The sequence below is a fragment of the Archocentrus centrarchus genome, chromosome 24 (assembly GCF_007364275.1).
Source record: "Archocentrus centrarchus isolate MPI-CPG fArcCen1 chromosome 24, fArcCen1, whole genome shotgun sequence".
Lineage (NCBI taxonomy): Eukaryota > Metazoa > Chordata > Actinopteri > Cichliformes > Cichlidae > Archocentrus > Archocentrus centrarchus.
The window spans coordinates 14,027,407-14,141,374 of record NC_044369.1 but is presented as its reverse complement, the minus strand read 5'-3'; the positions used below and the strand labels follow the sequence as shown (position 1 = coordinate 14,141,374).

Here is a 113,968-nt window from a genome sequence, read left to right as displayed (position 1 = left end):
GGCTTAAACAAAAAACAAACAAACCAAAAAAAACCACAAAAAAAACCCCACTCCTCTGAAAATGGTCATGTACAAGGACTGGACTGAAAACAAGTGAAAAACAGCCAATACCCAAAAAGAAACGACCATCAGAAACCCTGGAGAACTACTGCTCAAGACCACTTTTAAAACTACAAGAAAGTCTGGCTCCTTGGAAACAAGATATAAATAAATTAGAGGTGGCTCAATAGTTTTTCAGTATATTTAAGACAAAAAAACAGTGTTTTTTGGAAACAATGACATTTTATTCAAAAGATGCGTGACATATACAATTATAAAATAATTTACATGGCATGCCATACTATCCATTCACTATAAATGTTCAGTCACCAAATCAGACTCAGATTTTTTTTTCCCCCAAGTTTTTGTTTTTTTGTCATTGAAGTCTACAGCTACAAATACAAAGCACAGATCTTTCCTAAAGAAAAGCCAAATCCTACAATATCTACAACAGGTCATCATTAGTTTAAAGTGAACCCTTAACCAAGTCCATTAGCGATGCTGAACATGAACTCAGTGGCTTAAACTACTGAACTCCTGTGAACAATGAACGAGTGTGTATGTGCAGGACGCCATGACCACACATAGTTGAAGAAGATAGATTGAACACTGACGGGGTTGGTAGACTGCACAGCTGAATACAGACACCATGACTTGACATTTACACTCTACGTAACTAGTCTAAAAACTACAATAAACTGGGCACTTACTCATTCACATCTTTTCCATCAATGCAAACTTCACAAAAACACAGAAAAGTCGCCTGTTCCCATCCCTTGCACCCAACCCCACATTCCCATCTCACAACTTGGGCTACGCTTTTTTTTTTTTTCTCAACACAAAGAAATGTTTGGAAAAACTCCACAATATACAGTATGCATACTTGATCTTCTTTTCAGAAATAAACTCATAAATAAAATGTACAGACCAGCAACTGAGATGCTAAACTAAAAAGGTAACAAACTGGTCAGAAGCAATGACAAAGTAGCTTTACTTTTCTAAAGAAAATATTGCACAACTAACACAAAAAGATGTTTTCTTTATGACATGCTAATTTTCAAGATTAGACCTTTTTTTTCTCCTCAGTCCCTATCACTATAGCCCCCACTAACCAACATGCATGTTTTTTAATATGGAAAAAAAAATAACATCTAATAATCTCATCAAATCAAAGACCAAGCAGAGCTGGTCCAAAGTAATGAACTTACACTTCCCTCTAAGCCTGTTTGTTTCAACTTCAGATTTTCAGAAATCTATATTTTGGCACAAATTTTTGAGGTGATACATTGTCGCACCTTCCCAATTTTAATGAGCCTCAACATTCCTGCCTCTCTCTGTAATTTTGGCTTTCATCTAATGCACATATTTGCACTAGATGAAAGCCAAAACTGCCTAATAATTTACTGCTGCCCATAGTTCTTCCAGCTGGCTGCTCTCTTTGCCCTTAGTTCAACACAAACTTCCCTGCCTGAAAAAAAAACCAAAACAAAACAAAAAAACAGCTTTTCAGATTTCAGACTCAGCTTACTGAACAGGCAGATCTCATAGCTTCAATCTTTGTCGGAGATCCATCTGCAGAGTTTCAGTGACTATAAGATCAACTTGGAACTGCTCTTTATGGTCCTGGCTGCCGAGATAAACAGTACTACAGCTCTCCTCCACACGTGATATTACACTTACGCACAGTGGAGACAAGTGTAAACAGAAATCTGTCACCTAAGTCTCTTTACAACATTTTACATTTAACTGACATGTATTTACATGTGTTCTGAAAAGAGTATGAAATGACATAAGTGAAATATACAAAAATATTTAATGTACCTTGCTAACATGTTTAGTGTGGTCTTTAAGAGCAGGGACAGCTCCCCTCCCCAAAACTACATACTCACTTCACAGAAGTGACATCAGGTGACAAATCACTTCATGCCAGAGCTTAAATTGTTCAGTCTCGGCCTTGGCGACTTCTTTGGCGCCCATGTCACCAGTACAGGATACGTCTGTACACCACTCTGACCTGAATTCTCCTGACTACACAGTAATATTCAAACTCAGTCTCCCAAATAAATCAGGTAAGAAAGCTGTGTGAGGATTACGTAACACAACAATGACAATAATGTTAAGATTTATCTGAATCGATAAACAACATGTACATATAAATTAAACCATGTAGCAGAGTAACATTTCTTCTTCCTTCAAAGTAACATGTGGACTGCAGGTCTTTACTGTCCAGAGATTGCAACAGTGGCCCATTTTTCACAATAGTGAAAAGCCTGAACTCTTAGTAGTGTTCCTAAATGATGCATATATCTACACCTCACTTCCAGCCAAGACAGGCTGCAACAGTAACAAAAGGAAAGGGCAGAGAGCAAAAAGAAAAAAAGACCCTCCTACCCTCCACCATGTTTAGTCATTTAATAAAACCCTAAGAGCAAAAGCAGTATAATAAAGTGGTAACTGTTTCACTAAAGGTTTGTACAGCAATGGATTTCAGTGCCCAGTAGTACCTGTGAGCTCTGGGGACGAGTTTCATCTCCAGAGTGTGGTTTTCAAGTATTACTGCTGCTTCTTTTGAAAACTGCACCTTAGCAATCCTCTCTCATTTAACCAATTGGTTATCACATCTCTAAACTTCTTCTAGCTAAAGCAGCATTTATTTGCATGATGATTTACCAAAGCTCAGCTCTTTGGCCCTACATGCACCGCAGGGTGCCTGCAACTGCTGAATGGAGCAGATCTGCCGGCATCCTTCACAAACGCATTCAATGCTTATTGCACCAACACCAGTGGCAGCATTGTGTAGTGCAGCGTGATTGTGTTTCTGTCTATAGCCAGGGCTTATTTTAGTCCTGTTCTCCAGAATCCAATCTAAGAGTTCATGATTCTCAAATAAAACAGCTGTACCCTCTTCAACAGATTGCATCTAAAGCCCATAACTCAGGGTAAGAAGGGAGGAGACATCTCATTTGAGGCGTTGAGTAACATTGGCCAACGCTACTGCAAAGGCCTGGACAGCAGAGAAGGGATACTGGAAGTCCAGGATGTAGGCATTGCCATCAATTCTGCCAAACTGCATCACCTATAAAAAATTTTTAAAAAGTTCATACAGAGCAGCAAAGGTTAAATTCATTACCAACAGATTGGTGAAAGGCTCTAAATCAATAATCCTTGAATGTTTGTAATGGTTATTTCTGTATGATAACATACTGCAAGTTATTTGAAGTGAAGCTGTCTTACCTGTCTGCCCTCCAGTTCAATCTGAAAGTTCTTGGCAGATTCTTGTGTGACACGCCCACCGAAGTCCAGCTGGTAGACCTGCGTGGCTTCGTTCCACAAGGGCTGCTTGTTGGCCATGACATACACAAACCCCTGGCTGCCCAGCCCTCTGTCCTCCTTCTCATTGGCTTTTCGACACTTTATTTCATCCAGCTCACTGGCAGCCCTCAGGTTCCTCTTACTTTTCCAGCCCTTCTTACTGCTCTGGCACTGATTGAGTAGCTCATCCCCACTGATAAATAGCTCTGGCTCACTTTCTGAACTATCTTGGAACTCACTATTGGCAGTGGCCTTACTCAGCTTCTTAGCCTTCAACTGCTGCTCTTTCTGTCCCTTCATCTTCTTCTTGTCTCTTACTCCCAGCCGTGGACTGGAAATGAGAGAATTGAAATCACCCAGAGCTCTGCCCTCTTTTTTCGATTTGCTCCCTTCAGCCAGTGGTGGCACATTAGCCTCCTCAGTCCGACCGTCCACCCGCTTGCGATTCTTCTTACTGAACTTCTCAGAGCGCTGCGGCACAGGGCTCTCAGTCAAGGAGAGCACCTCCTGAAAACTCTCCCCAGCCTCTGCCATGGTGTCTTGTAATCCTCCATGGCTCTGAAGCTCTGCTGGTGGTGGAGGAGGTGGTGGTGGTGGAGGAGGAGGTGGTGGTGGTGACAGAACATTTTTGTCTACTGCCAGGTGGGAGGCTTTGGGTGGTAGTGGCACTGCAGGACTCGGCATAGGTGGGCAAGAATTATAGGTACCCCACGGTGTGTGGAGGGCAATGGGAGGAATGGGAAGCCCAGCACAAGCACTTCCTCCTGGGTACATGGGTGGGAGGGGGCAGCAGGCTAGGTTGGCCAGGTTTGCAGGGTAACCTGGTGGCAACACTAGGGTTGTATCCTGCTGTGAAAAGGGCACAGGTGCCACCACCTCCTTTGGTGAGGAGCAGGGGCGTGGAGAACCTGGGATGGCTTGGAGCTGGGCTCCAGAATAGGCAGTTGCTGTGGGGTACTGGAGTGAAATCTGGTAGCCTGTAGCCGCGGCAGCAGCAGCAGCTTGGAATGATGCAGCACTGGGACTTGTGGGGGACTTTGGAGAAAGGACAAAAGGCAGCCTGGTTACATCCAAGTGCTGAGCTGGGCTAAGAATAAGGGGAGGTGGTTTATGTGGTACAGGGGGGCCAGCAGAGTTTAAATTCGCTGTCCGTTCCTGAGGAACCCACACCTCCTCTGTAGCTGCTGGATCCCACTGATAGGGAGGTGGGCGCTTGACAACCAGCCCTGACACATCACTTCCACCTAATGCCAGATGCCTCAGTGACTGGTTCAGTGTCTCATCCTCAGTGAATGCTGAATTAACGTAATCAGCCCTGTCTCTGCTGCTTCCCCCTGCTGCAGCTCCAGATCCTTCAAGTGAACTCATCAGATTATAGGAGGACTGGGAAGCCAGAGGAGTAGCACTGTTTGAATGAACAATAACTGTGCTATGCGGTGCTCCATTCCCTGGAGGGAAATCTTGTCTGATAATAGTTCCTCCTGCTATTCCATTAGTGCTCCCTGGGGCAGTGCCTCCAACACTGGATCCACTGCTACACTGACTGCAAGTGTATAAGGCTGTTGGCACCCTCTGCTGGAACGAGGCTGCTAGTGCACTACTGTTTTTAGCCTTGGGAGGCAATGGTCTAGGTGGTTCCAGCATTTGGGAAACTTTGAGTGCTGCCTCTCGGCTGTTCCTCCTGAGGGTGGCGTGGATCAGACTGCTGTCAAGCCTCTGTCCGGGATTCCTAGCAGCAGTGCTGTTCTGATTGGCTGGATCAGGGTATGGGGGTGGGTCTCCACTAGGTATAGAATAGCGAGGTGCAGTGAGTCTGTTGAGAGTAGCAGAGGTGTAGGGCAGCTGGAGCTTCTTGTCAGCTGAGGAGGAGGATGACGAGGAGGTGATCCTGAGAGTGGCGGAGCTGCCAGGTCCTTGGAGAGTGTAGACATTCTGATTGCAGACCAGGCGTGTTCGAGGACGACATACTTCTTCCACATTTCCACTGCTATCAAATGTCGTTATCCTCTCATAGCCCAGTGGTGTGGGGTACTGCGGTTGTTGCTGACCTGAAGAATGAAGTGGAAACTCTCCCTTCTTCACACAAAGGTCACCAGGGGGAGGAGTTCCACTGGTGCTCCCTCCTGATCCAGATGCAGTACTGGAAGATGCAGTAGAAGCTGATGCTGAGACAGCAGCTGCAGCAGCAGCTGCAGCAGCCACAGCAGCAGCCACTGTCCCTGGGTAGGGGGGTGGGGGGTTCATCTTGCTGAGCTCTAGAGGAGCACTGAACACCACCGTATCACCCTCAGCCAGCTGTGGAGGTGACCGAGTAGTTTTGATCTTCAGCAAGTGTTCATGTTCGCCCCCTACTGCTCTCTCAACCACTAAATCAGCAGGTTGATGAGGAATCTGGATATGGAGAGCCCCCGGCTGTAGCTGGTGCAGAGCTCCACCTGAAGGTTGTCCTGAAGACATCGAGGAAACAGGGATTTGAATTTGAAGCTGCTGAAGCTGATGGTGCTGCTGCTGTTGCTGCATCTGATGGTGCTGCTGAGACTGCAGCTGATGATGCATTTGTTGCTGTTGCTGCAGTTGCTGCTGAAGTTGTTGCTGTTGTTGTATGTGTATGTGCTGCTGAAGCTGCTGTTGCTGCTGTATGTGTTGAAGCTGTTGCTGATGCTGCTGCTGCTGTATGTGTTGGAGCTGCTGTTGAATGTGCTGCTGCTGTTGTAAGTGTTGGTGCTGGAGCATCTGCTGCTGCTGAAGTTGCTGTTGATGGTGCTGAATTTGTTGTTGGTGGTGTTGAAGTAACTGTTGCTGCTGTTGTTGCTGCTGACTTGGCTGTTGCTGCTGCTGTTGATGCGGTTGTTGTGATTGTTGTGAAGGGTGATGAGAAGGTGGAGGTCCAACCACTAGGCGACCTACTTCCAGTCCCCCAAAAATAACCTGACCAGGACTGGAATACCTGGTTGGTACTGTGTACTGGGCTGTCAGGATGGTGTCCTGGCTTTGGTCTGACCCACCAACAGCCCCTCCAGCAGGGGTTGCTGTGGAATTGGTTAGGACATCCAGCTGAACATTCTGATTGGCTAGGAGTGACTGGACCAAGCCAATGCTTTGGGCAGGGGACATGGCTTGGGCTGGACTATGGATGGGGGCAATAGGGATGTTGACAGTGCAGGGTGGGTTGTCATCAGCGCCACCAGCAGGGCCTGAAACAGGCAGGTCATCTTCATCCTCACTAAAAACATTGGGGCTGAAGACAGGCAGGTTGATGTAGTCCATGGAGATCTTGCGTACCTCTGGCAGGTAGATTGTCATCTGTCTGGGCTGAAGATGGAGGAGGCTTGTCTTATAGATAACTAATGAGTGAGGGACAGAATAAAAATTAAAATTAGGAAACGAAAAATGACAATAGGTGAATAAGTTAACTAGAATTAATGTTTAATTTCCCAACACACAGCTGTTGATTTGTTACCTGCACCAAGATTGGTGGGTAAGAAAGTAGCAAGCCCCACTATCTTGAACTTTGTTCCCCAAATATTGGATGTGACCTGAGCAAGGTAATTTTGCTGCAAGACAAAAAACAAACAGTGTTTTCTATGAAAATATTATAAGCATTTCTAAATTCACAATAGTGCATTTTATGCAAAACTTATTAGATCTGTGATGCACCAATATGGCATGTCATGCTTCTCTGCACACACAGGCAGCATGACCAATCCACAGGAAAGCACGTGATCTCTCACTGGCTTCTCACTCAGCGTTTACCTGAGTGATGTCATCTAGAGGAAATTCCCTCCGCGTTAGACTGGGTGACCCAATCGAGGGTTTCCGTATGGGTAAACGTGGTGACCTGGAGATCTCCTGCGTAGCACGGGATAGTTTGGGAGATTTTCTGGGATCAATGTTGATCCTGTTGGTAAAGGGACAAACTAAGTCTCTACAGAGAAGGTGGCAAATAAAAAAAAAAAAAAAAAAGTTTAGGCATGCAGAGAAACCAAAAAGCAAAGAGCAAAGAAAAGGGGCATTCAAATAAATTTAATCATTTGAGCCAAACATTCATAAAAAAATATACTTCAATACCACAAAAAGGGTTTTGATTGCTGGAATGGGGCACTATTTTCAGATTTCATCATAAAAATGTCTTCATTGTCATATAAATTCTTCTTGTATCAAACTCTTCAATGCGTCAAAGATCAGTTGACTCCCACTTATTTAAAACTGTGTGAAAATCTGCAGAGAACAAATCTCCCCTTGTCCATTTCACCTAAATCACTAAAAAGATCTAAGTTTCAAACAGAAGACACATACTGGCTTGGCAGAACTTTCTGTTCTACACACAGATCAGGGGTTTAGTTACCTGGGAAGTTTGGGGGATTTGCTACCCCTGGATATCTTTGGCGATTTCTTGCCAACCCAGTCATCACTGAGCTCAATGTCGCTGGAGTCTGAACAGTTACAGCTGTCAATCATGGCCGATATCAGACTGTTGCCATATATCTCATCTGAGGAGACAAAATGTGAAAATGACTATTTAAATGTTACCTTCGAGTAAATGTGCAGGCAAATGCAACAAATATCAGGTGTCATTTGTTCTCTCAGTTACATCACTGCTATTCATAATGTTGCTGTTTCAGAAAGACTGAATGAAGAATGATGTTGAAATATGTCTTCTGGTGGTTATTCTAGGTATCTTGGCACTACAGGAGACATTCTGAAATCTACTTTAGCATCCTAGAGGCAAGAATCCTCTTAGCTTTGACAAAACATCATCATCCCAAAGCATTTTTTCTGCCATTTCTACAAATAAACATTTCAACCCATTCATTTCTTTCAGTTGTTTCACTACTCATTTTCCACACTCATATGAAGTCTGTAAACCACAGCTGCTGCTCCAGTTTAGGTCAAACTAATTTATTTGATGGGCATAAAAGTGTGAATGGGCTGGAACCATTTCATGGCTGGCTTCATTTATCACTGTGTGGGGAGAGAGACAGTTGATTTATGAGCAACCTAGGGGCCATAAGAGCCCCCATTAAGCAGCTTTTAATTAACATGCGGCCAGTCTGCCCTATGTGAATAAAACTCGCTCTCTAAGTGCCAAGTTGAGAAACTCTGGAAAACTACTGGACAATGTCAGAAGTGTGTCGAGTTGCATTATGTTTCACACTTCTATTTGAATTTCAAAATTTTTATTTATTTATTTTTTAGCAAGAACCAATATTAAAAATATATTTATTAGGTTGAGAAGCTGATAACCATTTCAGGTCTTCTTTGGAAAATGATGCTTTAGGTTACTGACGTGAAAAAAATAATCCCACCTGTTTTCCCATCCATCTTGGGATCCATAATGACAAACTCAGGCCGGAGTTTACTTATTCGTCGGCCCTTGAGGATAGGCACCAGACCTCCTAGGTATTCCAGATACAGAGTATAGCAAGGCCCTCCCACCTCAGGGTTATCTTCTGTGCGCTTCATAGTGCAGTGCAGGCGCTCGTTCCCAGCTGTCGGGTAACTCACAAAATCTCTCATGTTGTTGGGATCTGGGATGGGAGGCTGGAAATGTAAAGTTGCAGTTAAGTTTGAAAACTTGTCATGACAATCCAACAACAATTTAAATTTTTTTTTTTTTTTTTTTGCTGCTGCTGCTTTTTATGGTAAACTACTGTCTCCTCTCAGGTCACCAATTAATCTGTTATTATTTTTTATGGTTTAAATGGAAATAAATCCCCCCTGGCCTGTGTTACCTTGATGGTGGGGACAAAAGCAGCAGTGACGTAAGAACAGAGGCGAGAAGGCATGGTGAGCTTGGCCACGTCTTTTTCCTCCTTTACCGCTGTGGCAATGACCTGCTGGCAGAGTAGTTGTAGTGTGGCAACGCGGTGCTCAACTCGCACAACGTAGAGTGCTGGGCCGGACGCCAAGAACATACGAGAGTCCCGGTGGCCCCAGCAGAGTGTAGTGATGGGACGCTGCAGTGTGAGGGAGAAGATACATTTGAGAATGAACAACATGCTTTCACAAGGCCAATATAAAGCATAAATGATGACTTATGACTGTGATATAGTTCTTTGTCAAATTTCACATTTTTTTTGGAGTGCAATCATAATAGAAAAGCCTTAAGCAGATAATCTTATTACATATTAACCATTTTGCCCTAATTTGGAGGCCTTGCCCTAAACTTTTATCCAAATACTTTTAGTCACACCACGGTTAATAAAGATATAGTTCATATTTCATCAAAAATATGTTTAATATATTAACAATACTTATTAAATCAAAACAATTTTAAGCATGCTGTAAGAGATTGATATGCTGTGATTATCTTTAACATTTCTACAAATACTTTTGGTAACCACATCCTAGAACAGACAAAAAATTTCCATGGTAAGCAATTTACAGAAAGTACATACTGCACTCTTGTACAAAGGTGTATACTACATAATGTCGTTCTATTTATATAATCTATAACAATAAGTCAGATAGAATGTATACTTACAAGGTATTCACATCATATTATACTTATGTGTGTACAGGAATATTACTACATAATGTATTCATGCTACATAATATCCTGATATCAATGCATTATATATAATATCACTATAATCATTAGGCAACCAAGTACTAAACATAAAACAACCATGTTGTTTACATTTGAGCAATATTGCTGAGCAGCAGATATGGCTTTAATATTGCTCAATGATGAGCACGGCTCAGTGATGAGTACTGTACTATTTATGGCCATGAGTCATCCCTGACCAACATGTTAGACAATGCTCAGAATTTGGCATCACAGGCTAATCAATAAGGCTGCAGCCTAGAACTGATGTTACTATAAACAGACTGGCTCTTTATCTAGAAGTTTGGGATTCCCCAGTTTCTCCCTATCTAGCTACTGCCAGCTGTTCAGTGACCTAGGTCAATTGCTAGATGTGAGCAATCCCCACTTTCTCCACTTCAGTCAATAATGGTCAAGTAGGTATAGCCAATCACACAGCACAATATGATCACATGATTAGGCTAAGCCAATCAGGCATGAGAAAAGGCTGCATCTCATTAGAATTTATTGTCATAGCATTAGCAGCCTGAAATCCTCCATGTTGTTTACTCTCCACTTCTGATAAATACAGCAAAGGGTACTAAACATCCAGGAATATGAATATTGCGCTGCAAATCTTTGAAGAGTAAAGAACATATATGCCAAATTCCATGTGGTGTTGGAGTCTATAGACCGGAAAGGTAAAACCTCATGGACAGACCCCTGGTTAATGTCAATTAATGTCAACTAACTAAGCCCAGCCCAGCCCTCCTATCTTATCTTTTTTCTACCCCCTGGCTCACTTCCTAGATTGCAGAGAGGATCTCATCCTGCAGTCATACTTGAACTGCAGCTGGTGATAGTAGTCCTTCTGTTCTGGAGATCTTGTGTGAACTGAAGGGTCACTCTAACCACAACCTGCAGCAAGTTTAGAACTGGTCTATGGAGCACAACACCAAGTTCACCAAGACTGCAGAGGAGAACAAGGACCATCGTTCCCAGCTGCACCCCAAGATGGTGAAGTAGCAGCAAATTACAATGCTCACTTATTTTTCACAAAGCACTTATACCCTGGTCTCTATTAAATATGTGAGAAAGACTGCATTTTGGGGGGGGGGAAACATGAGATGGGAAAGGCCTCGGCTACCTGGTCAGCAGCAACTGAATTCACAAAATATGAGTGAGATTGTCCAAGGACAAATCAATCACAGATGGTGTCAATTTTTACAGACAAGTGAAAAACTAAGGATGCTATAATAAATTGCCAAATATACTTGTGCAAACATTAGCATACCTGGACAACATGCCCAAGAAAAGCATTTCAAATGAGTCATTGGTTACTTTTCAAAGAGCATAAATATTTCAACAGATCAATGTTTACTAAATATTAGAAAAACTATTTTCTAGAAAGACACTCAGTTGAGAGGTTTGCTCCAGCTAATAAGGAAGAAAACACAACAAGTTATCAGATCTCCTCCCAGATCACCTGTGCTGGTGTATCCAGTGTATAGATGTGTTCGCCCCGAACGTTGAAGAACTTCACAATGGCGTTCCTGTTGGGTGGAGGACAGGAGGTGTCAGTGGGGAGGAGGGTCCTCTCCATCCCTGCCACTGCTAGAAGATCCCCCTGCGAGCACCACTGGACCACCACATCTACCGCACAGAGGAAAGAAGAAAAAGCACACATACATTTCTGAATATTAACATATGGAGCCAGTTTCACACACAAAAAAAGATAAACACAGCATTCCTGAAGAAGTTTTAAAAAGGAATAAGCAAGTGAGTGAAGGAAACAGTGAATCGAGCCAAGAACAAAGCAGGTGGAGCACTGGTGTGTTAATAAAATTAATGACACGTGCGCACACACACCTTTCAGACCAGTGTGGATGAGGATAGGGGAGAGGTCATCATAGCTGTTCATTAGATTGATGTCTCCAGAGGTGAAGCTGACTGTCAGCAGTGGTTTCTGGCTGTGCACTAGGAAAAAAACAAAACAAAACAAAAACATATTAGACTGGCAGTGTGAACAGCCGAAACTTTCAGCAGAACCATCAATCGCAATGTTTTTAGATTTAAAGGACACGTGTTTAGAGCAGAGGTCCCCAACCCCCGGGCCGTGGACCGGTACCGGGCCGTGGGACATTTGGTACCGGGCCGCACATAAAGAATAAATAACTTAAATTATTTCCGTTTTACTTATTATCTGCGCCTAAACTATATTTTATTTTGAAAAATGGGCGGATTCGCTCCGTTACTTCCCTCCATGACTTCCTCTTGACGTGTCAAGACGTTTCTGCTCACATACGTCACCGCTAAAATTAAACCCAGAAGCTTCAGGCCTGTCTAACGAAATCGGTTGGTTGACCTACATAACGCTTCTTTAAATTTTTGAGTGCTCAACAAGAGTAGAAAAGCGCTATGTAAGAACTAGTCCATTTACCATTTTTATTTATCAACACCGGGGATAGCAGTGAGGTAGACCCAGCCATCAAACTGACTCTCCAGCGCTTGACACCGCGGCTCTGCAGCCACGCTCCATGTGAAATCGGCCGAACCCAGTCAAACCAGAAGCCAGCAAAAATGAGTATCAGAGAAACAAGCTCAGGGGGCTTACACTGATTCAGTGTTATGGTGAGTTGTATTTTTCATGCGCTTTATACAGTAAAAATCACCTAAGTCGAAGTCGCATAAATTGGGTTTTCGCTCTAGTTGGATGGCATCTGCAGGTCCTGATTTTTCCTAACATTAATTCCAATAAAATCATCACATAAATCCGTCGGATATTCACCTACCTCGGATGAAAAATCTGGTCCCATTGTAATAAATTTCCAGTTAAATGTGATCGCATAAACTGGATGAGTTTAGCGCTAAAACCCTCCTCAGCTCCTGTCCGCCCACTTCCATGCATCGGCTCGTTCATGCACAACTACACACACACTAACAACGCCTGGAAATTGTTTTAGTGTTTATATCAGTTCATTTCACCGGGGACAATCGTGGCAAGTGTAAGCTACAAACTTGCACTTACGAGTAAAATTTCAGATTATAAAATTTGCAGAAGCAAATTCATAGATGAAGCAGAAGCCATTGCAGCGAAATTCGATAATAGACCCCAAACTGGGCCATTTGAATCCGACTGAGGTGATTTCTACTGTATTTGTTTTTGCGGTGTATCTTATTTTGAAGGCATGTTTTACCATGGCTCTAACAGCTGACCAGGGAGCGCTGTGGGCAGAGAGCCTGTTATTCATGTTGAGGCGGGATGTTACGAGAACGCTGCTGATAGAGTTGCATACGAATACAAAGTGGATTCCCGTTTTTTATTATTATACGTAGAAAATATCACACTTGGTTATGGTCGTATCATTTATTTTGACGTATTTATTCGCCACACCTTAAAAGCCGGTCCGTGGAAATATTTTCTAACACTAAACCGGTCCGCGGCTCAAAAAAGGTTGGGGACCACTGGATTAGAGGACTTATAATTCTGTTTTCAATGGTGTATATTCATCCATATATATCAATAATGTGTTTTTAGCTTAGAAAAAAGCAAATTATAGCAACACAGTGAGTGGGTCCTCTTCCCCGAAGCTCACAGGGTTTCAGAGTCCGCTAGAACAGAAAACCCGAACACTGGTTGTAGAAAGAACCTCATACGTATTTACGTGGCTATATAGCCCCCATAGAGTCTCTGATACATTTGGAAAGGGAGGGGTTGTTATCTTCGACCTCACCACTAGATGCCACTGAAGCCCACACACCGGTGTTTAAAGTAGTGTAAGTAAGTGTCCATCAAGGGAGGATTGATGTGAAAAATATACACATCTATGATCTCAGTAGCTTCCAATAATGAATTCAACAACAGTTTTCCTGGGAGCAGCTGTATATCCACAACCACAGTTTAGCCTGACATTAAATATAAATACAGCTGAAATAAAAGGTAAATTGACAGAAAGTACTAGTAAAGAGTGTGTCTAGCAGGTTTTGTTTTATACTTAAAAGTTAAAAATGAATTATGGATTAACTATAAGATACTTCAGTTTGAATCAACTGACATTCAGGGACATTGAACATAAGTATACTCAGTTTTTTTTTTTTAATCTACTATAAGTAACTTTCAGAAGAGCACCCATACATCTTCCATCCTTGACTCTGTCCTGTAATCCTGCAGTGACTTAAATACCAACACAAGTACCTCTGCTTTGAAAGATCGGTGTTGCTTTAAATCAGATACAAAATGCAGCTGTAAATGCAGTGTGCTGTGCTGTGATAATGGGTTATCATCATGTATCATGACAAATCATCTGGAGAGCCTTTTGCGTCACTCGGGTTGTTGACTTGAGAGATCATTTCTACTGGGGTCAATCAATTACTATTGAATGGTTTAATTAGTTAGAGCATAATCTGTATTCCAGCTAAGGCGAGCACTTTTCAGCCAGGCCTGTCGTGAAAGGAGAGAAAAATAGAACAGTGGGAGGAAGACAGACCCTCACCAATACAGCCCTAGCAACTGGGAGTAATTAAGCTAATTTTTACTGGTTCCTGTTTTGTTTTCTTGCCTTTTTTTTTCCCTCTTCAGCTTGTTACATTGGCTGGTGTGCTCAGTGAAATCAGCAGGAGAGAGGGCCAGATGCAACAATTCCCTTGACAGACAGCTTATATCCCAGTGCACTGGATATTTTCTGTCCCGGTAGAAAATAGTTTATTAGTTTGCTTGCACTTTTTAAGCTTCGTTAAATGGCTCAAACTGGAGTATGTGAACCTCTGTGCCAATAACTTCTTTAAAAAAAAGCTACTTGGAGTCACAGTGGTTCAACTGAGGAGATGAGACAAGCATGGGTTATACAGGTGTTCCTGAACTGGCTACTTCCAGATCTTTGAATCTGTCCACTCCACAGTTGACTGATTTGTCTGGCTTGGTGACACGAAGCAGTGGTTTCTTGATTAAAAGGCAATCAGTCCAATGTATGCCACAGGAAGGCTAATGATTAGCCAATCAGCGCCACTGGCAAAATTACTGCCATTTGTCAAGCAACGTCAAGCTGTGTGCTGCAACAAGGATATTTTAACCCATCAGCTCTCACTTTGGAGATGTAGCTGCAGAAATCTTTATGTATTTATATGGAGAGAAATATGGGGTTGTGGAGAAGTGATCCACTTTTGGTATCCTGGGAATATAGACTGTATATAAAAGATAGCTTCTGGATCTGAAAAGTGAAGCCAATGCAGGGTTGCCTTAAACCTGCATTCTCTTTTATGACTAGCAGGAGGCAACTCATTGTTTCAGCAAGTCTACGGCACCTTTCAGCTCTGTTTTTTGTCCTCAGTAAAAATGGGCTCAGTCACCATTTATTCAGACTGAGGTTCATTTAGTGAATTAAGCTCCCAGTTAGAGCCCAAAAGGGGGACAAAGCAGAATGTGCTTTGGGGCAGGCCTAATGTTTGATATGTCACTCCGGTCTGAGCATGCATCATCCCTCAGTTGCAACAATTCCATCGACAGATAGCTTACTTTTCCTTCATCAATCCTATCATAAGTTCAAGGGTTCTTAACACAGGACTCCACTAGCAAATGGGTGGTAAGTAAGTGACTATGTCAATCTTATATACAGTCTATATGATCCTGGGCTTACCCCTACATGAGTAAATTTATAACAAAGCAATTGCCTTTGCACTGGAGAGTGGGACTGCTGCTATAGCCTGCAAAAGTGAAGGTTTACAGGCACTGCTGGACCTGCAAGCTCTTTCTACTTGTGGCCCTGCTGTGTCCTGTTGAAAGGGATTTTGAGCTGGTTGTCACCCTTGTCTTTCTTCCGGTTATACAAACTGAATCAAGCAACGGCTCAGGCAGTACTGAGCTCTGAGTCCTCTTGGGACTGCTGGTGGTTACTTCAGATAAACTCTCTGGCAAGCCATGTTTAAAGACTGCTAGCAATGAGAAAGACCAAAAGAAGAATACCTTGTGTTGGAGGGTAGTCATCAGAATCTGTGTCGCTTTCACTGCTGTCCTCCACCAGGAAGCTGGGGTAGTTCCAGGACATACTGACAATACCATCCGACTCATGCAGCAGTATATGGGCCAGCATGCGCCCGTGGCAGTCCATCACTATCACCTGTCCATCTGCAGTACCAAACAACACCTGGCAAAAGTGTAAGAAAAAAAAACCAAAAACAATATTAACGTGGACAGTGACACAAAAACAAGGACTCACATTTGAAGGAAAAGAGAAAATGAGACAATAGCAAGCAAAGAAAAGCAAGAGTAATACATATCACAGAGGGGGGAAAAAGCTTGGAGAAAAGGACATAAATGGGTTGAAGGTGATGAACAAGCACAGAGACACATATACAGACTGAAAGTCTGTTGACATCCAATCTGAGCTGACAGTTTAATGGCATGAAGGCAAAAACATAGCCTAACAAAACCAACACTACATTCAAGAAAGTAGAAGCTTGCTGTCACTCACAGATTCATCTCTCAGGGTTTGTATCTGCCTTCTAAAAGTCTACATACTCAAAGTGCCAGGAGAACCATATCAAAATCTGTAGGGTGTGTATGTGTTACCTGCTGGTCATCTGGAGTCCAGATACCACAGGTAATGTGGCTTTCCAGGTTGATCTCAGAGGACCAGTGTCTCTGCCCACTGACGGAGCCCACCAGGACAAAGCCATCGCGATAGGAGATAAGAGCCTGGGTGCCATCATGGGACCAGGTGAAATCACTCACCTACAAGCAACAAATAAGAATTGTTGTTACTAAAACGAATGCACAGAATCAGCAGCATCTGATGTTCATTTCGTTGTTTCTGAGTTAAAAACTGAAAGTTACTATTTTCTAGTAAAAATATTCTGATTCCAAATTTGAAAAACGTGTCCCTCAACTCAAATAATAATTGCTTCTGCTCACATTATTACAAATTAATACTCCTGTATGCAATAAAACTTAATAAAAGTGTGACTATTGTTCAGATTGTCATCTCCAATAATAACTTAAGTGATCACAAAAGATGCTGTCAGGCTGTGTCAAGCCTTCGCTCTGGGGATGACAGTGTTTGATCGATGTGGCCTACCCACCTAAGTTTGCTTAGCAGCCATTTTTTAAAATTAATGTGCAGCATCAGTAAAAAACACATAAACCCCTTTGAGCTTTCACAGCTCTGAAATGTTGGAGGTGAATGGCTCAGTAAATCAAAATATATGCAAGAGTTAAAGGTACAGTAAGCAATTTTTTTTAGGCTATTTAATAGAAAAAGGAATGAATATACATTTATTAGTGTGTAATTACGTCTCCCAACAAGCCGATGCATTCTTGGAAACTTAGAGTTAATTCATTCAAATACATATACCGAGTGTGTGTATGTATGTGGCTGGAGACCGGCCACATACATAGTATGCCTTATCAGTTACTTTTAATTTAAAGATCACAAATAGCTCTTTTAAACTATATATGACCATTTAACATTTGCACATGTATATTTTCATCATCTTTTTCATTATGTCTAGCCTCATCTTCTGGACCGAAATCATAACTAACACATGAAAATGTGCATAAACATACTTTTTATTCTTGATACTGTCACAATTATTGTCAGGGGATTAGAAATGCAACCCTCCTGTCTCCGTAGAGCTGACAAGGAAACGGCTAAACAACAGCTGGTTATAAGCTAACATTATGCCAGCTAATGTCAGGCTTGAGTTTCCTAAAAATCACACTTTCCCTCTGGTAAACAGTTTAATTACATTCTGACACCATATGGTTTTATTCACCAAGTGTCTGAGTCCAACAGTGTTAGAGCCACTTCAAAGAAAGTTTCACTAATCCCAGCTAACAGCAGCAAAAACAACCACGCTTTCTGACAAGAAAAGTTCTTTCACTAAGTTTTACGACCTCTGCCAGAGTAAATAGACGTGGACACCCGGTAATATTGTTGAGGTAACAACAGACTGACAGCCTACACTCACTACAGATGAACAGCGAGTTGTTTGTCCTACAGCAGCCACCATGGCTAGGATTATGCACTCGAATTGGGTGAGATAAGAGAACAGAATTCAGTTGACTGCAATATACCGAGTCATGAAATTTTACATACTGTACCTTTAAGCATTTACAGGTTTATCATTGAGATTATATTACTTCTTATATTACGACTGCTTCTTTGGCTCCCATTAGATCTCAAACAGTTCTACTCATTTTTTACACACTCATTATGTGTTTTTTCCATTTATTTCTGTACATTCTGCTTTCTTACAACAAAAAGCATCTTAAAATTACTGATTTACATCTTGTCTATACATCTCTCACCTGAGCTCCTCGGTCATTGACAAGCTCCACAGACCAGCGGCCCTCATACTGGATCCAAACAAAAATGCCTCCATCTGTGTCACATGTGGCCAGTTTCTGGAAAGGCTCATTCCACCGCACCAATACCACCTGAAAGGAAACAGAAATCATTAGACAAACTGTTCAGTATCTAATGACAGATAAGCAAATTTACTAATTCATTAATGCTTCAATTTAGTCATGGCTCTGTTTCAACGCATCTACAAATAATGCAAGATGATCAACAACAAAGTGCCCTTAATCAAGACAGTGAACTCTTGCCTGTGCAGTCACTTTAAATGAGTATCAGCTGAATGCCTAAAATACAGAAAGTAAAATCCAAGTTCCCGCATTTCAATGAGCTAAATTTAGCATCATGCAAGATAGAAATAAATCACAAAGTGGGTTAACCTCATTTTGAAAAAGTCACAAAGGAGCTGCAAATATCCTGAATATTACAGACAGGAAGATTTAGTTATACTATTACTTGTATGTCTATAATGACATATTTCAAACATGGACATTACAGAGTTTTCTTCCTTTTTTGGAAGAAAAGAGATGCAGTACAGAAAAATAATAGAGAGAGTAGTCTTACAGCAAAATGCATAGCTTCTATCAGGAGTGCCTTATAGATACATGGGTTTTTGTGTTTCCCCTGAGGTCAGTGACTGTAAATATGGATCATTTGCTTGGGGATAAGCTGCAGGAGAACAGCACCACAGAACTCTTTATAACATGTTTCTGTCATTATCACCCATCTTAAAAGGTGCCTATCACACTCTCCATCCTGCCCCCTCCTCTCTACGAGTCTTCATTTGTCTACTTTTCTGTAGCGTGACTCAGCCTATTCCCTAGAGGAGTAATCCTAAGAAGGGAGCTGCTCTGCTTCGAGTGAAGCACGTGGGCTGTACACGTTCAAACACGCAGCACAGAGCAGGTTTTAGTGGGGCTTACACTCTCTGACTGCAAGACCAATAGATCAGCGTTGGATAAGCCAGTTATGCCCCCACCTCCCACCCCCCCACACACACAAAATACTCCTCCTTACCTCCGTGCAGCACATTCATAGTTAAATCCATCATTGAAACAGATGCTATTAACTGTGTGTCCCCATTTTATATTCCACCAAGAAAAGAAACCAATCAATCAGTCTAACACCCGCTTGAATACTTTATTATCTTCTTGCACTAATGCCATTAATGCTGAGTTACAGGCTACTAATTAAGAGTTTATTTAAAAATTCATCAAACACAAATAACCATTAAACACAAAACTTTGCTCAAATAGTTTCTTGCTGTAGTCTGTGGACTTCTTCACTTCCTCCAGCATTTTAGGCACTGGAAAAAATAATTTCCTTTTAAATAAAATATAATACTAGTCTAATCAGGCTTCATGGAAAACAATTGGAGCAACATCATGCAGTCAACGTGTACATTTAATGTGTAAAGTTCACCAGGTGATTGACACATCACAATACAGCTTCACAATTAATGCACTTGTCAGGAAAAAAAAAAATCATCTTTAGAAACTTGGGGAAACAGGTAAGGAATATGAAAGTGGAAAGAACCGTATCAATTATTTTTTATTCAGCAACTCCCTTTTTGTCACAATTATTCCCTATTCCTTCTAGGTGAATCTGAATTCACACCAACAACAGGTTTACACGCATACCATGTATGGCCCTAAAGCTTAATGAACAGACAGCAGCTTTCATAACTGTCCTGACCGTGCTATGCAGCATTAAAGTGTCCTGTGAGCCAGATTTAGAGTTTTTAGTTCCTAGCTTGTCCTTTACCTCTGTGTTTTTGTTTCTGCTTGAAAGCAGCAGCAATGACAACCATCCTACTGCAGATCTGCAGCCGATGGTCTCCACTCATTCTGAGTTGACTGCATTCACGGACCATTAAATCCAGTCTGCCATCTATCATTCTGGCACAACAATCACTCATGCAACAGCACTCGCTGGGTGCAAAGCTAACAGGCTCCCGCAGTAGTATTGTCAAAGATAACACATTTCCATGGATCTCATTGGGGGAAACAGATTTGTGTTATTCCTCCATCCATGCACTGTCTGCAACCTCTGGTGATCAAAATGGATTTTCCGCATGGTATTATACAACATAATTCAGTCCCAACTGGAGGAGACTTGAGGCTTTAGATTAGGCATGAGCTTTAGTTTGCATAAAGCGAACAGTATTCATCCAACTACAAAGAAGGGTCAAAGGAAAACATAAAAGGATAAATTAGCATTGGATTTACACATGCCGTGTCTCACGTGTGTTCCCACTCGCAGCCCCAAGGAGGTGAGAATAAACTGTTTGTCTGTAAATTTAGCTCAGCGTGGAGATTAGTGTGAGCTGGTGAGGCATCCTTTGAGGGGGACAGCTGAGCACCTTGTTCTGACGCAGCGATCAGGGAGATCAGCCGTCACATAGAGACAGACTGCATAAGAGTTTGAAACTCCAGGACCACAAGGAGCACATAGGAATCACAGAAAAGGCGAATCAATATGTGCAAACACATACAGTTAAAAAGACTTCTTTAATTTTTGTGCAATATACACTCAGACAGTAATCAGCCCCCATAAGTTAAAAGACTACTGAAAGAACTTTGGAATAAAATACAGCATAACATGCAAAAATTGCAGAAAGACTTCAGAGACACAACAATAACCATACCATCCTAATATTCAGTAAGAGAACACCAATGTTTTGTTTCAAAAATGCCTAGTTGCTCCATGTCTACTACAATTGTGCTTATTTTTAAACATTTACAGTATTTTAGGACCCCTAAATCAGACACTATCTCAAAGGCTGCTGATCTCATATTACATGAGAAGCTCTGTGATTTTTTTTTCCACAGTGTACTGTCTATTGCCAGTTAAACATTTAACCAAGGCCTTGTTTCTGACAGGTAAAGTAACAAACTTTACTGTACAAACATTAACAGGGTATCAATGAGACACACTAACTCTCTAAAACTCATCCAGAGTAGACAGCTCCAGGGTGTCGATGTTTTAAACAGCCACGCATTGCAGTAATGTTGCAATGGTGGTGAGTTTTAATTATTGTTATTATTGCATGTTCATCCAGGAAGGACTTCAGTTGGGTGTAGACAATTTTTTTTCCAAGAGTTTAGACAAAAAAGGTAGCTAGGACACAAACCTAAAGTTTGACAAACAGAAGCGTCTAGGCCAGATTTCTTCAGCAAGGGTTGCACAACAGCATATTTAAAATATTTTGACACCACATTAGAGGCCAAACTACTATTAATAATGGTAAGAATAAAGGCATCAAGGGTAGGAAAAACTTTCTTAAGAAGCAGTGGAGGGACAACATCAAAGGGGGAGCCTGATGGCTTTGTACTGTAATCAGCTGCTCTAACAAGGAGAGGGAGACAGGCTTAATGTGAGCCCTAGTGTTTACAACCTTCTCCAAAAAGAATTGAAGAAATTGATCACAAACCACAAATCTGGAAGCTTCCAGATGGACAGGTTTGTGAACATTAAGAACAGAGCTCAGTGGGATATAAAGAACACGGGAGTCATGAGAGTTAGAGACAATATTAGAAAACTTTTTTTTTTTTTTTTTTTTTTTTTTTTTTTTTTTAACCTAGCAGCTTTCACAATTTTCTGACAACACCAACTTTCAACATTTCAAAAAGAAACCTGCAACCTGTCTTTTTTCCACCTCTGCACTACAGGGGTATTGTCATTTAACCATGGCTCTGATCTGGGCTTTGGTTGCCTGATTTTTAAATGGAGCTAGAGTTCAGAATGGTTTGGCAAGTAGAACTAAATTGAAGGGTTAGCTCCTCAGTATTAGAAGACACAGAGAGCTGTGAGGTCACTTCATAGTGGTTTAAGGCATGCATTCTCCCTTGCTGAGCTGCACAAAGAAAGCTACGGACACCATGTACGGATAATTGTTAGACTATTTTCTAGTTTGCTTGGAGGATACATTTGCTGTTCAGCCCTTGTAGTACAGTGGCTTTGCAGGGAAGTCTGGACCAGCCAGGGAGGCAGTGGAAGGGAAACTATGAGTTGGCTAGCTGGTTCAGGCGAGGGAGTTTATCCAATCTACAAAAAATTTCAGACGTACCTTTGCATACATGTGATGTGGAAATTGTAACTAACACTGGATGGAGATTTGGATCATTTGGATGGAGATTATTTCTGAAACCCTGCCAAATTGTTCATCTGGATGGAGACTGTTCAGAGCAGCAGAGGCTCCAGTGTTCTGAGTTTACACAGGAGGTGGTCAGGCACAATATCAAACTGTAGGCCACCCTAGTTTTGGGATTGCTAAGAGCCAAATACAATCACTGGCCCAGTCAGGGTTTGGAGCATAAATGCATTTCTCTAAACACAAGCTGTTAGACTACTTGTTTCTGTTCCATCTGACATATGGGAGATGGTTGAGTGAAGATGACATCTGAAGCATTTTGAGGGCTTAATATTGCATCTGAATGCCTCCTGTGTAGACACAAATGGTGCATTTTAGTGACTGTTTCTCTGCTAACATCATCCATAATTATCATCCTATGCCTTCTATGTACACACACAGTTTTAGGGACTGGGAGCCGAGCTGACCATAGCAACTTCACTGAGAAGAGCAAATCAAATCAAGCGACAGCTTTGGTTGGCGCTGGTGTCAGCAGAATTGTGAGGACACTGTCCCAGTGAAGTGCCGTAGTGGTGCAGGCATAAGCACAAGTCTACGAAAATGGACATCCGCTCAACAGAGAACGTTGTGTCTACAAAAAGTTAAAGGAAAGAGGATGCCCCAATATATATATTTTTTTCTTCATTCATCCAAGAAAAGGGTGCCATCCCGGATCGATTTTCTCGTGAACCTGAACCAGATGAAGAGCTGGTTCATAGGTTAGATTACACAGAGCTCACCAAGGCTGGAGAGCTGAGGAAGAAATGGAAGAAGCTACTTTCCACTGTTCACAAGGGGTTGCCACAGTAGATAGCTCTGCATGTTCAATCTGGGAATTTTTACGATGGATTCCTTTCCTGATGCAACCCCAAGTGGATCTGTCTCGAACAAGGGAACGAACAAGGGATTTCTCACTTGTTAGGCAAACATGTAAACCACTACACTACAGAGCCACTAGCAGAAGAACTACTATCATTTATATTTACTTATGTTTGCAGCTGAGCACCTTTTACTGGGTTATTTAATAATTCTTTTAACATGTGGGTGAAGCTCCTACACAACTACTCACACGTGCAGATATTAATCTCCCAAATCAAATCCAATCCTATACGAAAACACTGAGATTGCAGCATAACTGAAAATTCCATACAGCATAAAAACTTATTAAAAGACTATTTTAAAATGTTGCCTACTAAGCTATACTGGCTATAAGTGTCAGACAGAGATTTTTAATGACTCAAGACTACCTGGTCAAATATAGTAAAATAGGATACAGAGAAAGCACAAAGCCATTCACCCCATCTGATCCTGGATCTGACATGATATTAAATCAGACACCAAACTCAATTAAAACAAAGCACTGTGCTGTGCTCATACAAAAGCAAGAATGAGCAAAGCGGGGCAGGAGTGATTTGCAACACAAGAGAAAGACAATGGGGCAAGACCTTTAAAGGAGGTAGAATCTGAGATGTTTATGTGTAGGTCAAGTATGTAATAAAACCTGAATCAATAATATCTACTAATAGCATTTACAATTGTTATTACTGTGTGCTGTAAATCTGAAAGTATCTGTAGGCAAATTGTACTGAATTTAAATAAAAAATTAAAAAAAAGTAAATTTCACCCTTCTCGTCAGAGAATGACGTGTGTATTGCAGGGAGTTTCTGCTAGCTCTTCACCACAGAGGGAATGTGCCACCAGGTCATCTACCTGAGGAGGTTAGGAGGAGACCAGCTGCCAGTGATCCTCATCACCAAAAGAGGGGCAGATGAGGAGAAGTCAGAAAACGACTGCGACTGAGGGATAACAAACCACCATTGCCTTCTATGTTTCTAAGTAACGTACACTCACTATGCAGCAATGTTGATGAGCTACGATTAAATACCAGACATTGCCATGAATACAGACACTTGAGCATCATGCTAATGACAGAGACATGGCTTCGCAAAAGATATTCCTGACACCTTGAACTTGAAGGCTTTACATGTGTGCAAGGAGATAGGGATGTTACCTCAGGGAAATCCAGGGATGGAGGGATATATGTGTTTGTGAATGATAAATGGTGCAAACAAGTAACAACAAGAGAAAGAAGATGCAATCCAGACCTAGAACTGCTTTGCCTCTCTATAGCCTCTTTCCCACCAACAGGGTTCTGGAGGCGGAGCCTTTATTTGAACTGTTAGGCGGGTTTTCCACCGCGGAAGCACTCGGTGCTCGGCCAAAAAAACGGGTTCAACTCCGGCCCCGCAAACTAGCTGGTCTCGAACCAAGAATGCGTGACAAAAGCGGCAGAAGGGCGTGACTCTGCCATCTCAACATCAAGTTTTCTACCATATTACATGTGTATTACGGGAGAAAAGCGAAGCGATTTTCACGGCTGTGAATTACGTTGGGCTCTAAGGCTGAACTTGCTGCTTTGTATCAGTTCATATCACAGATAAAAGGACGCAAAGTGTGTACTTGTCGTCTTGCTCTTATCGCTGTCTGTGTTTACCTCTGTGCTGCACACAGATGCTGCAGTAGTTTGGTTTGGACCGTAAAACGTATTTGCAGCACAAGAGAGGGGAGCATGTTCTCCCACATTTGTGCGCTTCGGCTTCCGTGTCCAGACGAGGACCCGCCCACACTCATACGTAAAGGAGCAGTTCACAGAAACGCGGACCCATTTTTAAGCGTTTCGCTGGTTCACTGAAACCAGCACCAGCACTGGCATGAGCACCGGCTCCTCGGCGGTGGGAAAGTAACATATGAGACCCTTTTATCTGTTTAGAAATGTTGTTACACGTACCAATGCAGTGAGAGCTGCTAATCAAATGGCCGAATGCGTTCACTCCAACGTACCCCAACAGCTCCTGTTTTTATTCTTGGTGATTTTAATCATTGCTGGAACCTGTGCTTGAACCTGTGCTGCCAGGGTTTTATCAGTATGTCAAGAGGGGTAAACGTAATGTGATCCAGAAAAAGCATTTTATTTACTTCCAATTAATAAAACATACATCACTTAAGAAGTAAAAGACTGCATAAATAAAAAGAAGTTGGCATTTAAGAAAAAGGATTGGGTGGGGGTGGTAGAAGCACAGAAAGAAAAACAAAATGCTGAAAAAAAGAATAGGGTAACAACTGAACAAAGTTTTAGTCAGATGAATAATAAAAAATTGTGGGATACTATGAAACAAATCACTAATATGACCTCTAAAATTGACCCGAAGCAGCTGCAGTCAGGCTTTAGAAAGGTTTCTGAAAAGAAATCTATGGGTCCCGATGGCCTGTCTGCTTCTTTGTCGAAACGCTGTACAGATGAATTAGCTGATGCCTGGTTAGATGTTAGATTCAACTCATTGTCATTGTGTGCACAGGGCACACAACAAAATGTTCGTTCCAGATCACTCATCCAGAGAAGAGCATCTGCGGTCATGCAGCCAGAGACCGGCGCTACCGTTAGGCAATGTGGTTTAAGTGTCTTGCCCAAGGACACAACGCAGCGCAGGGACAGGGGCTCGAACCTGCAACCTTCCGGCTGCAAGGCGAGCACCCCATTGGTGCCCCATTTTCCAAAAGTCCTTGCAGAGTCACACATCCACACATGTCCGAGTGAGAACAAAGAATTGAGGCCTGTTACACTACATGTATAGTGATGAAATGTTTGGAGAGCGTTATTGTGACTATGACCAAACCAGAGATCTTCAATTTGCATACAGGGAAGGCACAGCACTGAGGAAGCTGTGATTTACTGATTTCAGTTCTGCATTTGATACGGTTTACCCACATCTGCTGGTTCAGAAGCTTTTAAAGTTAGAAATGAATCCTTTAATTATTAAATGATTATCATCTCTTTTAATAAATAGGCTGCAACAAATGAAGGTGAATGACACATTATCAACAATTAAATATTGTAGCACAGGGGTGTCCCAAAGAGCAGTGAGTTCTCCTCTCCTCTTCACCTTGTACACTAATGAGTGTAGAGGGAACCAGACTAAAAACCAGGTTATTAAATTCAGGGATGACACTATTATATTAAGTCTGTTACGAATAAATGACTGCCCATCTGTATACCACAAGAAGATTAATGACTCCAAAGTGTGGTGCAAAAATCACTCTCATTTTGAATATTGAAAAAACTAAAAGAAATGATATTTGACCCTAGAGGAATATGTACGCATGATCCTGTGGATGGATGTACAGGTTAGCTCATATAAATATTTGGGCATCTATATGGACACATTTTATAAAATGGAAGAACATCTTGACTTTTTATGTGAAAAATTAACGCAAAGGCTCCATTTTCCTTCATAGACTTAGATTGTTTGGTATGAGTTCCAACTTTATGAGTTTATTATGCTCAGCTATAAGGTTTGATTAGATATGGTGTGGCAGGCTGGTACAGCTCACTTACAGTAAAGCTAAAATCGAGAATTGAAAAACTTGTCAAAATTGCCATGAAAATTGTAACAAACAAAGAATACCAGTCTCTCCAATCAAAGTACGAAACAACTGTTGTACACCAGGCTTACAGGATTGTTAAGGATTCATCCCATATCCTTTTTCCAGAGTGCGAGCTCTTACCTTCAGGGAGACATAATTGAGCAAGTAGGTGTAACACAAACCGCTAAAAGCTCTCATTTCTCCCAACATCTAAATGTACTATTAAATAAGGATTCGGCACAGTCTAAAAGGTCTGGAGTCATACCATTTTTATTACTTGTTATCTTTTTCTCTGTTATTTATATTATGTGAATGCAGGTGTGTAACACTGTTTAGACAAATTTCCCATGTGGGACAACAAAGTTCATTGTTTATTTAAATTCAATTTTTTAAAGAAGGTTTTATTCTACAAGTATAACTTATCTAAAACAAAGTGAACCCAAATGTTGACACGTGCCTGTTTGATCCTTGACTCCAAACACTGATCACAGGGGGAAGAAAAAAAAAAAAAAAAGAAAGAAAAAAGGGCTGAAATGCACAGGCCACAGTCTTTCCTGGAAAATTTGTAGGGAACAGAAAAGTACACCTGGATCTGAGGAAGCAGTCATTACGCAACGTGTCCTCTCCAAGGATGGATTTGTACACTAAAGCCATTTCCACTAAGCACATTTGGAGAGAGCATTTTAATTCAGTGAAGAGTGAATGCACTTCGCAAACTTGAGCTGGGCTTCCAGTGTCAAGAGGTCACATAAGGAGAGGGCAGAAAAAGGCACCCACTAGAAAGGCAGGTAAAAGCCAGAGTAGTGATCAGCACGGGGAAGGTGATTATGAAAGAAGGGAGGGACAAGTCCAGGAAAAGCATCCGGACACAGGTAATGCATGACATTAAGGGAAATTCCTCAGCTTGTAGTTGGTACTGCTGGAAAGATAAAGCTGTTGTGCAGTTGTGTGATTCCCATTTAGGTCTTAACAGAGTTACAGCAACACTGAACAACAGAATCTTTCCTGCTCGTTTAAAAAGAGGTCCTTTTTTTTTTCTTTTTTTTTTTTACACGAGTAAAAAAAAAAAAAAAAAAAAAAAAGGACCTGAACATGTCAAATGACATGAAAATGTCGAATGGAGCTTAATGTGTCAAATAAATTACCACTAAGTACTGGTACTGTACTCCTGGAGTCACACTGCAAGCTCAACCAGACTGGTGAAGTGGTAAACAAACGCTTGTGCCATGGTGTCATCTGTCTCTGTTGGACCCTTTTTGTCTCAGAGGAAAGCCAACATCTGGCATCAAGGGAAAACTAAGAAGTGGGACTCCCATGTGTGGGTAAGAAAACGCCCAAAAGTCTCTAGGGAATGCTTGGGAGGTGTGTGAATATATGTTTTTAACTACCATGGATGCATAATTGTTTCAGCAGTCAACAATCACTAGAACTGAATACTCCTAAAATTAATTATGATGTATAAATTTCTCATGTCCAAAGTTACTTACTTTAAATATTCTTTTTTTTTTTCTTTTTTTTTTAAAGTTAAAAACTAAAAAAACAAATATGGAACTGCCTTACTGCAAGACTTAATCTGCCTTACACAGCAAAACACATATGATTCGACCATAAGACAACTATCACAGCTGGCAGATGACAGGACACTGACAGACAATTTGCCCAAAAACTCAGCTGTGGCCAACATTTTCTTGTCAACATGCTGACAGTCATTGTCAAGCCTGTCTCTGATGTTCAGCTCACATGGAGAATGAATGGACGCCCAGTGATTAGCTGCTCGCTCTGTTCAGCATCTGAATGCACTGTACCGGGAGGGGGACCAAAAAATAAAAAGCCTTAGATTGTCAAGAGAAGCATTGATCTATTCTGACACAAACCCAGAGGGATTATTTTTGCACCATCACAGGTATAGTTGTATAAAAAGATGTGAAATGTAGCACTTTCATCTATTTTAAGTCTTATTTCTAAGTGGTGGAGCTGACACAGCTACTGCTAGAGGTTAACGTTCTGTCTAAATAACAGCTAAAAATAGCATCAGAATATTCAAGGGCAAATTTTCTTTTAATTCTACTTTTCCTCCCCTTATTTGCCTGATTAAGAAGAGCCACAACTCCTCCCTATTGAGTTGTGCCAGTTAAGGCTGCTCAAGACTAGGAGTCCTCCTAGGTGAGGTGTTTCAGGCATATCCCACTGGGAGGAGACCCCAGACACACTGAAATTACACCTCTCAGGTGCCTTGGGAATGCCTGGGTGTCCCCGCTGAAGAGCTGGAGGAGGTGGCAGGAGAGAGGGAGGTCTGACTGCTGCCACCACAACACCGACATAAAGAAAATATGGATGGATGGGCATGGTTGATTTATGTTTATCGTACTAATAATAATTACTACGCTTCTGTTGCTACCACACATGTATATACATTGAGCCACTCAAATTCTCTAATGCTGTCAAGAAAAATTAAATAACCAAAATGTCATTAATGTTCCAGTGTAAGACTAACCTGCACTGAATCCAAAAAAAAAAAAAATCATCTTTGGATGGGTTTAAATTAATCCAGCCTTTTGCTGCTTAATCAATACTGAGAACACATCTGGTTTGAATAAATTATGAGATTGAGTATCGAAACCAGTTGAAACTTCTAATTGTAAGTTTCTAATGGTGGCAAGTCAATTGTTTCCTACAGATGAAAAAGGAGGTTTTGTCAACAGCCCTCAATCCAAGTGCATCATCTGTCAGGAATAGTTGGCCAACGGTAACATGGAGACATACAAGCTAAAGAGGCACTCAGAAACCAAACACAACTCCCAAAGACAGGATAGAAAGTTGTTGGAATGTGCCAATAGAAATGTATTTAGTAGAATGCTTGTAAATACAAAGAATAACAACATTTAGCCCATGCAGATCCCTTTTTTTTTCAACAAAAACACTGACAACAGCAGAAGTGGTTTTATGTGCAGTCTATCTGCACACACGTGGCAAGCGCAGAGCCGTTATCGAGATGGTGAGCTCAGGTGGAACAAAAAGAAATGTTTTTCCTTTTGCGTCCAAACAGCAGCGCGTGTTCCAGTAACTGTCATTAAAACCTTTACTGGGAAACAGCTGGAGGAGTCCTTCATCAACCACCTGATCAACAAGTATCAACGTGAAGAAAACAGAACTTTGTAGCTGCTTGTATTGAGAATGACAATGAGCAGCAAGGCTTTAATCACTGCAGACAGAGACGTCATTTACTATAGTCCACATTTGGTCATTTTATTTCTCAAGGCTCAATATACAACAATTAACTCAGCTGCCCTCTGACACGGGTGTGACCCATTCCAGCAACCCAGACCAAGTAAAGACAGAAAGCCAACAGACTGGGTAATTAGCAGCCCCTTTTATACCCAGCTGCTGATGAGCCACACCTTGCTAACAATCTGGCAGGAGTATCACACACTTTCCCAAAAAGAAATTAAAATACACAACCACATATATATTAGCATTTATAATTAAAACAATCAGCCAACCATATCTACAGTAAAACCATATACCCATACAAAACCTCCAAAACACCTAAAAAAAATTCCAAGCAGTTCCCCCACCCAATTTCCTCCTTGGTCTCTCCCAGAGCCTTTAAGTAGTGTTAAGATCCCCAGGGGCACATTTGCCTGAATACACCCTGGAAAGACAGATGAAGAAACAGGTGAGTGATCGCTACACCACAAACCCACTCGCACTACATCAGCACCCATATTGGCAATCACTGCACAAGTTCATTACCCACACTTTCCTTAACCACATGACAATTACATTTGTGGCTAACACTGGCTCTTTATTTTACAGCATCTGCCTGCTACACACCGAGTAGCTGCTCAACTGCCTGGGAGACAGAACCACACCAAAAAAAGGGCTGAGTGCTAATAAAGTGCAAATGTGTCCCAACATTTAATACCTAAAACCATAATACATATTACTCTGCAACAAAAGCCTCTTTTCCACAGATGAGTACAGGTGTGAGTTGGGCACAAAATGCTTAACCACTGCTGAAATGTTCAAGCTGGACCTTTGAAGGCTGTCTAAACAGGTCACATATAGTTCTGAGCATTTTTACTAAACAGCCAATCTCCATTTAAAACAAACAAAAAAGCATGGCTCAATAGAAAACAAATTGGTGTGGCTCTGTGAAAAGGTGGCTGTGAGCAACAACAAAAGGATCACATACATTCACCTTGCTCCTTTTGAAGCTGCTATCTTGTAATTATCTCCCACCCTCGTTGGAGGGGACTGAAACAGGTGGAGGAAGACAAACGTTCATCAGGATTATTACAGGACCTGGGAAACCTTTTCATTACCCGAAGATCACAAGAAACTTCAGAAAAGGTGCTACAACACATGAGCTTCACCACAACTTAAGATGCCTTTAACCCAAGTAACTTGCAGTGCCAACGTCTGTATCATGGGTGAACTCAGGTGTAATCCAAAAGGGTACTCCAGGGATTGGCACTGTCATATACACTATAGTCCATTATCCACCAGCCCTGTTCTTAACAGATGTCTGACAGCGTAAGATCCGGCTTTTACTTTACTACAATCCCCACTTTGGGACAAGTCCCAAACACATCCATTCAGACACTAGCTTACATTAGAAAGATGACTGAACACTGAGGCCTATACATCAACAGGAATAATGGCCAAATTTAAAGATACTGGCATGAGTATTGATCTTGGCAGGGCTACACTCCTACAGGATGAGTTCATATCACTTTTGTTTGTGTGTGTGTTTTCTTAACATGACTTGAACCAATTTGTGTGAAAGGACACTCGTCACCAGCAATGACAGGTGCTCAATGACAATGCTGACGTTTAAAGGACAGGACCGTCTGAGAACGTGACTGCTGAAAGAGCAGCTTTTAAAGAAAGAATTGTTCCCCGAATGAACAGACAACAAACCTCTTGATAAAAAAATTAAATTTTTTAAATGTAAAAATGCTGCCTGTTTAATTTGAAAAATACTAAACCAAAATTCAGGTGATGCAATGTGACGTTAAAAAAAAAAAAAAAAGGGGGGTTAGCGACTATATGGCATGCTCCTGGGGGTCATTTCCCTTGTGTTACAATACGTATTGCAATCTGCCCTCTCTCCATCACAAGTGAGATGAGAAATGACCCAGGTGAGTGAACAGATCTTTCACATCTTGACAGAATTCATTAGGCAGCGTAATTTCCACCTCTGTCAGAAACCCCAAATTATGCATAGGGTGGATGAGTGATGATTCCACGTCGCCCAAAGCATTTATTTATTGCTTTATATCAAATCAAGAGTGGAACCAGAGAAGACCTTTCCTACTCTCATTAGTGCTAGGATGAGGTCAAAGAGGAAATGTGCACTTTTTTCTACAAGTTTAATGCGAAAGCAATCATGATCAATGCTAAAAATCAAAACATGTTTATTCTAACAGCATTACAGTAAAATCTGAGACATGAAGTGTGAAATAAATTGTGGATGCAAATGAACAGTATGCCAATGCCAAACTCTGGGAGTGCAGAGAAGAAAGACGCAGATCATTTAAAGCATCTTTCCTTTAAAACACCACTCTGTATTCACCAAACATCAAATGGGAGAATGATGAACATCTAAAATATCTGTTATAAATATTTTTCTTATTATTTAGATAGACTTATAGCTGAACTGTAACCACATTGTAAAGCTATAAAATATTATATGCTTAGAAAATCTATGAGCTGCTGTGAAATATTTAAACAGTGGAAAGTGAAACCAAATTCTACTTTTTCTCCATTGACAAATGTATGTCTTTCAGAGGATTTTTTGATCATTACTGAAGTTAAATTGTAGTGTTTCCCAACAAAGACTTCCCGCATATATTCTGCAATTCATTTTGTTTTGTTTTTTTAAGCCATTTTTATTTTTTACCTTCTTTCTCTTATTCTGAAAGCTCAGCTAGACCTAGCAGTTAGTGTATCATATTTCCACAGAGGCAGGCAGACCACGCCAGTATCCTTCAGCTGATCTCCAGAGTGTCTCTCGCCCCACAACTGGATGAACTCGAACCACTGAGGATAGCCTTTCTTCTGTTCTAGACGTCAGCAGTGGGTTAGATAGCCACTCCAATCAGAACCTACACAGGTGGAGAAGTGGTTCAAGTGCCACCACACCTAACTCATGAAGGCCCTTTCACATAGGAAGTGGCATACGTCGTCCTAACTGCTAGATTGAGCAAATGACCCAAAAATCTGCATTGAGCTGGCTGCTGTGTTCTGCCTGTACTATGCCATTCTTTGCAGCAGCTCATGGTCTTCACATGTACTATATGTGCCTGCTTCCTTTCATGCAACATTTCTGCTGGTCACGTGAATGTACGTCACACCGTGCCAATTAGGCATCATCACATTAAAACTGTGTTGAACTGTGACCGCAAGATTATTGCGCAGTGCAATGTATAGAAAAGAATGGGTTTCAGAGCACATCACAGGCTGCTTCTTGAAAGGGCCTTGAGGCTGCACTACCACGTTTACTGTGGCTACCTGCAGTTCAAGATATGCCGAGTTTCCACTAGGGATGCGCCGATCCGATATTCAGTATCGGTATCGGTCCGATACTGGCCTAAATTACTGGATCAGATATCGGAAAGAAATTAAAAAAATGTAATCCGATACATTAAATAACGTTTCGCTCACATTAGCTGCATTACAGGGCTCAGTCGTCTTCTTCTTCTTGTGGGTTTGCGGTTGACCAAACCAGCTTAGAGCTGCATTACCACCACCTACTGGAATGGAGTGGGGGATCAGGAGTTAGAAAACAACCCCCTCAGATCCTCCATCGCTGCGACGGATTCCCTTTGACACTGAGCGATCATCGCTGACATGTTTTTCCGCCTCCACCGCTCTCTGCCTTGTTTGGGTGTTGTGCTCGCTGTGCTGAGAATCAGCTATTTTTTTCTCTACTTCAGCTCCCGGACATACTGCTAGCGAGCGCAGCTATTAGCACTGGTGACCGTCCGGTACCGGAAGAACCCCTTCCCCGTCAAAATATTTTTGATACTTTAATCCCTGATTTGTGACTAAATATAGACCTGCAGTAGAAACGTATTTAGGAGAATGCTTGTGAATATAAAGCATTACAAGACTGCGCTCACGCAGCCCCTAGTTTTTCACGTGAACACTGATGATGCAACAGCAGCAGTCAGCTGATTTACGTGCAGTCTGTCTGCACAAGCAGAAAGAGGCGGAGCCGGCGCGCTCAGATGGAGCAGAAGGAAATGTTTTTCTAGTGTCGAAAAGAAGCCTTTTCGTCCCTGTAACCTCCATTAAACCTTTACTGGGAAACAGCTGGAGATCCTTCATCAACCACCTGATCAGTAAGTGAAGAAAAGAGAACCTTGTAGCTGCTCCATCCACCCTGTTTGTTTCACACAGGGAAAAACTGCAGTACGGAAGTTAAAATATGCAGATGAACTGTTAATATGAAGAAAGTATTTCTTATCCAATTACTTGGGTAATCAGTATAAACAGAATACACAATTGCTAAAACAATTGATAGTTGCAGCCCTAATGAAATTTGCAACATGCCATAAGCCAATGCATCACCTTCTCACACAGAAGCAACAGGATTCAGGTGATAGTTATTGTTGTTACTAAGTAAGGTTTATTTATATAGTGTTTTTCACAGACAGAAAAGCGCTGTACAATAATTAAAACACAATATCACCCCCCCACCCCCCAGAAAACACTATGTTAAAAACATAACATTACCATATTAAAAGAAAAAGAATAAAAATAAAGTCAGAAACTATTTTTTGACGCCACAGAGTCAGCTAAATGGAGCTGGAGTGGTAAACAGTTCCAGAGCTTTGGTGCCACTGCCTAAAAAGCTCTGCCCGCCCTGGTCACTAGTCTTGTATGTGGGACAACTAAAAGACTTTGATTTTGTTGTGTGAGAGACTGTTGACTTCTTTTTTTTTTTTTTTTTTTAATGTTTTTAAATGCCTGGATCAATTTTAAATATCGGATTTATATCGGTATCGGCCGATATCCAAATGTAAAATATCGGTATCGGACATAAAAAAGTGGTATCGTGCCATCCCTAGTTTCCACTAGTACCTACTCAGCACGACATGGTTTTGTTTTCATTACCTCAGTGTGGGTGGAGTCAATACAGCAATGCGCGCAGAAGTCTCGTGATGTAATTTTTATGCGACACAAAGTGTGTTAGCTTTTGTCTATACTGCTGTGTTGTGCGATGGCACCCATGAGCAGCCATTAGCTTGGAGACCTCATGATAAACTCTCTCATTTCTCGTCTCATCTGCCACCAAGCACAGAAATGTCTGCATCTCCTCATTTGACCACAGTGTTGGTTTGCACGCCTCCAGTTTCTTGCTGTCGGGTTTTAAAAATGGTGCGGTTGATTCTGGTGAAGGAGTCGCTCTCATGACTCTGCTAGTGATGACACCTCAGATCACTTGGAACCCCAGCTGAGGGGGTACTAAAAGTACCTGGTACTAACGGAAATGCTTACAAACCATGCCAAGTTGAGTTGAGCCACACTGAGTAGGTAGTAATGGGAACGCAGCAATAGTGGAGTTGGAGTCCATCCATGTGATATAGAACTGACTGTAGAGGCAGTTGAATACTGATCCCATACCGCAACACCTTCATTGCCATCAGTACTGCACAGCTTCATAATTCATCAATTCAAGTTGTAGTATGAGAGTGGGAAAGGTTTATAGGAGTGTGGGAAAGGTTTATAAAGCCTTAAAATATATATAAATAACAAAATAAATATATAATAAATATAACACCGCTACTTTGCAGATTATCTATTAGAGAGAGCGATAGAGGGAGATTTTTCTGGCTCAGAATGGACCTTTCAGGGTAAGTGCATAAGCACAATTTGTCAACATTTAGTCTGTATCACCTGATTTAACAGTCCGAGCCTATTCATTTTTCTATTATTTTTGACCATTTGACAAAAATGTATTTGAAGGTTTAGTAAATTAACCCCCCACTTAAAAAATTGTTAAAGATAGCCCAAAACCCTAACCTAACCCTAATTAACTGTAAACATAACTAGATACTGCCACAGATGCATTAAAATTCTGTGGGAAACACTGAACTCACCATTAAAGTATAAAAGTGAGGGTATGTAGGGAACGTTAGGTTCATCATTAATGTAAATCGTGACTTTGGCTTCCAGTGATTATAATATTTGCTATAGTTGAACAGCCACAGAACACACCACAGCAACAAAAGCAAAATTTCAGCACATCCGCCATGTTCAAGTGGTCAGAGTTAAATGACATTTCTGCTGTGCTTCAGTCACTCTGTGTAGGGATTCATCCACTCTCCCCTCAGCTGCCTTGCAGAGTGCTGACACAGCACCTCACTCCATCTGATCAACAGCTACACCCACTAAAGAGAAAATGCAACCTGTGTGTAATCGCCACTCGTCCCAGCAATGTTATATACTGACAAGGATATTCACTCACACACACACACACACACACACACACAGGATATTTGACTCTGATAGACATCTGATCTTTCTGATTGAAGTAAGTAAGTAAGTAAGTAAAATTTATTTATATAGCACTTATCACAGATAAAAATCACAAAGTGCTTCACAACAAAAAACAAAAATTGAACTAAATGGCCTCATTGGGAATTGGTGAGGGTTATTACTATACTGAGAAATAAGAGTAATACCTGACTGGAGCACTGCAATGATTTGGCTAGGAGGAACAAGGAGATCTAATGCAATGGTGTAAAACCAAGCATCACTATGCATATCTTGACTGCAACCAGAAAGTTGATCTGACTGGCAACTCCCCCTGTTATGGTTAATTAAAATCAACCACTGTGAAAAAACACAAATCTCTCAGCCTCCCACAACATTTGAAGCATTTTGTGCTAGTCTGGCAATTTTTCAGGGGGGTTATTAAAGGGTATCATCTTTCACTTGAACTCAGCTATGACACAGAACATATATGAACAATATACAATATGGGTGGTTTTTATGATGCAGTGGTTTTGCTGGTTCAACCCACTTGAGCCTTCAAATGTGGCCTGTGAGCTAAAATAGCTGGAAGCCCCTGTACAAGACAAACCAACCTGAGACACTTGTTAGAAACGTCTACCTTAATTAACTGTGGTCAAGCAGCCTGTTCTAAGGGGTATCAAATTTCTAGAAGAAGAAGAAGAAAGAGCTTTATTTGTCACATACATATTCTATCATATTATTGTAGAGAAATTGGATAGAAATATTACAGCACATAATCTACTTATACTGAAGCTTGTACTGTTGTATATCAATAAATATAATGATTTGTGAAACACTAACTATAATTGAAGAGGAAGAAATAGCAGAGTAGCTTGGAGTTATGCCAAAATAAACAGATAAACAATTACTAACTAAATATTGATTGGACATGTTTTTGATTTTGAAACATTTATAAACAACTTCTACAGCATGACTATTGCTTTCAAGAGCTTCAAAGACTGGTTGATGAAGAATTCACATAGACATCTAACAGTCATTTTCAATAACTGTACTTAAATTGGTTCCTACCTCACTATTGTGCCCTCTGAGGTTGAAATTTACTCTTTGTGGGGTGGGCCGGTCCCTTCTGCAGTGGCTGGACGTGAACGTAACCCCAACCACTCCTCGGCTGTTCCCAGTGGCGAGCCAGCCCTCCTCGTAGTAACGCTTTCTGCATACCGGCTTCTCCTTCTCACTCTTGGGCACCCGGCCCTTCCAGGACAGACACAGGATATTGGAGTCGCTGCAGAGGACAGGGCCATGCTCCACAGCAGCAAACATCCCTGCAGCTCTCTACACTCCCGTGAATAAAAAGTACCCTTAGGGAGGTTCTTCAGAGGGGAAAAGTACTGTTACGAGCACCTCTCCTCCTTTGAGGTTACCAATTCTGTGTCAGAAGTGAGACAGCGACAACGGTGCATAGTACTGGCGCTTTTACTTGGGGATCTGCAATAGTGACTAAAGGCGATCAATAAAAACTTCCCCAAAAAGCACAGGTGAGGTCACAAAAGAGGTGGACTTTAGCATTGCTGGATTAGTGATGTCATGTAGCCAAATAGGGCTGCACACACAACAAAAAGGCACTCAGGTCATTTTTGATGTGATGCTACCTAGTAGGTGTGGTCTCAGAGTGAAGGCAACAAATGAAAGTGCCTAAAAAAAATATTTAGAAATCCATCGGGGTAAACTCTAGACTCTTGTCAGCTGAGCAAAAACAAACATCCACAAAAAAAAAAAAAAAGCGTTTTATCTTGTAAACTCATGAACCGGGCGGGTATTCATTCCAAGTAACGCTTCATCACTGTCTCTTTTCTGTGCGCTGCGTCCTCCTCATCTGATCCCAGTTTGTGTCTGAGAGAGGAGAAGCAGGGACTCCTCTCCATCAGCTGACAGCCCACAGGAGAGCCGCTTCTCCCGGTAACGTCATTACGTCATCCGGCCCGCCTTTTCAACCGGCCTCGGGGATTCCATAGAGAATTGCTGGGTAATACACAAAAAGGGCGTTAATAACATGCAAAAAAAAAAAAAAAAAAAAGATACTGTACAAATGATTGTGTTACGATACAAGCTGCGTAACAGCGGAAGGATATTTAACCACCAGCTTAATCATCTGTAAGAGCCAGGTATCATTTTTAGCGTTCATTTAATTGGGCTACCAAGCTGTAGTACGGCGGCCTCTCGCGGCCAAACGTTTAAAAAACAAAACAGACGTGAGGTAAACAAAAAAAGCTTGTAACAGAGAGGTAAGAACAAATAAAAGAGTAACGGCTTTAAAATTAATCTCACCAGGTCAGACAAAACAGACCGGGGGTCGGTTTGGGGCGGAGGGGGGCACAAAGAGACATTAATTCAAGCGATGCAACAGACAATAAAATAAAGCCCAACAAAGACAAAGAACAACCGTTGTTTGAGAATATAATCGACATTAAGATTATGTCAGCGGTCGTTACGAGAACCTGAGCAGCCCCCCCGCAAAAAAAAAAAAAAAAAAAAAAAAAAAAATCTGCTCTTATCAAATTGTAAACCAGTGCCCATAATAATAACTAGTTGCCTCTCGGAAAAGAATATCTGCCATTAAACCACGCCAGCCCGTAACAATAACACAAAAGAACAAATCATTACTGCTGCCCGTGAGATATGTGGAAAATTAGCCAAAACATCCATCACCATGAGCTCCCCCCAGCTAGCAACAGCTAGCCAGAACCTGGATCCAGACCGAGAGCTCTGTGGTCTCCACTGATTATCAAAACATGCCAGCCGTGGGATTAAGCTTTCCTCCGTTTATTTTTCTATGCTGGGCTGTAACGCTAATCCAACCGAGATGCTCGGGAAAGCGGCTGGCTAACACTGACTGCCACTGTTGTTGTTCTTCTCCACGAACAACAACCGGAGACAGCTAACCGGCTAAGCGGTCAGCTATCAGCTATCAGCTATCAGCCCAGGCTGGCTCCGTCCACCCGCCGCTGGCACTCGCTACTAGCTGGCTATGGTTAGCACATTAGCAGACGGTTTATCGCATTGTTTATTTCATATTAGGATACAGCTATTCAAAATAACCGCCGACGGTATAGTGACAAAGTGGCTGAACGATATAAGCCTTATGGCCAACAAAGCCAGAGAACCATAAGCAGTCAGTGAAGCGCTTACCTTGGATCCCTACCGCTGCCTCTTCCTCTGCCCGCAGCCTTCTACTGTACACTGCTAGGGCCCCGACAGCTGGGTCACGTGACAGGCACGTGATTTTTGACCAATTAAAATTATTCATATCAACAGTATGTGAATGAAAACTTTCAAGTCAATCAAATAACAATTACCTTTCAAAACCGGTGTCCCACAAATTTAGAGTAACATGCATCAAAGTATCCAGATTAAATAAGTGGTAATACATCAATGGATTCAAAGTACATGTATACCAATTGTATAGACATCCTCTATCAATTGCAACAGCAAAAAAAAAAAAAAATTCACAACAATGTGAGGGTGATTGGAACACAAATTACCTGTAACACTGTTTGTGTTCCAATCATAGGTTATTTGTTACAGCTAGACTAGACTACTTGAATGCACCAGATACTGCAGTTAGTCAGTCATCTCTTGCTTGTCTACAATTAGTTTAATATATTGTGGCCAAATTATTGACTGGGACAAAAAAACAGATCACATTACTAGCAGCCTTGCACTGGCTCCCTGTGCACTACAGAATCCAGTATAAAGTGGCACTGTTTTTTTTAATGGTTCTTGCAACTGCATATGTAGTAGATATGCTGCGTCCATACATTCCTTCAGGATCATTAAGGTTTGCTTCCCTATCACTCTTGACCATCCCATGTTTGAAGCTTTTTTAAAAAGAGGGTTGTGCTTTTGCTGTTGTTGCACCAAGACTCTGGAATGATCTCCTAAGTGATCTCAGAAATGCATCAGCTGTGTCTAAGCTAAAGACATACCTTTTTTTATCAAGCTTTTGGAATTGGCTGATCTCTGGAACTGTGGTTGGAGGACAGGTTGTTGTATTATTTTATGTAAATACTGTGAATGTGTGTAGCATTAATTTTTATGACCCTTTTATTTTTTGTTTTTATTGATTTTAATTTTTATTGTAAAGTCCTTTGGTTTTAAATCTGGTATATAAATTAATTTTACTTACTTACTTAAATAAGCATTCGCTCCAGTGTTTTTAGAAACAAGAGAACTATCTTGTGTCATTTGTGACAGAAGGATAGCAGCAAGAGTGAAAGGGAAGATTTACAAGAGGTAGTGAGACCTGTATGGCGTATGGTTTGGAGATGGCAGTGCTGACAAAAAGACATAAAGTGGAGCTGGAGGTGGAAGAGCTGAAGATGCTAAGTGACCAGAATGGGACAGGATTAGAAGCAAGTATCAGAGGGACAGCTCAGGTTGAGCAGTTTGGAGACAAAGTTAGTTGGTTGAGATGATTTCGATCTTCAGAGGAGGAACAGTGGATATATTGGACAAAGGGTGTTGAATATGGAGCTGCCAGGCAGGAGGAAAAGAGGAAAACCACAGAGGAGGTTTGTGGATATTGAGAGAAGACATGCAAAGGGTTGGTGTGACAGAGGAGGATGCTAGATATAGGGAGTTGTGGAGGCAGGTGATCTGCTGTGGCGACCCCTAAAGGGAGCAGCAGAAAGAAGAAGAAGGAATATCTTGTGTAATTTATGACTACATTGTTTTTAAATCAATTAATCAACACATACTTACATTTATACATAAAATTTCTCAGTAGAGCATGAACATTAGAAACATTTGACTTGTAATTCTGTATCTTGGAAGCTTGAGCAAAAATCTGAATGATTAATTAGGTATCATCTGAAATTTGTTCAGTTTTGTCTTACTATAGGGACCAGGGCATCACTGAGCTCCTGAACAGTCTGAGGTGCAACCTGGCAGTGTTGGATGGACCACAACATAATGTCCCAGAGGTATTCTATTGGATTTAGGTCAGGCAAGCGTGGGGGCCAGTCAATGTTATCAATTCCTTCATTATCCAAAAAACTGCCTGGATACCATTGCCAGGCATTGTTGTGCACCAGGAGGAACCCAGAAACCTGACAATGGGTCCAAAGATCTCATCCCAATACCTAATGGCAGTCAGGGTGCTGTTGCCCAGCCTGTAGAGGTCTGTGCATCCCTCCATGGATATGCCTCCCCAGACCATCACTGACCCACCACCAAACCGGTCATGCTGAATGATGTTATAGGCAGCATAACATTTTCCATGGCAGTGTAGATCTATATACAATATATACTATACCTTATAGGCCTATTGATCCTAAAAGTAATTTTATATGAGAGTTATTATTAAATCCTTTATTTAAAAAATGTAGTCTCATTGAGATTGAGATCTCTTTTTTCAAGAGAGACCTGCATGCAAAAACCGAGACAGCCCCATAATAGAATGTCACATTATTCATGATAACAAATTAAGTCAAACATGCAAGAGTAGTTGCAGATAAATATATAACCATTTAAAATGTTCCAATGAAATCAGAGAATGTAGCTTCATAGTTTTTTGTTGCTCATTCCATTTATAGGCAGCAAAGTATTTAAAATTAGTTTTTCCAAGTATGAATAAGCGGTACAGCCAATGTTAAAATGTCCTACAACCTGACATTGCAAGCACTGTGTTTAAATTCAGTCAAGGAGCAGAGGTAAGCAGGCAATCTTTGCAGTAGTGCCCTGTAAATAAATATAATACGATACTGACATCTCCCCGCTTTTTCATACAAGGTGCAGTTGTGAGTAAGAAAAGAACCAGCTGTGATAAATCATAAAAAAAAAAATAAAGAGGCTCCAAGATGGATGAAGAAGAATGCATATAAACAATGTCACCATAGTCAAATTCAGACAAAACTGCCAATTGCACAATGATCTTATGACTTGTTAAGATTTCTTTATTAAAAATCCAATCTATGCCTTTAATTTTCTTGAGAGGCTCTTCACATGCTTTTTAAAAGTCAGTCTGACATCCAGCCAGAGTCCTAAATATTTATAAAAATCAACAATTTCAGTTTTATGACCAAGAAAGGTTTGGATGTGGACTGTAGGCTGGATACTTGTTTAGGCATCAGTAGCTCATTAAGCTTGTGTTGTTTGAAAGACTGACGCGACCTTATTTATCCTCCAGGACGCAGGGGGGCAGCATAGAGGAAGTAATCTTATCTTCTGTCTGTTCTCTCAAAAAAACATGGCGTCTCTCATGTCTCTCAGACGAGAATTATTCTCTTTGGCAAGGATACTGAGTGGAGTCTCACATTTGGTACGGTAACCAACGTATATTTTATTTTTGAAAACATATGTCAACAGTTTACTAACATGGCAGGTGTTTGGGTTCGGAAAAATGAACGTAGCTTGTTGCTAATCGTACATTTTGTCCACTCGTGGTGGCTGCAGCTTCGCGGTTACCAAAGTAAAAGTCATCAGTAAATGTCTCATAACGGAGGTTTATTCTGTTAACAGGGACCGACGAGTTTGAGTGTCTGCTCAGGTCACAGGAAATGTGGTATAACCCGGTGAGTCACAGGTTTTTCTGTCTTTTGTTTTAGCAAAAAAGCGTGAATCACTTTAAAGCTGTTTTTCTTTTACATGCAGCAGGGATGCTGCAGTTATGCTTAAATTTACAAGTCGTTTTGCACATTTTTTTTTTTTTAAAGAGAACTTTAATTTTTAAGAACTGTCTATGAAAACAAATAGAATCTGTTTGTGGAGCACTAATGTTGATTATTAGAATGCAACATGTTTTTCTGTGCAAATTAATAGTAAATAATAAATTAAATGTAGGCATGCTATTGGTATTGTGCCGTAAAAAAATACTGTAAATTCTGAGAATTTTGTTTTTTATGCTTTTTACTTTTTGGTTTGTTTCTTCAGTCAACATTGAAGCGAAAAAGCCTGAAACTGAAGTGCACTTTTTCCTAACCGCATTTATTGTGTAACCAGTTATTCTGTATCTCCTTCGTAGGCTTCACCTCCCTCTAACTCCCAGCACTTCTTTCCACACAACGCCTTTGTCATCAGCAGTACAATCAACAGTAAGTAAAAAATAAACTATTAAAGGAAAAAACATACCTATAGTGGGTTTTAACCCGTTTGGTCACAGTACAGGAATTTTGGTGGAAAATTCATCTTCTGCCTACATAATCTTTTTAGGTAGATGTGAGAAAATGAATATTGTAGTACAATGTGTAACTATAGAAAGTGATGTACACAGCTGTGTATGTGGTGGCTGAAGGGAATATTCAGAAGCCATCACTTGGGATTTGTTGTGATTTAAATGCTCTAAGTTAAAGATTTCTTTTTTTTTTTTTTTTTAATGCAGATCACAGTCACAGAAGAACCGGACACGCTGTTCCAGAAAGTGGTCATTTTGGTCAAAGGCCATGACAGAGCCGTATTGGACAGCTATGAGTTCTTTGCCACCATGGCAGCTAAAGAGCTGGGCATCACTATTGGAAAAGTGTGAGTCTTAGCAGTCACACATTTAGCTCTAGTAACTGTTACATCTACAGTCTATCCTTCATTTAATGCCACAATTTTTGGGATCTTCTTCCTCCACCACAGTTTTGAACCTCCAAAGGCCATAGAGAGATTAACGCTCCTGAAGTCAATACACATCTTCAAAAAACACAGGGTCCAGTATGAGATGAGAACTCACTACCGGTGCATTGAGGTGAGAAGCCCTAATTTTATTTTTTTGTATTAATTTAAATTTACCAAGTAACACAAAATGCACAAAAAACAAACCCTTTAAAGAAGTTGGGTATTATTCACCTAGGGACATTTTGTGTCAAAGTTATTTAATCTTCACAGTATTTCACTGTAATAAGGTGATTTAACCTTTTGTTTTTTGTGGTCTCTGTAGCTGTATAACATAACGGGCTGTACGGCACAAGTATACCTTGAATACATCCAGAGAAATCTCCCAGAAGGTGTAGCCATGGAGGTGACAAAGGTAGGGCCTTGCAAAGATTTACACGTTAACTCACGTCAACATCAGTGCCTGCAGGCCATATGCAGCCCTTAGCAAATTTTATTCTAGCACATCATTTAGTTCAGGGGTGGGCAGTTAGTTTTCCCAAGGGGCCACATGAGAAACTGGGAATGTTCTGGAGGGTCGCACCAATAAGCTGAACTTAATACTGCTCAATTTTATCTTTTAATGAGCTTATTGGTGCGACCCTCCAGAACATTCCCAGTTTCTCATGTGGCCCCTTGGGAAAACTAACTGCCCACCCCTGACTTAGGTTGTTCATAAATTTGGCCAAGAGGAAAATTGATGCTGAAGACCTGAGCCAGGAAAGCTGAGTAGTTCAGTCTTTACAAAAAGTAAAGGCTCATGTATTTCACATTTTTCTGCCATTTGATGTTTGAAGCCAGAGGCTTCAGAAAGTTGCTAACATGACATTTCTTCAAGTCCAGATTCAAAGTGATGGCGCTGTGAAGTTATGTGCAACCAGTTACGCTGCAAAAGGTTTAGCTTTATGATGTAGTTAAACTACATGAACAAAGATCTTTTACTTCATTTCAGCGAAACTGAATTTGATACCCCTGCCCTGTTTAATTCTGTGTGGGGAGGGGGTAGCTTTCATGTGGCCTGAATGAAAAACAATTCTCTCCTGTTTGCTATGTTCATGTTGTCAGACTGCGATGGAGAAGATTCCTGATCACATCCTTGAACCACTGTGGAAGGAAATTCCCACAGATGACAAGCCCAGCCAGTGAATGCAGCATCTGTGGCTATTTAATGAGTTTCCTGTAATTACACTGGGTTGATGGTTAAATGCAAACAAAATGTATGCCACACACTTGCTCGTGTGCAGATTTCAACAATCATACCAAGGTGACAGTGTGTTGTCTTCTCTGTTGTACAGCTGTGTGAAAAACTGTACACATCTTTTAAATAAACTGATTATGCAGTGAACAATTCTTTGTAGCTCAGTTTGTAGGAATCATGGTTCAAATACCTAAATAAAATTTGTTTGAGCTGCAGTCATATTGGGCTGGACTGTTACTCTGTATGTACATGTGCAGACACAAGACCAACACACACACACAACCTTTTCTTTGTGCATTTATTAAAACAGTGTACATAAACCACAACAGCTTATACAGCATACATATTCTGAGCAACTGGCACCTCATTTTGTGTGTATTCATTTGATGCATTATCTTCAAAAGGACAAAGTATGAGTGTTTAACAGTTTCTTTTTGCTGCAGTGGAAGAGTCAAAATGTGTCAATGTCTGATATTGATACCATTGGCTCCATTAAAGGTAAACAAATAATGGTTTGGAAACTAATGTAACACTTGTGATAAACTGCATTTGTAAGTGTGGTGTTCTTGTGCTAGAGACTGTACATCGAGTTCAAAGTTCAACATAACCAACAGACCAGTACAAACATATGTTAAACACTTTGATTGGCTAACTGCTGGCTCATAAGGGTTTGTGTGTTTCCACCAATCAATTCTTCTGTGAAGCAAAGTGAAAAAAATTACACTAATGATTTATCATCACATAAAATACAATAAAGGCCCTTCACGAAACCACCTGTGTGGATACAGCAAATGTTAATGGGCTGTTTCTAGCAGCTTCCATCAACACTGGTTTGTCTTACACAGCGACTGTGTACAGCACGCGTGCACAAAAAAACAAAAACATTATGTTTGTGATGTTAATGCACTCGTTCACAAGCTCTTTAATCAAAATGCTATTTTTAATGCTAAAATATAATTGTTTAATCCATGATTTTTTAAATTTAAAAGTAAATTATTTTTATTCAGTTTCAGACTCCTCAGAAGTCCAGTGTCCTGGCTCAAATTTTGGTATAAAACAATGAATTCAATTTATTTGCCAAATATAATTGTGGTTTAAACAAGATTTGACATTTCTAAAATATATGTGGGTTTTTTTGTTTTTTAAATGACAGGTGGTCTAATTTGTTAAGCAATAACTAAATTACAAAGAAGCTAAATTAATGTCCTCTGTATGCAGATAAACTGCTAGGGTTTTAATTTGGCAGATTTCTTGTAAATTTTGCTGCAAGCTGACAGCAGCTATCCTCTAACAATAATACCCTCAGCATGCAGGAGGGAATCTCTAAAAGTGAGCATTTACTGCACATTTATTTTACAGCTTTAAATCACTAATTATGCTCTTATAGATTAAGTTACCAATATATAAAGTAACTAAACTGGCTTTTTTGTTGGCCAGAAAAAAAGTACAGTAAAAGTCTGATTCACTGACTCAGTGACCCAGCAGGGAAAAAGGTTTTCTTAAAAAAAAAATAATAATAATAATAATAATGATAATAAAATGTTATGACTGGAGTGTAAAATTTCATGGTCAAATCTGTGGGTCATGCCATCAGTAGATATTTTAACTTTATCAGCATGGATGCTACCATTACAGCTAACCATGTGTCCCAGTAGGTGTTAATTGAAACATCTGAATTTCATCAGTAGAAAACTATGGATTAAATCAAGTACGCCATTTTTTCAGCTATGTACATACCCATATTTTCCTGCATTTTCCTTGAATGGCCACACATTAAATGGGATGTTAAGCTATCACAGTAGTATCTAAACTCAATCTCACCAATCCCGGTAACCCGGTCTGCGGTTGTTCCACTTTCACGTCCTGAAAGAGACAATCTCCTCATTTCAGAGAGGGAGGGGTTTAGGGATTAAGACACAAGAGGAGGCTCACCTTTTCAAGTGACGTGCCGAACCTCAGGTGTCATGCCGCTGATGGAGGGGAGAGATGTGAGGGAGGGCCTGGGTTCCTTGGGGCCCGGGAGGTTAACTGTACTGTGTGCCCCCCTTCAGGAGACAACAACAGTCAGTCTGTTATAATCAACTAAAGGGAGAAACAAGAAGGGACTGCAGAGGCTGATGTAGCAAAATGTATTTAAAGTTCTGAAGAGATGGGGGAAAAAAAAAAAAAACAGGAGGAGAGAGAAGAAAGGTGCAACACCTGGCTGTGGCCATTTACTGATCACCTCTTCGTGCATGTGCACCTACATTCAGGAAGCACGTGTGGTTCACAGAATAAAACGCTCCTTTATCTAGAAAGATGCTTTTTCTTCAAATGGTTGCCTCTTTGGTTTAAGCTTTAAAAATTCAGCTGGCCTAAATCGTCACATTGTGGCAAAAAGTAGCTGCAAATGTGTGCACTCTGTGAAACTACATTATGTTTGTCCACTATAAAAAGGTGCAACAAATTCATGGGTGCAACCTAATAATTACACTTAAAAATAAACAGGAGTATAGGAGATAAAAGTTAGGAATTTTAAATAGATTTGACAGAAAAACAGGTCAGAATTCAGAATAGTGAGGTTTTCTGCTAACCCCCTTTGAAATGGGGTCAGCATCTTTTTGAAATGGCATAAATAAATAAATAGTAGTCCTTGGTCATATCAGAGTGTCCGTGCAGATGATGGCCTCCTTTTAGACATGCTACCACTGATTTTGAACTCAGATGTCTTGTACGTGGAACGGCTCCATGTCCTCCAGTCAATTTTACATTGGTAGCCATGTGGCGATAAACTTGTACCATAAGTTTTTTTTTTTTTTTTTTTTTTTTAATTAATTTAAGCCCTCAGTCTACAAAATTCAGAGAGATCCAAAGTGTTCCTTAAGGGCTCTTGGTCCTCCAGATAGTAAAAACTAATGCAAAAGTATTAATTACATGGATGAAATGTTCACTTTAAAATATCACATAATTTATGCTCACACTTTCAATGCAGTTCATTCTGTTTCACATAGAGATGTAGACCGTAATAACTCTCAGACTTGTTTGTGAATTTAAAAAAAAAAAAAAAAAAAAAAAAAAAGAGGAAGTTGAGTTTTTTTGTTTGTTTTATTTTTTCTTTCATGTCTATCTTGACGGTTCTCATAAAACACATTCACAGGTTCACAAAAGTTATGTTAATTACAGTGAATATAAAGTAGTAACATTTCAAAAAAACTAACACAGTAAAGAGTAACTTCTTATTCTTAACTGGAGCAAATATGAATAGAATTTGCCTTCATTAAACCTAGTATGTGTATATATTTATTGTTATATATACATAAATATTTCAGTATGCTATTCATTTATAGAGCCTTTGTCATTACACAATAGATTCCTGGAGACAAACATGAATGTTTCAAACAGTAATACTCATAACTTAAAATAGCTGCACATTAAAAGATATAAAATTAAATACTCTTTAATACTTAAGCTGAATATGGACTTGGAAAAAAAAAAGTGTTAAACAATAATTACTGCACTGTTTGGTGAGGTTATAATACATATTACCAATACTATTTCCATGTAGCACGAGGAAATATTAGGGAGGTCCAAGTTGGACTAAACTCATGAACAGTAGTGTTTGAGGGCTGCTGTGCACCTTTTTTTTTTTCCCCTAAATTTTTCCCCTCTACCCCCACTTTCAGAAATAAAGTGTCACCCCATTTTTTTTTTTAATCTTTATTAGAAGTCAGGAAAATGTCTTAAGGCTCACAGGGTGACTGTAACAAGAAACACAGAACATTTAATTTTGAGAACAAACTTCTTTTAACAGCTTCTTCTATAGTACCAACAGTATTTATAGGTAACAATGTGGGAATGCCTTTACATTGTTAGGTTGTGAGTCATTTTACGTGTCCTCAGTTGCCCTTTTAGTCATTTTCACATTTTTCTCTTTGCCAGCAGACAATACCAATAACCAAACATCTGGCCAGAGTATTTCTTAGATATTCAGAGGATACTCAAGACTTCTTTATAAACACATACTTCAGGGCATTTCATTCACTGCACGACTACAGGGCCCCCTCTGCATTAGCAGCTGCTTAGTTATAGTTTTTAGGGCAGGCTGTGTTAAAAGCGTCGGCCACCAGGGGGGCCTGGCCACCTCTGGCCTCTGAGAGGTGGGGGGTGAGGCGGAGGAGAGACCGGTCCATTGTGGTAGCTGTGTAAAAGGATAAAATCACACATTGGATTCTCGGCTTTGGCCAATAGGGGGCACACTCTGATAAGAGCAGCCATCTAAACTATTCCAGTGTAAAGGGGGGGTGGGGTGAGGTTGAGATCCCCTCCCATTCTACTGTGCACCTCTGAAAGACAAATATACCTCTGCTTCATAATTCATGCACTATTTAAGAGTGCAGCTTCAACAAAATGAGCATTTTGAGTTAACTTTGACCTTACATTTGCTGTAGTAGTAAACTATTAAAGCAAAATTGCATCATTTTTTGGCACACAGCCATTTAAAATTTTAGACTATAAAAAAATAGGTGAAAGAATTAAGCTATAAGCAGGCTGAAGAGAAAGGGACAGAAAGGACTGCGCATTAGTGTCACAAACCTCTGTGCTTTTGCTGCATTACAGATTTAAAGAATAAAACTGGTCTAAGCAGCTCTTAGATGCACCATTCAATTTAAGAGTCCAGTTAGAGTGCAAGCAGAGTGCAGAGATTTGTGACTTTTAAAGCTCAAATGTGATATGAATATTAAAACACCTCTTACCCTCTTGGGCCTCGGGGGTGGAAGGGGCGTGGAGGTCCAGAGGGTGGCATGCCACGGCCTCGAGGGTGTGGTGGACGCCCTCTGAAACCAGGATGACCTGGAGGAGGGGGTGGAGGGGGTCCATGCCTGTAGAGAAGGATAATTTGCAAGTAATCTGTACACATTTTAATTCATTATAAGAAAGAAAAAAAAAATTCTACTCTTCGAACTAAAGAATAATACATTTGAAGGTGACAGATCAGCTCCATTTATGTGGTTTGCAGGTGTCTGTGCATGTTTTGTGCCTGGGTGAGGCGTTTACCTGGGCATGGGTGGAAAGGGGCCTCTGAGGTGCATAGGAGGAGGAGGTGGTGGAGGAGGGGGAGGGGGAGGAGGAGGGCGGCCCATGCCCATTGGTCCACCCCTAACTCGAGGACCTCTAAGGTCTGGGTAAGGACGCATCCTCCCCATTCCTCTGAAAGGGAAGAAGGTGCAGTTTAATCTATCCAAATTGACACATCTAATGGGTTAGAGTTAAGTATGTGAATGACATCCAAATACAGTAGAACTCAATGGTGGTCATCTTACTTTGAAAAACACTCAGCTTTTCCTTTTTATTTTGCATAACTGAAAGTGTTTGACTAGATACGGACCAAGTTCTAAAAGTTACATATTAGAGTGTATCAAACATCAATACATACCTCATGGGCCCAAATCCATTCATGACTCCATCCTTCACTCGACCCCTCCCGGGTCCTGGTGGACCAAAGCCTTTCATCATGCCCCGTCCACCACGCATGCCACCTCTACTCATACGTCCCCCTCGACCACGACCTTTGGACCCCCGACCCCTGAAGGAATAAAACAAAGAGAAACCTGGCACTATCCTACTTGTTCAAGTTCAGTCACATTAAGCTCTAATAAACAATGATGCACTTTAAATTGTCTTAGTTTCACTTCAATAGAAGTCATATAAAGAACAAAGGACTACTCTAACAAAGCCACAACAGCAGTTACATTTTGGGGTCATTTGTAGTTGTGACCAGAATATTTGCATATCTTCATTATAAAGGAAATCTTAAACACCTGAAAGTACTAGTACAAGATTACTGCAGTAACTACTGACTTTAGGGACATTCAGGTGACTTACTGTTGTTAAATTAAACATTTAAATGTAGTAACTATCACATTAAAAAAAACAAAAAAAAAACATGTTGAATGCATCCATTAGGATTTCCAGCAGAGCCAGGGCTGAAGGTTTATTGTGAGCTCTATCACAATCATTAATCTCCAGTCTACAAAGGCATACAATTAAGCTTTTGCCACATATCTGTTACACAGCATGGCCTCTCTTTCAGTTGCTGCTATTATAGAACAATAAAGTCAAGTATATACAGCAACTGACCTCATGACTGTTTATGAACATATCCAAAAGGCACAGCAGGGAAAAAAAAAAAAAAAAAAAAAAAAAAAAAAAGACCTAAACTCAACTAACCAGAATGTCAGCAAACCATCAGGTGTCCACAAATAAAGCAGGAGGAGACAGCAGGACAGACCTGGATTTGAGTTCCGTTGCAGGCTTCTCAGAATCATCCTTGGATGTTTTTGAAGTTTCTGTGACTTTTTCTGTGTCCATCTGAAAGGATTCAAGTCAACAGTTATGTACAGAAGAGTAGCAGTAACAAGTACTAGATTAATATTTGTTACTGTGAATTTTACAAATACAAAACAAAGATATAGCCAATGTACAGAGTCATGAATAAAAGAGCTATGCTCAAACATATTCTTTCCTCACACATACAGATGTATTATTTAAGCACTGCAAATTGAGTTACTGGACTATTTTACTTTTTCATGCATATAGTCATACATAATGAAGTTGTATTTTTTTTTTTAGTGTTTGTTATGTAATGCTGGAAACAGCAGTTTGTAATGTTGTTGAATTGTATTCTAATATACTGAGAGGCATGGGCAAAGATTTCATTTGAGCATCAGACACTTAATTTTTTTGCATTCTGGTGATTTTGTGTGCGCACCAATTTGTATTTTGTCTGCATAAATTACAGTGGAAATGCCTTTAATTCCTCTATTTCTGTAACACAAAAAGTATAATGCAGTGAGGGTTTCTGGCATTCTGTTTCACTTTCAAATGATTATTCTCAGCAATCCTCATGATACTGAATCCGCACCAAAACTTAACCACGTTGACAAAGACTAACACTAATGTCATTTCCCGTTTACCTAAAATAAAATACAGGTAAAGTAGTTTTATAAACTACACACAAAAGCAGAACATTTTACCAGTTCATTTTCATCTTTTTTCTAAAAGTCTAGTTATTATCCTTTCAGTTAACGAAAGTGATTTTTCACACCTAGTTTTAGTTTTTATTTAGTATTTTTAATGCAATAATCTTGCTCACAACTTCTCACTGAGTAGAGTGATTTTAGGCCCTATGCTACTTTAGAGCTTTTAATGTTTACTGTTTCGGGTTAGAGGGCCAATGCCCATTGAAATCTACACCTAAATCTGATGAGAGGCATTTCCATTAGTTTACTATCCACATTTATAATAATAAGGGATGACAGCTACTTAACCCAAGATATAGACACATCAGGCTCCTCTGCTTGTCGTTTAGATTAAAAGGGAAGTTTTGTGTAGCAGAGCTCCTGGCTGAACTTAAAAATTTGAATATTGTAACCACGGCATGAAGGACACTCGTACATACATACATTTTACAGCGATATTTTGAAGTTACTAAGCCCGTAGAGCCAAGGGCACGTCGAGCGTCATGGAAACTATTTTATCCGGATCCTGGGAGGCGGTTGAGGTATGTGAGCTCTTAAATATCAAGCGAGCAGCAACACAGGGGGACCTGTGCAACAAATACACTTAAAGCCTCTAATAACACTTCTTAATACCCTTCAGTGAATTGCAGCAAACGCTGAGCCCAGCTGGCTAAAATATATAGTAATCTCACAAAGGGCCCATCTAATTCCTGGAACTTAAAGCGCAGGCATGACAGAATCACGCTATTTCGCTATTTTAAAAACAAACAAAAAACAGATTGTAATAAACAAAATTCACGGACACACTTAAAAGTCTTTCTCCCAGTTGAAACTATAAACAGAATAGGCCTAAATAACAAGCCAAACGTTAGTCATCCAAGAAAGGGGCGTTCCTGTGGTCTTGAACGCTTTGGTCAAATGTAAAAGGAGGAATGACTTACTTGAATCGGTGATGCAGGCGAGGTAGACTAAAAAATATAATACGGTTTTCCTGCTCACTAAAAAATTTTTTTTAAAAATTTAGAAATTTTTTTAAAAAATTTAGAAAATTTCCTGCGGCTCTGGTACCTTCCGTTGGGCTTTGAAATGGCGGCTTAAACAGACATCCTAGGTTGGGATTTCTTTGTGAGGAACACTCGACGTCAATGTCACGCCCACTAGGAATGAATGGTGAAACGTGATTGGCTCATTGGTGCCTTCATTCACTCTGAAATTAGTTTTCTCGGATTTTGATTAGTTGACTCGGCTAATGTGCTTCTAATTGTCTTCAGCCTTGAAGACGGTTCACTAATTAAATGGGTCACAAGTTCAACAAATTAAAGAGGTTTATTGAAGAAGAGGAAAAGTATGTTTGTAGAAGTAATTTAGATTAAACAGCATACACACCGTAAAAAAAAAAAAAAAAAGGCCTGTTACAGTGCCCCACACAGCAAAACCAAATAGCACACATTTTCTTAAACTCTAAAATATACAAACAAGAGAAAGGCTTATCCAAACTTTCTCAACATTAAAATATGACATTTGTTTGTAAAGTTGCATTTAAGACCCCAAACACTGACTTCATAATTTTAACAAAGGTACGCCTCATATACAAAAACTACCAAGTGCAAGTAACAAACAATATTTACATCATGCGTATTAAAAACAAAAACAAAACAAAAAAAAAAAACACGCAATAAAGGAGAGTAGCAAAAGAAACTGATGAAGAAACTTGGCAAAACGTCCTAATGTGGTCCATTTTGGGTGCCTTTACGTGCGGCTCAGGAGGTCTGAAAGCTTGTTGATGTATTCAATGGTGTATTTGAGCGTCTGTATCTTGGTCAGGGGCTGGCCTCTCTTGCTGTAGTCCGGCGGCAGGTAGTCACGTAGCTGGTGTAGAGCCTCTGCAAGGCTCCTCATCCGCATCTTCTCCCGCTCGCTGGCCTTCATGCGTCTTTTGGTGGACATCTTTGGCTTGCTTTGCCTTTGCGCCAGTGGGGGATTACCTTCTCGCCCCGTGAAGGTAAAGGAGAACTCCTTGATCTCCTGATGCTGGCTGGAGTAGCACATCTCTGGTGAAGAGCACACGGAGTCCCTCGGGGACTCCGGTGAGTTGAGTTGACGTGACTCTTGGTTTTCTGCAAAGGCGCGCTCATGGCACTTCCACTCAGACAATATTTTAGCGGTAACCACCTCCAGGTCCATGTTAGAAATCCAGACGACCATGCAGCAAGGATGTCATTCAGGGTTTCTGCTGACAGGCTGTGTGAAAGTGATTTGGCCAGAGCGTTTTTATACAGAAGCTGATCTCCGGAGGTTTAAAGGTTCACAGCTGTGGCGACAAAAAAAAAAAAAAAAAAAAAAGTTCAAAGAAACTCGCAAGTGTCAAAACGCGACCTTCCCAGAGGACACGGTTCGTTAGTCTATCACTGGGGTGTGAATAAGGCTAAACAGAGGGATAATGTGATAGAAAGAAAAATAATTAGATTTCTTTACTCTTTAAAGTCTGCCTGACGACAATTATCAGTTTGATGTGATTTGTCTAATGAAGGATGCTAATTCACCTGAGATCTAAACACCTCACCGGCAAGGCTGGCCTGCGTGTGTCTTCAGAGTGGAAGTTAAACAATACAGACCAGAATAAACTTTGTAAAAATATAACCTTGCAGAGCCAAACTGTTGTCCTGTCCTGTCTGGAAATTATTAACGGTTACTGTTCGTGTATTTAAACTTTCCTTTAACTGTGTACAAATCCCACTAACCATACTTTACCACACCAGCTGGACCTGACAAACTGGTACTTTGTCTCTAAGCTCTTATTCTAATTAAAAAACAAAACAAAACACAGATTAAAGAGCCAGTGCTATAGGCCAAAGATGCTATTTGGGTAGAGGATGCAGCTGTCACCAAGCTCCTGCCAGACCTTTCATGTCTGAAAAGGTGTGAGGCCTCACTCAGGATCAAGGGGACCAACCATGGTGGGTTGTAAAAAGCCAATGGCTCAGCCTCCTCTGTGCCTCCTGTCAGCTGCACAGTCTCCTCCCAGTAGCTGTCAAACACCAGTGGGGGAAAAAATGAAGCCATGTGGTGCCATCAGTGGGTATTAAACACTTAACCTCTGCTAATCCACCACCTCTCTATGGTGTATTAAAACTGAATCTCATTCATGATTAGTGTTAAATATTTAAAACTTTATTTGTGCATAGTGGTCCCCTCTGTTTTACAGAAAGCTTCATTCACAGTCACAGCAACATTATGGCAAATCTATTCACTTTTCTTGATTTAAAAGACTGAAAATGTCAGTAACCCAAAGATATTATGATTATTATAATTTTGAGACCACGAAAAGCATAATTAAGATGCTGAAATCATTAAAAAAAAACAAAAAAAACAAACAAAGTATGGATGCTTGTTTCCACCACTAAAAAAAAAAAAAAAAAAAAAAAAAGAATATTTTTCACCATAAGTCTCAACTTGCATTTTCACATTATTTTCTCAGTTTGGAGTTATTTTCTCTGATGTTTGAGTTAATATGCTAAAATTTTGAGATAGTAACCAGAAATTGTGACTGTGGCAAAAAAAAAGAAAAGAAAAAAAGTTTACTTTTTTTTTTTTGGCTTCAGTGGCAGAAACAAGGCTCCATATTTAGGTCAGATTCTGCTGAGTGCCTTTTTACTGCAGAACTGCAACAGTGTAATTTTTCAAGCCACAGGTCAGAATTTTTGGTTACTACCTCAAACGTCTGAGAAAATACAGTGAAATTTGAAGTTATTAAGTTCAAATTTTGAAATAATTTCAAATTATGGATGGCAAAAAGATTTTTTCAGTGGTGGACACAACAAGCTTTCATAAAAATGTGGCCTATTAGCTTGAAAAATGACTGTGTTGCAGGTAAAAGGCACTCAGCAGAATCTCAGCTAAGTATGGAGGCTTGTTTCTGCCACTGAAAACATTTTTTGCCATCTGTAAGTCAATTTTGCGTTGCTACCTCAAAATTAGGTATCGCAATGTTTTGAGTTAGTAACTCAAACTTATGAGAAAAAAATAACTAAAAATTGACAATAACTTGAAATTTCGAGATAATGATCTGAAATTTCGACTTATGGATGGCAAATTTTTTTTCCCCAGTGGCAGCAAAAAAAAAATAAAAAAGCTTCCATACCTTGAGCTCATGTTATGTGTATTTGAAAAGTCAAGATGAAACTTTCATGGTTAAAACAACAGCAGCTTACATGTTTTTGTCGTTCATCGTGTAATCATGCTGATTACTTCTGAAACTTCAGCCTCAGTCTCTCTGCCAGCGGCAGTGGACTCTCGCTACAAATCACTGAGTCGTCGCTCTCTAACACAGTGACAGGCGATGCTGGAATGGGAAGGAACCTGTCGCCATCCACACCAGCTGCCGGGACCTCCTGGCAGTTGTTTTTAGTTGATCCAGGTGTGCTGTTTTCAAAATGTTCACTTTGGCTCTGAGGTTTTTGTCTCGGTAAATGAAGGCTCTGAGCAGTTTTTGCTGTTGGTTTGGTCGCTGCATCTGAATAAACTGGTTTCAGCGGGAAGTCTGAAACAAAGCTGCCTTGGAGTTTGTGTATAGGCTTGGTTTTTGTCAGTCTTTGAGGTCCAGACTGCTGGTTCTCCACGTCACTGTCTTCGCTGGATGAACACACGCTCATACACACACTCTTTTTGATGGTCTGCGGTATGCTCTTGTCCTTCCTGTCACTTGGACCTGGGTTGGGGTGACACCTCTGTGGTGGGACAGTCAATGATTGAATACCTGTCCTGACAAATTTGTATTTGTGAGGCACCTTTTTGGAGTTGTTAAATTTTTCTGTCATTTTGCTTTGAGCTTGTGCTGCAGGCTGTAATGCATTTTCTACACGTTGGCTTTTTTCTGCGAATGCTTCATTTTTCTCGACAGCAGATTCTTTCCCTGACAAATCACTGCGACACTCTCTGGAAACATGTCCACTGGGTTTTGACTTGACTGCATCATTGCATACCTGATTCACAGTTTTGGCTGTATTCCTCATGAGTATCCGGTCCCTTAAAGGACACTCTGAGTAACAGAGCTCTGGAGCAGATCTGGAGTCTGCTGATTTGACATCACTTGAGGTTTTCTGCTCTGTTTCACTGTCTGTGGTTTTATTTAGCTCGGGCCCGGTGGGGTGGCTTGTAGCTGCTTGTTGAGATGGAGAAGATGTGAAGGACAAAGCATCCCAGTCAATATCACTGAGGTGTAGCGCTTCAATTACAACAGAGACAGAAGGTGATGCAACGGCCTCTGAGTCAGCAGGAGACAGAGGAGTGTTGGGGCAATCTTTCAGGCTGGAGCAATCATCTTTTCCTCTTTTATTCTGCATATGGCTCACTGGTGTGTCCAAAATCACCACTTCTGATTCATCTGTGCTTACAAACATAGGGAGCAGCTTTGGCTGTTGAGCAGTACCATTCGATGAAGAGGAACTCTGAAGGGTCATCTGAGCCAAGAGGTCTGATAAACCATCGGACGGCTTCTCCTTTTTACTTTTTGGCTTCTTTTCTGTAGAGGAGACAGGTTGTCAGAAAAAGATCATCTGAAGTTTTCCTGTATATTAGGAATTAAATCTATACAGTAGTGATGATTTGTGTGTGTGCAATGCTCAGTCTGCATAAAGTGAAAAGCAGAGCCTATGAGACAGGCACATCCCAACTGAATCAAAGCCTCTGGCATGAACCAGTTGAGCATCAAACTACATTTTCATGTATCACAGCTTCTTTTGATAAACAGTCTTGAAAAACAAGTTATAGTTGCAGGAGCCTTTGATCAGGATGGCCTCATCAGCACAGAGCTTCTCAAAATGTGAGGAAACTTTTGTTTAAAAAAAATGTTTTTTTTTTTAGCTATATTTAAAGTAATATTTCATTCTATGTATGTGGGCTAATTTAAAGTGAATATCATGAATCACTGTCTTACTGTTGGTCTTGCTCTCTTCAGCCAGAGCTTTGTCTCTGAGGTACATCTCTACCAGCTCTGGGTATGCCAAACAAAACAGGGACTCCTCCTCCACCGTCCTCACCTCATGCTGTTCCTCTGCAGGCCGATCCTCAGGAAACACAAAATGTTCTGCAGAAACCAACTACCAGATTAGCTTTATTTTATATATATATATATATATATATATATATATATATTCACTGGTGTTATTTATCATAAATACTTCCTCTCATATAGAGCAATCTCAGTTAGCTGACTGAGACTTTCTCAGGCCACTCACATCAGACGGGCTTGTTAGTTAAAGGGGCTTTAATATGACAGATTTGCCAGCTCAGAGAGGAAGCCACTTTAGCACCTAGTGTCTGTTGTGACTGATCTATCACCTCTGAACCCCACCTCACAGCCAGTCACTAACAGACAACTCGGTGACGAGCACCCTGCACCCCTACCTCCACTAAACACAGCAGTCCTCTCACTTGAATCAGGTTTGGATTCTTGACTATCACTTATGTGAACGATGCTTTTTTTCACCATTAGATTTAAACTGACCTGGTGTTCTCCAGATGACTTCAAAGCAAGCAATGCCATTCCTCACTCTTGGTTTAAATATTCTTTTGTGGGGGAAAAAAAAAAAAGGTTGTACATTAATAATATAAAGCCTTTATAATAACAATACCATCAAAGTGATAACTTAAGTGCCCACTTAAAACTGTAAGACTATACCGGATAGGCTCAGTTTGGGAGGACATGTCTGTTCCATATTTTCTGTTCATCAGCTCGGCATAGGTCATCAAGACTAACACCTTTTCGCTGGTGTAGTGCCTCGGCCACTCCATCTTGTCATAAGCAAATTTCTAGAAAAACAGAGCACAAATGTTCCCATGCAGCCTGCTGAACAGATGACCTCACACTTAATAATTTACAAACTCATCACCTGCATCAGCAGCATATTCGGCTTTCTCCTCTTGAAATGCGACACAGGCTTATCTTTGGAAACCAGAAACTCACAAATGATCTGCAAGACAAGGTTTAAGTATTAAAAATGACTCAGAGTATCCTTACAGTTATTAATTAATAAAAAAAAAAAAAAAAAAAAAATCAAACTGTACCTCCGTAAAAGGGAAATGCTGGTTTGCACGTGTTTTCCTGCAAAAAAGAAGGTCCGTTTAGTCGGAATAGTTATTAAATGGTGGAAAATGGGATTCTACAGCCTTTTTTGGCATTCTGGATTGCCTTTAATTTTCCAAAAGTATTTCATCTCTAATCACTGAAGACAAAATATTTATATTATTTAACATTTACCTTGGCATTACTCTAAAATGGTACCAATTTATCAACTCACATCTATTAGGATCACTTGTTATATCACTTTATGAAACTGACTTAACATGATGACTGAAACACTTTGCTGCTTAACTTCCTTTTGATATGTTGACTTGCACTTTTCATGCCATTCCCGTTTTGATTTTCACCTTTTTGTATGTATGTGATGAAATTAAGCTGTTATTTAATTCACCTCCTGATGTTTGCCTCAAAAGACAAGGCCTGGCGGGTCTGTTCGTAGCGGTGCCAGTCACATGGACACTGGTAATCAAAGTCCTGAGGTTGACAGAAGTGCTTACTGCTGCAGAGCACACATCCGCGGGACTCATGAGTCTTCGCGGAGCCTGATAATAAGAGGATAAAAGTCAGTGAGGCAACTGAGATGCTGAAATCTCTCACGTATGTGCATCTTTTGACGTGACAGTTTAAATGGCTTTGAATTAGCCACAGGATCAGGAGCTGGGGTCAGAGTTCAAAGTAGGGCACCACTCACCAGGATGTCGACACAAGTTGCAGTGAGGAACTTTCTTTACGCCTCCTTCAGACACTTCTGTGGTCTCTTCCTTCCACTGCATGAACCTGTGGTTATCAGAAAGAGCACAAACACAACCTTTAACACAGTGTGTGGAGAGAGGGAAACTGTTTAGCGGGTTAAAAAATAAAAGTCAAGAAAATCATCATGCGTACAGTGTGAGTTTGTGTTTTCTACCTCTGTATGAGTGTTTGTCCTTTCAGCATCTGAATAAGCCTCAGGGCCTGCTCTTTGCCCACACCTGGTATGCCCTTATGTAAACAGGAAAATATGTAGTCAACATAAAGCATTCATTCTAGAGATGTTCGTTTTGATTTCAGATTAAGGGGTCCTCCCTACCTTGGGAATATAATCACAACCAAGGAGAATGGCCAGACCAACAAGATTCTCTCTGGACAGATTTAATTCTGTTTGTACTCGAGAAGTCTGGTAACAGTCCACCTGAGGGTCCTGTGGGATAGAAAATAGGCAGGCCAGTGAATAATAGCTTCAAGGCTGCAGGATTTGGATTTATCTGTCATTTATTTATTAACCACACAAAGTCTGCAATGTGACAAAACAAACACATGTAGCCACATCTTGTAACTCCAAAGATGTTTCTTTTTAAAGATTAACATCCACAGACATACTTTACTGCTCATATTGAAGTTCCTGTACACAGTTCGGGCTCCATACAAGAAAGCATCTCCATCATTAGTGATGCAGCCGTCCACCAGGCCCTGTGAGTCCAGGTAAGCACACATAGCCTCAGCCTCTCCAGCAGCTGTGACCCACGGCACACCCAGGTAGTCCAGCATCTCTGCGCACTACAGAGAGGAGAGTGCAATGAGCTGTTAGGTAACACTCCTCTCGCAGCCGGCTGCACATTGAGACCACGGTTGCTAGTCCAAATCAGAGGACTACTCGTGTTAATGAAAATCAACTCAATCTTAAAGATAAGATTGGAAAGAGGTGTTCTTGGTGTTCTGATAAAGTTCCTTTTGAGTTATTGATCCCAGGAGTTCAAATATGTGACCTCTCTTTACAGCTTAACTGTGAAAAGTAAAACAATACTGCTCCTTGATTTAAAAAGAAAAAAAGAAACAGTCATAAATTTGCTATTTTTTATTGTAAATTTGGCATTTTTTTCTCTAATTTTAACAGTTTCTTTCTCATCAGCTGGCTATTTTTATTATTTTTAGTAAATCTAAACTTTCCCCCTGTACATTTGACAATTTCTTTCTAAACATTTTCACATTATTTATAAACTTGCCTTTTTTCTTGTAAGTTTGCCAGTTTCTTTCTCATAAGTTTGCAATTTTTCTCTTAAATGTAGGTGTTTTTGCTCTAAGCTGGACATGTTTTCCCCTTGTAAATTTGCTGTTTTTTTCCTTATAAATCTGACAAATGTTTGTAGTAAAGTTGCCAGTTTGTCTCTTCAATTTTTGCCAGTTTCTTTCTTATTAATTTGTCTATTCTTCCCCTCTAAATTTGAGTTTTTTTTTCTAGAACATTTGACATATTTTTAATCTAATTTTTTTTTCTCTTGAGTTTATCAGTTTGTTTCTCATAAATGTATCTATTTTCCCCTAAATTTTCCATTTTTTCCCTATTTATTTTTTATAAATATGACATCATTTTAGAGACAGATTGAAAAGTGTGCTGGGGTAACCTCACGTTTTTTTCTGAGCAGGAGACAGCAGACCTACCTCTCTGAGCACAGCTTTAAAGCGCCCCCTGCCGGTGCCTGCTGCAGACTTTGGGGCAGAGCTCTTTTTGAAGCCTCCATATCTTGTTTCTGTCCTCTTGCTCATTGTTTCTGCTTTAATTTTTGGAGCTTCTCCTTCCATGACAAAGACGAGCTTCACCCCCATCAGTGTGAGGGACGACACCCTGAAAAATAAATTCCTGGGCACAGCGTACAGGAAGAAAAGCTTTTAAATATCAGCTCACCTAAAGCCAACATCACGAGAAGCGGATTATGAAGATATTACCTCAGATGGGGCTTCGTGACTCTCCCCATCATCGCTTGGACGTGCTGGGCCTCGCACACCCATAAACTCAGGTCGACTGCCAGCGTCTTTCCGCTCAAACTGTACAGCGGCACCGACTCACGAACCGGCTCCACGACAGACCACAAATCCTGGACACCCATATTTACACCCAAGTGGATTTTAACTGATTAAGCACTGAGAAAATGTGTAAAAACGCCAATGCTACAACAACACAAACAGCTCAACAAGTTAAGATTTTCAAACAGTGGCGCCGTTGGGCCGCGTCCCGTTTTGTTAAAGGTCTCCGTGCTGCGGTGCCTTGTTTCTGTGTTAATTGGCTCTGCGTTGAAAACAAAGGGAATGGGAGGTCTGCATGGTATTTAAATCTTGATAGGCTTTATGTGCATCAAACAGAGCAATTTCACTTTCAATAAACAAATTATAAAAGACAAAGTGACAAGCAAGGAAACGACCTTCACAGAGTTGGACGAAGCCCGACAGGTTAAACTAGACGTCATAATAATGCGCCTTCAAATCCTCGTTACTATGGATACGAGGCTCCGTTTCCCTTGTGATGTTGTTTTCTATCTCTCCTTTCAGCCATGGACTCAAAAATACTCATTAAAATTGTGGGTCTGATTAAAGACTGCAGTTTCCATGTTGCCAAAAGTATCGCCGAGGTAAACTAATATAGTTCTGTTGGTTTATTTCCGCTCACCTCTTGACCTTTCACCCTTAGCTGTCCACTCTGCCTGTCCACAGGGACTGAAACGGCAGTTTCCTGAGACGTTTCTGGATCCAGAAATTAGGCCACTGTTTGAACTTGAGTGGGACACGTATCTGTGCAACAAGAAGAGGGTAGGTGACAAAGTGTTTGCTTTATAAGAGCTATTCTGAACTTCTTAAATTTTCCCCTTGGATAAATACTGTCCTTATTTAAAAATGATTTATAACAGACTAAACCAAACACTGAAACTAATAAAAGCTAAACTAAACATTTCCAGGCAATAAAAACTAAATTAAAGAGTAATTCCATGTTAGTACATCAAATGCCCCCCACATGACCATCTCATATTTGCCAGGGGAAAAAAACCCCATATATATATATATATATATATATATATAAAAAACATTTCTTAATAGGAACTACATAGAGCATCACAGTCATATTTTTTAAACAAAAAACCTTTAAAGCAAGAAGCTATGGCAGGTTTTATTATTTATTTTTTTAGGGGACATCCATTATCTGCTTGAGCCACCCATCATTTCTGTTTTGCTTCAAAGAAGCCAGACTTTCTTGTAATTTTTTTAAGTCGTCTTGAGCAATAGTTTGATTTGTGAGAGTACTCAGTGAGAGTAAAAGGGAAGGTTTATAAGATGAAATGTGATATACGGTTTGGAGATAATAGCACTGACAAAAAGGCAGAAGACAGAGCTGGAGGTGGCGGAGCTGAAGATGCTCAGATTTTAGTTGGGAGTGACCAGAATGGACAGGATTAGAAATGAGTATATTAGGACAGTCCAGGTTGAGCAGTTTGGAGATACAGTTAGAGAGGCAAGGCTGATACTAAAAAAGGATACTAAATATAGAGCTGCCAGGCAGGAGGTAAAGACAAAACCTCACAGAAGATTCATGGATGTAGTGATGGAGGACCTGCACAGGGATAGTGTGACAGAGGAGGATGCAGATGATCCACTATGGTGACCTATAAACAGAGCACCTGAAAAAAGAAGAAGCAGGTGTTGAGCAATAGTTGTCTAGGCTTTCTGAAGGTCTTAATTTAAAGGTGGTTTGAAAAACGATCCAAAATATAAAACCAAACAGAATCCAACTGACAGGGAACACACAGAGGAAGACAACAAGGACAAAAGGAAGACTGAAGCCGTATGTCACAAATACAGACACAGAAGGCAATCAGGGGAAGTGGAAACAGCTGGGTAATGAAACACAGGTGATCAGAATCAGACAACCAGACAGGGGGAGGGAAGCAGAGCCAGACACAAAACACAGGAGACAACTATTACCAAAATCAAACAGGAGACCACACACACACACACACACACACACACACACACACACAGAGCAACTTTACTCTGAGGGAAACTTTGGGGAAGGCCCAGAAATTAACTTAAAACTAAACTCCAAGAACCCCCTCCCAGAATATTTATGGAAACAAACAAACAAAGGTCAACCAAGCAATAATAATAAAAACTAAAAGTATGGAAATAACTAACAAAAATCTCCCAAATAGTCACAAAATTCAAGAACTCTAACTACACAAATGCAAGGAGAAAAGAAGTGACAGGTCTCATAAAATCTGTCTACAGATGAACAGTATGTGAAAGTCATGGTCTTAAGATACAGGATAAAATCCATCAAAGACCTGGCACAGGACCTGAGACATGCATCTGGCCCTTCGGTTGATCCATCTACTGTTCGCTGAAGCCTCATCAGAAATGGTCTCAGTGGAAGGGTCACTGTCAAGAAGCCACTCTCAAGGAAAGGAAACAAGGTGGCTCAAGACTTTTTGCACAGTACTATATTTGATTTAGGCCCTCCAGAGTTTTTAGAGTAAATATCTTTGGCCGCCATACATTATTTAAGTATTAGTACAAGATTTCAAACATTTATATTGGGAAAATGAGAGAGAACACCATCACAATATTTGGATATAATATTATCACACTGAATTTAGATAAAAATGTTTTTGTTTTCCACATTCAAGGTTTAATATCTGTGAAACCACTCACCTGTTTTAGACTGCTGTAAAGAATATTATGTGCCTTATGTGTCTTAGATGTCAGTCATTCAAATATTTTAAGCATCCATCATTCTGTGTTAACTTGAGCTCCATATTCATAGAGCCGTTGTACCCTTTTAGAGACTGAGGAAGCATGGGGATTTTTAGAGAGGAAGTAGGTGTCTCCTGGTGTCCTAATGGTCTGCTCCACCCAGTTACTGCAGTATAGAAATAGACTGTACAGACAAATGTTGCATTTCTTTATGTCATTAGTTAATGTGGAAAGTTATTTGTAAATGTAGTGGAATATAAACTGCAGTCCTTCCTTTGAAATACAAACATTCAGTCATTGCTCCACAGCATCATCTAAAATGAGTGATCGCGTTATAAATAGTGGAGGTGAATGTGTGGACGGCAGCAGGTTTCTGAGGGTTCTTGATGCTCTAAACCTACACAGTGAAATACTGCTGTGATTTATGACGATACAGCTATTCTGAAACGCTGAATCACAGCACGTTCATTGTTCCAAACTTGTGATTCAAGGAGCTGCGTGGTGAAGTGTGGCAGTACTCCAGCAGCCTGATGTGCTTTCTGAACGGCCGTCTCCTCGGTGATGAAAAGGATCTCACCAGCTGGGCCAAGAAACAGTGGAGTTTCACTTTTGCTCGGCCACTAGCTTTCTACATGGCTCTTGCTGAGGATTACTACACCAAACACCTCCAGAAAACTGGGGCAAGTCAGCACAAATACAGTCACTTAAATATTGAATAAAGGTAAAAAAATGTGCCACATGCATAGACATCTTATTTTCATTCTGTAGTAGGAATCAAGGAGGAAATCTTTCAGCACCATATATTATTTAGTTGTTATTTAATTGGTAAAAAAAAAAAAAAAAAGTAGTTTATTAACTATGTTTTGCTTGTGATTATTTAAGGTAATGAATATGAAGATTTGCAAACCATCTAGCTCTCAGTCAGAATATTACCTAATCAGTTAATTTAACCCTCCTTCCAAAGATTTTGGGGTGCAGTGCATAACTTACGTAAAAACTAAATGCAATGATTTGAAAACAAATATTTATATCCTATATTCTATTAAATTATCAAAAAGTGATCATCAAAAAGAATTAAAATGTTATTGTTACTTGAAAAATATATGTGATGCCAGCATTGTGTTTGAAAAGAAAAAAAAAAAAGCCCCCAGGGTGTATAAATAGTCCCGTGTTCTTTGTGCACCCTCATGTTCCTCGCAGTTTTCTAAGCTTACATCCTTCTTTTTCACTGTTTGTTTCCTTGGGCCTCTTGAGTTTAGTTAGTTCTTTCATCTGTTTGGATTACATGGTTTATCCTGCCAGTACTGTGCAGCTCCTTTTAATCATATCTGTTATCAGTGAAACTCTGAGCCCATCCAGGGTTTATGCATTTTGCATTTGGGTCAGTTTCTTACTACATAAAATATGGGTTCATGAGATTTGCAAATCATTACATTCTGTTTTTCCTTATATTTTACACAACCTCTCAACTTTTTTGGGAATTGGATTGTATATCATATTTGGGCAACTGAGCTACAAACATTATCCAAATATCACTGAAAGCAGCATGTTTGTTCATGGCCTATCCATGGTTTGTCTATGCTTGCATTTCTCAGTTGTCAAACTTCATGTACTTCAGCATATCTATCTCCTCAACATACTTCTGTTCTTTCACTGTAGCATCAGTTTGTCTTCATGGACATTGAGATAGCAGGAGAAGCTGTGGGGAGGTTACTGTTTGAGGTGAGGCAGCTCTAACACATAAAGCATAGGCGACTTTAAAACATCCTTTACGACAGTCAGACTGAGCGTTAGACCGGCATGTAAGAAAGTATTTGATCAGCGCAAATGTGATCAGAGCACATTGTCTTTCCTCTCCTCAGCTCTTCTCAGATGTTTGTCCAAAGACATCCAAGAACTTTGAGGCTCTGTGCACAGGAGAGGAAGGACTGTCCCAGGGTGGCTTCCCACTGTGCTACAAAGGCTCTCTGTTTCATCGGATTGTGCCCAGTGGCTGGGTGCAAGGTGGAGGTACTGAGCAGGCCAACACAAATGCACTATGTAGTTTTCACATGACTCATTAAAAATCTAATACATGTCCAAACGAATATATGGTGTGACATCACGCTTAAATATACGTAGGTGCAAGAAATTTCATGATCTTTAATACATCTGGCAGAGCCATGAAAATGTTGATATATTATTTAGGCAGTTTAGTTTTAATGGAGTGCAGTTGAGTGATTTGAACTTTTATTTATATATATATATATATATATATATATATATATATATATATATATATATATATATATATATATATATATATATATATATATATATATATATATATATATATATATTATTTTATTTTATTTTTTTTTTTTTTTTTTTGTGGTTGTTCCTGTAAATTTTGCAGATATTTCTCCAGAGAGGAAGGGAAATGGAGGCGAGTCAATCTATGGGCCAATGTTTGAAGGTATGCTCTACAGTGTTATGGTTAAAATATACTACATAAGTATACTATTGGACCTGCTATGATGTATGGTTTGAAGACAGAGGCACTAACAGATGGGAGACAGAGCTGGAAGTGGTGGAGTATAGGATATTAAGATTTTTGTTGGGAGTGACCTGAATGGACAAGATTAGAAATTAATGTATCAGAGGGACAGCTCAAGTTGATACATTGGACAAAGGATGCTGAATATGGAACTGCCAGGCAGGAGGAAAAGCGGAAGACCACAGAGTTTCATGGATGTAGTGATGGAGGGCATGCAGAGGGTGGGTGTGACAGAGGAGGATGAGATGGAGACAGATGATTCACTAAGGCGATCCATAAAGGGAGCAGCTGAAAGAAGTACAAGAAGACAACTTATTGATAAATTGATTGACTTGGGCTTCCTCTGTATTCACCTGAACTTACATGTGTCTCCCCGTCTTTTAGATGAGAGTTTTGCCATTTCCCACTCTAAGCGCGGCATTCTGGGAATGGCTAATAAGGGTCCACACACCAATGGATCCCAGTTCTACATCACCTTACAGCCAACTCCATGGATGGACAAGACCTATGTCGCCTTTGGGTTTGTGTGTTTGACTTAAGTAGAAAGACATCTTTTTAATTCCCATGTCATCTACCCTCTCAGTTCTCACATGGTTTTCAGAAATAAAGTTGAATCCCTTTTTTTCTCTTTTGCAGTCAAGTTGTTGAGGGTGTTGATGTCCTGAGGAGGTTGGAAGAAGCTCCAACTTGCAACGAAAAACCCAAGTATGAGTGTAAAATTACAGCCTGTGGGGTGTTTAAACCTCAACTCCTAAGCATTAATGATTGATGACTTTTTAAATGTTTTTTTTTTTCTCCACATTTTTTGATACAGTAAAATAACCATCATATGCATGTTTTATGTTCACATTTATTTTTAAATTTTTTGTTTTAAATGATGTTTAAGTAAAGCAGTTTTATTCTTTTTGAGGAATTACACACCACCTCATCTGCATGTGTGTTGACAGATTTAAACCTGTTAGGGTGCATTTGTTATAATTTTTATATTATTTATCTTCTACAATTGATTTATAACCAAAATCCTGTGAAATCTGCTTTTTAGTAAAGTGCACAGCATCCTCAGAGTAAAAAGGTGTCACTTGAGCTGATTACCCCTCCCTTTTTACATAGCATATTCAAAGTGAAAACACTTTTATAACTGGAAATGTGGATTGAAGAGACTGATAAGAACAAATAAATAGATGAAAACATGTGATAATCATACCTTTAGTATGTTTATTTAAAAAAAAATGTCTTCATAAGGTGTTGGGCCTCCTGTCTAACTCATACTTTCAAAGTCTCCTTTCATGTTTTAATCAGATTGAGATATGGTGATTATGCAGGTCACTTTCATACTCATCACACAGTTCAGGTCAACAGATAAGAATTGTGTATTTATTGATCTATGAGATACATTTTCACTGAAGCCCAAAGATCACTATCAGACAGAGCAGCTGGAATAAGCTAAGTTTTAGCATTTTTTGGGGGGTTGTAAAAGGCAAAATGCAGGTGTGCAAAAACTATTGTATAATGGCATAAAAACAAATAAGCTTCTATTTATGCTTAAAAGAATATGGTAAAATTGCATTCAAATAAAGGATACAAAAGTACAGTATATCTGTCCCTCATGCATAATTTTATACAAGGACAGATAAATGCTCCTACCTACACATTTAATTTTGCTGTTAGGGCTGGATCAGGTGACCCCAAACCAATCTGTAGTTATGCCACAACTTAAAAAAAAAAAAAAAAAAGCAACACTTTTCGATTTGACTCTACATCATGTAAATGTCCAAAGTCTCAGTCAACATGTCCATCAAAGCCTCATCAGCCAAATTGTGAAAACTAAACTAAATGAGACTAAAACTAAGGATTTTCTCTCTGTCATTGTATTTTATTTGAGATGTTTTCCAAGTCACATCCGGGATCAACACTGAACCCCTTCTTCTTTGCAGTGGTGATGAACGGGCTGACAGATGAGGTCAGACAGGAGTCTCCGTGGACTATTATGTTTGCAGACAACATTGTGATCTGTAGTGAGAGTAGGGAGCAGAAGGAAGATTTGTTAAATTTATGACATTTTAGAACCACAATGATGAAATTTTCTTATTTATTTATTTTAAATCAAACTCTGAAGGCCGTTTTGAGTATACTTGTGCAAATCAATCAAATGAAAAGCAGCTCGGACCAACAAATAGCCAAATAACTTCTTAGGGGTTTCTCCCTAATATTATGAGGTATTAAATTTCACTATAAGCAGCCTTGCGATGACTGTTTATATCATTAAAACTGAACTATACAATAGTACTACTATGACCACTAAGGGACGTCTGGTGCTTCAAGGCCCTCTCGTGGGTCAGTCCCGCCTGTGGGTGTGAGGTTTTGGGCCACAGGTGTACTTCTATCCGTGGTTATCAAGTTTTGTCTCAGCCAATCAGAAGTGCGGTCTCCTCCTCGCTTTAAGACACCTTCCTCCGCTTCCTGCCTTCGACGTGTGTGCACCTCCGGTCCACTTCTTGATGTTTCTCACCCCTCCCAGAGAGCTGCCACATGACCTGTCAAGTAGGAAGTGTCGAAGCTACAGAGCAGCAGCAGAGACAGCAGCGGCCATCAACACAGTGAGGTAGCTGTGAAATCTCCGGAGTCTAATTCTCGACGTTTCTCGCAAGATACGTTTTCCACCTCTACCTCCATCTCTGTTGAAGCAGGCTCAGCAATAAGTTGTCCGTAGTCATGTACGTGAAGGTGGTGTTTTTTGCGGTAGCTCTGGCTCTGATTGGCGCGGCAGCCGCGACGGACTCAGGTAAGTTTTCGCGACCTCTCGTCGCCAAGCTAGCAGCTAGCTACAGCACCGCTCTTAGCCAGACATCTCCCCCCTCCACCCCGGTAAATAGATCTCTATCTGCCTGCCTGTGTGGCTCCATTTTCGGTCACCGCAGGGCCAACTTAAACGTGGCTTCTCTTACTTTAATAGCGGCCTTTTACCTTTTCCCCCCTCAGATTTACGTAAAAATAACACCCCCTCCTCCCCACACACACATTTCTGGCAGTTTTGTGTCCACGCTGGGAACTCAGGACTCCAGGACTAGCTAACTTGTTATAGTCTGTTTATTTATGCCACAGTGAGATTTCTGAGAAGAGTTGTGAAGGCTCCTTCAACCCAAACAGTCACATCTATCTGAGCAGTTTGTTATGAGACAGCCTTACAGTATAAACGCTTCTGTTTTGCCACATTTTGACATTTTGGCGTCTTGCTTTGATTATCTGTGCTGCAAGATTTTAAATCTGTAAATTAGCAACCTTCTGGAGATCTGTGTTTTTTTTCTTTTGTTTTTTGTTTTTTCTGCTGCATGCAGGAAGTTGCCTTTAATTACAAATTACCATAACTAAATCTACTTATTTCTTTGCAGATAAGTGTGCCCTGCAGGAATTATGTGAAGCTTGTGAGGGCTTCTCTGAATGCCGGTGGGCTAATTGCTCAAGTGAGTATCTGTCTTGAATTTGTGGAGCATGAGGGCACAGGTTTGTGTGTCCTAAGTTGTCCAGAAGCCTGGGGTTGATACTATGCATGATTTCCAGTATGGGGTGGGGTGGGGGCTGTACTGTATGGCAGCAGCTGCTGACTTTTAGATGATGTCATCCCTGTTTTCCTAAAGCCCAAGCAGCACCTTAATGTGGTATCACCAGCTGGTTCCAGCGGATCTAAGCAGGCTGGTTTGGGAACTAAATTATGGGTGCAAGCCAAGGTTAGAGGTAAATTCTACTACTGAGGCATTAAGTTAATTGTGGAGGATAGAAGGGCTTTCTTTCCTCTGGGAATTTGGGTTTCATTTCAGTTCTGGTTGTGGTTTCGATGCCTTACATCTCTGTGCTGCTGTTTTCTAATTTCATAGTCCAATCGGATATCTGTCCAAACCTGAGTCTGCTCTGACACATCCCTGATTTATGCACTTTTGCATTGCAGTTTGGAAATATGCTGCCCTAATGTGAAAGTCTGCTGGTTGTGATGTGAAATATGCTTCATTCAGTTATAAGGGTCTGCCAATAAAACAACAACAAAAAAAAAAAAAACCCTGAATGACACATTGTTTCCTGAGTTGACCGACCAACGGCTTTTCACTCTTTGCGTCCTCCCCCTGTGGTTTGGCATGTTCGTGGGGTTTTTTTTTTTTTTTCTTTTTCTTTTTCTGCTCTTACCAGGAAATAAGGTTACAGGTTTTATGGGTAAAGTGGAGATCAGGGTAGTGTGAGCTTGTATTTTAAAACATGTTTTTTACACAGTTTGAATATGCAGATAGGAGTAAAATTACAGGCTTGTGTCATTGTTGTCTTAAAGCGTACTACTTCTTAAATGAGTGTTGGAGGCTCGCTAGGGGGATATTAATCACCCTAGAGGGCCTTATTATAGGTGTGTACAGTGTGTGCAGAGCGACACAGCACAGGTCTCTGGTGATTTGTGAAGATGATGAACAGTAGAGAAAGCGAGGGGATGTGTGGCAGGAAGCCTGCAACTTCCTTGTGCAGAGGAACTGAAAGGAGGAGTGAATAATGGCACAAGTGGAGGAAAGAACTTGCAGATTGGATAAAAGATTTTTTTTTTTTGTGTAAATCATAATTTGAGCCTCGAGTGAAAGTTTGAAGCAAAAGTATCTGGTGAGCCCATCTTAAGTGTCATCTACCTTTTTAGGCTCAATCAGTTTAAGATATCTGTGTAATCTCAACTGTGTCACAGGTTGGGCCATTAGATCCAAAATATAACAGATAAATTTGGTAAGACGGGGGCAGATGTTCGACCTCTCGTGGGAATTGACCTTTTTGACATTCTTTCCGGGAGAAACTGTATTCAGATTTGTTGATCCCACACCCTCCTGCTTTGTCTCTAAAGGAAAAATTATAATACACACCACCTGATGATTTGTTGGGTGGTTGAACAGGACAGGTGGGGTGGCGGTTACGTGTCTCTTTTCAGATGACTGGTTTGGTAGGTTTCCCAAGGGAGAAGTCTTTCTAGGTTTACAGTTTCATTTTACTCACACAAGGACAGGAAAATTCACAACTCACGGACACAATAGCCCTAAATCCCAAAGTACATCAAGATATGTGCCCTGTTAGATTTCTAGTCATTTTTAGTTTTAATTTTACAAAGATTTGCAATAGCAGTTGTTTCCCCCTCTATCTAAATGAGATAAGGACTCTTGTTGAATCATGTATTGTGTACTTGACCTTGTGTACACGCTCGTGAATGAATCAGCTCTTCAAAATGAACTGAGCAAAAAAACGGAAAGATCATCTCTGGACACGTCCAAGTTGGCTTTTGTGAAATGCAGCATAATCGCGCTGCTGTAACGAGTGAACGCCTACTACATTGTCATGACTAGATTTATCTTTGGTTTAGGGATTTTGTGTAAACAGGCCTTTGGCGTCATTTCCCTGCTGCGTGGTGTTTAAAAGCTTGAAAGTTTACATGTGTACAGCACTACTCCATAGTGCCTTTTAAGTACAGGTTGAGACAAGGCTATTTTCTGTGGTATGCCTGAGGCCCCATGCTGCTTTCTTTCACTGACATCAATTTGTGGACGTACCGCATGGTGATGATAATGGCGCCATCTTGGAAGAAGAGTGTGTCCTACCTTTCACAGCTGGCTGTAAGATAACATCTTTGACCTATTTGAGAGTGAAAGGAGAAGGAAAGGGGAAAAAAACCAAAAAAAAAAACACCTGCTCTTCCCACATGGTTCAACATACGTTGCCTGTTGGGTCAGGTCACACACAAGGTGTGAAATATAAGGCGAACAGACAATTTCGAATTTACTTGCTCGTGGGCTTCTTGAAAATCACAGCTGGTAAGGCAGTGAGTCATTAAGTTTCCAGCTTAAAGTAGCAGGATGTGCATTAAAAACAGGGAAGAGCTGCATTTTTTTGTGTGCCGTGGCACAAGTGAAGACTTAACGGAATAACTACCAAATACTCCAACAATCACATTAGCAGTCTATGTAGAAACATTGTATCATGAACTCCACAGACCAGTTATTATGATGGAGAAGCTGTTTGTTTGTCTTATATCGAAGGCCAGTGCACAAAGATGCACAACTTGACGCACAAACCGTAAAATAAGCAGTGGAAAACGCAGCTAGTGAGTCATTTTTGACTTAATGCAACCAAAAGATGCTTTCAGCAAACTGCTTCAAACTCACCTCATGCTGAAAGTTGATTTATCTTTAATTTATGGGTAGCCACCTGGTGAGGGCTATAAGGCTTGGTTGTTCTGGATTACTGTGTAACAAGCAAAGAAGGCTTATGATGATGCTTTACAGCACCAGGTGCTGTGCAGTGAATAGAAAATGTTCCCTTTATGATGTTCCTGTAATCAGGATGGTAACGTCTCCATATGCTCATAAACCGATTTGAGAGGGATTTCGCAAAAATACGAGGTCGAGGGTAATCGTTGTCTTTTCCCGTCACCAGATTTTACTGTGACTGCAGCTTATTGTAAATTAGTCCTGAAGGTGAAAAGACATTTCCTGTAAAGACGGTGTTAAAAATTGGTGTTCTGAAGAGGTCCGAGACAAGTGATAGCAAAGTGCACTCATGCTGTTACTCAATAACTGTTTTTATGTCCAGTAAGTTTCCTGTTCTGATAAATGAAAGCCCTGCTTAGCTCATGGGTCGGCAGCCTTTACTGTCAAACGAGCCATATTTGTGTCTAAATAGGTGGCTACTTATTTAAGCTTTTTGTTATATACTGGTTGTGCTTAACAAAAGAATTTCCCAACTTTGGGATACATTTCCAACATTACTTTTTTTTTTTTTTTTTTTTTTTTAAATTATCTATGGCTGGGGAGACTAAACATTTGTGTGTGCATCCATTGATGTGGTCTGCATAATTAAAATGGTTATGAGTGAGATTCTTGTGTAATAGGGATGCAAGTGGCCCCCACCACACACACAACTACACCCCTGTGGCTTTTATTGTATTTAACATGAAATGAAAAAGAAATTAAAGCTGCTTCTCATAATTGGGTGACTTGAGGATAAATGGAAAAAGAAGATGTTTCTGTTTTTTCTCTTAAACCTTAGGAAATAAAATACTGTCATATGAGGAAGCAAATGATTCAATTTCTTACATTTGTCAGCCAGCATTTTATGCCAGGAAAAATACACTTTAAGCAGACCGGTCATTCAGCTCGAATACATCATATACTTCTGGAGTTTAATTGAACACAAATCAATTAATAATTTCCACCAGTCAATTCCTGCAAGCAGAGTTCTGAGCTGTGGCTGTCGGTTCAAAAGCTTTTAGTAAAATGTGGTTCGTGCTGAAGAGCAGCAGCAGTGAAATGTGTGGCATTAAACTGTTGTGGAGAGAATGTATAGTCACAAGGTGCTGCTGACAGCAGTGACTCATTGTCACGTCACTGTGACACAGGCTGAGCGGTGCTGCTGGAGAAACTCGCACAAATCGACTGAATTCGTGGAATTTCGTTTGGCTCGTGTTAATGAAGTCTGTAAATCAGTAAAGTCTGCAGCTTGACTTGCTGTCCAAGTATTTGGGACAAGCAAGACTTCATGGCAGGGCAAAGTCCCCTTCTGTCGTGGTTAATAAGTAATCAGATTATTTGTTAAAATATCATACAACTAGATGACCAAACTGTGACTCAGCAGTCTGAAAAACATAAACAGTTGAAGTTGTCTTGGCTTAAAACAATGATGGAATATAACTTTTTACTCAGTTCTTACTGATAAATAGTTATTTACTTAATGATCTTACTTTATTCTGCCTTATATTGCAGAGGGAAATGTTTTGTCTCCACTCTTTTGACAAATGAACAAATTTCACAAATGAACTTCCAACAATGTTGGGAAATGCACACATGTAGCACACACCACTTTAGAGGTGTTCTCACTAATGGAGATGCTCAGACTGGTTAAGGCGAGGATGCTGCCTGAGTAGAGCATGCATGAGGGAGAAAACATGATACCCACTCACTAGCTGTGAAGTTTCACAGTGATTACCTGCTATAGTCTTGCATGGGCACAAGCAGACATTAGACGGACTTGACTGTGTAATGTCTGAGCCGATTGAGTCGGATATTCACGGGCGCACACGCAGCTCTGTCAGGGAATGTCTGGAAATGTTTGGGGCCAAAGTCCGCTTCAGTTACTGGTAATGACTTGAAACACAAAATCATGAGCAGTTTATAAAATGTATTGAATTGTGAGAGACTAAGTGTTGCAAGTTTATATATTAATATATTATAATTACTTGCAGCAAAAAGACTCCTGGTTGGCTGGGAATTTGTGTTTAGCACAAAAGGTGGGGAATTCCCAGGTTACATCAGCCAAACTATTAAGCAAGAAATATAAGAGCCATAGCTTAAGTAGAATAATAAAATGTATATGACAAGAGAAAATAGCTCAATGAGGCAAAATTTATGCAAAAGGAGAACAAACAGTGAAATTAATTAAATAACCTCAAACATTTAAATGAAGTAATGGAATGCCATGGAAGAGAGCGTGCTTCACTGCCTGTCCAGTGAGCGGTGCAGAGGGTGGTCCAGTTTATCTGGGATGGATAACACTTCCCCTCCACCTCAGCCACAGTTATTTGGGTACTGGGTTCACAGGCTCATCAGCCGGTGGAGGAATTCAAACAGCAACGACAGTGACAACAGAATTCCCGCGGCATGTGGTATGGATCCATTCCTACAGTTAGAGCTTTAATATCCAGACCACGGAAACATACTTTCACATTCAAAAATCAGGGATGGCTCCATTTTTTAATTTTTTTTTTCATCCATAAATGGTGTCTGTGTGGGTTTCTTTAATTACTTTGTTGTCCTTGCACAATCTAAAGATTGTTGTTCAGTTAAGTGGTGATCCTAAATTGGCCGTAGGTCTGGATGTGAGCGTGTGAATGGCTATCTGTCTCTGTTATTCCTGTAATAGACTGGTGTACCCTGCTTCTTGCCCTGTGACAGCTGGAATAGGCTCAAGCCCCCCATGAGTTTAGTTGCATAGGTGGTAGTGAAATACTTGGAGTCAACAGGTGATAGGTTTTTTTTTTTTGTTTTTTTTTTTTTTTTTTTCCTTCTCAGTCTTTAGTTTGCATTCTTTTCTTTTAACTAAAAGATCTGAATGTTGCTGTCGTCCCTGTAAAAGTATTCGATTCTTTGAAATAAATAAATGAAAGCAGCCAAAATGGCACGACATGCTCAGCTTTAAAAGAAACAAACAAAAATAAACAGAAGTGTTATTAATGGGAGTGCAGAATGTAAGACACCATCCTCTAACTGCAGGAAGTGGGCCGTGTGAACGATGACTCCGGAGGAGATAAGGAATCAGAATTTCTTCACTGCAGATCACGCTGCTTAAGAACACACACACACACACACACACACACACACAGATCATTGTGTGAAGCGGTGTGCTCTGTGCACAAATGCGTCTTCTTTTTTTGATGGAGGACAAGTGGATGTTTTGGAGTAATTTGAGTGTTTTTATTGCTTATGGCCTGCTATTTGTTATCTGTATAATGTGGGTAACTTCAGTAAGTAACCATAGTTGACACGGTTTCCAGTTTAAGCACTTGTGTAAATGTAATTAATGTAAGTTATCAATTAGACATCTAAAATGTTTGGTTTTTTTGTTTTCTTTTTCAGCAAATGTTGGCTGTCACAATCTGACTGTTATAGGGAATGACACCGCCTGTAGCAACATTAGCTGCACCGGTAAGTTTAGAAGTAAACTATGCTTGTAAATACCAGAGTGCAAATTAACATTTTACATTAACATGATGTTTTAGGCTCAAAGAGAGTCAGCAGATTCTGTATTTGTGTACCAAAAATGTATATCTTCTTCAAATTAAAGAGATAATTGTCTGCAGATTCTGTTTGGATCTAGCTTACTAAGGTGTGTTAATGTCTAAGTCTCTGGGTCTTTCCCTTGTTTGTCTTTGCTTATGTCCAAAAACTTGTCTGGGTTTGTAATGTTTAAAGACTGTGGTGTAATTTATGGGCATAACCTTCTCTTGCTTTCCTCTTTACTTCCTGTCTTGGTTCCCTGTCCAGCTACACCGACTCCAACTGTCTCACTGGTCACTAATTCGACCGCACCCACTACGGTCTCCCATATCTCTGTAACCACCTCTAACAGCACCACAGGTAACCGTTCCCTAAAATCCTCAGCTTTTTTTTTTTTTGGTTACAAATCAATTTGTAACCATTTTCAAATGGGACTCCAGTCAACCACAGTGACAGCCATTATCCACAAATGGAGAACACTGGGAACAGTGGTGAACCGTGCTAAGAGCAGCCAGCCCAAATTACTGGTGAATTCTGAAATTTGCTCTTTACCAGGAAATCTTGAAGGAGAGTCTGCCCATTAGCTTAAGTGCCCTTAGGTTATGCAGGAGGACAGTGATCTGAAACACACCAGCAAGTGGGTGGATGGACCACCCTCGTCCCCTAAAATATATTTGAAAACGGATTAATTTCCCCACAAAATACCCTTTTTAAGGACAAAGTTTTTCATCAAATGACTGACAAGTACAGACATCATTTAAAGGCACCACACCTCCAATTCCCAGCCAACTTCACTGTGACCAGCTGATGTTATTTTAGAAAAGAACTTGAATCATATGAAGCATAAAATCAGATTTCAGTGAGTCCAAACCACTAACTGCGCTTCAAATGGGTGGAATCAACATTTAAACTGTATCAGCTGGTGCATCAAGTGCATGCTCTGCTCAATTCAAGCATGTGACTGATACAAAACACAACATGGTAATTCCTGATGCCAGGCGGCAGTGTTGTTGTAAACTGAAAATTAAAGTCCATTTATCTCCTTAATGCTAGCAGGTAATTACTAGTATTATTTATTTCTTTATTGCATTTCTCAACACACTCACTGAACGCCCTGACAGATCCACGAGTTTTAAAACTTATGCTCCTCCCTCGCTCTTTATCATCACTATTTGTGATCTTGTAGAATGGAAAAATGGCTCATCCAGCCAGAAACATGTGTGTTTATAGTGTAGCTAAACAAAGTGTAACTATAGCATTAAATTAGGACGGGTGTCACCAGATCAACCAGGAATGAAATCTTAAGGATTACAACCTGAAACTAATCACATAACCAGCTTGCATAGAGGCTAATGGTTGGATTTTTACTCTGATTCTACTGCAGCCAATAAAACCACTACCACCGTTGCACCGACTCAGCACACCAACAGCTCGACCACTACTTCAGGTAAGTTTAACACATGACGGACTGTTCTTGAATTTGTCCTGTAATGGACAGAAACGACAATGACTGATCTGTTGTCCTTTGCGCTTTTATTTCAGCTGCAACCAACACGACAGTTACCCCAACACCTGCCCCTCACAAGAACTCGACTTTCGACGCTGCAAGCTTCATCGGTGGAATAGTGCTGGTCCTGGGCCTGCAAGCCGTCATCTTCTTCCTCTACAAATTCTGCAAGTCCAAGGACCGCAACTACCACACCCTTTGAAATGGCCGCACCTTGAGATCCGCATCACTCGACCTATCCTCAGCAACTAGACCCCTCCAGAGAAAGCTCCCCGATAAGCACGCACTCATTAGAGTGATCTCAAACAGTGTTTCCAAGCAGGTTTCTGATTTCTTATATATATATATTTTTTTTAAACTCTTTCATCTTTCAGGCACTTGCGGTTTTAGCCTGTATTAGTGCTGCTGTTGTAGTCTGTAAAAAAAGGCACCCACGCATGCCTGTATGTATGATAAATCAGCAGCCAAACAGATCCTCGGTGATGAGGCATTCAGGCCCTGAGCATATGGATTACATCATCCGGTAGCTACTCCCACCTCCATCATGCAATTAGTCATTTCTGCAAAGACCGTTTCCCAGCAAATCAGTGAGGTCGGGTGTGGGGGGGGGGTTGCTTGTTATTTACAGCCCTTCGTCTCATGCCGTCGACAATTTAAATATATCACATAGGAGTTAAAGAATTAGTCATGTATAAAGAGCGGCTCAGGAGTCGTACAGCTGCAAACATCATCTTGATTTGGAAACACTGTTTGAGTTCACAACTGTTCTTTAACGTCTTGACTTGAATGATTCAGTTTTGCTTTTGGCCTGTTAAATTGTGGTTTCCTCCCTCTGTGCAGCTGTATTATGTATATGTGTTTATAGATGACGTTAAAGAGGCAAGGACACTTACAAAAAGGGATAAAAGCAGAATTAAATCATTTAATGTCAGGACTAAAAAAAACAAAACACAAAAAAAACAGGCATATTTATTGATGGGTGTCTCTAGTAAGATTTAGGAGTGCTGTGTGTTTTCTCCTGCTGAATTCCCCCACCTCAATACAAGATGTTAAAGCGCCAGCTGCTAGTGGGGCAGCTCAGTGCAATAAATCATGAATCTCCTTCATTTCACAGCCATTAATCTCCCAAGTTTCTGAACTTAACCGACATCAAATCATACCCACTCGGGTTCCTAACGTAGAGCTGTCCCTTTCTTTCTGTGGAGTAAGTTGAAAGGGTGAAAAATGAATGATTGTAGAATATTTAAATGTATAAAATGGAGAATGCGGAGGATTTAAAAAAAAAAAAAAAAAAAAAAATGGCAGCCACATTTCTTGATATGAACAGTGAGAGCAGTGAAGTGCCTTTAATGTCCTGTATGACTTAAAGAGAAGGAGGATGAGTGTTGCCATTAGTTCATGAGAGAGGAAACTGTATCGCTGCGCAGATATTGGTGAGAACCATCATATCCCAGCTGGACTGAAGAGCCTTTTATTGTTGGTGAAGACTTTAGGTGGCGATCAGTCAAGACTGTTTTCCTTGTAGGTGCAGCAGATACTCCGTGCAAGAGACCTGCAGTTACCTCACTGGTGACTTTGTAGAAATTACTCAGAGGTACTCTAGCATCTAATCTACCATCTAAAATTCCTCCCACGTCACAATTTTTCAAGTTTAAACAGTGAGCTGAGGGGAAGTTTTGGATGGGTGTTAGAAATCTGTGAAGAAACGGAGAGGATATTGGGCGTGTTTTAAAAACTTGAGAATCAGAGTGCATTTAGGTAGATGTTTTGTTTGTTTGTTTTTTGTCAAATGAGGATCACACCTCTGATTTCTGCCATGTTAAGTGAGAGGATTTTGAATAAAGTGAAACAGCTAGGCGGCTGTGCTTAAAGCTTGTGCCGAGTCCTCTGATTAGCTTGCTGCTAACTGTGATTTTATTTTATTTTTTCCCCCCATGTTATCCCTCCTGTACATAGCCACATCCTATCTTTCATGTTGTAGGTTTCTACTTAAAGAAAGGCTAAATGAAGACGTGTTTCTGAGCATTTTTGCTTGTAGTTGCTTGTCAGTGTGGGGAATGTTTTGTTTAAATGCATTTTTTTCCCTCTCTACCCCCCATTATAGTGCATGCTGGATGCTTGGAGTTGTGATTTTTTTTTTTTTTTTTTTTTTTTTTTCCCCTTTCATTGCATATGCTCTTAGGGATTTCAATACAACTAAAAACCACTTGATTATTTGTGATTAGCCCATATGCTAGTTGAAAGAATGCCTTGAATCAGTGTGCATTAAGCCAAAGTTCTCAGTTTAGGCATGGAAATTGAGCATTGCACTGATGAGCTTTGTTTTTTATCTTTGCCTTTTGTAAATGTTTAAATGGTTCAGCCAAAAAAAAAAAAAAAAATGCTCGTATAAATACTCAGCCTGAAATATTATTAGATAATGGATGAATGATCAGCTTGTTTTGTAAGAAATTCAGTCCAAATGTTTTTCCTGTTTTGCTTATATGATTTGGGATTACACATTTTCTGCTGCTCACCATTAACACGCCTTTTAAAACCTATAGTCACCTGATGGCATTAGGCTACAGCCCAAAGACCCATGTGTGGTAGGCTGCAGAGTTTTTGCCTTACCTACTCCCATTCATTCACTCTCTGCACGTGGAGTCCCTTTGGCCAAATCAAAAGAAACATTTGAGTTTATTCACAGCTGTTAAATGGGCTGCTGTGTAACTGGGTTCAGCATGGTAGCTGCATTCCTTACAAACACGGCATCACATGTTGATATCCATGGATAACTGATGTCCATTGTGTTGTTTCTGCAACTTCTCATACAAGATACTTACTCAGTCCCTGCACCTTGTTAAGGAAAAGTGCCTTATTCAGTTGAGAGAGAGAGAGAGAGAAAAAATATTTACAAAAAGATAGTTGCATTGCAGGATTATATGCCACATGTATTAAATATCAATGGGGCTCAGCACTTTCAGACCCCTGTGAAGTTGTTTTGTGTTGTATTCTGCTTAAATGTCTGTGTATGTCACAATCAGCCTTAACTTCTTGATCAAACCCACAGAGCAGCGATAAGCCGTCCAGGGGGTGAGCGTGTTCCTTTGTTTCAAACATTGCCATTGCACTTGCAATTAAGTGTCGCACAGCAGATTCAAAGGTGCTTAAATGCTGCTTTAGTCATGTGAATCCTGTAGCTTTCAACTAAATAAAGCCCGGATGTGGTCTGGACAGCTTTTCACCGGGCTGTAGAAATACAACTCGCCAGTAAAGTTGCAACCACAGCCACAAACCTCTGTCACACTTCCTCCACACAACATTGTTTTGTTCATTTCCTCATCTGGAAGAACGAATCATTTATACTTCTGCAACGTGCCTTTATTACTTTTACTTCTAGGCAAGCAGATAAATACACAACAGGTCTCTAGTTGTTTTCTTACATCCAGCATAACCTTCTTCTTCTCTTTATCTCCACCTATCAACCTCAGTCTCTAGGAATAGATACTACCACCTTGTGGCACGATATGAAATTGCATCAGTTACAATAACATCTGATCATCACATCCTCCTTTCTTAATTTTTTTTTTTTTTTTAACTTCTATAACATTAAACATTTGTGCCTTAAGCCATAACTACAAATACTAAACAATAACCTCAGCATTTTTTTTTTTTTTTTTTTTTTTACAAATCCAGTCTTTGAGGTTTCTTGATCTCTCTTGCAGATCTTCTGAGTGCAGGCTCACTCTCAGTGTTCATTTTGATACAGTCTGTGTCATTTGGAGATATGGTTTCCCTGTCACTTTGAGTGTCAGTGACTTTTGGATCAGGCTCTGATGTTTTCAGAAGACTACGTCGATTCCGACGAACGACTTGTCCGTTTTCAGTCATCACATTAAATGACTTTGGAGCCACTTCCTCCAGAACAATGGCTTTGGTTTTCCATCCATCATGATCCTCAATCCTGACTGTGTCATCAGTCACCAGAGGTGGAAGTTGCTTGGCTGTTCTGTCATAAAACAACTTTTGCTTTACCTTTTGTCGCTGCAGTTTCTGATGTATCTTTGGATACTTTTCAGGCTTGGTATAGCTTGGTAGTGTGGTACGCAGCTTTCTGTTCATCAGTAGCTCAGCAGGTGATAGTCCACACTCAAGCGGTGATGTTCTGTAGCTGAGTAAGGCAAGGTATGGATCTGAGTCACTGTCTGCAGCTTTCTTCAGAAGCTGTTTGAGAATGTGGACACCTTTTTCTGCCTTACCGTTTGACTGTGGGTATAACGGGCTGGATGTCACATGCTTGAAGTCATACTGCTCTGCAAACTTCTGCCATTCTCTGCTACTGAAACATGGTCCATTATCACTCATCACCATGTATGGGATACCATGTCTGGCAAAGATGGATTTTACATGTGTTATGACACATGATGATGATAAGTTTGAGAGCAATGCCATTTCAGGGAAGTTTGAATAGTAGTCAATGACCACTAAGTAGTCTTTGCCTTTGGCATGAAATAGATCCATTCCTACTTTGTGCCATGGTGCTGTTGGTGTTTCTGCTATCACCATAGGCTCTTTGATCTGCCTGTTGCGATACTTTTGACATGTTACACATCTGCTTATCAGACTCTCAATGTCTCTGTTTATACCTGGCCAAAAGACTGTCTCTCTTGCCCTTCTTTTGCATTTTTCAATCCCGAGATGACCTTCATGTACTCTGGTAAGTATCTCTTGTCTCATCTTTTGCGGAATGACGATTTTGTCCTGTTTCAGCAGCAGCCCATTAACCACACTCAGTTCTCCTCTGATGTGGTAGAAGAGTGGACATGAACCAGCGGGCCAGCCATCTGACATGTTTCTGATGACATGTTGCAGTTCTGTGTCTTGTGCAGTCTCATCTACAATTTGCTTGGATTTCATGTCTGACACAGGAAGCAGAGCAGAGACCATGTTTATATGAGTTTGAATGTCGTCTTCTGTTGTACTCACATTTCTCCCTGTGGGTGCTCGTGAGAGTGCATCTGCAATTATCAGGTGTTTTCCTGGTGTATACACCAATTCAAAGTCATATCTCAGCATTCTCATCATTAGACGCTGAATTCTTGGTGACATTTCATTCAGATTCTTCTTGATGATAGAAACTAGTGGGCGATGATCTGTTTCTACAGTGAAGGATGGTAAGCCATATATGTAGCTGTGGAACCTCTCTAAGCCGAAAACTAATCCTAGGCATTCTTTTTCAATTTGAGCATAGCGACGCTCACTTTCTGTCATGGACCTGGATGCGTAGGCTATAGGTTTCCAATGCTCACCTTCAGCTTGCAGGAGTACCGCACCAATTCCATCTTTGGAGGCATCCGTTGACACTTTGATCCCCTTCGTTGAGTCATAAAATGCCAACACAGGTGCAGTTGTCAGCGTTCTTTTGAGATTTTCCCACTCCTCTTCATGCTGTGCTGTCCACTTGAACTTGTGCTCCTTATGCAGGAGCTCACGAATGCAGGATGTTTTTGCAGACAGATTGGGAATGAATTTACTGATGAAATTCACCATTCCCATTATGCGTAGCACTCCTGTCTTGTCTGTGGGCCTTGGCATGTCCTGTATTGCATTGATTTTTTCATGGTCAGGCTGAATACCTTGTGCAGAAAGCTTGTCTCCCAGAAAAACAATTTCTTGTACTCCAAACTGACATTTGCTCTTGTTGAGCTTGAGTCCATACTGTCGTACTCGCTCAAATACTCTTGTCAGTCTCTCCTTGTGTTCTTGCATTGTAGAGCTCCAGATGATTATGTCGTCCACATAAACTCGGACACCTTCCAGTCCTTCAATTATGTGCTCCATTGCTCTGTGAAATATCTCAGATGCTGAGATTATTCCAAAAGGCATTCTTAGGAAGCAGTACCTGCCAAATGGCGTATTGAAGGTGCAGTACTTGGTGCTGCTTTCATCTAGTTTTAACTGCCAAAAACCTTGTGAAGCATCAAGTTTTGTGAAATATCTGGCACCTGTCATTTCACTGGTTATTTCTTCACGCTTAGGTATTTGGTAGTGTTCACGTTTGATGTTCTCGTTTAGATCTTTTGGGTCCATGCATATTCGCAGTTCACCATTCTTTTTCTTTGCACACACCATGGAGTTTACCCAGTCAGTAGGTTCTTCAACCTTTCTTATCACCCCCAGTGTGGTCATTTTGTCCAGTTCCTTCTTTAGCTTGTCTTTCAGAGGTACAGGTACTCTTCTAGCAGCATGCACTATTGGCTTAGCATTTTCTTTAAGCACAATTTTGTATGTGAAAGGCAAAGTGCCAAGTCCTTTAAACACATCTGCAAAACTGTGAACTATGCTGTCAACAGAGTCATTTGGTGTATTTACTTCTGTGTTGATGAGATACACTCGTCTTACCAGTCCAAGATCTTCACAGGCTTTGTCACCAAGCAGGGATTCACACTCCTCAGCAACAACAGAAAAGAATAAGTGGTGCACTTTGTTTTTCACTCTCACTTTTAGTCTGCATGTGCCAAAACTTTCAATCCTTTGTCCATTGTAGTCTTTTAGAGCAGATTTTGTTTGCTGTATTCTGGGCTTTTCTCTCAGGCCTTTGATGTCAGATAAACTGATCAGATTTGCTTTGGCACCAGTGTCTAGCTTTAATGTGACAAGTGTCCCATTTACTATCAGTGGTACTGTCCATTTGTCTTCTATCATGGTATTTCTGTCTGTGTCTGGCTCATCTTCATGATTAACAAGACCAACAAAAAAAGTTTCACTGAGATCAGTGTCTTCAACTGTGTTTATTGATCGGCTTTTCTTTTCTTTCTCACTTTTTGAGAAGCACTGCCTGGTATAATGGTTCTTCCTCCTGCATAAAGAGCAGGTCTTACCATAAGCTGGACATTGTTTGGGCATGTGCTTTGAGCCACACCGTTTGCAGTCAAAGCTCCTGTTGTCGGACCGCGGCTGTGTGCGCCTCCCGCTCTGGCTGGAAACTGCTCCCACAGTAACGCTGTCACTGACTGCCGTCGCGCCCATCTCACTGAATGTCTTGACATGCTGTTGTGATAACTCACACGCTTGACAGATCCTTATGGCTCCTTCCAATGTCAGCTCAGTTTCCCTCAGAAGCCGTTCTCTGACTTTTTTGTCCACCACGCCAAACACGATCTGGTCACGGATCATGGAGTCACGTAATATAGCAAAGTTGCAAGTCTGTGCTTTGAGCTTCAGGTCTGTCAGAAAGCTGTCAAAAGACTCGCCTCGCTGCTGAATTCGCGAGCGAAAAATGTATCTCTCATACGTCTCATTCTTCTTAGGAGAACAATGGGCATCAAACTTTTCAATAACCGTGTTAAACTTCTCTTTATCACTGGGATCGTCATATACGAACGTGTTGTACACTTCAATAGCTTGAGGCCCTGCTATCGTAAGCAGTAACGCTACCTTTCTTGCATCTGGCTTGGTTTCAAATCCCAGGGCCGCGATATACAGCTGGAATCGTTGCTTGAAGGCACGCCAGTTGCGATCGACGTTTCCCGTTAGCTTCAAACTCTCTGGCGGTTTGATAGAATCCATATCGTTGTCCAGAATGCCCCTCAGGTTAGATTTTTTACTCCTGGTACCATGTTTTGTTCATTTCCTCATCTGGAAGAACGAATCATTTATACTTCTGCAACGTGCCTTTATTACTTTTACTTCTAGGCAAGCAGATAAATACACAACAGGTCTCTAGTTGTTTTCTTACATCCAGCATAACCTTCTTCTTCTCTTTATCTCCACCTATCAACCTCAGTCTCTAGGAATAGATACTACCACCTTGTGGCACGATATGAAATTGCATCAGTTACAATAACATCTGATCATCACAAACATATGGTCATGTGATGACTCCACTTTGGTTGTAATTCGCAATTGCTGCATTGGATGACCTCGCTTTCTGTCTTTGTAAGATTTCAAATTCAAAATCTAAACTTGCTTGGTTGTGGAGGGTTTTCCTATCAGTGTTCAGCTCAGAGAGAAAGGTGTGTAACAGGTGTTTGTTTGTTTTTTTTGGGGGGGGGGGGGTCCTCCTTTCTCTCGTGGCTTTATTGCTTTTACCTGCTTTGTTAAAGCCCATCAGTCTTGTAGGTACAAGCTTTGGCTTTCCTCTCTCACACAGCCATATGTAGACACTTGCAGGTGCCACAATGCCTCCGAAAATGCTCTGTGCTTATTTTGTGCCCTTTCCCTCCCTCACTTCCTCTTAAACCTTCTTGAGTTTTTTGGATTTTTTTTTGTTTGTTTTTTTTTGCCTCATTTCCTAGTGTTGCCTTTAGTTTCACAATGTTAAACCAATAAAGTTTGAATATTATTAAACAAATCACTGCACTGTAACTTTTATTTGATTGCGATGGCATGTCCTTTGGAGCTTGTCATTTGCATGAGTGGAAAGACGATACATGGGCAGGTTTTGTAGGGCTCTTGTCACCATGGTTACAATTAAAAGCCCAGTTAAAAGGTGGTGTATCAGTTTCTGTTTATCTTATGTGAGTATAATTAATATTGGCTCAAATTCAAAAGGACAAATCGTCCTGATGAAGAGGACGTGAACAGTACAGCAATGAAATTAAACCATTTTTACACTAGAGACAATCACGAATGCAGAAATTCAGCACTTTGATGTGAAACTGACATATATGCACGTAGTAGCTGTTGAATCATTTTTTTTTTTTTTTTTTTACATTTTCCTTCATGACTCAGAGTGGGTTATTTTTAAGAAAAAAAAAGAAAAATTAAGTGACTTTGACCATGGCATGGTTGCATTTCAGAAATCTATTGCTCTATTGTTTATTTTTCCCCACATAACCATTTCTAGGATTTATAGAGAACAGTAAAAACTGCATGCATACAATCAGTCAAATGAAACTTGAAACTTGCTTCAAAAGTTAGCTGACTTTGCCCCAAATATGTTTTTAAAAGAGCACACCCCCCCCGGAAAGTTTAACTTTTACAACCATCTTCAGTCTTGCAGTGTTTTCCCAAAAATTCTAATTCAGGATTTTTTTGAGTGCCATGTTTTCATGTCCCTGGGGGAAGCTGTAATGCCAAAAAGAAAAATGTCATTAACCACTATAACCCAAATAAGTATGTTCTAAAGTCGTCATGTTACTGCTGTCTGGGTGGGTCTTATACAATAAAATCTCCTTAAATCCACTATACGGGCAAGCTGACAAGGAAAAAACTTTGACAATAATAGATGTTGAGAGAAAGTGTTCCTAACAGTCTGAACACATAAAACAGACATTTTATAGAACAAGAAAACATGTTTAGCAATGAGCTGGTATGTCAAAACAAAAAAATATTGTAGTAAACTCTTCAATTAAATTTTATTACAAAAGGTCCATTTTGTAACAGAACAGTAATCCTGTGTCTTCTCGGGTTGATAAAGATCTTTATTGAGCGTGTGCAGATTGAATTTCAGCACTCAGCTCGTTTCTGTTCCGAGAAAGTTACACTTGACCCCAGGTCTGTCCTTCAGGTAGTTTGGACAGAATCAAGCTTGTTGTTTCCAGACTTTTTTGAGGTGAATAAGCACATATCACAAACTGTTAAAGTAATCTTAAAACATGTAATTTTTAATTTGTTTGGCTGACATTTTTTTCAGCTTATTTTTTTTTTACCGTCTTACAAACTGTTCCACTTTTGACCAGCTTCACCTGCTCCTTTTGTGTGTGTTGTCTGTTTATTTGGAGTCCAGCAGGAATACCTGACTCATATTGACACACTTTCTTTGTGATGCCTATACAGGATCTGCCCTGCCCTGACCCATCCCTGCCCTGACCCATTCGTGCCCTCAATTTCCATTTCCTTGTGCATCTTGTCCTAATCGAGGCCATGAGGCTCCCAAGATAAATCTGGTGCGTCACTGGGTGATTATACGGATACAAGAAAAAAAATGTGCATACGGATCATTCTTTTACTTCTTTAGCCCACTAAATATTCCTTCAGTGAAGCAGCTCAAGGGGAACTGTTAAAAAGTCATGTCTATATTAAGGCCACAGCACAGGTCACAAGCAAAAACAGAAAATCACTCTAGACAGTGGTGTCAAACATAAGGCCTGGGAGCCACAATCGGCCCAGCAGGGACTCCAATCCAGCCTACTGGATGCCTTTGGAAAATGTGAAGGGCATAAATTTTGGACTTTTAATTGTATTTTCATAGGTTTTATAGCTGATTTCTTCCTGATAAAGACCTTCCCCATTGCCGTTCATTTTACAGAACGTTTTCTGTGATTTTACACTTTTTTTTTTCTTTTTTTTTTAACAGTTTAAGCCCCAAAGAGTCATGCTGACAGATTTCTTTCATTTACTACACCAGCATTTCTTTATCATGTAGAAAAACAGACATACTATTGAAATTCTAATAAATTCTTTCTTATATGAAGATATTGCAAGGATTACATATGTAGTTAAACATCTTTACACTCACGGAAAGGAGATTTTGACTGCTTTGGCCCACTTGAGATCAAAGTGCGCTGTATGTCCCCCACAAGGTAAGAGTTTGACATCCCCATTCTGGCCATTTCACTTTGGCTAGTAGGATTAATAGCTGCTGCTGATTTTGCATATTTGTGACACTTTTAGATTATCAAACAAAATTTTAATATTGGACAAAGATAACCCAAATAAATAGAAAATGCAAAGCCATTTCTAAGGCTTTGGGACTCCAGTGAACCACAGTGAGAGCTATTATCCACAAATGAAGAAAACTTGGAACAGTGGTGAACCTTCCCAGGAGTGGCAAGCCTACCAAAATTACTCCGAGAACACATTGATGACTCATCCAGGAGGTAACAAAAGAACCCAGAATAACATCTAAAGAACTGCAGGCCTCCCTTGCCTCAGTTCTTGCCTCAGAACCCTCCATGGGAGAGTTCCAAGGAGAAAACCACTGCTGACCAAAAAGAAAACAAAGGCTCATCATCTTAATGATCCTCAAGACTTTGGGAAAAATATTTTGTGGACTGACGAGACAAAAGTTGAACTTTTTGGATGGTTTGTGTCCCTTTACATCTGGGGTAAAACTAACAAATATGGAAAAAAAATAAATCAGGAAGGGGGCAAAGACTTTTTCACAGCACTGTACTTGAATACGTTTACTCTTTCAGCTATCACACTATCTTAGAACATGTATGCAGCACAAAGCTGAGGTAAGAAAGCAGACAAAAATCAGCCACAGGCTTCTGTAAATGCCATTTAGCTGATACATTGATGCATCCCTGCCTACAATCCCCTAAATGACAGATTTTCTCAGTCTCCAAAAATAACCTTGTATGTCACAAAGTTTAAAGAATGACTAACACTTGCTCAATGATTGCATTTACTGTTTATAATTTACAGTTTTTTCTTAACACTGACTGAGTAGGTACAAAGTGCAGTGCACATCATGCACCATAACCTGTTTAAAAAAAAAAAAAAACTGTGAATAAACACCAACACCTCACACTCTCAAGTGTTGCCCTCCCAGCACGGTGCATAGTTTCTCAGCTCATAGAAAAGTTCTGCTCATGTAGCAAAAAACTGAAACTCTGAAGGAAATCAGTGAGCATGTGCAGGCTCAAGATTCACGATCCACTTGTCTACACTCTTGAAGACGTTGTGTGTATTTTTGTTGAGCAGACTGTTATTCTTCCAGCGGCCTCAGCTGAGAGATAATGTTTTTGGTCAGTTAAAAGCAAACAGCAACCCTATACTTAACTCTTTTCAGCGGCAAACGCTGTGCTGCTCTATCAAGAACATCTCTGGGCCTTTCACCAGAAAGTGGAAAATCCCCACACACACTGGGAGATGCTACTTTTTGATTTTTTTTTCCCAGCCTAAAATTTTTAACAAAAAGGGACAGACTGGAGGGAAATGCTGCAGTTGGTTGGCTTGCCACTGCTATTCATACACAAAGAGGAGTTGTGCGGTCACAAGGTATCAAAGTTGCAGGGTCAGGAAAGTGGATAGAGACATTGTGTAAGTGAACATGGGTTGGGTCTTGAGTTGGCTTAGCTAACCTGATTGTTGTGTCCAGTCATGCTCTGTAATCTAATATGGGAGCACAGAGAAACAATGCATTAGGTGTACTCTCTCTCTCTCCTGCTTGAAAACACAAGCTCAGTGCATTATTTAGTCATTCAGTGAACTCTGCGTCACGCAGGAATACCAAGACCAAGCAATGTTACCTACATAATGAAATGAATGTAGAACTAAACAACAGCAGGCATCTGTTTTCTTCTCCTGCCATCCAGATCCTTAGAGAGGAGTTTTTCTTATTTCAACTCCGTGTGACTGTATCACACATCAAGAGTTGCTTGAGATTAGGTTACTTGTGTATGAAACCTGAAGACAGAATAAAAAATATTGACTAGGGCCTGATAATGAGGCGATAAAGCTGAGGAATGTTATGATGCAGCTTCACATGTGGTCATTTGTCCCATTATAGGTGGCTGACTCAAGTAAGCAGAGCAAATGTGAGTGTTAGGCATGCAGCAAATGTGCCCTGTCATCTACCAGCAAGCACAAGAGAGCAGAGTTGCTTCAGCTGTGCAAAGAAAAAAAAAAAGGCTCCTCCTACATGTACAGAGCTAAAAACCCCCCATATGCGTTTGACCTGTGGTCAGGGCTGCATTTACTCAGCTGTCCATCCAGCTGCTGTTCAGGGTGCATTTGATCCTTCTCCATTATACACAGCGGGAGACTGATACTGCTAGCAAAACTGCAAAGTTAGAGTTCACTTATGCATCCAATAGCATGACTTGCGAAAGGGGAAAAACCTTCAAATTAAAATATAGCTACAGGCTGAGCACTGCCATCTAGTGGTCGTACTTGATAATGCCAGGAAAACGGAAGAAAAATAATTATGCAATATGTAGAAATAATGTTTATTAAAAAACTAAAATGACATAAAAAATCATTTAATCCAGCTCATTATGGCACATACTTCATTTGCATCATTTTAAAATCAGGTTAAGATCATGTTTCACAAACTACACCATATAAGGACACTTTGTGCAATACTTTATTTAAAGAGCACTGCATTCACTCTATTTGCTTACTAATAATGTTCAAAGTCATTTGAAGAGCAGGGAGGAGGAAAAAAAACAAAACAAAAAATGCATGCGCCCGCCCGCAGTCTTCATCCAGCTGTAGTATCAAGGCCTGCACACTGAAGGGCTCATTGAGAACATCACGTCTCCCAGGAGAGGTCATCCTGTTTGAGGCTGTTCCTGAACTTCTGTGTCTCTCTGAGAAGCTGCAGGTTGTTCTGAGTTGTCAAATCCGTCTTTCCCTTCTGTTTAGTCTTAACAGGAGAAGGAGCAGGTGGCTTGATCCCACTCAGCTTTTTGGACGTGCGCTCCTCAGGAGATGACTGACACTGGTTCAATTTATGGATCTGCAGAGGGAGCAGAAAACATTAGGCACTTTGACCGATTCAGCACAATTATGCACTGCAATAAGCCGGTATTACAAGCAGATCAAGGGATATACTGTAACATCCCTTACACAGGGGATTTTCTTTTCTAAGCAGTGTTTAGTTTATTCAAGCATGAATCTTTCTTGTTATTAAAAGGTCAGAAATAACTGGAGGATTAATAAATTCTTCAGTGAGGTAACACAAGCACTTTGACTCCAGCTGCACTAAAATACTCTCTAATATGGTGTTGCCTAAAAATACAAAAGTACCTTGTTAAAAAATCTCAAAATGATCCCATCTGTCACTGTTTTCCAGTGGCTCTGCTCATTTCCCACTCCATATTTTTACTCCTTATAATTATTCTTTTGGCTGGTCCCTCATTCACAAGGAGTGACCACAGCGGATGGATGCGCATATCTGATTTGGAGCAGATTTTTACCTCGGATGCCTTTTACGATGAAACCCTCCAGGGGATTTGTGTCTCCTTTTGTTTTTGAACCAGGGAGCTTTCGTGTTTTGGGCAAATGTATTAACCACTATTAAATAATCTAATCTTAGGCTGGGCCTTTAGCTCATCTTCCTTTAAGGTCACTCTCCTTTTAAGCCAGTGTTGTTGTGAGTGGCTGCTCCTCACAAAGTGAACGTTTAAAGAGCAAGTGGGTCATGATCCTTGGATGACCATGCTGGCAATATCTTTCTCACTGACATCATACAAAGGCAAGAGTTTAAAAAAAGAACAAGAGTGTGAAACTGTTCAGGCTAACAGGGATCATTTTCACATACACTAGAGAGGTATTTTTGGCTATTCCATTATTTCCCAAGGGGTGGATCTGTTTAACTGATCCATATATTTGATTTGGCACAGGATTTACCTTCCTGACTCAGCCCAGCTGCTGACCCCCTGGGACTGGGTTTGTGTCTCCTCCTGGTCTTTGAACCAGAGGTCTTTTGCATGTGAGGTGAATGTATTAACCACTACACCATGGAACCACTCACTTTTACATACACCAATTTCATGATTTGAAACTTGGCTTAATATTAGCAATCACCATTGAGACCATATAAACCAGCAAAATAGGGATTCATAACATAGCAAAGCAGTTTTTGAAATGGAAAGAATTGCGCACTTAACATTCTGTCAAGTTACCCAAACAATGGCAGCTGATCCATCATCTGCGCTACATTTTTAATACATTTTGTATACAGTGATGCCCGTTGTACACCATTTCAAGGCTCAACCTGGAAAATGTAGCAAAACTTTGTGACAAGGTTGTGGCAGCCAATCGGGAGAAAGTGAGAAGGAGAGGGCTTAAAAAGAGATAAGCTAAAATATCTTGTTTCAGCAATGGGATGAACTGAGGGACTTCTTAAAAGGGCCAAGACAAAATAAATATGGATTTTTTTTTTTAAATCAAGTGTAAATTATGCAAAGTTACTTTAGTGGAGTATCAGAATAAAAATATGGAGATGGAAATGAGAAGAAAATGACGTAATTTCCCGCAACCTTTTTTTTTTTTTTTTAAAAAAGTCAAATTCTGAACATACAAATGTCTGTACAGTCAAACTTAAAAACACAAGCTCAATAACAGATCATAATTTATTTAAGGGTGGGGCTTTAGATTTCTGTTGGCAAACAGCACTTTTTCAGATCCAGGTTCTCATGTTACTAAAAATTGTTACAAATCAACCCCTATGAGTCGCACCGAGTCACGGTTCACATACCATCTTCTGGTGTTTGCGGAGCTTGGTGATCTGAGATCCTTTATCCTCCATCCTGGTCACCAGCCTCTCCAGTTCGCTCTGCAGGTCCTGCCTCTGCTCCGGATGCTGAGCTTCATCAATCTGACGCACCAACTCCTGATGCTCACTGACAAAAGTGACAAAAATAAAACAAATTTAAACAAATAAAAATACGCCTCCACTATATGAAGACATTGAATATTCTACACCTGCTGAATAAAGAAATTAAATTCTTTTAATATGTTTTGTGAAATAAATGAAATGTTTGCATGTGTCTCCTGCGGCCTATTTAACACGCACATTCCTAACGCGTCTCATTGATTGGCACAACTCACAAGCTCATCTGTCCCAGCTCGTCCTGCAGAGCCAGGAGCAGGTCGGAGAGCGAGCTGAGCGACTGCTCGACAGGCTGCCCGTTAGGTTTCTGTGATGAATCAGAGGAAGATGAAGCGAAGTCCTTTTGGAGGTTTTTCTTTGCACCGCAACCAGACCTGTGCAGCGCGCTCACTCGTTCACACAGCTGCGGCTGGTGGTGCTTCATCATGTGAAGGATGCTTTGTACGTTGGCGTGAACCGAATGGCTCGGGCTTGTCGACTATGACAGGCGAGAGGGGAATAAAAATGAACCACAATAAGCACAAAGAAAACCACAAAGAGGGAAAAAAAGTGCAGAACACTGGAAGTAACTTACTGTTCCTGCAACAAAGGGCAATTTTTTGTGCACTGGGCGGTTTGATCGCAGCTCGGTAGGTTTTGAGTTTTTCTGAGGAAGGAGATAACGGTCATCACTGCTAAGTCCAACAAAAATCTGTCTCATTCAAGAAATGCCTGCAATTAATTTATTAGTCAGAAAAGTACCCTGATGGCCTTTTTTGTTTTCTTCTTTGGCTTTGGCTCTTCAGTGGTTGGCAGAGATGGTCGAAGGCTGACATCAAACTCCCTTTGCAGCTGCAGCAGTAACACCACAGTTAAAAGCCATTCTTTTTATTAGTATTTAGAAATTTTTACTGATTGGCTGCTTTATTGTTGAATGTGTGCTGAAAATTGTGGAGTAGAAAATGTGTCTCATGCAAGTATTACTTAACAAGTGCCATCCAAAAATCTCTAAAAAGGGTAAAAAGACTTTGACTAACCACCTCCGCCTTCTCCTGCACGAGTTTACGCTCATGCTCTTCTTTCAGTAGTTTCTGCTCCAGGATGGCAAGCTTCATCTGAAAGTTTATCACAGTAACACACCCTGAAATAATGAACTTGTGACAATAAGCATTCTGCCTAATGACTTAGAGATAAGCAGCATTAGGAAACCTTAAGATACCTCTGCCAGAGTCTGGGTTCTGCTCAGTTTGAGACACTCGGACTCGAGTTTCTCCAGCTTCTCTCGCTGAATTTGGCTGTTTGAGCTGCTTGTTTGCTCGTTCTGCAGAGAAGCCTCGAGGGGAGTAAAAGTGACAGGGGGATTATTTGGTTTTCATGTCACTTACATCCAGAAATGTGTGAAATAAATAGGTGAAGATCATGCTCATGGTCGGGCTCTAGTTTCAAAGATATATTTTTAAATAACTTTTTCATTCGTAGTATTAGGAGATACCTGATTTTCCATCAGAGCGTTCCTCTCCTTTTTGGCATTTTCAACCATTTTCCTCATGTAGTCCAGCTGCTTCTCGAGAACCTTACAGCGAGCCTCTGCAGACTGCAGTTTTGAGCCCAGTTCTGTCATCATAAAGCAGAGATAAAACTAATAAAACCACGTGCAGGAAGTTATTTAAATTTTTATAACATTCTAAGAAAATATTCCCAGATCCCAGTGAACCACAGTATCCTCACTTGTGTTCCATTCTTCATCACTTACCTCTCCTGGCAGAGTTATCAGTCCCAGGGAGGCTACCTGCTGCCTGACTGTGTGATGTTATAACTTGCTGATGCTTCTGAGCATCATGGGAGAACTGCTGGTAGCTCTTCTCTGCTTGCGTCCTTTCCAGCTCCAGCCGCCTAATTTTCTCCTGGAGGGTCTTCAGTGCATCAACCACAGCTGAAGAGGCGTAAACAACAATAGAAAAATATACCAGGTAACTGTAATGGAAGGCAATCACAAAAATAAAAACATTGTAAGACACAAAAAGGTCACTACAATGTATGTACCATACCTTTGCTGTCAATATTTGGTCTGCTCTGGGAAACCGGGCCACTAGCCATCTGTGTGCCCATGCTGACAGAAGAGTGAGCAGGGGGCTCCAGCTCTCTTGAAGGTTGCAGTATCCTGTCTGGTGGCTGGTAGTAGCTCCCAATGTAACTGTTCTTGGAGGGGGAATCTAAAAGCTACAGATAACCCCAAAAAAGGAGATTGTTTCAGGAACTAATGAATATTTTCAATATCAATAAAATGCCAAGTTGGTAACAAAAAAAAAAAAAAAAAAAGTGCAACAAAATCTACCAAAGCCCAAAGTTTTCCGATGGGCATTTTTACTGACTAACAGGACAGATATATTTGTATCTATGAAAGTGTATTTGAGACAGGTTTTTAAAATTTTGACCTTTGACAATAAATTTGAAATGTTGAAAATACAATCAGTTCCTGTAGTCCCAATATGGATTACTACCGTAAACAGTCAAAAAGAGACTCCATAAGGGTGAAATGAGGGCCCAATGTCCTTTAGTGAGAACTGTGCTTAAAGACCAGCACCATTCAGCTTGACTGACATTAACCAGACAACAAAAGAACTAACAGGTCTGCCAACAGCACTCATTCTCTTCCCAAATCAGAGCAGGTTCAGATTGACGCCCTCACCCACCGCATCACTGACTACATGAACTTCTGTGTGGAGAACACTGCCAATCAAGAAGGAACGGTGTTTCTCCAACAATAAACCGTGGATGACCCCAGAGCTGAAGGCCCTCTTCTTCTCATTCAGCAGAGACAAAGAGGAATTGAGGAGAGTGCATCTACCTCCCTGCGTATGCTGCCACCCCCCCTCCCCTGGTGCAATTCTATCACTACCTGCACTCTCCTCACCCCCACCCACAATAGGGCCAGCCCCATCTCCCATCCCAACCCAGCCTCACATCTACCTCACAGCTGATCAGGTGAGAAGTCAGCACTGCTGAGAGGGAAGCTGGAGTGGACAGGCAGCTGACTGCATGGACCATAAACTACCTCACCAACAGACCAGAGTATGTGAGGCTCCACAACTGTGTGTCTGATGTGGTAGTCTGCAGCACAGGGGCGACGCAGGGCACGATCCTCTCACCCTTTCTGTTCAGTCTGTACACTTCAGACTTCAGGTACAACTCATACCATTGCCACCTACATAAGTTCTCAGATGATATGGCCATCATAGGATGCGTATCAGACAGGAATGATGAGGAATACAGGAGGGTCATCAGTCACCAAAAGAACAAGATCACAAATACAAGCAGTGGAATAAGCTGTCTCCAAAGGGTGGCTGGCCTCTCCCTTAGAGTTAGGCGGAAGAGTTCAATCTTTCAGGAGGTAAATGCAGAGTAAAGCCTCCTCCACATCAAAAAGAACCAGTTGGGGTGGTTCAGGATGCCTCCTGGATGAGATTTTCCGGGCATGCCCTACCAGAAAGAGGCCCTGGGGTAGAACCAGGACAGGCTGGAGAGATTACATCTCTCAGCTGGCCTGGGAGAGCATTAGGTGAACTGGAGGAGGTGACTGGAGAGAGGGAGATCTGGGCTTCTCAGACTGCTGCCCCCACAACCTGGCCCTAGATAAGACGAAAATGGATGGATGGATGGCATTTCAACTTTATTACAGACTTTGTTCTGACATTACAGTATGAAATAACATGATTTGTACAACGGAGCTCGCTCTGACTTCATCATTTACAAATCCACCTTGTGCGGCACCTGTAGCAGAGTAACCAGATCCGTAACTTTCCTTTATCAACACAATTTCCGTCACATGCTACACAAAGTGAGGTCGATTAATTTGTTACAGTGCCTGAACCAACAAGCGTCAAACCATTACTTAACTGGAATACAGTGCAGCTAGCTGTCTGCATGAAGGAGGTCGTTTGTGGTCTTAAAAGCTCCAAGCCAGCAAACATTATGCACGCATTAATAATCCGACGTATTTACGAAAGCCACCCATTGCAAGGGCCATCGAGTCCTTAAGGTAGATGCGTGTAACAAACGTAACAGAGAGCTAACGGGCAGCTCCGCGAGATTAAATAACGCAGAGCTAACGTGTTAGCCACGCCTGCTGCTAACGGTTGAATAACGAACATTACCTGATCGTGATACGTCTCCATTTTGCCCCACAGTGGAAGATTGATGTTTCTAAACTAATCATGCGTTTATCTTTAACGCGCCCAGTCTACTTATATAAGTTAAAAAAAATACTTTTAAGATACTAGTTAACAGTCCCCAGCAGAGCGTCCGGACTTTTTAAATTTCCCTCCTCTTTGCCGCCCTCCGCACTGTGGTTCCGCCTGTTCACTCTTAGTTCCTCCCTCAACTCCGCAGATGTTCTAGACTTCTCACTGCCGGTTCAGAAATCTATTTTCAACTATCTTGATACACTTAGCACAAAAAGTAAGGAAATTTGTGGTTGGTTGATTGTTTCTTTGTTGAAACAACGCTTCTTTGCACTAAATCTCATACTGTTGGAAAGCCTGTTTATTTCCTCTTAAATGGTGTCACATTTGTAAGGAAAATGCATTTGTGGGTTGCGCCCATGAAAAACTTGCTAAATCTTCTCTGCCAGTGCCAAACAGCTTATTCTGCTACTGACTCTTGTTTTGAGCTTTTGGTACCTCAGGTGCTGACAATCAAGCTTGTCATCATTGGAGGTAATCTCAGTGCAGAGAGATATTGAGATAAGATTCTGCAACCAGTGGCAATTCCATATTTCCACACTCTGGGCCCAAGATGCCAACACTTGCCCCCACTTTAATCAGAAACTTCTTCCAGAATTTGGGAGGATGGAATGGCCTGCATGCACTTCTGACCTCATCCCCACTGAACACTTGTGGGATCAGCTTGGGCATGCTCTTTGTACCACAGTGACCAACACAACCACATTGGCTGACTTGTGACAAGTGCTGGTTGAAAAATGGACCATTCCACAGCAATGTGTGACCAAACTGGTGACCAGCATGAGGAGGAACTAGTCTGTTGTAGCTGTGTATGGTTCATCCACATACCCCTTATACAGGGGTATAAGGCAACAGTATAGGATTTATTGCCAAGAAGCACTGTTACATTGTTACAACAAAGAAATAATCAACCAAACATAAATATCCTTACTTGTGCTAAAATTAGATACAAAGAAGCTTAAGTTTGTTCTTATGGTTTCATGTCTTTTTGTATTCTCTTTTATTTCACTGCTATTTCAGCTGCTCTTCTGTCAAGTAACAGTTTTTGCATTTCAGTAGGGACGCATCCTTAGACTGGCATTCCTTTTTTGAGCCATATCTGATTGTGACATTTTGGTGATTGGTAACTTTCCCTGATGAGTATGGCATTAGACAGACTGACCTTCAGACGATAATAAAAAGCCTTCCCTTTATATCTTATTATTGTTTTGCTCCCTTTAGGGGTTGCCATAGCAGATCATCAGCCTCCATCTCACCCTCTTATCTGCATCCTCCTCTGTCACATCCACCCTCTTTGTGTGCTCCTTCACTACACCCATGAATCTTATCTGGTGTTCCTCTTTTTCTCCTGCCTGGCAGCTCCATATTCAACACACTTTGTCCAGTATGTTCACTATGCCTCCTCTGCACATGTCCAAACCATCTCAGCCTTGCTACTCTAACATTGCCTCCAAACTGCTCAACCTGAGCTGTCCTAAAGATACACTCATTTCTAATCCAGTCCATCCTGGTCAATCCAAATGAAACTATTAACATCTTCAACTCTCACATCTCCAGCTCAGTCTCTTGTCTTGTTAGCGCCACTGTCTCCAAACCATGCATCATAGCAGGTCTCACTACCATCTTGTAAACCTTCCCTTTTACTCTGTCACAATTCACTCCTGACACTTGTCTCCATCCTCTCCGACCTGTCTGCATGCTCTACTTTCACCTGTCTTGTGCCTTGCATTGGGTTAAACACAGACTTTAGAAAAGTGCATGTCCTGGAAAACCAGCCACACTGTCTCAAGATGTGGGACAGGGAGATAAGGAATAAAAATGCTGTGCAGTGTCACAGAGGAACATCTGGTCATCCTATCACGAAAAGAGATCTAATACAGGATTTATCAGAGTAAATAAATCTGTTAGTAAGGTGCTGGGCCAGCTTCTTGAATGAGCATTGTGGGATGAAGAAAAGTTGGTCTGTAACTTGATGATCCAGACATGGTAAGATGAAATTAAAAGGGTGAAATATTAAAAATAATCCGTTTTATTTTTTTCTTTTTAAGGTGTTTAATATACAGTCACATGTTGGGAAGTTTAATAACTTTAAAAAAGCAATCTGTTTCTGGGATCTGTGCTTTGATTGCTCACTATTCATAATAACACACCTTAGAAGAAAGCTCTCAGGAATTCAAAACAAAGCTCTAGAGTGTTGTTTTAGAGATACTTGTGGAACCATTTCTGACTTATTTGGTTGACTGGTTTGTTACAACATCCCTAGATCACATCTCAACCATCTCAATTTGTCCTAAATGGAAAACAAAACAACCCCCAAATATCTATAAGAGGACCCTCGAAGGGAATGATTTCATTGAGCCTGTTTTTCTATTTACCTGCAAGGTGTTGCATCATTTACCTCTGCAGTGGTCCATATCAGGCAGTTGGCAAGATGTTTGTGGATTTGTTGTTGTTGTTGTTTTTAATAGCAGTGATAGTCTCACTGTAAACTGTAATCATATTTCAATTCAGTTATCTAATGTTTGGCCCTTCATTCATGTTATCTATGTCCCCAAGTCAGCATGGCTGAAATGCGTAATACACTGCTAACTTTGTCCCTAAACATGGCATATGTGATCACTTCATAGCCACACACAACCTCCAAAATACCATCATCATCATCACAATAACCTGATTTGCTTCTGTTTGTTGCCTTTTTTGTTGCCTCTCCCAGGTTATGGTAAGTTAGTACAATGTCAACATTTGCACATGCAAATACTCTGCTGCAGCAATAGGCAGCAGGTCTGGCACCCCTCCTGCATTTAAATTTTGTTTTCTCATTTGTAACAGATTTGTTCACCAGACTTTAACTGAGCTGCATGACACTTATTTTAGACAGTTAATTATGTTGGTTTTGATATTTTAATGCTATGGGCCGTGTCAGTGTGCAGTTTTTAAAGTTAAGAGAGTCAAATGGAAATGTACAACATCTCCACCTCTTTATCTCGTTCTGCTTGTCTGTTATTTCTGATAAACAAGTGAAAGGGGGGCTGCTGCTGCTGAACAAATGCATGATGGGAGGTGTAGTTGCTAAGCGCTACAATCCAATACAATATGTGGTCAGAAAAAAATACAAGCCCCATAAACGCTTCCCCCGCGAGCAGGAGAAACCGCCCACCAGCCAATCATCTGCCAGAATGAGCCCCAGAATGAGCTCCGGCTGCGCTAATTGGCGAATAGGCTCTGCCAATTAAATGTTTACCCTCAAGTTGTTACCTCCTCTCGTTTCGACTCTGGGGCTGGTGTTACTGGGCAGTGCTGAGGCAAGTACTTCTGAAGCAGGAGAGCAAGACCGAAGGATGTGGATAAAGTGAGTATTTTAGAGTGACACGCTTTGTTTATCGCTCCCGGTGAAAGGTTCGTGTGTGGGAATGTTGCTTTCAGCTGCTGCTGGACTTTAGTGCTGTCTTTGTTAACGGGCAGCTTGAAAGCCTTGACACGAAGAGAGAGAGAAAAAAAGGCTCAGGGAACGATTGAATGGACTTCACTGACAAGCTGCATATTTTACTTATGATATGCCAAGTTAATATCAAAATAAAAAGGCATAAACCATAAAACAGTGTGAGTGTTTGCAAAATTAATAGGTGGAAGTGATCTTTAAATCGCTGGGGCTGTCTTCAAATCACGATTTCTTGTTTTGGAAGTTGCTAACAAAGATTTCCAGCATGATGTGGCTTTAAAACGCCGATGAGTTATTGGTAGAGTAAGAGTAAGAAATTCAAATGTCTTAAGAAATCGAGCAAGAGATGTACTGCGAGGGGTCTGGCTTTATGCTGAAATGCATGGTGAGATATATAATTGATTTTTGCACCACTGGGAGAAACTTATTGAGTGTTTGATCTTTATTTAAAATAAAATTTAGCATGCTTCTTCCACTCTGTGAATTGCCACCTTATTGTGGTGGAGAGGTTTGTGTGTCCCAGGGATCCTGGGGTCTGTCCGCAGGCATTTGGCCCCAGATAGGTTCTCCCAAGGCAAATTGGTCCTGGCTGAGGGGCCAGACAAGGAGCAATTCACATGACCCTTATGAGATGAAGATCAAGGGAACAGTTTACCCTGCCTGGGTTAGGGTTACTGGGGCCCCACCCTGAAGCCAGTCCTGGGGAGGGTGCTCGAGGGAAAGTACCTGGTGACCAGGGCTTAGCCCGTGGAGCCTGGTTGTGTGCAGCCCAAAGAGGAGACATGGGTCCACCCTCCTGTATGTCCACCACCACCAGTAGGTGCCATAGGGCCTGGGCGGCAGCTCCTCTCTTCACTCGGGTAAAGAGAGGAGCTAAGCTGTCAACAGATCACTGCCTGGTGGTGAGTTGGATCAGGTGATTGGGGAGGGTGCTGGACAGACCTGGCCCACCTAAACCTATAGTGAATGTGCTGGGAACACCAGGGGGCCCCGATCCACAAGATCATAACCTCCCACCTCCAGCAGAACCTTTGACAGCATTCCAAGGGAGGCTGAGGGCATTGAGTTCAAATGCACCGTGTTCTGCACCCCTATTGTTGAGACTGTTGCACGGAGCTGTGGCTGTACGGTGGTTGGTACCTGTTGTGGTATAATCTCCAAACCAGATGGTGGACACTGGAGGTGAAGAGAGCCATCAAGCTGAAGAAGGATATTGGGCTTTGTTAGCCTGTGGCACTTCGGAGGTAGCACATAGGTACTGGCAGGCCAAGTGGAACGTGGCGCAGGCGGTGGCTAAAGCAAAAACTCGGGTGTGGGACAAGTTTGGTGAGGCCATGGAAAAAGACGTTTGTACAGCCTTGAAGCAATTCTGGCAAATCATCAGGAGTTGAAAGCGGTCCTCTACTCACAGGGTATATAGTGCTGGTGGGGTGCTGCTGACTTCATAGTCGGGCAGTGGAAGGAATACTTCAAGGACCTCCTCAATCCCACTGACATGCCTTCTATAGAGGAAGCAGAGTCTGGAGACAAGGGGGTTGACTCCCCCATCACTGGGGGTGAGGTCATTGTTAGTTGAACCTCAGATTTATGAGGAACAATGCGGTTTTTGTCCTGGTTTTGTGGACCTGCTGAGGGACTATGGGGTGTCTGGGGTATCTTGGTTCACGTTGTGGGCAATAAGTCGGACTCGTTTCCGGTAGGTGTTGGACTTTGCCAGGGCTTCCCTTTGTTGCCGATTCTGTTCATTATTTTTATGGACAGAATTTCTAGGCATAGCAAAGTGGTGGAAAGCTTCTGCCTTGGTGGCCTCAGAATCTCATCTCTGCTTTTTGCAGATGATGTGGTCCTGTTGGCTTCATCAGGTGGTGGCCTCCAGCTTGCAGCAGCGCAGTTCACAGCTGAGTGTAAAGCAATGGGTACGAGAATTAGCACCTCTAAGTCTGAGGCCATGGTCCTCAGCTGGAAAAGGGTGGAATTCCCCCCTCTGGGGCCCCGTTTACACAACACCGTTTCAGAATGAAAAGGGTGTTGTTTTGATGCGTTTCAGCCTCCCGTTTACACGAGAATGGAGTGAAAACGATACTTTTTTGGAGACGGCCTCCAGAGTGGTGCGTTTCTGAAACGCTCAGGCCTCCGTCTCTGTGTAAACGGATGAATACGATGCTTTTTTGGAAACAGGGGCACTTGCACTATGGTTGCAACCATAGCACGCATGTGCGAGTGCCCCTCCAATGATATTTACCGATGTCAATGGCCAGTGGTTTGTGTCACATCAACTTTGTAATGGCTAAATGTTCAGTGATGAATTACTAAAGAGTTTAATTATTTAAGTAATTAATATTTGTGTAATTTTCTTTGTTTTCTTGCCAAAAAACAACAACAAACAAAAACTCAATAACCAACTAAAAATATTATCGGCATCAGCTATCAGCCACATTTTTAGGTTAAACATAGTATTGACCCAAATTTTCACACCCAGTGCGCTTGCAGTGCATTCCTAGAGCAGTATTGTGGTATTGAAATGGATGATCAACACATATTGCTCCCCCTGGTGTTGAACAGGGCATTTTATAGTTGAAATATACTTGTGGGTGGTCCTGTTTTTTTATTTTATTTTTTTCCCTTGGTAGAGCAGGTGACCCATGACCCGAAGGCCATAGTCCTTAAGGCAGTGACCTGGTTTGATGCTGTATGTCACTCACCCTCTCGCTGGTTCTCTCACAACTTTCCTCCCAGCTCCTACACTGTCCTATCTAATAAAAGCAAAAAATCCATTTCCTGTAATATCCCAATTATGACAAAAGCATTTTTGTAATAATTCGTGATGTATTCTATGTGCTGATATATCTGTCTCTTTTATAAGCTGGTCACTTTATTAGTTGGGCTCATATTTCTCTGATTCTATATCTATAACATAATGCACATGCCTGACCAAACAGGTGACGTAAGCCTCTTTCCTTTTTTGTTTATGTGTAGCCTTTTGTGAGACAGCACAAACAGTAGCCCCGCATAAACCTATGGAGGTGCAGGACCAGGAGTGTCTGGAGAGATGGGACGGGCTGGGGAGCCGGGATGCCAGCTCTAGAGCTGAAGCGATGGAGAACATCTCCCAGGATGTCATGAGGAAAGTGGAAGCCATTGGGCCCATACCAGTGGTGGCCCCTTCACCCCTGGCTTTGGGATGTTCTCCCGGCAGTGACCTGAATGACATCCTGGCCCATGTCCTCATGCTCTCAAAACGGTGTCCTTTTGAAGATGTCAGGGGGCGATGTTCTCAGCTTCTACAAGCCATCCAGGTAAGTGAGTCATGTGATTTTTATGATGGTGAGCTGTGTTGCACTAAGCTGCACTGCCTGTGATATGTTCTCCAAAGTCAGTGTTTATTGTATTGTTCTGCTGCCATCTGCCATCTCCCTCTCTTCACCTCTTCATAAGCATTGCAAACATTGTGGTTTAGTGAAAAGCTCACTGTAATTACTGCATGGTTCATCAAAGAGATTAGTGAGTCACATAATGACACACAAAAATAAAGTTGTCCTAACCTTTAAACACCACACCAATCATTTATACAGTAGATTTAAAGAGATAATTATAAGACAGTTAACCATTGTCTTTAGCATTAAAGCTAGACATCAGATTTAAGGTTTTGTAGTGCAGAATTTGAAAACAAATTTCTTTGGCTCATGACTTTATTATAACTTCCTTAATTTATGACTTCACACTGTGTTCTTCCAATTAAAATGTTGACACTGCACATACTGTATGTAAGCATCCTCAGAGTGTATTTACTGAAAATACTAGTGCTCCGCATTATCATCAATACATTTTTATTTATTCTGGTGACTCTATATATGCAGTTTGTGTCCCAATGACCACTGAAATGAAAATTATTCTAATTTTATTGATAATTTTTTATATTTTGGCTATTATTTACAGTTATTTAAAGACATCAACAATAAAAATGCACATAAAATTACATATGTGACACCAAAGAACTGAATTAAATTGAAGGAACACAAATTATTGACCCAAAAGCTGTATGTAACATTTTTTTTGTACCCTTAGATAGTGATTCGAAATATCTACTTGAATAAATGCCTGGAGGAATTTCAAGATGGCTGTCAAGTGGTAACACTGGGTGGATGGCAATAGCTATTCCAGCCATCTGCTGACATAAATATTGTACTCTTACATCAGCTAAAATGGTACCAGTGCTTCCAGTATTTCATGCATTCTTTATTTACTGTTGTGTTTTGGATTCATGCCACTAATTTCACAGCATGGACCTCAAATTTGAGGTCCTCAATTTACATTGTTGCTAGATCTTCATGAACCAGCCCCCTTTTCTGATCTCTGCTAATATATTTCTGAAGCAGTCATACATATGCACTCAAGGCCACTTTATTAGGTACTTGTGTTCAGCTGCTCGTTAATGCAAATATCTAATCAGCCAATCACACGTCAGCAACTCGATGCATTTAAGCTTGTTGACATGGTCAGTGACCTGCTGAAGTTCAAACTGAGATTGGGGGGAAAAAAATGACGCGATTTAAATGACGTTGAATGTGGCGTTGTTGTTGGTGCTAGACGGGCTGGTCTGAGTCTTTCAGAAACTGCTGATCTACTGGGATTTTCTCACATCACCATTTCTAGAGTTTACAGAGAATGGTCTAAAAAAAGAGGAAATCTCCAGTGAGCAGCAGCTCCTTGGGCAAAAATGCTTTGTTGAAGTCAGAGGAGAATGACCAGACTGCTTTGAGCTGATAGGAAGGCAACAGTAACTCAAATAACCACTCATTACTACCAAGTTATGCAGCAGGAGATGGCCACACCAGGTGCCACTGTCAGCTAATAGCAGGAAACTGAGGCTGCAGTTTGCACAGGCTCACCAGAATTGGACAACAGAAGATTGTCTGGTCTGATGAGCCTCAATTTCTGCTGTGACATTTGGATGGTTGGGTAAGAATTTGGCATAAATGACATGAAAGCAGGGATCCATCCTGTATTTTGGATCAATGGTTCAGGCTGTTTGCTGAAGGCAAAAGGAGGTCCAACCCAGTCTTTTCAAAGTGAACCTAATAAAGTGACTGTTGTGTGTACAAGTAATACACGTTTATTTTTGGTTAATATTGTGCTGGGTTTATTTTGCCACTACTAACTACAGAGAATGAAATATTACTTATCCTGGCTTTATCCTTGCAGCTGTGGCTTGTTCCACTTAATGATTCCTCTAATAACAAACACTAACCCTAATAGCTTTGGATGGCCTGACATGTTGTTATTCTGAGGAAATAGGGTGTTTGGCTATGACTTTAGTTCCTGTTTGTGCGGAAGTGTTTTTGGAAGATGGAGGAGAGGGGCAGGCAAAGATGAGAGAGGGAGAAAGCTGCTTTGCGGGTTTAGCAGTCTACCACAGAACACACTGTCTGGTATTTCTGAATTATGCTAAGCTGCAATTGCACACAGCTTGCCAAAGGTTGCATTTATGAGCCCGCTGTGGTAGCTGATGTAGTGTTGGTCCCACGGTGGAAGACCCCCCCCCTCTTCCAAATCCAACACACACACACACACACACACACACACACACCTTTCTCACATTGTCAGGGATGGAGGGGGTAAAGGGAGGGCTTCTCTGGCTCAGACAGCCTTTAATTCCAGCAGATCCGCTGATTAAAGACAAAATCTTTGAAAGCGCAGACGGTCTTTTTCCTCTAGAGTAGGAAGGCCTCCTGCTTAGTGAGAATAATATACCCTGAAACCCATTTGGCTTGCATAGCTGTGGTGTAGAGCAATTTTCTGCTAGTTTGTTGCCATAATATGCATGTCCATCCTGAGCATTTACCAGCTGTACAAGTAACTCTAGTGATGTTTATTGAAAGGATAAAATATACTCTTGTCTGGAGGTGTGGCATGAAAAGTCTAATAATTTCCACATACTGAGTTAGATGTTTAAAAAAAAAAATACACTGGTTATGCATAACATTATGACCACCTGCCTAATATTTTTTGGTCTCCCTCTAGACCCTGAAGGTGTGCTGTGGTATCTGGCACCAAGATGTTAGAACAGATCCTTTAAGTCCTGTAAGTTGTGAGGTGGGACCTCCATGGATCAAACTAATTTGTCCAGCATATCCCACAGATGCTCTATTGGATTGAGATCTGGGGAATTTGGAGGCTAAATTTGTTATGCTCCTCAAACCATTCCTGAACCAGTTTTGCTTTGTGGCAGGGTGCATTATCCTGCTGAAAGAGGCCACAGCTGTCAGGGAATACTGTTTCCATGAAAGGGTGTACATGATCTCAACAATGCTTGGGTAGGTGGTACATGTCAAAGTAACAGCCACATCCACATTGCAGGACCCAAGGTTTCCTAGCACAACATTGAACATTGCCCAAAGCGTAGTTTATTCTGGTGGGAGGTGTTCCCCTGATATTGTTAGCACAGTATGCTACTCGGATGTTGCGTTGCTCAGCTACCGAATGTCTCCCGGACCCACTAGGTGGCGTTGGAGAGTGCCCACTAATTACATGTCATGATGCTGTATGTAATGCCTGCACCCATCAATGAAAATTTAATGCTCATGGGATGATGATTATCAGTCTACTGCTGAATGCCTGTCCCCACTAGGTGGTGTTGTGAGTGTGATGCAAAGCCGGTAGATAGGTGTGTCTAGACTCACTCACACTCTCATGAAATTTGTGAAGTTTCAGACAGATTGGACAATGTATATTTGAGATGTGACAATTTGGTGTCCTGTGTTATATGATTGAAACCCCCAAATCAAAGTGTTGCTACAGCAACACCGTTCGATATTCTATAAAATCTTTGATAACTTTTGATGGCCTACATGTCTAGATTGTGTTCGGGGATTTTGGTCAAAATCGGTGAGATGCCCTAGGAGGACTTCATTCAAATACAAGGCCTGAAAATGGCGAAAAATGCAGCAAAATGACACCTTAAATTCCTGACTTCCTGTTGGGTTTTGGGTATGGCTCCAAGAGACTTTTTGCATGTCTTAGAATGTTACATGAGCCTGCACGATTTCAGATATGTAGATGAAACGTAGCTCTGGGGCTGATGTTTTTAAAAATTCTAGGTGGCGCTATGAAGCCATTTTTCCGTATTCGGTAATCACAGCATTTAAATATGAAAGTTTATGTGCTGACAGAGGAATGTGCCAGATTTCATGAGTTTTTGAGCTTTCCAAGTTCCTCATCAAGGACTGATTGTTTCATGGTAAATTGACTGACCACCAGAGTGTGCTGTTGAATGGAAACTCACAATATTTCGCACTGAATCATCACCAATGTCTGATATTTATTCAGACAACTTTTGAGGTGGATTGAGTAGAACTGGAAGGTGTTGTACATCAAAATATGACACATGGCATTTCATGATATTTTATGCATATCAGTGTGTTCAGGACAGGAGGCTTTGAGTTACAGCCATTTTTTTTCTTCATGGCGAAACATGGAAATTCACCATCCCCTTTGGCGAAAACTCAGTGTTGAAAACAATGTAAGACCAACTCCCTAAGGCTTTCCTGGTGAAATTTGAGATGGTTCTGCTCAACCACCTTGGAGCTGTACCTCAAAGTGTAAAACATGACATTTCCTGTTCCCACTAGGTGCTGCGACTGTCGTTAAATATTGTCATATTGATGGAGAGCCAATCCAAATTTCCTGGCAACTGATCGAAATGTGCTGTGGCACCACGACCACGCCCCCCGACGAAAACTCACCAGTTTTGAAATTTAGATTCCCCCCGGTTTGTAGATTAGACTGAGAGAATATGAGGTTGATCCCATCCAAATCCAAGGAGTATTTGCGTACTTCCTGATGGGTGTAGTGCATTGGACTCAGTGGACTTTTTTGTGTGTCTTGACATGTTACATATGTGTACCAAATTTCATACATGTATGTGAAACACAGCAGTGGGAATTGAACAAAGGCGGTGCTGTAGAGCCATTTTGAAAGGGCCATGCCTGAAACCATTAAAATACGTAAATTTTCACTAGACCTGATGTGTGCAAAATTTCATGAGTTTTTGAGCATGTTTAGGCCCTCAAAAAAGCAATTTAATTAATTTGTCAGAATAATGAAAAGCAATTACGATAGGGCCTGATTCACGAGACCAGGCCACCTTATTCCATTGCTCTGTGGCCCAGTTCTGATGCTCACGTGCCCATTTTTGGCACTTTTGGCAGTGGGCAGGGGTCAGCATGGGCACCCTGACTTATATGCAGCTATGCAGCCCCAAACTCAGCAGACTATGATGCACTGTGTATTCTGACACCTTTCTATCAGAACCAGCATTACATTTTTCAACAGTTTGAGTTACAGAAGCTTGTCTGCTGGATTGGACCTCACAGGCCTGTCTACGTTCCCCTATGTGCATCAAGGAGCCTTGGCCACCCATGATCCTGTCTCTGGTTCACCACTATTGCTTCCTTGGAGCACTTTTGATAGATGTTGCCCACTGGAGACCAGGAACACCCCGCCAGAGCTGCAGTTTTGGAGATGCTCTGACCTAGACATCTGGCCCTTGTCAAACTCATTGAAATCCTTACGCTTGGCCATTTTTCCTGCTTCTAACACCTCAACTTTCAGGACAAAATGTTCACTAATATATCCCACTCACTAATAGGTCACATGATGAAGAGATAATCAGTGTTATCCACTTCATCAGTTAGTGGTCATAATGTTTTGCCTGATCAGTGTATTTCTAAAGCAAGTATTAGGAGCTGGACATTTAAGCCATTATTAATTATGGATGAAGGCATATTTTTGTTTTTTGATCCTGCTACCAGTCTTTTTATAGATCCACACAAAAAGGAGGTTTGGTAATATCTCTTTTCTAAGGTTAAATACCTTTTTTGGTCTCTGCAGTGGCCACTTGCCTTTTTATGCAATCCCACTTGCTGTTTGTTCCTCCTGAATCTCCAGGACAACTGTGATCATAGTGGAACTAACTTGTGGGCTTAAACATTTGAGGCGTTATGTTGTGCTAATATTGCTGAGTCTCTGGGGTCACAGGTTCACTGACAAAAATAGGATTGTATGCGTACTGGGAGGTCTCAGGTTCCCTTAAGTCATCCTTGTGTGAGGTCTTCTCAATAAATGTGGGTCAGAATCGCTTTCCCGAGCAATCCTGGAGTATGGTCATCCTGGGGCTTAGGATGGCAATTGACTGCTGAGCTTTATTGATCTAATCCTTATGGGAAATCAGAGTAAAGATGGATACACATCCAAACAAACACATTCACAGAATTCAAGAGAAACAATAGTAAGTGTTTGTTCCGAGTCTATGAAAGGGGTGGGCAGACTCCATCGGCCAACTCTCTCTCCCCGGTCACCATTTTCCCTCGCTGGATGAAAGGAACCCAGTCTTGGGCGGGTGTACAGAGACAGAGAGGGGTTTTCTTTGTGTTATGCAATTACACCATTGTGTTAGCACTTTACTCCTACTTGAATTAAGAGCTACTCTCAAAAGATCAACCTGTTCTTGTACTCTAGGCCTGTACTGCTCAGATTTAGAGAATTTACCCACAGTTGCACTGTGCAGGACTGAAAAGATGGAGTAAATCAGTAGATGAAGTCAAGAATGTACATTAAATACCAAGTGGACTTAGTGTCTCTCCCAATCTAAGTCAGTCCGGTTCTTCTGTGTTCAGCTCTCAGTGAGGCACAGAACTGAAATGTGTAGTCATCATTGTAAGAGTCCTGCATCCCATTTCTTAGTAAGCTAATAATGGACATTAAGATTAACTAAGCTGTCTGTGTAATAAACACATATGTGTGATTAATTAAGTGAAATGGCTTCCTGGAATTGGCCTCCTCCCAAAATAATTCAGAACATATGGAAAGCTTGGTGATGTCTCTTGGAGATGACGGCAAATATTTAATTATCTTTTTAGGATTGATTTACTCATGGTGTCACACAGGATTTAAAGGCTGTGCACATCCCTTGAACCTGAGCAGCTGACTTGTATGAATAAGCAAACATAATTCTCATGCACATGCAGATCTAACACCTACACCGCAACTTCTCTGAGGGTTTAAGTTTGAAGTTGCATGCTAGGTTGTTCGCTGACTGACTTCTCTGAGGTTGTGTTACGTAATTTCTTATTAATTGTGGGTTAGGCCTGTTTTCAGGAGGCTTGTTGTCTGTATAAGCCTGTCTCAATGGTGGCATGCATTTGGTGAGGCTGTATAAACAAACTTTACTTGTTAACCTTGACAGACAGGTGTGTGGACAGATGCAGTATGGTTTTTCTGAGAAGACAGGGTCAGAGTCCACTTGTAAAATGTGGCATTCATTCAGAGAATCATTGAAAGGTTTTTCGTCACAGTGACAGAGGTTTGCACTGATCTGTTTTATAAGTCTGCTCATGAACGTGCATGTATTGTTCCTGTTTTTGTATTTGTCAGTGTACTGTATGTGTGTGTCATTGTGAATGTCTGCAGTCTTCTCTCTGTGTGCTACCTCTGCTTCCTCTGCTTGCTGTGTAAATAAAGTGAGGACCTTGTGTTCCGGAGAGATCTGTTGGATTATGGGCAATATGTGGTCGAACCAGGTCAGACAAATTGTGTGGGGACGGCGATGAAGTAAAAGGAGCAGCCGTGGTAGCAAGCAGTGACCTTTCACACAGTAACTCTACAGTGAAATGTGCCATGGATATGGAGGACGTGATAGAAAAATAAAGCTGTGGATTTACAGCTGTCTGCCAGCTGGGCAGAGTGGTGGAACAGAGTGGTGATAAGAGCTGGCGTGAGTGGTTGTATGTACTGTCTATGGGGTGTGTACTAAACTAGATGAAGCTTTATGTTGTGGCGACTTAAGACCCTTTGTCTTCAGTTTCTATGATTCTGATATCGGGGATGATAGCAGTACAATGACGCAGCTCCTACTTGATGCTTTGCTGTTCCTTATCTGGTGCTTTTGTAGAGCAAAACATATTTCACCAAGTTCTTTCAGTTACCTGCATGTAAATTTTAAATGAAATGATATATTAGTTGAACACTTATCTGCCCAGTTGCCTGATGTTGGTGACATTCATTAATATCAGAAGAGAAAAGCAGTTTATTTGTTTTATAGAGATGATTTCTTTGTTTTATTGGTACAAAGGTGGAGTGAAAAAGATCAAAAATAAATAGAACAAAAAGACCGTTGTTTATTGGTTTATTAAGTTGTTATTTTAAACATTGCTATCAGTGACAGCCCAGAATTTCACAGGCGGTGCACCCATGGTGTGAAATTTGTACCACAGATGTCTGCAGAATGGTTTGAGTATAAAATACTCCACAACATTGGCTTTTGTGTATATATAGCTGATTTGCAAATAGGGAACCATAACAAGATGTGTTGCAGATAAAGTAATAAGGGATATTTACCAGAAAGGGTTATTATACATTTTGTTGATGCCCTCCCCTACGTCTTTCTTGCTGAGATATTAAGTCATATTTAACATGGTAGGAAAGCACACAAGCTCCCACTTTGATCCTGCAACATAGACAGACCCCCACCTTTCAGCCAGTACAGCATGCTGCCGGCTGCAGACTCAGGAAGACTAGAGAGGAGGGGGCATGTGGGGAAATGTGCAACTAGGTCACTGTCAATCCTGTTGTAGGCCTGAATAAATGATTAAAAAGCAACATTTTTTTTTTTTTTTTTTTTTTTAGCACACATTGATGGATGTAAAGAAATGCTTTCCTGTAGAATAAATGAGATTTTTTTTCTTTCATTTGTTCCATATAGGGATCATCATTCTTCACTGTAACAAGACTTCTACTAAAACATGCAAAGGCTTTATTATCCTGTCACAGAGGGAGGGATGGGTTAGTGTTGTCTATGGACATAAGCAGTCGTCATGGTACCAGAGGCATGAGGTGCAATGATTGGGAGGGTTGGTTGGCACTGCTGCTTGGGGGGTGGGGGTGGGTGGGTGTGCTTGCTCATCTGCAATTATTTTTGGCCGTGCTATTCAGGAATTGAAGGGGAGAATGAGAGAGAGTGGGTGGGAGATGGAGGAGTGGGAAGGAAAGTGGAAAAGAGACTGTGGCACAACAGGATTGCAGCGCACTGAAGGTCACACAAGAGATGGTGAAAACAGGACAGCCATGCAGCAATGGTAGTTGCTTGGAGAATAGAGGGGAAGGGGTGAAAGCAAAAGAGGAGGAACAACAACCGCTGTCATTCTCTGTATTCGGTTTGAAAACTGCTAGTGGAAAACTACTAGCACCCCATAACTACAAAGAGCTTCACTCTCAAGCCTCGCTCAGGGTCCAGATCCAGACCCTTATGTGGATTACCTTTCCATGACCCCAAATCAGACTAAAGCCCCAAATAAATGATAATTTTCTTCATATCTGATCGGGCATACATTCAAAGGCTCAGTGTGACACCACGAGACTGGGAGGAGTGAAGGGTGGATGGCGATGAGACAACTTTTTGATGGGGAGAAAGGCACATAAATAAAAGAGCTAGCAGCACATCCAACCAACTGGTTTTTATAAAATAATCATACTCATGTTCTCCTGCCT

General features: G+C 40.8%; 8 protein-coding genes across 22 annotated transcripts; 3 read left to right on the top strand and 5 right to left on the bottom strand.

The window, feature by feature from the left end:
* Window positions 1-271: 271 nt before the first annotated feature.
* On the bottom strand, window positions 272-39,529 carry tulp4a (TUB like protein 4a). 2 transcript variants are annotated; one of them, XM_030721201.1, is made up of 14 exons: window positions 39,458-39,529; window positions 37,340-38,290; window positions 18,180-18,308; window positions 16,443-16,604; window positions 15,837-16,017; window positions 11,747-11,854; window positions 11,364-11,530; window positions 9,084-9,308; window positions 8,658-8,892; window positions 7,697-7,841; window positions 7,105-7,276; window positions 6,812-6,905; window positions 3,274-6,695; window positions 272-3,115 (listed from the first exon to the last, which is right to left on the bottom strand). In XM_030721201.1, the coding sequence occupies exons 2-14, from the start codon at window positions 37,589-37,591 to the stop codon at window positions 2,999-3,001; spliced, it is 5,409 nt and encodes a 1,802-aa protein (XP_030577061.1). In that variant the 5' UTR covers window positions 37,592-38,290; window positions 39,458-39,529; the 3' UTR covers window positions 272-2,998. The 2 variants fall into 2 exon arrangements, with proteins under 2 accessions (XP_030577061.1, XP_030577062.1); XM_030721202.1 differs by lacking the exon at window positions 39,458-39,529 and having other exon boundaries at window positions 2,999-3,115; window positions 7,105-7,249; window positions 37,340-37,591.
* A 2,960-nt stretch (window positions 39,530-42,489) lies between these two features.
* Window positions 42,490-45,221, top strand: mrps10 (mitochondrial ribosomal protein S10). The gene is made up of 7 exons (XM_030721588.1): window positions 42,490-42,587; window positions 42,788-42,840; window positions 43,290-43,359; window positions 43,647-43,786; window positions 43,889-43,997; window positions 44,190-44,279; window positions 44,969-45,221. The coding sequence occupies exons 1-7, from the start codon at window positions 42,516-42,518 to the stop codon at window positions 45,047-45,049; spliced, it is 615 nt and encodes a 204-aa protein (XP_030577448.1). The 5' UTR covers window positions 42,490-42,515; the 3' UTR covers window positions 45,050-45,221.
* Window positions 45,222-45,385: 164 nt separating this feature from the next.
* LOC115774352 (basic proline-rich protein) lies at window positions 45,386-53,267 on the bottom strand. 10 transcript variants are annotated; one of them, XM_030721581.1, is made up of 7 exons: window positions 53,041-53,244; window positions 51,309-51,449; window positions 50,515-50,664; window positions 50,136-50,288; window positions 49,835-49,960; window positions 47,034-47,146; window positions 45,386-46,964 (listed from the first exon to the last, which is right to left on the bottom strand). In XM_030721581.1, exons 2-6 carry the CDS (start codon window positions 51,404-51,406, stop codon window positions 47,038-47,040), a joined length of 636 nt encoding a protein of 211 aa, XP_030577441.1. In that variant the 5' UTR covers window positions 51,407-51,449; window positions 53,041-53,244; the 3' UTR covers window positions 45,386-46,964; window positions 47,034-47,037. The 10 variants fall into 10 exon arrangements, with proteins under 10 accessions (XP_030577441.1, XP_030577440.1, XP_030577445.1 ...); XM_030721580.1 differs by having other exon boundaries at window positions 45,386-45,797; XM_030721585.1 differs by having other exon boundaries at window positions 45,386-47,146; window positions 51,370-51,449; window positions 53,168-53,267.
* Window positions 53,268-53,626: 359 nt separating this feature from the next.
* Window positions 53,627-56,378, bottom strand: msgn1 (mesogenin 1). The gene is made up of 2 exons (XM_030721481.1): window positions 56,311-56,378; window positions 53,627-54,410 (listed from the first exon to the last, which is right to left on the bottom strand). Exon 2 carries the CDS (start codon window positions 54,302-54,304, stop codon window positions 53,849-53,851), a length of 456 nt encoding a protein of 151 aa, XP_030577341.1. The 5' UTR covers window positions 54,305-54,410; window positions 56,311-56,378; the 3' UTR covers window positions 53,627-53,848.
* gen1 (GEN1 Holliday junction 5' flap endonuclease) lies at window positions 56,205-62,233 on the bottom strand. Its single transcript, XM_030721479.1, has 13 exons — window positions 61,884-62,233; window positions 61,599-61,797; window positions 60,540-60,716; window positions 60,250-60,360; window positions 60,088-60,161; window positions 59,872-59,957; window positions 59,572-59,722; window positions 59,165-59,201; window positions 58,990-59,070; window positions 58,779-58,909; window positions 58,605-58,666; window positions 58,035-58,184; window positions 56,205-57,620 (listed from the first exon to the last, which is right to left on the bottom strand). Exons 1-13 carry the CDS (start codon window positions 62,042-62,044, stop codon window positions 56,344-56,346), a joined length of 2,697 nt encoding a protein of 898 aa, XP_030577339.1. The 5' UTR covers window positions 62,045-62,233; the 3' UTR covers window positions 56,205-56,343.
* A 68-nt stretch (window positions 62,234-62,301) lies between these two features.
* On the top strand, window positions 62,302-68,367 carry ppil6 (peptidylprolyl isomerase (cyclophilin)-like 6). The gene is made up of 8 exons (XM_030721480.1): window positions 62,302-62,563; window positions 62,646-62,741; window positions 65,168-65,356; window positions 66,336-66,398; window positions 66,539-66,686; window positions 67,072-67,131; window positions 67,597-67,732; window positions 67,849-68,367. The coding sequence occupies exons 1-8, from the start codon at window positions 62,486-62,488 to the stop codon at window positions 67,979-67,981; spliced, it is 903 nt and encodes a 300-aa protein (XP_030577340.1). The 5' UTR covers window positions 62,302-62,485; the 3' UTR covers window positions 67,982-68,367.
* A 1,287-nt stretch (window positions 68,368-69,654) lies between these two features.
* Window positions 69,655-79,818, top strand: cd164 (CD164 molecule, sialomucin). 2 transcript variants are annotated; one of them, XM_030721086.1, is made up of 6 exons: window positions 69,662-69,994; window positions 70,602-70,673; window positions 76,851-76,919; window positions 77,259-77,351; window positions 78,376-78,438; window positions 78,534-79,818. In XM_030721086.1, exons 1-6 carry the CDS (start codon window positions 69,925-69,927, stop codon window positions 78,698-78,700), a joined length of 534 nt encoding a protein of 177 aa, XP_030576946.1. In that variant the 5' UTR covers window positions 69,662-69,924; the 3' UTR covers window positions 78,701-79,818. The 2 variants fall into 2 exon arrangements, with proteins under 2 accessions (XP_030576947.1, XP_030576946.1); XM_030721087.1 differs by lacking the exon at window positions 77,259-77,351 and having other exon boundaries at window positions 69,655-69,994.
* Window positions 79,819-91,419: 11,601 nt separating this feature from the next.
* Window positions 91,420-98,121, bottom strand: cep57l1 (centrosomal protein 57, like 1). Of its 4 annotated transcripts, none has more exons than XM_030721635.1 (12): window positions 97,900-98,121; window positions 96,716-97,374; window positions 95,794-95,965; window positions 95,499-95,678; window positions 95,238-95,359; window positions 94,965-95,078; window positions 94,783-94,860; window positions 94,508-94,597; window positions 94,341-94,412; window positions 93,985-94,244; window positions 93,632-93,776; window positions 91,420-91,888 (listed from the first exon to the last, which is right to left on the bottom strand). In XM_030721635.1, exons 2-12 carry the CDS (start codon window positions 96,791-96,793, stop codon window positions 91,682-91,684), a joined length of 1,518 nt encoding a protein of 505 aa, XP_030577495.1. In that variant the 5' UTR covers window positions 96,794-97,374; window positions 97,900-98,121; the 3' UTR covers window positions 91,420-91,681. The 4 variants fall into 4 exon arrangements, with proteins under 4 accessions (XP_030577495.1, XP_030577496.1, XP_030577497.1 ...); XM_030721636.1 differs by having other exon boundaries at window positions 94,786-94,860; XM_030721637.1 differs by lacking the exon at window positions 96,716-97,374.
* Window positions 98,122-113,968: the final 15,847 nt, after the last annotated feature.

What these genes read in the sequence shown, in the direction of transcription:
- tulp4a (XM_030721201.1), bottom strand. Translation starts at nt 37,591, where the DNA reads ATGTTTGCTGCTGTGGAGCATGGCCCTGTCCTCTGCAGCGACTCCAAT. An exon ending in TCAATGACCGAGGAGCTCAG is followed by an intron (nt 16,605 to 18,179) that starts GTGAGAGATGTA and finishes TGTTGCTTGTAG; the next exon opens with GTGAGTGATTTCACCTGGTC. An exon ending in CTCTAGATGACATCACTCAG is followed by an intron (nt 6,906 to 7,104) that starts GTAAACGCTGAG and finishes TTTGTCTTGCAG; the next exon opens with CAAAATTACCTTGCTCAGGT.
- mrps10 (XM_030721588.1), top strand. Translation starts at nt 42,516, where the DNA reads ATGGCGTCTCTCATGTCTCTCAGACGAGAATTATTCTCTTTGGCAAGG. An exon ending in CTCACTACCGGTGCATTGAG is followed by an intron (nt 43,998 to 44,189) that starts GTGAGAAGCCCT and finishes TGGTCTCTGTAG; the next exon opens with CTGTATAACATAACGGGCTG. An exon ending in TAGCCATGGAGGTGACAAAG is followed by an intron (nt 44,280 to 44,968) that starts GTAGGGCCTTGC and finishes TCATGTTGTCAG; the next exon opens with ACTGCGATGGAGAAGATTCC.
- LOC115774352 (XM_030721577.1), bottom strand. Translation starts at nt 51,406, where the DNA reads ATGATTCTGAGAAGCCTGCAACGGAACTCAAATCCAGGTCTGTCCTGC. An exon ending in AATGGATTTGGGCCCATGAG is followed by an intron (nt 50,289 to 50,514) that starts GTATGTATTGAT and finishes CTTCCCTTTCAG; the next exon opens with AGGAATGGGGAGGATGCGTC. An exon ending in CCCTTTCCACCCATGCCCAG is followed by an intron (nt 49,961 to 50,135) that starts GTAAACGCCTCA and finishes CCTTCTCTACAG; the next exon opens with GCATGGACCCCCTCCACCCC.
- msgn1 (XM_030721481.1), bottom strand. Translation starts at nt 54,304, where the DNA reads ATGGTCGTCTGGATTTCTAACATGGACCTGGAGGTGGTTACCGCTAAA.
- gen1 (XM_030721479.1), bottom strand. Translation starts at nt 62,044, where the DNA reads ATGGGTGTCCAGGATTTGTGGTCTGTCGTGGAGCCGGTTCGTGAGTCG. An exon ending in ACTTCAATATGAGCAGTAAA is followed by an intron (nt 60,361 to 60,539) that starts GTATGTCTGTGG and finishes TCTATCCCACAG; the next exon opens with GACCCTCAGGTGGACTGTTA. An exon ending in GTTGTGATTATATTCCCAAG is followed by an intron (nt 60,162 to 60,249) that starts GTAGGGAGGACC and finishes TGTTTACATAAG; the next exon opens with GGCATACCAGGTGTGGGCAA.
- ppil6 (XM_030721480.1), top strand. Translation starts at nt 62,486, where the DNA reads ATGGACTCAAAAATACTCATTAAAATTGTGGGTCTGATTAAAGACTGC. An exon ending in AACACCTCCAGAAAACTGGG is followed by an intron (nt 65,357 to 66,335) that starts GCAAGTCAGCAC and finishes CTTTCACTGTAG; the next exon opens with CATCAGTTTGTCTTCATGGA. An exon ending in CTATGGGCCAATGTTTGAAG is followed by an intron (nt 67,132 to 67,596) that starts GTATGCTCTACA and finishes CCCGTCTTTTAG; the next exon opens with ATGAGAGTTTTGCCATTTCC.
- cd164 (XM_030721086.1), top strand. Translation starts at nt 69,925, where the DNA reads ATGTACGTGAAGGTGGTGTTTTTTGCGGTAGCTCTGGCTCTGATTGGC. An exon ending in TAGCAACATTAGCTGCACCG is followed by an intron (nt 76,920 to 77,258) that starts GTAAGTTTAGAA and finishes TTCCCTGTCCAG; the next exon opens with CTACACCGACTCCAACTGTC. An exon ending in CAGCTCGACCACTACTTCAG is followed by an intron (nt 78,439 to 78,533) that starts GTAAGTTTAACA and finishes CTTTTATTTCAG; the next exon opens with CTGCAACCAACACGACAGTT.
- cep57l1 (XM_030721635.1), bottom strand. Translation starts at nt 96,793, where the DNA reads ATGGTCCATGCAGTCAGCTGCCTGTCCACTCCAGCTTCCCTCTCAGCA. An exon ending in CTCACCTGATCAGCTGTGAG is followed by an intron (nt 95,966 to 96,715) that starts GTAGATGTGAGG and finishes GGTTATCTGTAG; the next exon opens with CTTTTAGATTCCCCCTCCAA. An exon ending in GAACCCAGACTCTGGCAGAG is followed by an intron (nt 94,861 to 94,964) that starts GTATCTTAAGGT and finishes ATAAACTTTCAG; the next exon opens with ATGAAGCTTGCCATCCTGGA.